The 110,073-nt window shown below is 42.8% G+C and overlaps 1 protein-coding gene across 1 annotated transcript; it reads right to left on the reverse strand.

Annotated features, from left to right (window-relative positions):
- Window positions 1-9,882: 9,882 nt before the first annotated feature.
- On the reverse strand, window positions 9,883-75,357 carry LOC126281696 (probable cytochrome P450 6a13). Its single transcript, XM_049980869.1, has 7 exons — window positions 75,292-75,357; window positions 54,183-54,534; window positions 42,165-42,515; window positions 31,648-31,873; window positions 28,112-28,333; window positions 13,654-13,905; window positions 9,883-10,711 (listed from the first exon to the last, which is right to left on the reverse strand). The coding sequence occupies exons 2-7, from the start codon at window positions 54,516-54,518 to the stop codon at window positions 10,512-10,514; spliced, it is 1,587 nt and encodes a 528-aa protein (XP_049836826.1). The 5' UTR covers window positions 54,519-54,534; window positions 75,292-75,357; the 3' UTR covers window positions 9,883-10,511.
- Window positions 75,358-110,073: the final 34,716 nt, after the last annotated feature.

The following is a 110,073-nucleotide window of genomic DNA, read 5'->3' on the forward strand; positions in this document are numbered from 1 at the left end:
CGAACCTCTCACTAGCACGGCAGGATGCCGACTGAGCGGCAGTATGCCATGACACCAAAATGGCCGCGCTAGCTCCGCCCCTAACGGACACAAACGAAAACGTAATGTACTTTGTGGACAGCCCTCGTATTATGCCGGTTTACGTTACCGCTGTTGGTGAATGACGCTTCGTCGCTTAATAGAACGCGTGCAAAAAATCTGGCATCGTCCCGTAATTTCTCTTGTGCCCAATGGCAGAACTGTACACGACGTACAGAGTCGTTGCCATGCAATTCCTGGTGCATAGAAATATGGTACGGGTGCAATTGATGCTGATGTAGCATTCTCAACACCAACGTTTTTGAGATTCCCGACTCTCGCGCAATTTGTCTGCTACTGATGAGCGGATTAGCCGCGACAGCAGCTAAAGCACCTACTTGGGCATCATCATTTGCTGCAGGTCGTGGTTGACGTTTCACATGTGGCTGAACGTGGCTGAACACTTCCTGTTTCCTTAAGTAACATAACTATCCGGAAAACGGTCCAGTCAGTTGGATGATGTCGTCGACGATACCGAGCAGCAGACATACCACACGCCCGTTGGGCATTTTGATCACAATAGCCGTACATCAACACGATATCGACCTTTTCCGCAATTGGTAAACGGTCCATTTTAACACTGGTAAAGTATCACGAAGCAAATACCGTCCGCACTGCCGGAATGTTAGGTGATATCACGCACTTATACGTTTGTGACTATTACAGCACCATCCATCACAAAGCGAAAAAGTGGTCCAACTGAAACATACATATTTCTTTACGTACTACACCAATATGTAATAAAAAATGGGGGATTTCAAAAAACGCTGTTGATATCCGTTTGATCTATGGCAGCGCCATCTAGCGGGCCAACCATAACGCCATCTGGTTTCCCCCTTCAAGCTTGACAAGTTTTGTTCTTTGTAGTTCTTTCCTTTGATGCTCATTTCGTGAGATATTTGGCCCAGTCACGATCAATGGACCACTTTATATATATATATATATATATATATATATATATATATATATATATATTCCTTAAATATGGTTCACAATGTCCTATTTTCAAACTCAAAGAATAACTGTATGGAGTTTTAAAGAGCATAGCTATAACAAGGCTTTTTTTTTTTAATATTTGGTGTGACTGCCGACTGTAAAACGTTCATTCCACAGTGCCAGGATACCAAGTTGAGATGTATCGAAAGAAAAATGATAAAGAAACAAAAATAAATTTAACTGTTTTACCTATCAAATATGAAAGGAACCTACACTGCCTATTTAAATGTATAATGGTGTAATTCACAGTATCGTACCAGAAAGAAACTAAAAGCTATTCCAGACGCCGTTTTTCAAGAAAAACAAGTTGCAAGTGGCTTCTGTTGGTAATCAGATGAATCTGGAATTGAAAAATTCCTCCCAAATGTTCCCAGGTGCGAATCACTTTCGACTCTCCAAGATTTTTTGCGATTTCATTGAGGTAAATAAAAGTTCTGCTTCACGTGCCCTGCTCATATGGGTGGGGATGAAAGAGTCACACAAACGAACTAAATAAATAGCTAAGCCTATACTATGATTAAATAAATGAAGAGCTCCAGTAGTTTTTCAGAAGTCAAGATGATGGAAATTACACGACACTCACAATCAGATATTTCTTTATTCCTCTTTTTTGTTCTCTGGTTGTTTCTGTCCTTGGTATGTGTTCTGTGTAAGCGATAAAAGTTTCCAACAGTCGTTAAGTACCGAAAGAAGTGAATTTTGAAAGCAGTGTTTCTTCTGATAGTTTTTGCATTGTTGCTAGTATTGACAACAAAGGAAGAGACATTAAAGGTCACGTAGCAGGAACAAAAAAAATAATAAAGTTCGCTTCTGGCACTGTAATTCTGTGAGAGAAGACAAAGGATCTGGAAGACGAACGACACTTGCATAGTCTGGATAAAAGAATGGTAACGTGCACATCATTAAAAGAAAAAGGGAAGGGAAAGTAGTTGAATTATGTAAGGCGATACTGAGGGCATCACATTAGGGAATGAGACTAAAAAATCTATTTGCAAGATTTGCTCGTTGACCAGCTAAATATAAAATGTAAGCTAGGAATAATACAAAAAAATTCTGAAAAAGGAGACCCATCGATTATGATGACTCTCATGAAGTTAAAAGTATATTAACATCGAATATAAATATCTGTTACAGAACACGTTTTCTGAATGTGTTTGCTTGGTGTTAGACCAGACCTTGAATATGCCTCATATTAAATGGTGTCAAGAGGATTATGGATGTCGTGGTTACGTACGGGCTAGCCTGATGTAGAGAATTGCATCGAACCAGTCGTCAATGTGAAGACTACAACAACAATATTTGTATGATATTCAAGACGTTGGCGTCATAACCGACAGACATGTAGTACTGCATATCGCGGTTGCACTCACACTTAAATAATATTTTGTGTCCTCTACACATGAAAATACACTTATCAGTCAAGAAAGCAACTTTCGTTTTGTCGGAATTGGTAGGAAAACGGCCGTCTACACATATTTTAATGCCACAGTATTTCAAAACGTAGCCTACTAAACACTATAGACTGATAGCCACACATTAGGTTCCAGTGTTTTAATCGATAGCATACCTGGAACGTACAGTTTTCCATATCTGTATTTCTTTTTTCAGATCTTAATAAGGAGGTAAATCATCACTACGTCATTATCATCTCGGCATTATCATCATCATCATCATCATCATCATAATCATCATCCAATGTTGGGTATTAGGATTCCTGCGACTACACGTACTGCCCAAATCATCGACGATGTGGTGTTCCTAAACCTCTCCGGAGCCCTTTATGAGGCGACTTTCTCTCTGGAATCCTAAAACAACTCGTTCTTTCAGATCGACACGTTTGTACAGCGTTTACAGTCTATCAAAAGAAGCACCCAATGTCGTACATGGATCAATGCCTAATTTTAATGATTAGGCCTAGCATACTATTTCTCTACTTCTAATCGTAAACAATTTTGTTATGACTGGCGGTCAACAGTTCGAAGACACCATTCCGAGGTATTCGTCCCAGTCACAATCGGTGATGGCGCTAACAAATCTCTCCTCTATCACATCATCTTTTTCCTTCCTTCTTAAAACAACTAAATATTATTTTTATTTCTGTCTCCAATTTTTAAAACCGTTTTTATTCTATATCAAATGTTACAGATAAAAACAAAACAAATAAGTACAAAAGAGATGACTAACGCAAACTGTAGTATGTACAATCTGTTTTAAAGTATCAGGTAACAGGTCTATAAAATTACAGTAAGTAAATAAATAAATGTACCATTTCTTATATATAAATACCAACCTTTTTTACATATTCATGTCTTGTTCTATCGCTTGAAGTAACCAAAGTTTTATATAGGTTGTTACAAAAAGGTGCGGCCAGAGAGAGAAACATTCATCACACACAAATAAAGAAAAGATGTTAGGTGGACATGTGTCCGGAAAATCTTAATTTCCATGTTACAGCTCATTTCAGTTTCGATCCACCTACGCTCAATATAGCACGTTATCATGATTTCATACGGGATAATCTATCTGTGCTGCTATTACATGTGCCTTTACAAGTACGACACAACATGTGGTTCATGCACGATGGAGCTCCTGCACATTTCAGTCGAAGTGTTCGTACGCTTCTTATCAACGGGCTCGGTGACCGATGGATTTGTAGAGGCGGATCTATTACCTGGGCTCCACGCTGTCCTGACCTCAACCCTCTTGACTTTCATTTATGGGGGCATTTGAAAGCTCTTGTCTACGCAACCCCGGTACCAAATGTAGAGACTCTTCGTGCTCGTATTGTGGACGGTTGTGATACAATACGCCATTCTCCAGGGCTGCATCAGCGCATCAGGGATTCCATGTGACGGAGGGTGGATGCATGTATCCTAGCTAACGGTGGACATTTTGAACATTTCCTGTAACAAAGTGTTTGAAGTCACGCTGGTACGGTTCTGTTGCTGTGTGTTTCCATTCCATGATTAATATGTTTTGAAGAGAAGTAATAAAATGAACCCTAACACGGAAACATGTCCAAATAACATATTTTCTTTCTTTGTGTGTGAGGAATGTTTCCTGAAAGTTTGGCCGTACCTTTTTGTAACACCCTGTATATTTGCGTCTTGTTCTGTCTCATAAAGTTAGGCCTTTTTAGCAACCTAAGATCTCATCTCTGCTATTTTTGTTCTGGAATTATCACTTTGGCCATGAATTCAAAACTCACCAGTCAATATAAGAGCAGGTAATGGTGAGACATTGTGAAATTGGAAATTTAGTTATTTCCACATTTTTATGTGGATGTTCCTGTTCAATATTCCATTTAATTTGTTAAACGACGTAACTCCATGTGTGTGAATGTTTGGTTGAAAAATTACGAAGAATGTTTTCTGAAATACATACTGTAATGTTTTATTACTGGCTAAAACGTTTTAGTCTTAAAGTATTTTTTCTCAGCTAGAGCTTATTTTTTATTCCGAAACTCTCATATTGTACTCTGGAACAATAGTTTTAAGTTCCAACACGTGTTTTTACAAATCATCTCCGCTTACAGTCTTTCGTGTTTAATCATATATAAGTAACAATATTCGCAGCAGTGTGTTTTTACAAATTTAACATCAAGTTGCTTTGTTTTTTTTATTTTTATGGATTACGATGATCCATATAAATAATAAATAATGCCCCATTCTTCAATATTTTTATGTGTTATGATTTGTAACCCCCCGCCCCCCATAGAACATGGACCTTGCCGTTGGTGGGGAGGCTTGCGTGCCTCAGCGATACAGATAGGCGTACCGTAGGTGCAACAACAACGGAGAAGTATCTGTTGAGAGGCCAGACAAACGTGAAGAGGGGCAGCAGCCTTTTCAGTAGTTGCAGGGGCAACAGTCTGGATGATTGACTGATCTGGCCTTGTAACAATAACCAAAACGGCCTTGCTGTGCTGGTACTGCGAACTGCTGAAAGCAAGGGGAAACTACAGCCGTAATTTTTCCCGAGGGCATGCATCTTTACTGTATGATTAAATGATGATGCCGTCCTCTTGGGTAAAATATTACGGAGGTAAAATAGTCCCCCATTCGGATCTCCGGGCGAGGACTACTCAAGAGGATGTCGTTATCAGGAGAAAGAAAACTGGTGTTATACGGATGGGAGCGTGGAATGTCAGATCCCTTAATCGGAAGCGAGCGAGGTGGCGCAGTGGTTAGCACACTGCACTCGCATTCGGTAGGACGACGGTTCAATCCCGTCTCCGGCCATCCTGATTTACGTTTTCCGTGATTTCCCTAAATCGTTTCAGGCAAATGCCGAAATGGTTCCTTTGAAAGGGCACGGCCGATTTCCTTCTCTGATGACCTCGTTGTCGACGGGACGTTAAGCACTAACCACCACCACCTTAATCGGGCAGGTAGGCTAGAAAATTTAAAAAGGGAAATGGATAGGTTAAAGTTAGATATAGTGGGAATTAGTGAAGTTCGCTGGCAGGAGGAACAAGACTTCTGGTCAGGTGACTGCAGGGTTATAAACACAAAATCAAATAGGTGTAATGCAGGAGTAGGTTTAATAATGCATAGAAAAATAGGAATTCGGGTAAGCTACTACAAACAGCATAGTGACCGCATTATTATGGCCAAGATAGATACGAAGACCACACCTACTACAGTAGTACAAGTTTATATGCCAACTAGCTCTGCAGATGACGAAGAAATTGATGAAATGTATGATGAAATAAAAGGAATTATTCAGGTACTGAAGGGTGATGAATATTTAATAGTCATGGGTGACTGGAATTCGGCAGTAGGTGAAGGTAGAGAAGGAAACGTAGTAGGTGAATATGGATTGGGGAAAAGAAATGAAAGTGCAAGCCGCCTGGTAGAATTTTGCACAGAGCACAACTTAACCGTAACTAACACTTGGTTTAAGAATGATGAAAGAAGGTTGTATACATGGAAGAACCCTGGAGATACTGAAGGGTTTCAGATAGATTATATAATGGTAAGACGGAGATTTAGGAACCAGGTTTTAAGTTGTAAGACATTTCCAGGGGCAGATGTGGACTCTGACCACAATCTATTGGTTATGACCTGTAGATTAAAACTGAAGAAACTGCAAAAAGATGGGAATTTAAGGAGATGGGACCTGGATAAGCTGAAAGAACCATAGGTTATACAGAGTTTCAGGAAGAGCATAAGGGAACAATTGACAGGAATGGGAGAAAGATATACAGTAGAAGAAGAATGGGTAGCTCTGAGGGATGAAGTAGTGAAGGCAGCAGAGGATCAAGTAGGCAAAAAGACAAGGGCTAGTAGAAATCCTTGGGTAACACAAGAAATACTGAATTCAATTGATTAAAGGAGAAAATATAAAAACGCATTAAATGAAGCAGGCAAAAAGGAATACAAACATCTCAAAAATGAGATCGAGAGGAAGTGCAAAATGGCTAAGCAGGGATGGCTAGAGGACAAATGTAACGATGTAGAGGCTTATCTCACTAGGGGTAAGATAGATACTGCCTACAGAAAATTTAAAGAGACCTTTGGAGATAAGAGAACCACTTATATGATCATCAAGAGCTCAGATGGGAACCCAGTTCTAAGAAAACAAGGGAAAGCAGAGAGGTGCAAGGACTATATAGAGGGTCTATACAAGGCCGAGGTACTTGAGGACAATATTATGGAAATAGAAGAGGATGTAGATGAAGATGAAATGGGAGATACGATACTGCGTGAAGAGTTTGACAGAGCCCTGACAGACCTGAGTTGAAACAAGGCCCCAGGAGTAGACAACATTCCATTGGAACTACTGACAGCCTTGGGAGAGCCAGTCCTGACAAAACTCTACCATCTGGTGAGCAAGATGTATGAGACAGGCGAAATTCCCTCAGACTTCAAGAAGAATATAATAATTCCAATCCCAAAGAAAGCAGGTGTTGGCAGATGTGAAAATTGCCGAACTATCAGTTTAATAATTCACTGCTGCAAAATACTAACACGAATTCTTTACAGAGGAATGGAAAAACTAGTAGAAACTGACCTTCGGGAAGATCAGTTTGGATTCCGTAGAAATATTGGAACACGTGAGGCGATACTGACCCTACGACTTATCTTAGATGCTAGATTAAAAAAGGGCAAACTTACGTTTCTAGCATGTGTAGACTTAGAGAAAGCTTTGGACAATGCTGCCTGGAATACACTCTTTCAACTTCTGAAGGTGGCAATGGTAAAATACAGGGAGCGAATGGCTATTTACAATTTGTACAGAAACCAGATGGCACTTATAAGAGTAGAGGAACATAAAAGTGAAGCAGTGGTTGGGAAGGGAGTGAGACAGGGTTATAGTCTCTCCCCGATGTTATTCAATCTGTACATTGAGCAAGTAGTGAAGGCAACAAAAGAAAAATTCAGAGTCGGTATTAAAATCCATGGCGAAGAAATAAAATCTTTGAGGTTCGCCGATGACATTGTAATTCTGTCAGAGACAGCAAAGGACTTGGAAGAGCAGGTGAACGGAGTGGACAGTGTCTTGAAAGGAGGATATAAGATAAACATCAACAAAAGCAAAACGAGGATAATGGAATGTAGTCCAATTAAGTCGGGTGATGCTCAGGGAATTAGATTAGGAAATGAGACACTTAAAGTAGTAAAGAAGTTTTGCTATTTGATAAGCAAAATAACTGATGATGGTGGAAGTAGAGAGGATATAAAATGTAGACGCGCAATGGCAAGGAAAGCGTTTCTGAAGAAGAGAAATTTGTTAACATAGAGTATAGATTTCAGTGTCAGAAAGTCATTTCTGAAAGTATTTGTATGGAGTGTAGCCATGTATGGAAGTGAATCATGGACGATAAATAGTTTGGACAAGAAGAGAATAGAAGCTTTCGAAATGTGGTGCTACAGAAGAATGCTGAATATTATGCGTGGATCACATAACTAATGAGGAAGTATTGAACGGGACTGGGGAGAAGAGAAGTTTATGGCACAACTTGACCAGAAGAAGGGATCGGTTGGTAGGACATATTCTGAGGCATCAAGGGATCACCAATTAAGCATTGGAGGGCAGCGTGGATGGTACAAATGGTAGAGGGAGACCAAGAGATGAATACACTGAGCAGATTCAGAAGGATGTCGGTTGCAGTAGGTGCTGGGAGATGACGAAGCTTGCACAGGATAGAGTAGCATGGAGAGCTGCATCAAACAAGTCTCAGTACTGAAGACCACAACAATAACAACAACAAACAACGTGATTTTTAAACGAAAGCGTCTGGTAGAAGCCGACCCTGGTCAAGATGAGTTTGGATTCCGTAGGAATGTTGGAACACGTGAGGCAGTACTGACCTTACGACTTATCTTAGAAGGAAGATTAAGGAAAGGGAAACCTGCGTTTCTAGCATTTGTAGATTTAGAGAAAGCTTTTGACAATGCTGACTGGAATACACTATTTCAAATTCTAAAGGTGCCAGGGGTAAAATACAGGGAGCGAAAGGCTATTTACAGTTTGTACAGAAACCAGATGGCAGTTATAAGAGTCGAGGGACATGAAAGGGAAGCAGTGGTTGGGAAGGGAGTGAGACAGGGTTGTAGCCTCTCCCCGATGTTATTCGATCTGTATATTGAGGAAGCAGTGAAGGAAACATAAGAAAAATTCGGAATACGTATTTAAGTCCATGGAGAAGAAATAAAATCATTGAGGTTCGCCGATGACATTGTAATTCTGTCAGAGACAGCAAAGGACTTGGAATAGCAGTTGAATGGAATGGACAGTGCCTTGAAAGGAGGATATAAGATGAACAGTAACAAAAGCAAAACGAGGATAATGGAATGTAGTCGAATTAAGTCGGGTGATGCTGAGAGAAATAGATTAAGAAATGAGACACTTGAAGTAGTAAAGGCGTTTTGCTATTTGGGGAGCAAAATAACGGACGATGGTCGAAGTAGAGAGGATATAAAATGCAGAATGGCAATGGCAATTAAAGCGTTTCTGGAGAACAGAAATTTGTTAACGTCGAGCATAGATTTAAGTGTCAGGAAGTCGTTTCTCAAAGTATTTGTATGGAGTGTAGCCATGTATGGAAGTGAAACGTGGACAAAAAGTTGAGACAAGAAGAGAATAGAAGCTTTCGAAATGTGGTGCTACAGAAGAATGTTGTAGATTGGGTGGTTAGATCACGTAACTAATGAGGAAGTATTGAATAGGATTGGGGAAAGGAGAAGTTTGTGGCACAACTTGACTAGAAGAAGGGATTGGTTGGTAAGACATGCTATGAGACATCGAGGGATCACCAATTTAGTATTGAAGATCAGCGTGGAAGGTAAAAATCGTAGAGGGAGACCAAGAGAAGAATACACTAAGCAGATTCAGAAGGATGTAGGTTGCAGTAGGTACTGGGAGGTGAAGGAGCTTGCACAGGATAGGTTAGCATGGAGAGCTGCATCTAACCAGTCTCTGGACTGAAGACCACAACAACAACAACAACGAAAGCGTCTCCGGTCACTGTGGCCAAGCGGTTCTATGCGCTTCAGTCCGGAACCGCGCTGCTGCTACGGTCGAAGGTTCGAATCCTGCCTTGGGCATGGATGTGTGTTATGTCCTTAGGATAGGTACGTTCAAGTAGTCCTAAGTCTAGGGGACTGATGACGTCAAATGTATATCCCATAGTGCTCAGAGCCATTTGAACCATTTGAAATAAGGAATTTCCAAATGCTAATTTTCGTTGTGTTTCGTGAATTAAGCAAAAAAGTATATCTTCCTGTAGAAGCTAATTGTAATTGGTATGCGTCTGAAACATTTTATAATTTACGTAGTTCGTAGACAGGAAGTAATCGCCTGTAACATACACTTCATTTTATTTTGTTTCTATATTCACAAGCACTTCCACAATGAATTATGACTGTGAAAAATGAGTTTCGTGTAATGTTAGTCATAAATGACGAAAGCATGTATAGGTTATTTTTCGTGGTCGACAGAGGCTATTCTTGGGGTAACTGTAACATCAAAATGAAGGGAAAATTAAATATTTACTCTGTTGGCCGTCTTCACACCTACGTATTTTGTTCATCGATGATTTCGAAACAATGCTATAATCTTCAACATTGAAATTGCCTGTCGAGGGAAGTAGATTCTAATGCCGACGAGACAAAATTTTGCTGCTTTAAGTTGCACGTAGCGGTGCAGTGAAGAATGTTCCTCATATGATTTACACAGTTTTCAAAGACTGCACAAAGGAGGTAATTGCAACACAGCCAGATGAAGCAATGAGGTTGAAGCTGCGAACTGCACCATCGAGAAAGCGGTGGGCAAACTGCGGTTATTATGTCTTCCGTTTCACATGTTAGTTACCAAAGACGTTGAGGTTCATGGCTCATAGGAGTTAATAAACAAAATTGTAGGCCTCATTGCTATGGGAAGTACAGATGAAGGTTGAGTCAGATCACACACTTCAAGTCCCCAGGTGTTCACTACTTCCTTGGAATGCACCACTCGCCGTCATTTCCAGTCCTCGCGGAGATACGCACATTGATGCCTCCGACGGATGACGTCACAGCTGATTTGGGATCCATCCGTAGCTTGACAGGAGTTTTGCTGGTGGCACTGAAGACGAACTTGGAGACCAGGGAAGCGATGCCCAGCTTGGCCTGCATTAGGCCGAAACGCATACCTGTAGAGAGAATACACGAGTTGTTGTATGCATCACGTGATTGCTGTGTAAGACAGGTTTTCCTACAACATATTTGAGTGTATATCGAAGGTCGCCTTTCTTGTTTGTATTAGTAGGGTATCCTCCCAAGGACAAGAAAACTCTATGAGGCCCTTCGATAAACTATACACTTCAATAACCACTGGAGAGTGTTTGGCAGGGGGCTTCTTCTGAGAGAATGGCTGCCTGAAAACCTCTGCGTGGGCTGTCATTTGCCGAATTCCTTTTGTGTGCTGGCGCTGTGGTATAGATATGTCCATTGGGAACGTCTCCCCATGTTTTGCTGGACATCCCTGAGATGTATTTTCTGTGCAAATTCAGTATAGCAATTACGCTCCCCACCCTGCGGTATTTCGTGAGGTTAGAGCAGTCTCACCTACCACGAAATCAGACGCCAGCGATATAATCATCTTCTGATAGCTTGTGATACCCAGTTGTGCAACGAACTGGCGAGTTTTGTCAGCAGAGATAGCAGTCCACGTTCCTGTTATCTCTCGGTCAGCTACATTGGAATTTTAGGCGTTATCGCAGTAAACAATGTGTGGAATAGCATCTCAACCTACAGACCTTTGAAGGGTTAATAAGAATAATGTAAATTTTATGATGCCTCCTGTTTTTGCTAATAGGAACCGGCGAATACTATTCCAGAAGTTTCAAATGGCTTGTGAAGTATCCCTCTGTCAGCTTAGAACTGGCGCTTCTATATTTTGGCCAGCAATGGTGTGAGCAATTTTACAGAGTAGAAAACTACGCTGGGCTGTTCGGATCACTCGATGGGCGTGTAGTGCACAAAAGGACTCTCTTAGGAGCAAAATAACCTCTGTGCACTGATTCGGTCGTAAACCTTAGATTAATAAATAAAGGATGATACCGACACTTGGGAAACGTTTCTATGCAACAGAGCTACCGAAACATAAAAACTCATCACACTGTGAAGAAAACAACAGACTTGCTAGCAGAACAGATTTTATTATTTTACTTATTCATGACGCACGTTTCGCGTAATACAAGAAATCTTCAGATTGAGCAGCGTCGATTATAACTGTAATATAAATCGTTGATCATAACTTCCATCTGGAAAGATTACAAATTTAGCTTTTTTTTTAACTTGCCATTAGGTAAAACACTTTGTGCCAGTAGCAACTTCTTCACGGTAAGTGGCGCTGCAACAAAGTTACGCAAGTGGCATAGTTGTATGATTCTTTTACTTTAATAGCTGTGTACCAAGGCTACTTATCGTGAAAAACGGACACTTGATGTAGGCACGATGTACCACAGCGCTCAGTATAGTGTATCAGACCGAAGAACAGACACGTCTCCCTGTTGGAATCTCATTGACTGCAGTGATGTTTAGAGCATTATGGACACGGTCCTCCCACCATGTCGGGTTTTTGAAGATCTGACGTTCCAATTGGACAGAATCTGGCATGTTATCACTCAGGAGGACATTCAACAACACTATCACTTAATCCCGTGCCGAATAGCTTATTGAATAATGGCCAGAGGTGGAATAGCGCATTACTGAAGGTCAAGTTGTGAAGGTCTTTCTCTTGAATAAATCATACGTTTTTTTTTATTGTAGTCTATTGTTTGTCTGTACACGTACATCACATCTACCGATTCCGTCCCATTCGGATAATTTCCTCATGGGTGAAACGTTTTCCTTCCTAAAAAATATTTGTATTTGTTCATTTTTCGTTAGACTGTATTTTATGCATCTGTACGGCTAGTGTCATAAAAGTTAGTGTACGGCGGAAGTATTGCGCAAATGAATGCGTCTGTAACTTGTTTCACACCACAGCCTATGACACCATGTAAGTCTTTACTTCTGTGTACTTTGTGTTCTGCCAAGGCCACTGTGATTGTAATGTTCGTAAGTTGCTATTAGAGTATCACATGTACTTATCGACGTTGATGACACACAGCTTGTTAATCGTAACTGTCACTGTAGATGTATGAAGACCCCTATGACCATCTCTAATATACCAGTATATAGTTGTCGGCCGTGCAGTCGGTTTTACGTCGTGTGAATCTGTTCACAGCGTTAACACCCACTGCAGTTGTAACGTGATTGAGTGGACGACGTAGCAAAGTTTTAATAGATTGTCGGAAGTTTGTGTTACTCTACACAAATGCGAAGCATTCACATGTTTATGATGTGTTGTTCGCTGTGAATCACATCACTGTGTTGTGGCATCCTTTTGTTGCCCATGTCTTATTCATGAGTTTGTCGTATGACGTTAATGATTTCATATTTCGCGTAACACGATTCTGTCAATCGTATGCGAGTATGTCGTATTTCATTAGGTGTGTGTCGTCGTTATCATTTAGATCAGCTGAGAGATTCGTGACAGTTTAAGCATGTAATTTTACATACGTATTATTTTAGTTGATATACATGAACCCGGTATGGTCAGTCGTTTGAAACTGCTTTGTAAATAAAGAATGTTGTCGGCAGCTCAGAACGGAGACATGAAACGTTTCAGAACAGAATACGTATAAAAATATACAGAGCTTGGTTTCAGTCTCAGCTACGAGATCGACATATGTAACAGCTTTAATAAAACAACTGTCACTAAACTTCTCATACAGATGTGCTTGTGTTTTCAGTTACTTAAACGTATAGGCGTCGTCGAAACTGAAAAATATCGGTCGGCAACGGTAGTTTAACAGCTTTCTATGTTTTGTCGTAATTTGTCCTGCCTTGCAGTTTCATTCTAGTACAGGCCTTTAAGCTTGCAACACGCATAATAAGACAATTAGACATCTCCCTTGCCTTCATTTTTCGGGGGCTTTTGATGCGATGTAGGTGTCAAGTTAGTAAACTGTTCTCTTGGCAGTCAGTTACAGGAGAACTAAAACATTTTTACATCTAAAACCACGTATGTCATGGATCCACTTACCTATGCAGATACGCGGTCCCTCTCCGAACGGCAGGTAAACGAAGTGGTGTCGTGCAGCCTTGCCCTCTTCCGTAAAGCGCTCAGGGTCGAACTTCTCCGGGTCCGGATAGTATCTGGGATCGTGATGAATCGCGTAGACCGGTATTATTACCTTCACGCCCTTTTCTATCCCGACACTGGTGCCCGGTAGGTTATAGGTCTCGGTGCAGGCTCTGCTCAAGTTAGCTACAGGGGGATACTTCCGAAGTGTCTCTGCAAACGAAAAAGAGGAAGCATAAAACACTTGTAAATCTTCTTACAAGCTACTCTATAAGTCACAGAAACAATGGAAAACGTTACACTGAAATGCGTTTACTGTCGGTTAAAGTATTTCTACTACGACAATGTACAATTCAAAGACACAGATCATCATTAGGTCATACATTTTCATGCAAGTACCTTCACTACTCAGTAAATACCCCAGAAAAGCATTTCTGCACAATTCGTCGATTTCTTTTGTACCTGGCATCACCACATATCAACCCATAGATACACACAGTTTTCAAAGCTCAAGGATCAAAGAACATAAAAAATTGTTGCTGTCAAAAACATCAGACGGATTTCATTAATAAGTTGTCTCTTAAGTTGTTACGCAAGGACATTAATTACGATGTAAATGTCCTAGAAAACCTTATGAGCAAACTTTAATTTCTTTTCTACCTGACATTATCATTAAGTAACGTATAGATATTCATCTCTGACAGTGACTCTAGTTTAAATCATAACGTGCAAAGATCGTAACAAATAATCGCTATCAAAAACAGCAAAGAGCTTTTATTATTAAGTTTTCCTCCATGAAAAGAAGAGTTTGTCGAAATATAGTAATTTTTTGCTTCGTCTGAGCTTTTCAGAGCGAGCGTCAGAGGTATAATTGCCAGTTTCCACTTTTAATTTGTTTAACCGATCAAGTAATGGTCTAGTCTGGAAGCCATATACATTTATTTATTCAAGTTTTGTTAAGACAGCGGGTCCTTAGGGCTCTAAGACGAGTCAAATAACATACTAAATGGAAGAAAAAGGTACTCCAACCCCTGTCTATGGTCTAGTAAAGAGATAAGACCAGTGCTTATCAACATACATTCATGGTTTTGCTAATTATCTATAGATTTTTATATGAACAAAAAATCAACTACCTCCAGAAGAACCACTCTTCTTCCTCCTGCAGTTACCTAAAATGTTCTGATACACCTTGCACTAATCCATCTCCTCCTTCTGCTTCTATTTGTCCATCTCCTCCTCTTTCATTTTTCTCTCTATCTCCGTCTCTCCTCACTCTGACCATGTAACCCCCTCCCTCTCTCTGTCCATCTCCTTCCCCCTCTATATGTGTCCCTCTCCTCTTTCTCAGTCTCTGTCTGTTCATCTCCTCCTCCCTCCCTCCTTCTCTCTCCAAATAAACAGTCTCACACACACCAATAAGGGGCTGGCGGCTCTTGCCGCTACAGTATTTCTTTCCAGATTATACCCAATACGTGTATCAAATATGGTTGAAATCGTTCTAGGAGCTCTTACCCTTCACTTTATCCGTGTACACAAAGGTCAGATACGAGTATATTTCACATATATTTAACAATTTCACTGTATTTTTACACGTATTTCACCTGCATTTCTAGCGAATTTCGCCACGCAGTTTCATCTTTACGTGGTTCAGTGTTCATGACTGTTTGCTGTACAATGATATAATTTTGGGTACTGTATACATCCATTGGTATATGTAGCTACTGTATGATAAATCTGTTGGGACTAGAATCAGTAGTAAATAAGTGATAAATTAAAACGTCATACACGATACGGCAATTTCTCGCGCATCTCAGTGTTTATGGCATCATAATTCAAAAACTATGTCTTGTATACTCTTATATTACTGTAGGTATATGCAGCGGTATATGTGCATACCGTCTGCGAAACTTGTTCCGAATAGAGTTAGTAGCAAAGGAGTAATAAATTTAAACGTTTTGAAGGTTGCGGCAGTTTTTCAACGATCACGGTGTTTCTGACGTGTACTATGAGTCGAACAATGATATAATTTTGCTGGTTCATTCACTGGTGTATGTGATCACTGTCTGAGAAAAATGCCGCCAATACACCTAGTAGTAAAGAAGCAATAAGTCATAACGTCATGCTTCATACGGCTGCTTTCATGCAAGAATAGCAAAAATGTAGTAAACGATAACCTTGTCCCATTCATCGTTTTGTGTGATTTGTCATCGAGGAAAATTTTCGCAAGTGTTTGAAATTATGTGTGAAGATTGCTCTAAGTCATTAAGTATTCTCATTTTCAAGTACTGGATGAGAAATGTGTAGCTATTCGAGCGTTGTGGGGTACATTGCTTTTCCACCCCTACCCCAACCTCTCTGATATGTAGATGGTTCTTACCTCACAGCCACAATTTCCAGCCACTAAGTGATATTTATACCAATTTTGGTTGAAATCGATCCCGTGGTTTAGGAAGAGTGAGGAACGTACATCCATACGGAGTACATATGTACCAGGTGATCAAAAAGTCAGCATAAATTTGAAAACTTAATAAACCACGGAATAATGTAGATAGAGAGATACAAATTGGCACACATGCTTGCAATGTCATGGAGTTTTATTAGAACCAAAACAATAAAGTTCACAAAATGTCCGACAGATGGCACTGGACAGCAAAACATCAGTGACTGCGTGTATAAAAGGAGCTGCAACGAGAGAGAGAATCAGGTGCGCCGGCAGTCGCAGCATGTTTACGTTACCTTAAAAGGTGCTTTTAGTGAAGCTGTGTTATTAGAATGGGGAATATGCTAGTTCAGCGTTACGATCCTATCGCCATAGGAAGGGGATTCGAACGGGTAAAGGTCCGTTGACAATTGCAGCTGTGGCGAGAATGATTTCGAAGCCACGGCTTGTTTAGACGATAGATCCCGTAGTGACCGACCGAGCACAAGGCGTAAAGCTGCTGAGACAATTCAGGAAGAAATGGAGACTGTAGCGGCTTCGTCTATGCACGGGGAAGTCAGCGCTCGTGCAGTCGCACATCGCACCGGCCTTCCATACACTACTGTTTGGTTGGCATTTACGCGTACCCTCCGATGCTATCCGTACAAAATCCATCGGCGTCATGAACTGTTGTTACCTGGCGATTTAGTGAACAGGAGGGCATTTGCGGTGTGGGCATTTCAAAAGATGGCGGAAGATGACGATTGGTTGAGTAACGTGTTGTGGAGCGAGGAAGCTCATTTCACGCTCCGAGGGTCTGTCAACGCCCACAACTGCAGAATTTGGGCTACAGAAAATCCTAGAACTGTCGTGGAAACTCCATTACACGACGAGAAAGCAACGGTATGGGTTGGATGTACCACATCTACCGTTATCGGGCCTTTTTTCTTCGAGGAAATGCGTGATTCTGGTTTTGTAACTGCTACCGTGACGGGTGAGAGGTACGCCGATGTATTACAGAATCGCGTCATCCCCAGCCTGGCTGATGAACAATTGTTAGAACGTACGATGTTTATGCAGGATGGCGCTCCACCTTGTTGTGGTTGGCAGGAGAGCCAACACCGTGTTACTAGAGGAGGCCGAAAGGCACGCGATTTAGCTCACCCAGGCTGGCGTGAGGTCTGGAACAGGACAACGAAATTAGAATTTAGAAACAATGGACGTAGCTGGTGGAATATTTAACTTTAATCCACTGATGATGAACGTCCTTCTTGACGGTACATAGTTCACAATATCAATAGTAACTGATAATGGCGCCTTGCTAGGTCGTAGCAAATGACGAAGCTGAAGGCTATGTTAAACTATCTTCTCGGCAAATGAGAACGTAAGTAGGCAGTGAACCATCGCTAGCAGCTGTACCACTGGGCGAGTGCTAGGAAGTCTCTCTGGACCTGCCGTGTGGCGGCGCTCGGTCTGCAATCACTGATAGTGGCGACACGCGGGTCCTACGTATACTACCGGACCGCGGCCGATTTAAAGGCTACCACCTAGCTAGTGTGGTGTCTGGCGGTGACATCACACACCCCATATTCCTAGACACGTGAAAGATCTCTTGCGCGCGTCGTTTGGTGATGATCGTGTGCTCAGCCGTCACTTTGGTCATGCTTGGCCATCCAGGTCCTCAGTCCGTGTGATTTTTGGCTGTGGGGTTACCTGAAGTCGCAAGTGTATCGTGATCGACCGACATCTCTAGGGATGCCGAAAGACAACATCCGACGCCAATGCCTCACCATAACTCCGGACATGCTTTACAGTGCTGTTCACAACATTATTCCTCGACTACAGCTACTGTTGAGGAATGATGGTGGACATATTGAGCATTTCCTGTAAAGAACATCATCCTTACTTTGTCTTACTTTGTTGTGCTAATTATTGCTATTCTCATCAGATGAAGCGCCATCTGTCGGACATTTTTTGAACGTTTGTATATTTTTGGTTCTAATAAAACCCCATGTCATTCGAAGCATGTGTGTCAATTTGTACCTCTCTATTTACATTATTTCGTGACTTATTCAGTTTTTAAATTTATGCTGACTTTTTGATCACCCGGTACATACATTTAAGGGTGTTCGTAAATTCCCGCTACAAACTTCTAGTACTTGTGTAGGGAAGTGAGTACATAGTAATTTCAATAGAAACTCATCTCCCATAACGTACCGTTTCCGGTCTATGACGGTTTCAATGCAGATGTGTAAAGCGTCCACGTCCACGTATGCAGCAGGGCAGACGGGATGCCGTGTACTACGTCAGACGGTTACCTGATGTCACTTACCGTCTGTCCTGCTGCTGCAGAGATGACGAAGCTCTGCTGGCACGAGTTATGGTCGCTGTACTAGAAGTTGAAGAGACGCCAGGGGGAGTGGAGAGTGCGTGACAGCACATGCTTCGTAGGTACAGTGTCTGTAACAACGTTGGCAGTCCCTACATCCAGCCCATGTTGCAATGCGTCAATACTGTTCTGTAAGTATAGTACGCTGGGTTCGTTATTTGTTTTGGAATATTGTAAACAGGTGCTGTTTAAGTGTTACTACAAACAACTTTGCTTATGTAATTAACCGATGTTTCGTTACGTTCCCTTTCGAATTGTTACGTAATTTATGCACTGAACCACAGCTAGATCGGTTCCTCAAACAGAAGCTGATGAGCTTAACATTTGAATTCAAAAAGTCATAGAAAGGTACGTTTCCCGGAATTGATTCCTATTCAACATATTATTTACTCACTCTCCTCTAGAAGCACCACCACCGAGTCTTACAAGTCATGGAAATTTGTATCGGGAATTTCCGAACACCTTGTGTATATATTGTGGATTTACAAGTCCCTGTGCAGGTAAGCTATTACGAACAGGACGGTGAATGCATTAACATAGCCAAGATAGACACAGATCCAATACGTACCCCATTAGTACAAGTTTATATACCAACTAGCTCTGCAGAAGACGAAGAGATTTCATAAATATGTGATGAGAAAGAGGAAATTATTCAGCTACTTGAAGGAGACGAAAATTTAATAGCGATGGATACTGGTATTCGATAGCAGGAGAAGAAAGAAAAGGAAAAATAGTAGGTGAATATGGCCCGGGCTAAAGGAATGAAATATGAAGTTTCCTGGTAGAATTTTCCACAGAGCCACAAATTAATCATCGCTGACACTTCGTTTAAGAACCTGGAAAGAAGGTGTTGTACGTGGAAGAGACTTAGGAACAGTGGAAGGTTTCAGATTGATTATATAATGGTAAGACAGATATTTCGGAACCATATTTTAACATGTGAAACATTTCACGCGTCATATGAGTACTCTGACCACAATGTATTGGCTATGAACTGTAGGTTAAACTAAAACAATTGCAGACAAGTAAGAAATTGAGGATTTTGGGCCTGGATAGCGTGAAAGAATCGGGGGTTATTGTAAGTTTCAGAGGAAGGTGGGTAGCTTTGGGAGACTAAATAAAGAAAGTAAAAGAGAATGAAATAGGTAAAAAGACAACCGTGGCTAACACAGGAGATACTACATTTAATTCATGAATGAAGGAACACAAAAATTCAGCAAATGAAGCAGATGTAAGGGAATACAAACGTCTGAAAAATTGAGACTGACAGGAAGAGCAAAACAGCTAATCAGGAATGGCTAAGGGACAAATTTAAGCATTTAGAAGCATATATCACTAGAGGAAAGAAAGGTACCACCTAAAGGAAAATTAAAGAGGCCTTTGGAGGAATGAGAAGCAGATGTATGAATATCACGAGTTTAGATGAAAAACCAATTCCTAGCAAAGAGGGCAAGCTGAAAGTTGGAAGGGGTATATAGAGTGTTTATAAAATGGAGATGAAGTCAATATTATAGAAATGAAAGAGGACGCAGATGAAAATGAGATGGGAAATGCGATAGTGCACGTAGAATGTGGTCATCACTGAGAGACCTAAGTCGAAACAAGGCCCCGGAGTAGACGATATCCTATCGGAATTACTAACAGCCTGGGGAAAGCCAGCCATGACAAAACTCTTCCACTTGGTGTGCAAGATAAATGAATCAGGGGAATCCCAACAGACTCCAAATAGAATATAATAATTCCAGTTCCAAAGGAAGAAGGTGCTGACAGCTGTCAACATTAATAAGTCATGGTTGCTAAATACTAACACAAATACTTTACGGAAGAACGGAAAAACTGGTGGACGCTGACCTCGGATAAAATTAGTTTTGATTCCCGAGAAATGTAGGAACACGCGAGGCAATACTAAGCCTACGATTTATCTTACAAGAAAATACAGCATGGAAATCAACATCGAAAAATCAAAAGTGTTGCGCATATCAAAACCTGAGAAACACTTGAAGATAACTGTTGACAATCGGGAACTGGAAAATGTGGATCAGTTCAAGTAACTGGGAAGTTTTATCACAAAGGATGCCCACTGCACCAACGAAATCCGAGCAAGAATGGCCGTGGCCAAAGCTGCTTCCAACAAGAAGATGACTCTGCTGACCAGCAAGTTCGGTTTGGCATTGAGGAAAAAACTGATAAAGTGCTGCATTTGGAGCTGAGACATGGACCATGAGAAAGAAGGGGAAAAAAAGAGAGCTCTGAAAGGTGGTGCTGGAGGAGAATCGAAAAGATCAATTGGACAGATCGCATAAAAAATGACGATGTACTGCGAAGAGTAGGAGAGAAGTATTCTGCGTACAATTCTTCAGAGAAAGGCCAACGGGATTGGACATGTACTTAGACACGAGGGTCTCATACATGATGTCATCGAAGGGAAAATCAAAGAAAACGCAGGACGAGGAAGAAGAAGAATTCAACACCTGGACGAAATGAAAGATGGAAGGAGATACAACAGACTGAAGGAAGAAGCTGAAGACAGGGAACAGTGGAATCAGAAATTCTCCGTACGAAGAAATGGACCTGCCACTAGGCAGAATACTACATAATAATAATAATCCCTGGTAACTGTGTGATCAGCGTGACGGAATGTCATACCTAACGGCCCGGGTTCGATTCCAGTGTGAGTCGGAGATTTTCTCCGCTCACGGACTGGGTGTTGTGATGACCTTATCATCATCATTTCACCCTCATCGACACGCAAGTCGCCGAAGTGGCTTCAACACGAAAGACTTGCACCAGGCGAACGGTCTACCCGACGGGAGGCCCTAACCACACGGAATTAATTAATTAATTAATTAACCTTTGAAGATAGGTTAAGGAAAGACAAATCTACGATTATAGCATCTGTAGACCTACAAAAATATTTTGACACTCCTGACTAACACTCTCATTGAAACTGTGAATGCAATTGGGGGTAAATTGGTGTCAAAAGAAATTTGTGGCAGAACCTAACTACAACGACGGATTCATTGACAATACAAATTCTGAGACATTAAGGCATCACCAATTTAGTACTGAAGGAAAGTGTTATAGAGGGAGACCAAGAGGTGAATACAGTGAGCAGATTCAGAAGGATGTAAGTTGTAGTGCTTATTCGGAGATGAAGAGACTTGCACAGGATAGAGTATGATAAAGACCAGCATCAAACCAGTCTTCGGACTGATGACCTCAACAACAATAACAAACTAATCTCTACTAGAAAACTTTAGGGCGCGATTTGAAATGTTAGTTAGCGAATCACAGATTACATTGAAATAATTTTTACCTATAACTCCACGATCGCTTGCAACTCTCAAATTTTTATGTTATTGGTACTACTGTGTAATTTCGGCCACGAAATACATTAGGAATAATTTATAATACAGAATAATCTTATCACCATACGAATTTCAATATTCTTGCTTCTAGGACTGTCTGGTACATAAAAAAAGCTTTGATTTGAGTACCCCGAGAGTGTTATAATTTATGTTGTTGAAACTGCCAGCTACCAACAGTTCTTGTTATTACACGTCGGTTGATCAGATTCTGTCTATTCTATCGCAAGAGCCTTGTCCCACAGGTACGCAGGGTCGGCCACCGTTAATCGGATTTGGCCTGTTAATGTTTAAGGGGTGGCCGGATGCCCTACCTGCCGCCATCCCAAACCCCCTGGGACGGAGTTCGTGTACCCCAACAGTCTGCGTCGAGTGTAATGCATGGAATAGTGCGAAAGTGTTCAGATGTCTGAGAGCCGCGTAACTGAGGCGGAACATGGGGAGCAGCGCGGTATTCACCTAGCAGGATGTGGAAAACCGCCTAAAAACAACATACAGGCTGGCCGGCACATCGGTCCTCGTCGTTAATCCGACCGGCGGATTCGATCCGGTGTCGGCGCGCCTACCTGAGTCCAGGAAGCAGCGCGTTAGCGCTCTCGGCTACCCTGGAGGGTATTAGTTGGCCAGATTCACACAGTAAAATATATTCAGAGTATTGTACAATCATAGCCTTTTTAAGAGAAGGGTGGAATTCATCAGCACTGTTTTTCAGCTTCTAGGCTGACGAATCAATGCAGGGTGTTAGTCATATTGAGAAGAGTACTGGAAGTATTCAAGAGGTAAATAACAGCAGCGAGTCTTACAGAGGAGATTTCACCCCCAAAGAAGACTTAGAAGATCTGATGAATGGAATGGTCAGATTACTTAACATAGAATATTTTGCGAATAATTAACGAAATGAAGAGTGTGATGACGGGTAGTGGTGGAAAAGACTTACTGACATGCTTAACACCGCATAGTTTGGAACGACACAACACTGAAAAGATGGTGCATACCGTATGGACGCCCTGGGAGCAGAACACCTGCAGTTCGCTGACCCATCGTTACCCCACAGCATCGCCTCCGCCTGCCGGTCACCGCACTGCCCGCTTACCGCAACCAGGGTCACTTCGGCACGCGCAGTACGTGACTTCAGCACCAGACGCACCACCGCAGAACCACTCTAGTGTGGACAAACACTGGCCGTTTGGCCAAGCAGCAAGTATTGACCTCGGCTGTGAGGTCGCTACCGCTCCGCCGTCCTACTGAAAGGATCGCCGGCCTGAGGATCCCGCAGCCGCCTGATGGAACGAGGGTCGAATTGAGCCCCCTCCCCCTTCCCTCTGCCCCCCCCGCCCCCCTCACCACAGCAGCCACCAGCCCATTGGACGCTCGCTGAACCCGTCGCGGCGGCCAGCACATCCGGCAACTGCGATTCTTAGCTGCGATTTGTCACAGTTAGGAAACGCTGTTAACTAAATCACAATATACATCCCTTCGCACCCGATCTATGCTACATCTACGATTTCTACGACTTACCTGCTTTTAGCGGTTTCTGCGATTTACGTGTTTTCTGCGAATTCTGTAACTTGCACGACTTCTGCAACTTTTGCTATTTCTGAAATTTATCACAGTAGATGTTACACTGTGATTAGAGGCAAGTAACAGGTGAAATATGGCAGTGTAAGAGAAAATATTTTCTTGCCTGTAAAGCCGATTACTTGCCAGGATATAAGGTTAACGTTTCAGCAACCCACTTGACCAAAACGTACGTAAGGTGGTAGTGGTAATATTTGTCACTATTCTTCCTCAGTCATTATATGGTACACGAAAGTTGCACTTGTCCACAGAGAAAATTCCGTCTCAACAAAACAGTCAGTAGTAAGTATGTCTTAAATTTGTTCTTTCTTTGGGTTTTAATTTTGTATTAATGGGAAAAGTTGGTTGTAATGGCTCTGAGCACTATTGGACTGCATATCTGAGGTCATCAGTCACCTAGAACTTAGAACTACTTAAACCTAACTAACCTAAGGACATCACACACACCCATGGCCGAGGCAGGATTCGAACCTGCGACCGTAGCGATTGCGCGGTTCCAGACTGAAGCGCCTAGAACCGCTCGGCCACTTCTGCCGGCAATGGAACAAGTATGAAAATATTAATACCACGATTTTGAGAATCGTAAGGTAAAATGCCACACAGTGCAGTAAGAATTCATGTTTAGAATACCCATTCTAATGACATTGTTATCTTCATATGTATCTGAAATACATTTTCAGTCACATGAAATCTGTAATAAAAGTGTGGGGTATCGCCATGAGTAGTACAAGGACTTATATAAATTTCGGTAACACTATAAATACACTATTCCACCGGCTGCGTTGCTAAGAAGTACTACGCAAAGATCTTTCGGACATGCGTGTATGCTTGTCCGAAGAAACATTGCGCCGTACTTCTCAACAACACAGTCCCTGCAATATCGTATTTATCCGCCAATACCAGGCAGCTACTTTAAATTAAAATACCTTGGAACTGTGTGGGAATTACTATATGTGTGTACGAGTGCAGATGGTGACGCATGTGCGACGACATATGGAAGCTTTGCTCTGGTTGTGAGTTGTGCACGGATAGCGAAACCGGCTAAGGTGACCTCTTGCGTAAAACTGGGTTCGAGTCGCGAATTTTCACTGTCGTCATTTCATAATACAGCTGGTGGTTGTCCGTATTCGCAACTGCGAATACGTTTCGTGTATAACACGATAAATCACACAAGTCTAATAATTATCCATGCAACTATATCTACATCTACATCTACATACATACTCCGCAATCCACCATACAGTGCGTGGCGGAGGGTACCTCGTACTGCAACTAGCATCTCCTCTCCCTGTTCCACTCCCAAGGAGAACGGTGGAAAAATGACTACCTATATGCCTCTGTACGAGCCCTAATCTCTCTTATCTTACAGGTATCTTTGTGGTCTTTCCGCGAAATATAAGTTGGCGGCAGTAAAATTGTACTGCAGTCAGCCTCAAATGCTGGTTCTCTAAATTTCCTCATTAGTGAGTCACGAAAAGCATGCCTCCTTTCCTCTAGAGACTCCCTCCAGAGGTCCTGAAGCATTTCCGTAACACTCGCGTGATGATCAAACCTACCAGTAACAAATCTAGCAGCCTGCCTGTGAACTGCTTCTGTGTCCTCCCTCAACCCGACCTGACAGGGATCCCAAACGCTCGAGCAGTACTGCAGAATAGGTCGAATGAGTGTTTTATAAGCGGTCTCCTTTACAGGTGAATCACATCTTCCCAAAATTCTACCAATGAACCGAAGACGACTATCCACCTTCCCCACAACTGCCATTATATGCTTGTCCCACTTCATATCGCTCTGCAATGTTCCTCCCAAATATTTAATTGACGTGACTGTGTCAGGCGCTACACTACTAATGGAATATTCAAAAATAACAGGATTCTTTTTCCTATTCATCTGCATTAATTTACAGTTATCTATAGAGTTAGCTGCCATTCTTTACACCAATCAGAAATCCCGTCCAAGTCATGTTGTATCCTCCTACAGTCACTCAACGACGACACCTTCCCGTACACAACAGCATCATCCGCAAACAGCAGCACATTGCTAACCACCCTATCCAAAAGATCATTTATGTAGATAGAAAACAACAGCGGACCTACCACACTTCCCTGGCGCACTCCAGATGATACCCTCACCTCCGATGAACACTCACCATCGAGGACAACGTACTGGGTTCTATTACTTAAGAAGTCTTCGAGCCACTCACATACTTGGGAACCAATCCCATATGCTCGTAACTTACTTAGAAGTCTGCAGAGGGGCACCGAGTCAAACGCTTTCCCGAAGTCAAGGAAAATGGCATCCGTCTGATACCGTTCATCCATGGTCCGCAAGATATCCTGTGAATCAAGAGATAACAGTTACAAACTACTTAAATTGGAACGAACGGCACAACGCTTAGAAAATGCAACATCTATACTAAAAAGACTGCCTACACTCCCCTTGTCCGACCTCTGCAGTACTGCTGCGCGGTACGGGTATCCTTCCCAGGTAGGGTTGACGGAAGACATCAAAAAATTTCAAACAGGGCTCCATATTTTATACTAGTTGAGAGAGCCAACGTTGTCCGGATATTTCTTTATTCCAATTTTCCATCTACTCCTTTCCTCTCTCTCTATCTTCTCCTCCAACTCTCCCTGTTCATGTCCAACCCTTTCCTTTCACTGTCCATGTGACGCTCTCTCCTCTCTCTGTACATTTCTCCGTCCCGTATCTCCGCCCATCTCTTCCTCCTATTCCTCCTCCTCCTCCTCCGCCTTCTCCAATCTGTGCTTGTCATCTCCTTCACCTTTGCTGCCTGTCCACATCCTCCCCCTCCCTTCTCTTTGCACGTTATCACAATCACCCCAATTGTAGTCTGGTCGTTCTTACCGCAGCAGTATTTCCTTCCAGATCGTAGGGAGAAACGTATCCACAGATAACTGGTACACCAGCAATCCTTAATTACCTTCTAGTTAAAAAAATAGAAAACAACGACTAGCTTGCTTCGGTACAGCAAGAGAAAACAAATGCGAGGTTCCACAAGAAGTTTTGCCGGAGACAGAGGGACTGTACATTGTTTCGTTTGTACGGAAAAAATGCAGTTTTACTACTTTCAACTATGCACGCCTTAGAAACCGTTGACGAAGCTAAAATTCAGCAAGAGACAGTTTTGCGTTAGAAGGTAACAAAAGAAGGAGTCGACGCAGTCGATTAGCAGGTAAGTGCGTATTCCGTTCAAAAAATGATTCAAATGGGACTAAACATCGGAGGTCATCAGTCCTCTAGAACTTAGTACTACTTAAACCTAACTAACCTAAGGACGTCACACACATCCATGCCCAAGGCGGGATTCGAACCTGTGATCGTAATGGTCACGCGGTTCCAGACTGAAGCGTCTAGAACCTCACGGCAACACAGGCCGGCGGCGTATTCCGTCACGCATGTCACAAGAAGATGGCCATTGGTCGTATTCTGTGTTCTACTGGATATGGCAGGAATCAATACCCAAACCATTTTTCATGCAAATGAGGTCAAACAAATTAAGGGTTGAACGATTTTCTTCAGAGACCCTGCGTTTTCCCTTCTTAAGCCTAACCTAGTGGAAAGACATAAGGTTCCTTCATTTCCCGCCGACGCAGCGCCTTTCTTCAAGAAATACAAAGAAAAGTGACTTGAAAGAACTGAGGAGCTCGTTACCGAGGAAAGAGGACAGCTTGTGACATTTTAATGAACAAGAAACAACTCTATTACCATTAGATGTAACTCATGACATAGTATCGTTTGAAAGGACATGTGAAAACAATGCATACATCTCAGCAGCGTCAAGTAGTTATCCAAAATGTGCAAAACCATTAACTGAACGCCTCCAAAGACGTTTGTGGTAACTGATACTGCGTATGTCATTTTATATTGTGATGAGACCGTGTTGAGTAGCAAATACTTAAGAAAAGTGTTGTGCTAGACTAATGTAAGTCAGAAGCGGTAACAGACTGAGATGTTGTTGTTGTTGTTTTGGTCTTCAGTTCTGACACTAGTTTGATGAAGCTCTCCATGCTACTCTATCCTGTGAAAGCCTCTTCATCTCCCAGTACCTCCTGCAACCTACATCTTGGATCTGTTTGGTGTACTCATCTCTCGGTCTCCCTCTACGATTTTTACCCTCCACGCTGCCCTCCAATACTAAATTAGTGATCCCTTGGTGCCTCAGAATATGTCCTACTAACCGATCCCTTCTTCTAGTCAAGTTGTGAAACAAACTTCTCTTCTCCCCAGTCCTATTCAATCCCTCCCCATTAGTTATGTCATCTGCCCATCTAATCTTCAGCATTCTTCCGTAGCACCACATTTCAAAAGCTTCTATTCTCTTCTTGTCCAAACTCGGACTGAGATAACGGAAAGTTATTCTGTTACTGTTTAACTGTACCCCCTCATTCCCGCTGAAAATTTTGTGTTCACGTGTGTGAATGAGAAACTCTCGGGTCTTCAGCAGCTGAGATAACGTGCTGCTTCTACGAGTGTCATACCCATCATCTTCTGACAAAGCCGAGCATCTCATCTCCGCCGACCGGACGGAAAATTGAGAACTTTTCATCGTGGTGTGCATACGTCTCGCGTTCAGAGGCGTAAATTTTCATTTTCCATGGGTCCCGGTGCTTCAAGTATTCGTTGTCAGACGAGGAGGAGAAACCTCACCTGCGACCACCCTGTCCAGATAGGTCATCTCCTGTACGGCATCGTAAGTCACCTCCCCGCTGTGTCTGCTGAGCACGCTGTCGACTTCCGACCTCAGGCGGTCCTGGATGTCTGGGTTGACTGCCAACTCGTGGATGCAGAAGCTCATTGTCGTGGAAGACGTCTCGAAACCGGCCACGAAGAAGACGAAACACTGTGCAGCGAACAGGTCGTCTGTGAAGGCTGCAAAAAGGTAGGCCAATGTTAGTCTAGTAAAGCTCTAGGCTGCGCGTAGTAATTTGCTCTGAAAAAAAAAATCTGAAGCAGTGAGAACCATAAGGGCCCAAATCACAGCAACAAAGTTTTGATAAAAATAGTTTGTGAAAAAGAAATTTACAGACAAACGGTCAATCTCTCAGGTCTGTATTATCTTTTAATACATTCTTAACATTCTATACTTCCTATGAAAAATTAATTTACCCATTTTATGTTCAGATATATTAATTACACTACTGGTAATTAAAATTGCTACACCACGAAGATGACGTGCTACCGACGCGAAATTTAACTGACGGGAAGAAGATGCTGTGATATGTAAATGATAAGCATTTCAGAGAATTCACACAAGGTTGACACTGGTGGCGCATTACAACGTGCTGACACGAGGAAAGTCTCCTACCGATTTATCATACACAAACGGCAGTTGATGGCGTTGCCTGGTGAAACGTTGTTGTGATGCCTCGTGTAAGGAGGAGAAATGCGTACCATCATGTTTCCGACTTTGATAAAGGTCGGACTGTAGCCTGTCGCGATTGCGGTTCATGGTATCGGCACATTGCTGCTCGCGTTGGTCGAGATCCAATGACTGTTAGCAGAATATGGAATCGGTGGGTTCTGGAGAGTACTACGGAACGCCGTGCTGGATCACAACGTCCTCGTATCAATAGCAGTCGAGATGATAGGCATCTTATCCGCATGGCTGTAACGGATCGTGCAGCCACGTCTCGATCCCTGAGTCCACAGATGGGGACCTTTGCAAGACAACAACCATCTGCACGAACAGCTCGACGACGTTTGCAGCAGCATGGACTATCAGCTCGGAAACCATGGCTGCGGTTACCCTTGACGCTGCGTCACAGACAGGAGCGCCTGCGATGGTGTACTCAACGACGAACCTGCGTGCACGAATGGCAAAACGTCATTTTTGTCGGATGAGTCCAGGTTCAGTTTAAAGCATCATGGTGGTCGCATCAGTGTTTGGCGACATCGCGGTGAACGCACATTGTAAGCGTGTATTCGTCATCGCCATACTGGTGTATCACCGGAGGTGATGGTATGGGGTGCCATTGGTTACACGTCTCGGTAACCTCTTGTTCGCATTGACGGCACTTTGAACAGTGGACGTTACATTTCAGATTTGTTACGACCCATTGCTCTACCCTTCATCCGATCACTGCGAAGCCCTACATTTCAGCAGGATAATGCACGACCGCATGTTGCAGATCCGGTACGGGCCTCTCTGGATACAGAAAATGTTCGACTGCAGCCCTGGCCAGCACATTCTGCAGATCTCTCACCAACTGAAAACGTCTGATCAATGGTGGGCGAGCAACTGGGTCGTCACAATGCTCCAGTCACTACTCTCGATGAACTGTGGTATCGTGTTGAATCTGCATGGGCAGCTGCATCTGTACACATCAACCAAGATCTGTTTGACTCAATACCCAGGCCTATCAAGGCCGTTATTATGGCCAGAGGTGGTTGTTATGGGTACTGATTTCTCAGGATCTATGCACTCCAATTGCGTGAAAATGTATTCACATGTCAGTTTTAGTTAATATATTTGTCCAATGAATACACGTTTATCATCTGCATTTCTTCTTGGTGTAGCAATTTTAATGGCCAGTAGTGCAGTATTCAATATTATATTTATTTTTAATTTTAATTAACATAATTTCCCTATAATAGCTACTTGCAATAGTGCCGTTGACAGTTGTTAAGATGTCTGGTAGTACGAAACTAGAAGCAGAATATAAGGGACGGATACTAAATGCACCATTCCCACAAAGTTAAGACGTATTATAGTTCCATGTCGAAGACGTGTGTGGAAACGCCCCAGACGGCCTGGGGGAGATGGCCTGGAGTACCTTTTCTTCTGACAGCAAGACCTCTTTGGTTGTCATCCGGCTCACCCTTCCAGTACAGCTGTACGTCGACGATATTCTGCGGCCCTTTTTATCGCCCTGCGTGGTAAACTATCCTGGGCTTACATTTCAGCAAGATAATGCCCGCCCGTACACGGCGATAATTTCTATTGCTGTTCTTCGTGCTTGCAGACCCTACCTTGGCCAGCAAGGTCACCGGATCTCTCATCAGTTCGGAGAGTTTGGAATATTATGCACAGAACCCTTCAACCAGGTGGGGATTTTGACGATCTAATGCGCTAATTGAACAGAAATTGGCTCGGTGTCCCTCAGGACATCCAAGAACTCTGGCAGTCAAAGTCAAAAATTTGCTTGCAAAAGGGCCAAATGTAGACCAACGCTTTATTTACGTGTTCAGTTTGTGAAGCTCTTTCTCTTGCGTATATGTCCAACAACGGCATCCTTATGCAGAAACATGACAATAATGACTTTATGTCAACACTTATGTTGTACTAGAAATTACAGCCATGTGATTTTTGTACTTAAATGTGTCTGGCGTGCAGTGACCACCATTTACGTTGCAACTGATCCACGCGGAACTTTTTTTCCTGTACAGTTGGTTCACACTATTATAAGAAGAAGTCACAAACTATTGTAACGTATGTATATGGCAGATAATACGAGCAATGAACACGCGATTCGATATTTATTGCCTCATGTAATGACAAAGGTTATGGGCAAATTGTTAACCCATCCAGATTTCAGTTCCAAATGAGCTCCACACAAATAGTTGAATAAAAGACTTCGTAAGGTTTAAATTTATATTCGGCGTTATCATATTGCTCTTTCGCAGGAAATTCTTCCTTGCTACTCTCAGACTGAATTGACGTATCTTCTGTCGGCCTCAGTTGTTTTTCTCGGCCGTCAAAACTCGTCTCATACTTTCAGGATCTCATTTAGTAATCTAATACCCTCAGAATTACCTGAATTAATTAGTTCACAATGTTTCACTTTTGTTCGTGAGCATGTTCAGGACACTACGCATTCCGTTAAATTGATCTACGACAACCTTTGCAGTCTCTGACAGAAATACAACGTAATCGGGAAACTTAAAAATTTTGGTTTCTTCCCGTTTATCCTTAAATCTATTTCCCGACTCATACTTTGTTTCCCCTGCTGTTTGATTTACCGCACGATTCAATAACAGGGTGTCTCATTGGATTCTCAAGTACCAACTTTTACAACTTCAGTCTCATTTCTGCATAAGCTGTAGATAACCATTGCCTCTTTGAATTTTCTGCCTAATATCCTGAGAATATCAAAGAGACTATTCCCGTTAACAGTGTTCATGGAAAGTATAATCAGTTTCCTGCACGCCGTGCGACGTGTTTTTGATGACTTGCGTATACTTACGGAAGTCGACGTCCGGCGAGTGAGCAACTTCTCTCCCAGTGTCTGCACTTTCGGGGTCGGGGTGCACCTGTCTCTCCTCCTGCAGCTCCAGCAACAGGTTGACAAAGTCGTTTCTCTTCACGCTGTTCTTCTTGCGGTAGTCCACTGTGTCACGCACGACACCCATGAAGAAGCGCTCACACTCCGGACTTACGGAATTTATGTGCAGGAGGTAACCAATACGCACCTGAAACACGGAATTTAGTTATCACGTCAGAGGCGTAAGGTACATTCACTGCTTTTCAATACCGACGGCTTGAGGCATAAAGAAAGATGCGTCGAGTGACAACGAGACGCTATTTTATTATTTTATTCTTGATGCCTTGAGAAACCACTGCTGTTTTCGTAATTATCAGTTACATAGAAATCCGTAACGAGCCACATTGTAAACAGATGAGTTCGTGACGTTGTTCGCAGTCTGGTTATGGTGCACCCTGGATAACGTAAAGGAAGGTGCGTTCTTTAATATGTAAAGTAATTATTTTCCTAAGATAAAAATACACTCATGCTTACAAATTAAGGATAGTTGCAGAATGTGGTGCCACATAACGTGGCACTACACAAAACTGGCGCTAATAGCATAGGCACATAGGGAACACATACGACACGGATCTGTAAGTCCACGGTACGGGTGATAAGTTGATAAAACCATCCTGAAACACATGTGCTACAAAACTGTTTCCTGCGCATGTACCCCTACATCAATATGGGATATGAACAACGTGCGCACGTACATAGGCCCACAACGGGTTGGCATACTCTGGATCAGATGGTCGAGCAGCTGCTAGGGTATAGCCTTCCATTCTTGCACCAATACCTGTCGGAGTTCCTGAAGTGTCGTAGGGGTTTGAAGACGTGCAGCGATTGTCGATGGGTTTTGGGTCTGGAGAACAGGCAGGCCACTCCACCTGATATCTTCCGTTTGAAGGTACTCCTCGACGATGGCAGCTCGGTGGGTCCGTGCGTCATCATCCATCAGGATGAAGATGGGGCCCACTGTACCCCTCAAAAGGCGGACATACTGGTGCAAAATGACGTCCCAATATACCTGATCTGTTACAGTTCCTCTGTCAAAGACATGCAGGGGTGTACGTGCACCAATCATAATCCCACCCCACACTATCAAACCACAACCTCCAGACAGGTCCCTTTCAAGGACATTAAGGGGTTGGTATCTGGTTACTGGTTCAAGCCAGATGAAAACCAGGCGAGAATCACTGTTCAGACTATACCTGGACTCGTCCGTGAACATAACCTGGGACTACTGTTCCAACGACCATGTAATATGTTCGTCACATCAGGCTTTACGGGCTCTCCTGTGACCAGGGATCAGTGTAATGCACCTTGCAGGTCTCCCGCCGAATAAACCAGGTCTGAGGTTACTTTAGGTGACAGAACGGCATTCACTTTCAGTTGCCGTAAGGGACATGTCAATTTGCTGCCGACAGTTCAAAATTTATTTTTCAACGCTCTTTATCAAGGACTCACTTTGAAACCCCCCCGCCGAATAAATAAAATAAATAATTTAACTTCCTTTCCGTCTAATGAAAGAAAGAAAGGGAATTTAAGATTTTGTGCCTTGCAGCTTTCCTGTCCGGACTTGCTTTTGACAACGTATCTGGTTTGATAGTCTTTAGCGTACACAGTTCTGTACGCCTTGTGCCTTTCTTGGTAACATTACTAATGTGACTGATCAAAAGAAGATTATTTCGACGTGAACAAATAAGCTTACGCTTAGTACTGGTTGTCTATGCAGTGAACCTCAAAACATACGTATATATTTTCCTTACCTTTTATTTTATTGGGTCGCCTCTGGACAGCGTCATCTGACTGCATGTCTGAATATACTCACTCTGGTCTGCTCTTGATAATTATTTGGGTTGGCATTCATTTACTGGGATTCCAAATATGTGAGCTAAAACTGTACTTATTATTCATTCCCTTTTTGATTGAAGTTACTAATGATAAATTCAATGTCATTATTAAACAAAAAATTTAGAAAACTGAACAAAAGTTAAAACTTGTGGTTATAGGGTTCAATGAAAAATAATGCAATATTGACTAGGATAAACAGATCTATTCTGAAAATGATTGAATATAAATTTTTAGCTCTTTATAATGATTCAGTTTATAAAACTTTAGTTTGGGGACCGTTTACGTTGAACAGATTAAAAAATGTAACAACGAACTTGCAATATGCAGTTAGCGCCTAAATACCTTTGATGTCTTCATGACGTCACGGTTATTAACAATTCATAAAAAAATTCCGTTATATAATTATAGTGTTCTTCAAGTAATATATAGCTGGTGGACAACGCTCCCTATATATCAATGCGCTGGCTCTCTCGCCAACAAAGAGCTTGGTGCCAATACTTCACTGTCACCATCGATATGCAAATAACTTAAATAAATTTTACAAAACATTTTTCTTAACATTTTTCTTACGCACTATAATTGTTATTTACATACTTATTAGCTTATAAATATTTTTCTTGGCCTGTTTCATTTTCTATTGACTTATTTCAACTTCAAATGATCGAATACCTACAGCATAGAATTTTCCATGGCCAGTCCTGAGGCTGAAATGTCAGGCAGTTTTAAGTGGAATCTGTCACTTTCAGACACCAAATTTTTTTTATCATGGATCAGGTCCATTCATTTCTACGTATGGTAGTTCATCATGTTATGCATAGCTATTTTGTATGGTGTTGACACAACATGGGATACCAATAGATAAAAATATCTGTGTATATCTGTAAATAATGTACCTTTACTATCGAATATTCCAAGGATTTGACCTGGTCCGAAACGGACCACTCATCAAAACATTTCACTTCGATGAGGATGGAGAACTTGACTGAAATCAGTGGTGCGTAGATTCTTGCGCTTGACTGTTTTTGCTTTTTCTCTTGTGAGTTTCTCTCCTTGTGGTGTTAATAGTAGTCACGAATGAGAAAAGTAAATGTGGTTAGTGGAAATTACATACAATACATAAGATATGTATCTCAAATGACAGTAGTTTCTATTATTTGTTGTTAGTATTTCATGATTTACGTCGTGTCTGTTTTTGACTGTTTTCAATTACAGTTACCCTAATTAAGTTTGCATTTAGCAAAAATATTTTGTTTCCGTCCTGAAATTTTCTAGGAGAAAACTAACAACAGTGAGGAAAACACCCTCAGACAGACACAATATATTTGGAGGAACAAAAATTATTCGAGGCGTAGCCCCGAGAATTTTGTACGCATTTATATATACTCATGTTCATAAATTAAGGATAATGCTGATAGATGGTGAAACAACGCTCTGGTGGGTGGTTTGCGGTTTTAAATCACCTCGGGGTATGACCATACGGTGCATTTGACCTGCCGTCGTCTCACGGTGACGCTGGCAGCAGTCCACAGACGCAGAGGTGTTTTGGTGCATGTCAGATTACGGTACAGATAGTAAGTGTGTAGACGTTTTCTGACGTGCTAATGGTGACTGTCTATTGAGAATGGCTCAAAGAACACATATTGATGACGTTATGAGGGGTAGAATACTAGTGCGTCTGGAGGCTGGTCAAACACAGCAGGTCGTAGCACGGGCCCTCCGTGTGCCACAAAGTGTGATCTCAAGATTATGCCAACGATTCCAGCAGACAGGGAACGTGTCCAGCCGCTACGGTACGGGACGTCCACAGCGTGCAACACCACAAGAAGACCGGTATCTCACCATCAGGGCCAGCAGACGGCCACGGAATAACGCAGGTAGCCTCGCTCGGGACCTTACAGCAGCCACTGGAACAGTTGTCTCCAGACACACAGTCTACATACGATATGTTTAAGATTACGAAATTTGCGCTGTAAGTTCATCAAATCGCAATTATAAGTTTCAAAATTAGTAGAAATTTGTTTAACTGGACATTTAAATCTATCTTTAAAACAACAACTGATTTTTCACTATCGATGTCTATATTATTCCAACCACTTCCTCTACGTAAAAACTGTGTCTGTCCAACTCTTTGTCTTTCAGTCCGAATGTTAGTGTTCTTCAATGCATAGCCTAAAATAAATATAGTTTCCTTATAATAAGAGGAGTCGTAGCCTTCCAGAAAGAAGAAAGGAAAATTATGAACTCACTTCAAATTTTGTGATACAAGCGGGAAATGAAATCAGAGACACTTTCTTTTGCTCTTACACAAAAGTAAGCAAAAAGAAATAACGTCATTAAACAATGTTGCGTACAGTCTCCGATGTCGCCCAAAGGCGTCGTCACTAAGACGTTTTGTTGTAGCATTGTAACTGCCCGGTACGGATGTGTCACTGCAAATGAATAATCTACAACATATCGTCGTGAACGTCCCTCCAAAGCGTTCGCACTGAACGTTAATTTTGTGTTTTATTTCTACCATTGCACTAACTCGGTGCGTGAGGTAGAAGTTGGTACCAGTGTGACAGACAGTAAAGAACTTTTCTCAACCGTGTATCTCTGTGTCCTTTTACCTCTCTTAGCGGTTACATACACACCTAATTTTCTTTTGTACACATCTTTGGCGAAGTACAGGGTGTTTCAAAAAATTATCTGGCTTACAAACTATCGAAATTACAGTAGTTACAATTTTCAACAACAGATGGCGCTGCAAGTGATGTGAAAGATATAGAAGACAATGCAGTCTGTGGGTGCGCCATTCTGTACGTCGTCTTTCTGCTGTAGCCGTGTGCTGTTCACAACGTGCAAGTGTGCTGTCGACTACATGGTTTATTCCTTAGAACAGAGGATTTTTCTGGTGTTGGAATTCTACCGCCTAGAACACAGTGTTGTTGCGACAAGACGAAGTTTTCAACGGAGGTTTAATGTAACCAAAGGACCGAAAAGAGATACAATAAAGGATCTGTTTGAAAAATTTCAACGGACTGGGAACGTGACGGATGAACATGCTGGAAAGGTAGGGCGACCGCGTACGGCAACCACAGAGGGTAATGCGCAGCTAGTGCAGCAGGTGATCCAACAGCGGGCTCGGGTTCCCGTTCGCCGTGTTGCAACTGCGGTCCCAATGACGCCAACGTCCACGTATCGTCTCGTGCGCCAGAGTTTACACCTCTATCCATACAAAATTCAAACGCGGCAACCCCTCGGCGCCGCTACCATTGCTGCACGAGAGACATTCGCTAACGATATAGTGCACAGGATTGATGACGGCGATATGCATGTGGGGAGCATTTGGTTTACTGACGAAGCTTATTTTTACCTGGACGGCTTCGTCAATAAACAGAACTGGCGCATATGGGGAAACGAAAAGCCCCATGTTGCAGTCCCATCGTCCCTGCATCCTCAAAAAGTACTGGTCTGGGCCGCCATTTCTTCCAAAGGAATCATTGGCCCATTTTTCAGATCCGAAACGATTACTGCATCACGCTATCTGGACATTCTTCGTGAATTTGTGGCGGTACAAACTGCCTTAGACGACACTGCGAACACCTCGTGGTTTATGCAAGATGGTGCCCGGCCACATCGCACGGCCGACGTCTTTAATTTCCTGAATGAATATTTCGATGATCGTGTGATTGCTTTGGGCTATCCGAAACATACAGGAGGCGGCATGGATTGGCCTCCCTATTCGCCGAACATGAACCCCTGTGACTTCTTTCTGTGGGGACACTTGAAAGACCAGGTGTACCGCCAGAATCCAGAAACAATTGAACAGCTGAAGCAGTACATCTCATCTGCATGTGAAGCCATTCCGTCAGACAGGTTGTCAAAGGTTTCGGGTATTTTCATTCAGAGACTACGCCATATTATTGTTACGCATGGTGGATATGTGGAAAATATCGTACTATAGTTTCCCAGACCGCAGCGCCATCTGTTGTTGACAATTGTAACTACTGTAATTTCGAAAGTTTGTCTGCCTGAAAATGTGCTGTTGTCCCAAAAATATTGCAACAAACGGTGTATTTCTATCGCTGCTCGTTTAGTTTGTATTGCCGTTTCAAATATACCGGTCATTTTTGAAACACCCTCTACCTTTCAAATTACATGAGCTTCATTGGACTCCTTGTACAATTAATATTGCAAATTAGTACTTCAATTTTCTATGCTCACGTATTAGGATGAGGCCCGAAACTGTATGCGATGCGATATTTCAGCGCATGTGTTATTCCGAATTACGATGCAATGTTCTTTCGGACTTACATTCATGTCTGAAGGAACAGGCCCTGCGGGGTCTACAGCCGTTGTGAAACACATGAAACGTAGTCGCATGTGGACCATCAGCTGTGTAATGGAATGATGAAATGAATATTTGTGTCAGGCCGGCACTCGAACGCGGATTTCCCGCTTGTCACGAGTGGGTGCCTCACCATCAGACCATCCGAGCACCATGCAGGGCTGGACCCATGGTTGACGACATTTGGGAGATTGGGTGTTGCCGTGAGTCATGACTGTCAACTATCAGTTTCTTGAATTGATTGAACTGAACATTCCTTGCTCTCTCTAGGGACTGAACATACTCTCGTTTAGGATTCAGTGTGTTCGATGGATTCCTTATCGTACAGCAAGGCGTCATCTCGCCGAGCTATCCAGAATTGTGGACGCTTTCTATAAAAGTCTGTTAAAGGCTATATTGCATTTCTGTGCTTGCTTGCTACAAACAGCATGTTTCACGCGCACGGGAAGAGTTGGGAGCAGTGTTGTGTCAGAACCAATGCCTGGGTTGTAGGCTGCCATCTGCGATAATGCCTTGGCAGAAACGGCAGACTGAATCAATAGCACACGCACACAGAGGTGTACACAAACTCCAATCAAAACCTTACATAACACCGGTACTGCATGATCCAGGCACTCTTGTTCGACGTCGGTACTGCAACCGCCTGTTGCTGACTGTCCAAGGAGGAGATTTTAATCCAGGTACGACTACGTGATGTCACAAAACTATATGTGTCAAGGTGAAGAGTGGTGTGCAGTGACTGTAACACTACTTGCAAGAGTAGACTGATCGTTGTATACCTAACCATAACTGATAAGTTCGTGAAACATGTACTCCAATCATTTTGTTGGAAAACGAGCAAACAACAAAACGACCTGCTGTTATTTCATGGAGGACAATGCACGAGGAGACACAACACGAAAGTATGATTCTATTCACATTTCGCGGGTATTACCTTTCAACGGAAATGCCTCATACTACTGCCGTAGACGCACTGATGGTGTGTGCCCGTACTTTGGAGTGCATGCTACAAGCTTACGTCTTCTTGTTTATTGCTCTTTCTGTCAGAAAGTAGCTGCAGTGTATTGTTATCAAATATAAGAAGTTTTGGTTAGGTGTAAAGATATCGGTCCAGTAACTGGTATTACACTAACTGCACACCTCATGTCACCATCAAGCATTCCTGTTTCACATTTTAGATACAAGGTGTTTCACAAATGACCGGTATATTTGAGACGGCAATACAAACTAAACGAGCAGCGATAGAAATACACCGTTTGTTGCAATATGCTTGGGACAACAGTACATTTTCAGGCGGACAAACTTTCGAAATTATAGTAGTTACAATTGTCAACAACAGATGGCGCTGCAGTTTGGGAACCTCTATAGTACGATATTTTCCACATATCCACCATGCTTAGCATTAATATGGCGTAGTCTCTGAATGAAAATACCCGAAACCTTTGACAACCTGTCTGGCGGAATGGCTTCACATGCAGATGAGATGTACTGCTTCAGCTGTTCAATTGTTCCTGGGTTCTGGCGGTACACCTGGTCTTTCAAGTGTCCCCACAGAAAGAAGTTACAGGGGTTCATGTCTGGCGAATAGGGAGGCCAATCCACGCCGCCTCCTGTATGTTTCGGATAGCCCAAAGCAATCACACGATCATCGAAATATTCATTCAGGAAATTAAAGACGTCGGCAGTGCGATGTGGCCGGGCACCATCTTGCATAAACCACGAGGTGTTCGCAGTGTCATCTAAGGCAGTTTGTGCCGCCACAAATTCACGAAGAATGTCCAGATAGCGTGATGCAGTAATCGTTTCGGATCTGAAAAATGGGCCAATGGTTCCTTTGGAAGAAATGGCGGCCCAGACCAGTACTTTTTGAGGATGCAGGGACGATGGGACTGCAATATGGGGCTTTTCGTTTCCCCATATGCGCCAGTTCTGTTTATTGACGAAGTCGTCCAGGTAAAAATAAGCTTCGTCAGTAAACCAAATGCTGCCCACATGCATATCGCCGTCATCAATCCTGTGCACTATATCGTTAGCGAATGTCTCTCGTGCAGCAATGGTAGCGGCGCTGAGGGGTTGCCGCGTTTGAATTTTGTATGGATAGAGGTGTAAACTCTGGCGCATGAGACGATACGTGGACGTTGGCGTAATTTGGACCGCAGCTGCAACACGGCGAATGGAAACCCGAGGCCGCTGTTGGATCACCTGCTGCACTAGCTGCGCATTGCCCTCTGTGGTTGCCGTACGCGGTCGCCCTACCTTTCCAGCATGTTCATCCGTCACGTTCCCAGTCCGTTGAAATTTTTCAAACAGATCCTTTATTGTATCTCTTTTCGGTCCTTTGGTTACATTAAACCTCCGTTGAAAACTTCGTCTTGTCGCAACAACACTGTGTTCTAGGCGGTGGAATTCCAACACCAGAAAAATCCTCTGTTCTAAGGAATAAACCATGTTGTCCACAGCACACTTGCACGTTGTGAACAGCACACGCTCACAGCAGAAAGACGACGTACAGAATGGCGCACCCACAGACTGCGTTGTCTTCTATATCTTTCACATCACTTGCAGCGCCATCTGTTGTTGAAAATTGTAACTAGTGTAATTTCGAAAGTTTGCCCCCCTGAAAATGTACTGTTGTCCCAAGCATATTGCAACAAACGGTGTATTTCTATCGCTGCTCGTTTAGTTTTTAATGCCGTTTCAAATATACCGGTCATTTTTGAAACTCCCTGTATATAGTTAATGAGGTTTTTCAGAACAGCAGCATCCATTGTCCCACGACAGCAAGCAGTCGTACTTGATCCGGAAAAAAGGCCAGTCGCAATACGGACGTCGACCAACAGTATCTAAATTGGTCAGTCTATACACTCCCGGTACTTCGTACGGTTTCAGTTGGAGTTTCTGTAGATCTCCCTGAACAGGTACTACTGACGTCCCGGATATTTCCGCTAAAAACGATACGCCTCCTGCTAATGTCCTAGAAACGTGCCAAAGCGTTATCGGGGATAGGAGCATACCTTCACCGTACTGGTTCTCGCGCAATGCCAGACACAAATGTAATCGCTTTTACTGGCTCTCATTGTCCTGTAGCGTTCCCTAAGCACATTTCTCTTTAAAAGATTCCATTAAGCGATGAAACACGTGTCAAGTCAAGAGGTCTCGCCGGTCAAGGGATAGCATGTTAGCAAGTGGACTGATACTATCCGCCTGATAGGTAAAGGTGATAAGCAGCGATTTCCGAAGGTTTGCGTATATAATTCAGCATCTAACGAACAGCTGTTACAACATCACAAGAAGTGCAACTAGGTGCAGTTAGAAGAATATCTAAATCTTTGGTCAAGGCGTTATCTGAAGTACGGACAAAAATTTCGTTGCGTCTCTCAGTAAAATAGTATAGGAGTATGCTTCGTTGCTTCTCTCAGTGAAAGTGACCAGGTCATTTGTTTGGGTATTTGCAGGCCCGGCTTCTGCTTGTAATCGTTAATGTGAGGGTCTAGTCCTCAGAATGATGTAACAACTGGGCTAGTGACAGCAATTTTAATCCTTAGAAAGAGTAAGGGGAATTCAAAAAGAAACGAGCCAGAGGCATAATCACAGAAATCAGTACCTTTATGTTAGAAGTATTGACCCTGGGTCCCACTCTGACACAAGGCGGTGAATGACTGCATTCTTAACCAGTTCAGAACATACAGCTGGACGTCGTCGTCCAGAGGTGAATCGTTTGCCCCTCAGAGCCTTTCCGAGGGAACCAAAAATGGCCCCCTTCTGATTCACTTCCTGCAGCACGGGACAACAGTGAATGACCAGCGTCAGTGGCATACCTTGTCCATCCTTCGCCAAGCGATCAAATCAAAACGACCAGCAGTCTCACCTGTGGGAACATTCAGCTCCACGACAGTACAAAGCCCCATACGGCCAACACAGTCGCGGCACACCTGGAGAAATTCAAATGAGAGGTTCTCGGCCATCCTCCATACAGTCCGGACCTCACAACCTGTGATTACGCCATTTTTGGTCCCCTTAAAAAGCGTCTGAGGTGCAAACGATTCACATCGGACAACGATGTGCAGCTGTACGTGCGGAACTGGTGAACATCACAGACCCGGGAATTTTCTGAGATAGCCATTCACCGCTTTGTCTCACAGTGGGACAAGTGTGTCAACAGCCAGTAGTAGTTTCCGTAATTATGACTCCAGCTAGTTTCTTTTTGAATGCCCCTTATACTTTAGAGCATAAAAAATATGTTGTTCTCAAATAATGGACTTCTGTACGTCACCAGTATGAAGTTGAAGAGCGTTCGTATGGGCGAGTTGAAGATGCTGCGCCCCATCTTTCGGAACTCGGACTCGGGGTCGCGAAGCGAGTTGCACTGGATGCCGAAGGCGCAGGTGCCGATGACGTCAGTGGTGAACCTGGCGTTCCACTCCTTGATCTCGACCTCCTGTCGGCCATCGGCGAGCGGCTGCAGCACGGCGACCATTTCGCGCGCGCACGCCTCCATCAGCGGGAACATGATCCTCATCTTGCCCGACGTGAACGTCGGCGTCAGTTTGGTGCGCAGGGCGCGCCACCGCGGCCCGCTCAGGTTGAACAGGTGGGCGCTCAGGGGGTCGTGCTTCTCATCCACCTGTTCACAACGAGCAAGCCGGCCCACCAATCAGCGCCCGCGTTCCTCCCGCACTACCCGACGAGTCCAACAACTTGCTAGACTAGGCAACAATGCTAAACTAAAGCCACACTCCTCATACATCGACATCTACATGGATACTCTGCAAATCACATTTAAGTGCCTGGCAGAGGGTTCATCGAACCACCTTCAAAACTCACTATTGTTTTAATCTCGTATAGCGCGCGGAAAGAATGAACCAAATCTTTCCGTAACAGTTCTGATTTCCCTTACTTTATCGCGTTGATCGTGTAGGTCAGTGCCAAGAAAATATTTTCTCATTTTCATTAAACGCTTCAAATGGTTCAAATGGCTTTGAGCACTATGGGACTCAACATTTCAGGTCATCAGTCCCCTAGAACTTAGAACTACTTAAACCTAACTAATCTAAGGACATCACGCACATCCATGCCCGAGGCAGGATTCGAACCTGTGACCGTAGCGGTCGCGCGGTTGCAGACTGAAGCGCGTAGAAGCGCTCGGCCACTCCGTCCGGCCATTAAACACTGCTTGCAGCATTTGTATCATTTGGTTCAAATGGCTCTGGGCACTATGCGACTTAACTTCTGAGCTCATCAGTCGCCTAGAACTTTGAACTAATTAAACCTAACTAATCTAAGGACATCACACACATCCATGCCAGAGGTAGGATTCGAACCTGCAACCGTAGCGGTCGCTCGGTTCCAGACTGTAGTGCCTAGAACAGCACGGCCACTCTGGCCGGCTTGTATAATACGTATAGGGTGATTTTTTCCACCGTGTATAAACTCTAGGGATTGTCAGATGAGAGAATACGGTACAAATGAATGTCTAGAAATGTATGGTTTCCAAGCTAGAGACCATTTATTCACTCAAACACTGTTATAGAAACTGCAGTCCAACACCCGCTGTATCATGCAGCCACGGTTGTAGTACGCATGGTTTCCTGCAAGAGGGTGGTACGGTAACAATGTATGATTGAATAAATGGTAACGTCGTTGAAAAAATAAAATTTTACTATTACGTTGAATGAATGTCTGAACGGTCGAATGGATACATAGCTTGAATTATCGGGTAACGTGTTGCAAGTGCAAGTACTGTACTTACTCTGTGTTATTGTTAGCAAACCTTAATACGAATACCAATAAAGAAAAACCGCCAATGAAAAATATCGGGTGATCAAAAACCCACTATAAATTTAAAAACTGAATATATTACGGAATAATGTAGATAGAGCGGTACAAATTAACACACATGCTTGGAATGACATGGGGAATTATTATAACCAAAAAATACAAAAGTTCAAAAAATGTCCTACAGATGGCGCTTCATCTGATCAGAATAGCAATAATTGGCGTAACAATGTAAGACAAAGCAAAGATGATGTTCTTTACAGGAAATGCTCGATATGTCCACCATCATTGCTCAACAATAGCTGTAGTCGAGGAATAATGTTGTGAACAGCACTGTAAAGCATGTCCGGAGTTATGGTGAGGTATTGGCGTCGGATGTTGTCTTTCACCATCCCTAGAGATGTCGGTCGACCACGATACACTTGCGACTTCAGGTAACCCCAAAGCCGATAATCCCACAGACTGAGGTCTGCGGACCTGGGAGGCCAAGCATGATGAAAGTGGCAGCTGAGCACACGATCATCACCAAACGACGCGCGCAAGATATCTTCTCGCGTCTAGTAATACTTTTTTTTGTTCTAATAAAACCCCACCTCATTCCAAGCATGGGTGTCAATTTTTACCTCTCTATCTACATTATTCCGTAGTTTATTAAGTTTTCGAATTTATACTGACTTTTTGATCACCCGGTACATTCTGCCACTTAGACACTAAATCCTCTGGCCTTGTTAAAAATGATAACTTTGGTCCCTGTGTACATAAATAAATTAATGATTTTGCCTCTAAAGCAGCAACGGTGGAATGCGGTATATGTCGGTCTCCCATGAAAAAAATATAAATATGCTTGCTACAGGCTCAACTGCGCGACCGTGATACTTTGGAATGTACGTGAAATTTTTTTGGTTGGTGAAACGGATTTTTCATAAATGTTTTGTTATGAAAAATCCAAGGTCTTTGAAAAACATATGACCCAGTCAGGAAGGCAGTACTCAATGTGGTGACTTTTTTAACGAAATTATGTTGCAATTTAAGTTTGTCTTCTCAAAAACAATTGACAATTAAAGTTACATTGCAGAAAAATACATCATATTTACTAACTGATTCGCGAACAATGAGATTTATACAGCAAATATTATGTAACTTCACTAAACTAGCATAAAGGCAGATCACCAAATTACACATAGCTCTCTGTTAACAAATATTAGAAACATGACAAAAGTGAAATATCTAATTCGCCATTTCATCAAATCAGCTTGCGGACATTCTGGGGCTACACAACAGTTGGCAATTAATTATCAGCCACCTCATATATACTAACGCGGTAGCAAAACGAAATTCATAATTATTTAATATATTTACCTTGCTTGCAGGAAGATATCTGCATAAATATTCAACAATTTTGGCATATGGTTCAAATGGCTCTGAGCACTATGGGACTTAACTGCTGTGGTCATCAGTCCCCTAGAACTTAAAACTACTTAAACCTAACTAAACTAAGAACATCACACACATCCATGCCCGAGGCAGGATTCGAACCAGCGACCGTAGCGGTCGAGTGGTTCCAGACTGTAGCGCCTAGAACCGCTCGGCCACTCGGGCCGGCAATTTTGACATAACTACGTTAATCTAACACTTGGTCGCTTCACAGTCCACACCAGAAAATCTGCCTACTCCATCCTGTTTCGCTCACATACACACATACAGCAACCTACCACTATGTGCCAAGTGCTTTCTTACTCCAACACTACTCTATCAGACCAGAAGCATTGCCTTTGGCTCTGCGGTTTTGCACAGTCAGCGATTCGCATTATAAAGCCTATCACTGCACCTTGGTGCAAAACACATTCTTATCTGTTTACTTATTTATTTTCATAAACTAGTGTCGGCGACAAATATCAGTATCATCAATGGGTTTTTTAAAATCTAAAACATGCTGAAAATAGCACAGTTATACAAACACAGTAACAAATTATTACATTTTTGCTGTTCCTTTTTTGACATATAGTTTTTCTATGGATATTTTCATACTACGTTATTTTTAGTATGTTATGGCAGGTTTTTAAGAATTATTCTCGCTGTTTGCAGCACATGTTCTATGCTTTTTTCTGTTGCCGGTTATTCTGAGCGTACATCATATCATCTACTACTGTATGCGTGGCTGTTAGGAAAGAAATACTAAAAGGTGAACTTCTATTTCAGCAATATACACTTGGGGTTCCGGTAGTGTAGTTGACTCCTGTTTTGGTGTGTACTGGGCTGTTTATTACTTATTACTTTACTCTCTTTCGTTGGTCGGCATATAGCTGATTTTGTACACAGAAAAAAACTTTTGCACTTGGTTTATGATCAAGAAAATTACGCCATCTTGCTGTGTCGCCTAGTGTCTATCGTATTATTGCAGTTGTCGCATGTCATACATTGGTCAGAGAATCAGGACTGTGGAAGACCGGTGTACTGATCATAAGCGTCATACACGCTGACAACAGCCGAGTAAATCCGATATTGCAGAACACTGCCTCGACAGCCGTCATCATATGGAATACAACAACACGGTGATTCTGGCTTGCACGTCCAACTATTGGGATAGGGTCATTTAGGAAGCTGTTGAAATCAAACTATCAAGCAAACTTATAAACAAAGATGGAATTTGACTGAATGCTACTTGGAATCCGGCTCTGTCTCTCATCAAAAAACAGAGGGGCAGAAATAGGGTTACCTCACCTGTTGATTAATAGTCACTAACGATATTTCTGACTTTGTTTATCTTTGGTCGTGTGTTGACTTTGCAGTTACTTGTTCTGTGTGTGTTATCTTCCTTGTTTCTTCTCTGTCAACCAAGGTATTAAATTCCCTTGCACATTGCTTCTTCCTTCCAGTTGCACCTTGAGAATCGCATTGTGTGCTCGTGTCGAAATATCGGCGGTGGTAGACGACGCCACCCAGCAGCAAACGCCTAAATTATTTGAACATTCAATTCGTCGGGAAAAATTAAGGTCTCATATTACTGCCAGCACTGCACACTGCTGAGGCTGTAGCTAGTAATTTTATTCTTCTTCATGAAAGAGCAGAATATAACGCTATCTACTGTTGCAGCTTTAGAGGAAAGACAATTTTATTTATTTGTTATGTGTACAGGGACCAAAGTTAGTAGTTTTGAACGTGGCCAGAGGATTCAGCACCTAACAGACTGAATGAATTTTGCAATGACTGTGTTTTTGTTTATTGGTATTAGGACTTTCGTTGCGCAAACACTTCGTATAAAGTTTTGCTGACAATAACACAGAGTAAGGACATCACTTGCAGCTACAACATGCTGCACGTTAACTCCAGTTTTCTATGCATTCCCGGTTGAGGCATTCATTTATCTATTTCACCATTTTAAGCGGAACGTTACAAATGGAAGTAGAAACATACACAGCTGTACCATGTCCTCCAGCTATTCGGTCTGTGTATCTACTTCTACATACAAGGGGCGGAGTAAAGGATGGAAACAACAAACACATAACATATAGGGATATATAGTACGGCTTAGGAAACCCTTTGTCACTAAAAATGGGTTTTTGTCAGAGGCCTGAAGACTGATTTCTTCTTGTATTCAAATGGTTCACCTGGATCTGAACACTATGGGACTTAACTTCTAAGGTTATCAGTCCCCTATAACTTAGAACTACTTAAACCTAACTAACCTAAGGACAACACACACATCAATGCCCGAGACGCTCGGTTCCAGACTGTAGCGCCTAGAACCGCTCGGCCACCCAGGCTCATGTTGCGTCTTTTCAGATTTCTTTCCTTTCCCTCACTCTCTGTCGGAAAAAGACAAACCACCTGCTGCGTAACACAAGATCAGATCGTTCTTCACGCTCCCGACCAAAATCCGTTAATTACTTAGACCTATTAAAAATGCATTAGGTAATATTTAAATCGGATAACAGTGTGAAAGAAGATTTATCGGATGAAGTAACATTCTTTCACTGCTCCACAGCTGAGACTTAGCGGACGATATTTTTCCGATTTTACTGTATGCGGCACAAATCTTCGATACGTTGCCTCTGAAAATACCTAAAATTTCGGCTCCAGGTACCCAACAAACGGGCACCAACAATTTACCCAAGTCCAAATGCACAGAGCTCCGGCATAATGTAGTCACAACTACACAGATCATTGTTCTGACCACAAGTGACAATTTCCACTGGCTGAGGACACTGCAATAGTATCGTTCATGGTCATATACAATATACCAACTTGCAAACTTGACTAACATCTGATGTGGCTTGAATTCAAACAAGAAGTATCGGCAGCAATTGAGAAATTTATACGAAATAAATTAACAAAAGACGGAGTTGTACTTCCTTGGTACACAAATCGAGTCAGAAAACTGTTGCAGAAACAACGAAACAAACATACCAAATTTAAACAGACGCCAAATTTCCGAGATTTTCGACCTTTTACAAATGGTTTAAATGGCTCTGAGCACTGTGGGACTAAGGCCTCAGTCCCTTAAAACTTAGAACTACTTAAACATAACCAACCCAAGGACATCAAACACATCTATGCCCGAGGCAAGATTCGAACCTGCGACCGTAGCAGTCCAGATTGTAGCGCCTAGAACCGCTCAGCCACCCCAGCCGGTGACCTTTTACAGATGCTCGAAATTTAGAGCGGACTTTAACGCAACGTGCTTATAATAGTTTCCACAACGAAACTTTGTCTCGAAACCTGACAGAGAATCCAAACAGATTCTGTCGTACTAGGAGTATATTAGCAAGGCACAGTCAATGCCTTCTCTGCACGAGCCGGACGGGATGGCCGAACGGTTCTAGGCGCTACAGTCTGGAACTACGCGACCGCTACGGTCGCAGGTTCGAATCCTGCCTCGGGCATGGATGTAGGTGATGTCCTTAGGTTAGTTAGGTTTAAGTAGTTCTAAGTTCTAGGGGACTGATGATCTCAGATGTTGAGTCCCATAGTGCTCAGAGCCATTTGAACCATTCTCTGCACGATGGAAATGGAGATACTATCGAAGACAGTGCTGCCGAAGCAGCGTTGCTATAAACAGCCTTGCCAAAATTCCTTCACCAAAGAAGACGAAGTAAATATTCCAGAACTGCAATCAAGAACAACTCCCAACATTAGAACTTAGAAGTAAAAATCGTCGAAGTAGTGAAGCAACTGAAATCACTAAATAAAAGCAAGTCTTCTGGTCCAGATTGTACACCAATTAAGTTCCTTTCATAGTCCGCCGATATAATAGCTCCTTACTGAACAATCATATGCCACCGTTCGCTCGAAGAAAGATCCGTACCCAAAGACAGGTCATACCAGTATCCAAGACAGGTAGTAGCAGTAATCCACTAAATTACAGACCCATATCATTAACGTCGATATGCTGCAGGATTTTGGAACATGTATTGTCTTCTAACATTACAAATTACTTGGTAGTGAATGGTCTATTTACACATGTCAACACGGAATTAGAAAACATCGTTCTTCTGAAACACAACTAGCTCTTTAAACGCATGGGGAGCTGAGTGTTGTTGACAAGGGATTTCAAATTGATTCCGTATCTCTTCATTTCCGGAAGGCTTTTGACACTTTACCACACAAGCTGCTTCTAGCGAAATTGCGTGCTTATGGAATACCGTCTCAGTTACGTGACTGGATCCGTGATTTCGTATCAGGGAAGTCACAGCTCTTAATAACTGATGGGAAGTCATCGAGTAAAACAGAAGTGATTTCCGACGTTCCCCAAGGTATAGAATCTTTGCTATTCCTTATCCATATAAACGATTTGGGAGACAACCTGAGCTGCCGTCTTCGATTGTTTTCAGATGACGCTACCGTTTATCTACTGACAAAGTCATCATAATATCAAAACAAATTGCAAAAATATTTAAAAAACATGTTTATATGGTGCCAAAATTGGCAATTGATCCTAAATAACTAAAAGGGTGAGATCATCCCCATGAGTGCTAAAACGCATTCGTTAAACATCAGTTACACGATAGGTCAGTCAAATCTAAAGGTCGTAAATTCAACTAAATACCTAGGAATTACAAATTAAATTGGAAGTAACACATAGAAAATGTTGTGGGGAATGCTAACCGAAGACTGCGTTTTATTGGCAGGACGCTTAGAAAATGTAACAGATCTGTTAAGTAGATGCCTGCAGTGCGGTTGTCCGTCCTCTTTTATTGACAGAGTACATCGAACAAGTTCAAAGGAGTGCATCACATTTTGTATTATCGCGAAATAGGGGAGAGCGTATCACTGAAATGATACAGGATTCGGATGGACAAAGGCGTTTTTCATTGCTGAGGAATCTTCTCAGGAAATTCCAATCACGAACTTTCTCCTCCGAACGCGAAAATATTATGTTCACGCCGACCTACATAGGGAGAAACGCTCACCATGATAAGGAAAATCAGAGCTCGTACGGAAAGACATCGGTGTTTGTTCTTTCCGCGCGCTGTACGTGACTGGAATAATAGAGAATTGCTAAGGTGATTTGCAGAGTAGCTATGTAGATCTAGATTCATATTGCTGCATGCATTTCTACGTTAGTTACAAATTTTTGTAAAACCTCTGTATGTATTCCGCAAGCTAATGCATAGTGCATGGAGGAGGGTACATGCTACCAGTCTTATCGATTTCCGTTCCAGTACCATTCAAGTACTGCGTGATAAGATAATGGTTGTATGTGTGCTCTGTATGTGCTGCTTTCTCCCTTCTCTTATCCTCAAGATCCCTTTGTGATAAATTTTGTTGTAGATTTCATCTAACATTTTGTGTACGTGACGAAGAGATTTGGTGTTACAAGCTAAGTGGGAACGTAACGTTTTTATTTATATGTCAGTTGCATGAAAGAACCTCAGCTGTCAGACAGCTATACATATTTATTAATTTTTGTTCATTTGTAGGAAATTGGCGGAGACAAAATGGAAACGTTTCTATGATGTACCGCTATAAGTTTCCGATGTTTTACCGGTTCAATTTAAGAAACTTATTCGACAGTCTGTTTTAAAAAAGCGTTCACCATTATTAGTGTTACATAACGTTTCACAATGATGTTCGGATTTATATATTACGATCGTTATCATAATTGATTAAAAGCATAATTTTTTATATCATGCTGTTACAACATATAGTCATTGTGAAATGTGGAGCACAGATGAACTGCGTGTAGCTGTAACAGAGTATCTAACTGCGGATAACGGTTTAAGAGTATGTGCACGGACATTTAATATCCCTAAGCCAATAACTAAGAGGCAAGCTGAAAATAAAAACAAATAAAGAAATGGGGATATCAAAGATTTTGGCCGCAGGAAACTGTTTTCTAAAATAACTGGCGGAATGGCAACAGAACTATTCACGTTGGTGTGTAGAATGTATGAGTCTGACAACATACTATCTGGCTTTTGGAAAAAAATCATCCACTCAATTCTGAAGACTGCAAGAACTGACAAGTGTGAGAATTATCGCACAGTAAGCTTAACAGCTCATGCATCCAAGTCGCTGAAAAAGAATAATATACGAAAGAATGGAAATATGACTGAGGATTTGTTAGATGACGATCAGTTTCGCTTTAAAAAGGTAAAGCCAGCAGAGAGGCAATTCTGACGTTACGGTTGATAATGGAAGCAAGACTAAATAAAAATCAAGACACGTTCACAGTATTTGTCGACCTGGAAAAGCGTTCCACAGTGTAAAACGGTGCAAGAAGTTCGAAATTCTGAGAAAAACAGGGGTAAGCTATGGGAAATACGAGTAATATAGATAAGGACAAGAGCTAAAAGGGAGTAATAAAAGTCGACGACTAGGAACGAAGAGCTCGGATTGCAAAGGGTGTAAGACACAGATGTAGTTTTCCCCCACTACTGTTCAATATGTACATCGAAGAAGTAATGTCGGAAATAAAAGAAAGCTTCATTAGTGGAATCAAAATTCAAGGTGAAAAGATATCAGTGATACGATTCGCTAATGACACTGCTATCCTGCGTGAAAGTGAAGAAGAATTACATGAGGAGCTGCCTGGAAGGAACAATCTAATGAGTACAGAATATGGATTGAGAGTAAATCGAAGAAAGACAAAAGAAGTGAGAAGTAGAAGAAATGATAACAGCGAGAAACTTAACATCAAGATTGATGTTAACGAAGTAGGTGAAGTTAAGCAATTCTGTTATCTAGGTAGCAAAAGAACCAATGACGGACGGAGCAACGAGGGCATCAAAAACAGACTAGCAGTGGCGAAAAGAGGATTTCTGGGGGAAAGGAGTCTACTAGTCAAACAAAGGCATTAATTTGAGGAACAAATTTCTGAAAATGTACGTCTGCAGCACAGCATTGTATAGCAAAGAAATATGGATTGTAGGAAAACCGGAACAGAAGACAATGTGGTGCTACAGCAGAATTTTGAAAAATAGGTGGTCTGATAAGGTAAGGAATGAGGAGGTTTTGAGCAGAATCAGAGAGATAATAAACGGGTATTCATTGGGCAAATATATTATACTAGAACTGACACGTGATTACATTTTCACGCAGTTTGGGTGTATAGATCCTAAGAAATCAGTACCCAGAACAACCACCTCTGGCAGTAGTAACGGCCATGATACGCCTGGGCATTGAGTAAAACAGAGCTTGGATGGCGTTTATAGGTACAGCTCCCCATGCTGCTTCAACACGATACCACAGTTCATCAAGAGTAGTGACTGGCATATTGTGACGAGCCAGTTGCACGGCCACCATCGACCAGATGTTTTCAATTGGTGAGAGATCTGGAGAATGTGCTGACCAGGTCATCAGTCGAACATTTTCTGTATCCAGAAAGGCCCGTACAGGAACTGCAACATGCTGTAGTACATTATCCTGCTGAAATGTAGGCATTCGCTGGGATCGAATGAAGGGTAGAGCCACGGGTCGTAACACAACTGAAATGCAACGTGCAATGTCCAAAGTGCCGTCAATGCGAACAAGAGGTGACCGAGACGTGTAACGAATGACATCTCACACCATCACGCCGGTGATACGCCTGTATGGTGATGACGAATACAGGTTTCCAATGTGCGTTCACCACGATGTCGCCAAACACGGATGCGATCGTCATGATGCTGTGAACAGAACCTGGATTCATCCCAAAAAATGACGTTTTGCCATTCGTGTACCCAGGATCAACGTTGAGTACACCATCAAAGGAGCTCCTGTCTGTGAAGCAGCGTCAAGTGTAACCGCAGCCATGGTTTCCGAGCTGATAGTTCTTGCTGCTGCAAACGCCGTCGTTGGTGCAGATGGTTGTTGTCCTGCAAATGTCCCCATCTCTTGACTCAGGGATCGAGACGTGGCTGCACGATTTGCTACAGCCATGCGGATAAGATGCCTGTCATCTCTACTGCTAGTGATTCAACGCCGTTGTGATCCAGCACGACGTTCCGTATTACCCTCCTGAACCCACCGATTCCATACTCTGCTAACTGTCATTGGATCTCGACCAACACGAGCAGCAATGTCGCGATACGATAAACCGCAATCGCGATAGGCTACAATCCGACCATTACCAAAATCAGAAACGTGGTGGTACACGTTTCTCCTTCTTACACGAGGCATCACAACGACGTTTCACCAGGCAACGCCGGTCAACTGCTGTTTGAGTATGATAAATCGGTTGGAAACTTTCCTCATGTCAACACGTTGTAGGTGTCACCACCGGCGCCAACCTTGTGTGAATGCTCTGAAAAGCTACTCATTTGCATATCACATCATCTTCTTCCTGTCGGTTAGATTTCGCGTCTGCAGCACGTCATCTTCGTGGAGTGGCAATTTTAATGGCCAGTAGTGTATATGATGGTACCACACATAGTTTAGTAGCTAGGACGTCATATGTACTGAGATGCGTGAATAGCTGCCACATCATGCATATGGTTTAAATTTATTAGTTCTTTGCTACTGACTCTATTCGCAAAATGTTTCGCTGCCGCCGAATGTACCTTCATAAATGGGGTGTATCGTTGGACGATACATGCCGCATCATGCATTGAGATTTTTTACATTTACTCTGTACTACTAAGACACTCCTACAGTCGAGACAATATAACGAAATCCATGTCTCCTGGTAGCGCTTTTGACAGCCTTAAACTGCGATGCGGAAACGGCCGTGGCCGAAAAAGATAGTCATCTATAAAACTATGAAGAGGCATTGCCGTAGAGAAGCTTATAAAAGAGCGAGGTAGACAACGCTAAACAGCTGCGGCTGACGTACAGAAACTGTTCGGGGTCACATTGCTAAATTCGGGTACGGTACTTATGCACATTTCTTTTCGCGACAGTTTCATTATTTCGAAGGTGTCTTAACGAATTAACGGAAATGCAATTTTTTCGATACTTCACAAACAAATACCGTGCATTTTTTGTTTTCGTTTCTAATACAAAATTGTTAAAAGGGAGTAACTGCACAATGTCCGGTTTTGTCAGCTAGTGGAATTGGAAAATCAATTGCCGTATGCATACATTATTCGCTGCTTACCTTGAATCCCCTGTGTTGAAAGTGGTTGAAGTCTTTGACGAGACAGCTCTTGATGAGTTCCGGGTCTCTGATGAGAAGCGCTGGTCTCAGAGATATGAAGATCCCGCCGTAAGGGTGAGGTTGCAGGCGCCAGTAAAGCTCTTGCAAGCCTTCACCGAAGAATTTCCGGCTCAAAAGGATCTCCTTAAAATTACCGAACACAGAATCCGGTTCTAGAAACGGGACGCCGCGGCGCTTCCAGTATCCGTAGATCCATCTGCACATGAGAACCAGCATGGCTGCCACGAATATCACTGCAGCTACGGCGTCGGCCAGGTAAGAACCGGTGAGGGGCATGGCGTGGAGCTGAACTCTGCGAAAAAACCATTAATAGTAAGCTTGTATATATATTATATTAGACGAAGGTGTCACTTATATATATATATATATATATATATATATATATATATATATATATATATATATATATATACCGCTGTGTCGTTCGTGATAGAAACAATAGAACACTGAAACAGTTATAGTTTTCTCACGAATAACACGACGCGATTCGAAAATTTCTTCTCGTTATCAAGCGCACATATTTACGTAGGTTCAAATGGCTCTGACCACTATGGGACTTAACGTCTGATGTCATGTCCCCTAGAACTTAGAACTACTTAAACCTAAGTAACCTAATGACATCACACACATCCATGCCCGAGGCAGGATTCGAACCTGCGACCTTAGCGGTCGCGCAGTTTCAGACTGTAGCGCCTAGAACCACTGGGCCATCCAGGCCGACATTTACAGACGTACTTTTCTCTGCTTTCGTATGTTTTATTCTACCTGACTTTCACTGAAGTGGTCTTCCCGTTGTTTTGTGAAATCGAAGAACAGGACAAAATAAATATTGAGATTTTTATACGATTATGTTAAAAAAAATTGTATTTTTCTCTCTTTCTACTTACAGATACTATGCGTGCTTTAATTCTGCATAAATCCGTACGAATGAAAACAATCAATCACACTAGTCGTTTATGTGAAATCGAAAGATGGTACAAATATATTACGATTATGTGGCATACAAAAGAATTTGAATACTGCCCAGACGTGTTAGACTTTTTGTTCATTTCTTTATTTAGACGAATATGGCACTCATAACTACTACCCGACCTTTATTGGTTATTTAATTAGTTTATTATGATATATATTCTATTTTATACTACACTGAAGAACCAAAGAAACTGGTACACCTGCCTAATATCAAGTAAGGCACCCGTGAGCTCGCAGAAGTGCCGCAACTCAACTAATGTCTGAAGTAGTGCTGGAGGGAATCGACGGCATGAATAATGTAGGCCGTCCATATATCCGTAAGAGTATGTGGGGGTGGGTATCTCTTCTTAACAGCACGATGCAAGGCATCCCACATATGCTCAATAATGTTCATGTCTGGAGAGTTTGGTGGCCATCGGAAGTGTGGAGTGTCACACTCTACTGATGCAACTGCTCAACTCCGTCGGAATGCACAATGGACGTGAACAGATGCGGGTGATCAGACAGGATAGTTACGTACGTATCACCTGTCTAGACGTATCGAGGTCCACTGTTACTCCAAGTGCACACGCCCCACACCATTACAGAGCCTCCACTAGCGTGAACAGTCCCCTGCTGACATGCAGTGTTCACGGATTCATGAGGTTGTCTCCATATCCGTACACGTCCATCCGCTCGATACAAACTGAAACGAGACTCGTCCGACCGGACAACATGTTTCCAATCATCAACAGACCAATGTCGGTGTTGAAGAGCCCAGGCTAAGAGTAAAGCTTAGTGTAGTGCAGTCATCAAGGGTGTTCGTGTGGGCCTTCGTCTCTGAAAGCCCAAATCGATGATGTTTCGTTGAACGGTTCGCACGCTGACACTTGTTAATGGCCCAGCATTGATATCTGCAGGAAATTGCGGAAGGGTTCCAATTATCTCACGTTGAAAGATTCTCTTCCGTCGTCGTTGGTCCCGTTCTTGAAGGCTGGTGGCAGAGATGTCGGAAATGTGATGTTTTACCGTATTCCTGATATTCACGGTACACTCGTGGAATGGTCGTACGGGAAAATTCCCACTTCATCCCCATCTCGGAGAAGCTGTGACCCATCACTCGTGCGCCGACTATTAACACCAGTTCACGCTCACTTAAATCTCGATAACCTGATGTTGTAGCAGCAGTAACCGACGTAACAACTGCGTCATACACTGATTGTCTTATGTAGGTATTGCCGACAGCAGCGTGTTATTCTGCCTGTTTATATACACTCCTGGAAATGGAAAAAAGAACACATTGACACCGGTGTGTCAGACCCACCATACTTGCTCCGGACACTGCGAGAGGGCTGTACAAGCAATGATCACACGCACGGCGCAGCGGACACACCAGGAACCGCGGTGTTGGCCGTCGAATGGCGCTAGCTGCGCAGCATTTGTGCACCGCCGCCGTCAGTGTCAGCCAGTTTGCCCTGGCATACGGAGCTCCATCGCAGTCTTTAACACTGGTAGCATGCCGCGACAGCGTGGACGTGAACCGTATGTGCAGTTGACGGACTTTGAGCGAGGGCGTATAGTGGGCATGCGGGAGGCCGGCTGGACGTACCGCCGAATTGCTCAACACGTGGGGCGTGAGGTCTCCACAGTACATCGATGTTGTCGCCAGTGGTCGGCGGAAGGTGCACGTGCCCGTCGACCTGGGACCGGACCGCAGCGACGCACGGATGCACGCCAAGACCGTAGGATCCTACGCAGTGCCGTAGGGGACCGCACCGCCACTTCCCAGCAAATTAGGGACACTCTTGCTCCTGGGGTATCGGCGAGGACCATTCGCAACCGTCTCCATGAAGCTGGGCTACGGTCCCGCACACCGTTAGGCCGTCTTCCACTCACGCCCTAACATCGTGCAGCCTGCCTCCATTGGTGTCGCGACAGGCGTGAATGGAGGGACGAATGGAGACGTGTCGTCTTCAGCGATGAGAGTCGCTTCTGCCTTGGTGCCAATGATGGTCGTATGCGTGTTTGGCGCCGTGCAGGTGAGCGCCACAATCAGGACTGCATACGACCGAGGCACACAGGGCCAACACCCGGCATCATGGTGTGGGGAGCGATCTCCTACACTGGCCGTACACCTCTGGTGATCGTCGAGGGGACACTGAATAGTGCACGGTACATCCAAACCGTCATCGAACCCATCGTTCTACCATTCCTAGACCGGCAAGGGAACTTGCTGTTCCAATAGGACAATGCACGTCCGCATGTATCCCGTGCCACCCAACGTGCTCTGGAAGGTGTAAGTCAACTACCCTGGCCAGCAAGATCTCCGGATCTGTCCTTCATTGAGCATGTTTGGGACTGGATGAAGCGTCGTCTCACGCGGTCTGCACGTCCAGCACGAACGCTGGTCCAACTGAGGCGCCAGGTGGAAATGGCGTGGCAAGCCGTTCCACAGGACTACATCCAGCATCTCTACGATCGTCTCCATGGGAGAATAGCAGCCTGCATTGCTGCGAAAGGTGGATATACACTGTACTGGTGCCGACATTGTGCATGCTCTGTTGCCTGTGTCTATGTGCCTGTGGTTCTGTCAGTGTGATCATGTGATGTATCTGACCCCAGGAATGTGTCAATAAAGTTTCCCCTTCCTGGGACAATGAATTCACGGTGTTCTTATTTCAATTTCCAGGAGTGTATATGTGTATTTGAGTATGCTTTCCAAAACTAGGTTCCTTGGCGCTTCAATGTATTTTGTTGCAAATACTGAGTGGAATGTAAGAAGAAATGAACATACTCCGGCATTTACTGTGGCAAATCAGCGGAAAACACAATATCCCAAAGGGTTTAAGATAACAGAACGCAGCATGTCATTCTCAGTGGAGAGAAGTCTTCCGAAGTAAGAGTGATTTCAGGTGTGCCGCAGGGGAGTGTCGTGGGACCGTTGCTGTTCACAATATACATAAATGACCTTGTGGATGGCATCGGAAGTTCACTTAGGCTTTTTGCGGCTGATGCTGTGGTATATCGAGAGGTTGTAACAATGGAAAATTGTACTGAAATGCAGGAGGATCTGCAACGAATTGACGCATGGTGCAGGGAATGGCAATTGAATCTCAATGTAGAAAAGTGTAATGTGCTGCGAATACATAAAAAGGGAGATCCTTTGTCATTTAGCTACAATATAGCAGGTCAGCAACTGGAAGCAGTTAATTCCATAAATTATCTTGGAGTAGGCATTAGGAGTGATTTAAAATGGAATGATCATATAAAATTAATCGTCGGTAAAGCAGATGCCAGACTGAGATTCATTGAAAGAATCCTAAGGAAATGCAGTCCGAAAACAGAGGAAGTAGGTTACAGTACACTTGTTCCCCCACTGCTTGAATACTGCTCACCGATGTCTGTACCAGATAGGACTGATAGAAGAGGTAGAGAAGATGCAACGAAGAGCCGCGCGCTTCGTTACAGGAGCATTTAGTAATCGCGAAAGCGTTACGGAGATGATAGATGAACTCCAGTGGAAGACTCTGCAAGAATAGCTCGGAACGGGCTTTTGTTGAAGTTTCAAGAACATACCTTCACCGAGGAGTCAAGCAGTATATTCCTCCCTCCTACGTATATCTCGCGAAGTGACCATAAGGATAAAATCAGAGAGATTAGAGCCCTCAGAGAGGCATACCGACAATCCTTCTTTCCATGAACAATACGAGACTGGAGTAGAAGGGAGAACCGATGGAGGTACTCAAGAGACCTTCCACCACACACCGTCAGTTGGCTTGCAGTGTATGGATGTAGATGTGGATGTAGATCCTACGCATGGACGCTACGTCCTTAGTGCGACTGCTGCTAGCCTCCTCCCAATGGTGAGGGACGACACAGAATGTTGCTGGGAGTCAGTTGCTTGTTCCCTCCTAATGTACATCACACGTCGTCGACCGGAATCGTGACGACGAGTACTCCTGCCCTCAAGTTTCCATGTAGGTCAACTGGTCGAACGGAGACCCACGATGGGGCTCGTTTCAAAATCTGTTGAGTGCTAATAACACTGTGTCACACGAGTATGAGGCATCTCCGTGTCCTTCATGGTGGTCAGCCAACATCTGATGTTCAATAATTCAAGAACAGTTTTAATCGCATGTATTATTATTGTTGTACCGCCAACCGGTTTCAACCCGACGTAGGGGTCACCTTCTGGGCGTTTACTCGATTGGTCGACTGCTGGTGGTGTCACTCGTGCTTACATAACGCCAGGAAACTAAATGTTATGTAGACAGGAGTGACACCACCAGCAGTCGACCAATGGAGTAAACGCCCAGAAGATGACCCCTACGTCGGGTTGAAACCGGTTGGCGGTACAATAATAATACATGCGATTAAAACTGTTCTTGAATTATTGATTAATCATACTAATCGCTGCTTCTCTCCACAACCATGTTGTCCAAACATCTGATGTTGTCCGATTCGTTTATACGTCTGTTAAAAAATTCCGAAAATTAGACCTCAAATTTTTTCTACTCTTACCTTTCACTTATTGTGCACGGTCTCCTTCGAAATACTCCACAATTGATACACCGCTCCCAACGCCGTTTCCACTTCCAAAAACAGTCTTGGTACATCTCTTGCTGGAATACGCGAAGTGCGTCTGCGGATTTCTTTTATCTGGCCTATCGTTGAAAATCTTCGTCCTTTGAAGGGGATTTTCATCTTTGTAATTAAAAACAAAGTTAGCACGGACAGGTCTGGAGTGTACGGAGGATGCGACAGCACAGTGGTTTCGTTTTTGTACAGCAGTCACGCACAAGCAAGGGCGATTGTGTGGATGCGTTATCGTAATGCAGGAGCTACGAACTGCCTAGCCACATTTAACGCTGTCTCACATTATCTTGCAGAAGTCGCAAAATGTCGTGATTGTACCATCGATTATCAGTTTCTCTCCGTGGCACGAATTCATGACGAAGTAATCCTTCCAAGTCAAAGAAAACTATCAGTTTGGCTTCAATATTTTACCAGACTTGACAAACTTTTTTTGGTCTTATAGAATCTTTTTCGACCATTCCTGAAGACTGAACCGTGGTCGCAACATCATAACCGTAGACACACGTCTCAAGACCAGTTTTGATTCTCTTAAGGGAGATCTCGTTCTCATTTGCGCGATCCAAAAGCTCTTGCGAGACGAAGGTCTTTCTAAACTTCAATCAGGAGTTGTGGGACGAACTTTGACGCCAACGCGACGCATTTCAAGATGCTGTGTTAGGATATCATGACACGATCCAACTGAAATGTTACAGCCTTCTCCAATCTCTCGGACAGTCAGGCTTCGATTGGCACACGCAATTTCCTTAACGTTTCCGACATGAGCGTCGCCGGTAGACGTCAAAGGGTGTTCTGAACGAGGGCCATCTATAACTTCCGCCGGCACTTTTTAATCGTGTGAGCCATTCGTAACACCGAGTGCGGCTTAAGCACTCATCGGCGTATGTTTGCTAGATCCATTGGTGTGTCTCTGTGACGGTTTTCTTGAGTTTTACGCAAAATTTAATGCAGACGCAATGTTAAAAAATATATCGTCTCAACCACTTGTTTATAGTGTAAAACACTAAGATTAACGCGTTTCGGAAGTCAAACTTCCATGATCAGAATAATAACAAGTAAAAGAACCTGTTAAAACTCGCTAAAATGGAATATGCACCAGGCACAATAAAATTAAAACATTTTAGATTTTTATGTTTTAACGACTATGTGGAGATGCACCTTGGAAGACACGGCTGCAACAAGGTAAGTAGCGACGATGTTTTGATTTTATTATCAGTTTTATTGTGCCTGGTGCATATTCCATTTTAACGAGTTTTAACAGATTCTTTTACTTTTTATTATTCTGATGATGGAAGCTTGACTTCCAAAACGCGTCAATCTTAGTGTTTTACGCTATAAACAAGTGGCTGAGCCGATATATTTTTTAACATTGACATTCACAACCACGACCTCTGATCCAATATGGATAAAATCAATGCATACTGAAGACGCGTTGGTCCTCTAACTCTGCCACCTCGAAAACCGCAAACTCGTACGACTCAACATTCTGCCCAATACAGCACTGAACAATAATAATTAACAGACATAAAACAATTAAACATCCGGTAATCGTGCATTAAACACAGGCGTGTGCAAGGGTGCACACCGCTTTTGGCTACTACACATCATCGTCATGAAACTGCGAATGGTGTCGAATTTTTCCAACTTACCTCGTATCCCTTATAATGCTTAGTTACACATTAAACACGATCAGTACAAATACATTCCGGTGCCCGTTCAGCCAATCAAAGAGAATTGCAACTCTAATAATGTACATACCCGCCGATGATACGTGCGTGCACGAATTTAAATTGACATCCGGCCATGTTTTTTGAGTGCTTCTACACGTCCGCTACTCAACAGTGCCTGCCGGTGGTTACTTCGTACCAATCTTAACGATTTTCTCTCCTACTCCATTCCTTTATTGGGTTCTCTAAATTCTGAGCAAGTTGATGTTGTTGAGAAACAGTTATACACAATTTTTTAAAGGGAACACATCGAAATTCGACTGTTTTTAGCTTTTATTTAAATGCATCCGAGGTTTCGGCTTTTTATGTTATTTTCAAGTATTTTCTGTTTCCTGACAACTCGTGGATGATGTAAATTCAATTGTCGGTCACAGGGGTCTAAAAATTAATAATAATCCCACATCGCCTGGTGTTTTCCAGCTGACGCTGCTAATTATAACAACATTCCCTTTTTTATGGTGCATTTGGTCACCACATTCGACTGTTCTGTCAGCTGGAAAACACCTCGCAAAAGGTGATGCGGAATTATTATAAGTTTTTTTCTTCCCAGTGACCTACAACCACATTTACACCGTCCACGAGTGATGTTTTAGGAAACTGCAAATAACTTGAAAACGGCATAAAAGGCCGAAAACTGGATTGTACTTAAATAATAACAGTAAGTCAAATAGCAGTGTCTTCCTGTAAAAAGAAAAAAATTAACTTTGTCGCCTCAAAGACACAGGATACGAAGAATTGGGCCATGAGAATGAGAGAAGGATGATTATACTATTTACAGACTCAAACGTGTATACGTTAGTTCTTCCAGTTTTCAAGCATATCGCTATTTGGCGACATGAACAATGTTTGTGGTTTTCCATTTTATATTTTTAGGATTTCAAACCATAGATCCTTTACCAGATTACATAAGACATTTGGTATGACTAACACATAATAAATATAGTGGCAACAGATTTACAGAGTAGTCAGCAATAAATCCCACTGCCCGCATCTCGTGGTCGTGCGGTAGCGTTCTCGCTTTCCGCGCCCGGGTTTCCGGGTTCGATTCGCGGCGGGGTCAGGGATTTTCTCTGCCTCGTGATGGCCGGGTGTTGAGTGTTGTCCTTAGGTTAGTTAGGTTTAAGTAGTTCTAAGTTCTAGGGGACTGATGACGATAGATGTTAAGTCACATAGTGCGCAGAGCCATTTGAACCATTTGACCCAATAAATTCCACTCATGACAAAACACAGAATGTATAAACAAAGATTCAATAATTGTGTTACAAAGTGAAAAGTCGCAGTTACGTTTTAAACAGTGGTAAGATATCAGCCGATCTTATAATTTGCTGTAGGACAACATGCTTCATGCCGAAGTTTTAAGTTCCACATTTAAGAGATCGTTCACGCAGGAGAATCTTACAAACGTACCATAGTACAGAGTCCTGTACGGAAGACACAGTAATAAGACCCCTGTCCTAGAGAAACATCAGGAAGAGTTGAAAACAAATAAGTCGGCCGGTCGGAACAGAATCACAATACGGTTTTAAACAGCGCACTCTGCGTCTGTGACTCCTTACTTAGTTTGCATTTATAGCGAATCACTTGACCAGCTCAATGTCCCAGGCAACTACAAAAAGCGTAGGTGACTTCTATGTACAAGAAGGGAAACAGAACAGACCCGTGAAATTACAGACCGATGTCCTTAACAGCTGAAGAATTTTAGAGAACTTTCTCAGAATGAAGTAATCCTTCCTGAGACTGAGAAGCTCACGAATAGTGGTTTTACAAAGTATCGTTTGTGCAAATCTTAGCTTGCCCTTTTCTCACGTGATATAGTGCGAACAACGGATGAAGAGGAACAGGCGGATTCCATATTTCCACATTTCCGGTAAGCATTTGACACGGCGCCCCATTGCAGCCTGTTAAGGAAGGTTCGAGCATACGGAATAAGTTCACAGATATGTGAGTGGCTCGAAGACTTCTTAAGTAACAGAACCCAGTATGTTGCCCTCGACGGCGAGTGGTCATCGGAGACAGAGGCAACATTAGGAGTGCCCCAGGGACCTGTAATAGGACCGCTGCTATTCTCTACGAGTATATAATCTGGCAAACAGGGTGTGTAGCGATCTGGGGTTGTTTGATGATGATGCTATGGTATACGGTAAGGTGTCGAAGATAAGTGATTCTAGGCTGATACAAGATGACCTAGACAAAATTTCTTGTGTGATGAATGGCGGCTGGCTCTTAATGTAGGAAAATTTGGGCTGACGTAAATGAGGATACAGCATTAGTAATGTGCTTGTTGACACAGTCGCGTCGTTTAAATATCTGGGCGTAACGCTGCAGAGCGATATGAAATGGAGTAAGCATGTGAGGACTGGAGGATTGTGGGAGGCACCTTCTGCCAAGCAAGTAAGTGTGACTCACTGAGATGTAGATATTGCGGAAATCTACAAGACAGAAATAATTGTGAATTTACTGCATGAGATGGATAGTACTCTCCGAAATGCATTATGAATATTAAAAACAAACTTAACAGTTGTGGGTTGCTTGGAAATATTTACAAAATTACCGTTATTGTTTCATGCGTAACACAGCATAGACAGTCGCATGAATGCTTGTTCCTTATCAAATCATTTACGATGAAACAGAAATATGTACATATTTGTTTAAAGGAAACATTTAAAAATATTTTGTCATATTGCTTTAGAACGTATGATCGTCGGCAGAATATCTGCTAGCACACAGTTAGTTAAAATGGATTGTTCTGGTAGTGTAATTGATTAAAATTGAACTTTGCAGTCGTATTCGAAACTTCGAAGTTCCACCAAATCGAATTAGTCTCAGGCGTTTATAAGTCATTTGAGGAGTGACGTAATTTCAAGACAAACCTCTGTTGAAACTGTTTTCAAAACACATTAAATGGTTTTGAATGATTATGTGGTCCATTCGTCTTCAGCGTGTGAAATTATCTGGGGAGTGACAACAACATAAATACGTCTTTCATATCGACTTTCATGAGCTACATGGAAAAATCATGATAATAGCCACTGCAGAGTCTCGATAGAGACCACATATAACTTGAAAATCGTTCATTATCGTGTCAAACTAGTTGTCAGAGTACTTACAGGGAAACATTATCGTTAAAATAGTATCAAAAAATCATCTTCAGTGGCATATGTAAACTAATGTGTTGGAACCCTTTTATGGTCTATCACATTTTGCAGTGTAAAAGAAGAATATAACCGCATTTAGAAACAATTTGTACGATGTTTTTCGGATTATATTTAGTTTATGAGCTACATAACAGTAAAAACATTTACATACTCCTCAACTGTTGAAATATTTAGAAGAATTATTTAATTTACACCTGAATCTTTGTGTCATTTGATAAATATGGCAATTAATAATAAGGTATCGTGTCTATTGTACAACTTCAGTTACTAGCTCGCCCTGCAATTCTTTGATTCTCAAGTTCCTTCCGTGATGTTTCAGTGCTGGGTGGGTTCGCGAGTACGACATTCACTTCTGCAGTGATTTCTCAGCTGTCGTTCTTCTATTTCTCGTCACAATTCTTTTTAACCACCGTCTGTCGTGACCACTCAACACACATTTAAGTCCATGTTGTCAATTAGTGGATGCTGTTCTTCCGTTTTCGCTGTATGTGGCATAAATCTTCGATACGGTGCATCTTAAAACATTAAACACATCGGCTCGTTTGGTTACGAAACACAGAAGCACCTACAATTTGCCCACTTTCGCATTCATTTAGCTAAAATGTAACGCACTCGCAACTACACAGAACACTTTTGATCACGACTGACGCTTGCACCGTACTGAAGACAACGTAGAGGTGCCGTTCGTGGCGAAATACATCAGCGCGACCTCGGTGCTCGTCTAGTAATTGCACTTATGTTCAGTCGTGCAGTTCACGCGGGGTTTCCGTAACTTTGTACAACACCTGTACGTCATACATGACTAACATAAGCATAAACGTGCGAAGATGATAGTGTTTACACTATAATTTCTACTCTTCCTTCGTTGGTGCACACTGAACTCACACAAATCTTAACCTGAAGACCACTGACATTTTACTGTTCACTACAGGAAGTCGGGGGATACTCGTACTTTATCCCCGGTACGTCTGCTCTGGTAGTATAGGAGGGTCAAAGGCAATATTGTGTTACGTGTTTAATAACGTCATGTTCACGTGAACGGTACACTGTGATGCGTTTTTGAACGACCCTTGAGAAGTGTGAATGGATACCGAAATAAAAAAAAATGTAAGATGCTACTTAAAGCAAAACTTACTGTTTTTATACCTTCCCAAATATGGAAGTTACAAAAAGGGCGATCTTACTGATTAATGTCGCTCTCGTGGCTAAATAATATTTGCTGTATACATTTTTATTATACTTCTCGCTCTCTGGAACAAAGATTGGAAAAAAATAAAACATATATAATTCCGCGTGAGATCATTCTGCCTTATTTCATTGCGTTATTCACTCGCCTCTTTCGAAGTGGAAGGCAACAAAATATTTTGGGACTCTCGGATAAAAGTTCTAAACTGAGTTTTAGTGAACAGAGCTCTCCTCAAAGACATACATATACAGGATATATCATAATTAAAGGCGTAAACGCATACAGTTAAGAGTACACGATATTGGAAACAAATAAGTCTCAGCAAACATAGGGTCGAAAATGCATACCTTAAGAACTACGAGCAATTATTCATCTTCGATACTGTGAAATAAATCTCTTCTACTACAAGCTCTTTGCTTTCCATTTTTTGGGAAGTAGCAGTATGGACCAAAACATGAAAAAAATCTGAAGTAAACATGTTCTCTAAAATGTATACCTTAAAAGATATTAGCATTTATTCATTAGAAGAATTATGTTTCAAAGCATCGAAGATGAAAAAGTGTTCATAGCTCTTAACGTGGCCGCACTATAATTTATCTTACGAAATATAAGCACATTTTCACGATACAAAATTTTTTCTTCACAGTTTTTATGTTTTTAATGCTCATTGCTGTAGAGCATTATTATTCTTCTGTTGTAATAGTGCTCCACAGCAATTAGCGTAAAGAAGATGAAAACTGTGAGGAATAGCGCTCGTAATATGAATATGAGCTTATGTTTTGTAAGTGAAATTATAATGTGAGCTCCGGATTGTGACCAACTAGTCCACTGAAGATGTCTTAAAGTAAAAGGTGAAACGCGTCTCGATCAAATAAAGTACACTGCAGCAAGAAATCACGAAATAATGTACATAGAGAGGTACAAATAGACAGACATGCTTGGAATGACACGGGGTTTTATTAGAACCAAAAAAATACAAAAATTCAAAAAATATCCGACAGATAGCGTTTAATCTGATCAGAATAGCAATAATTAGCATAACAAAGTAAGACAAAGTAAACATGATGTTCTTTACAGGAAATTCCCAATATATCCACCATCATTCCTCAGAAATAGCTGTAGTCGAGGAATAATGTTGTGAACAGCACTGTAAAGCACGTCCGGAGTTATGGTGAGGCATTGGCGTCGGATGTTGTTTTTCAGCATTCATTGAGATGTCAGTCGATGACGATACACTTGCGACTTCAGGTAACCCCAAAGCCAATAATCGCACGGACTGTGGTCTGGGGACCTGGGAGGCCAAGCGTGACGAAAGTGGCGGCTGAGCACACGATCATCACCAAACGACGCGCGCAAGAGATCTTTCACGCGTCTAGCAATATAGGGTGGTTCTAATAAAACGCCATGTCATTCCAAGCAGGTATGTCAATTTTTACCTCTCTATCTACATTATTCCGTGGTTTATTACGTTTTGAAATTTATACTGACTTTTTGATCACTCAGTACCTTTCTATTTTTTGTATTTGTGGTAAGTGAAGTTCAGAACTCGAATATAAAGTAACAGAAATAATTCGGTGCAATTCCCAAAAGTGCTCGAGAAATTCGACTTTGAAGTTTTCTGACGGTCTTTAATATGCGAAAGCAAGGTCAACGACACTCACCGGATCGCGTGGATGTGTAGTAGAACCCTCAGTTACCCCCTGTCTGGGCTGGGTTCGATTCGCAGTCCTGACAAAATTTTATCCGAATGTGCATGTTCTATGAATAATTCCATGAAGTGTAAGACATGAAAGATGAAAACAGTTTAATCTGTAACGTTTTGCTTTTTTAAGCAATGATTTATAAAATATCACTAATAAAGAATTTATATCTGCAGTGAAAACTCGAGTGCTGTGTGCAGTATGTAATATGAAGTAACAAGATCTGAATATTTCATAATAACAGCAATTAGATGCCTGTTAATTAGCATATATTGGATTAATTTTGTATTTAAATGACTTAGGTGTTCGTACTGAACGGAAAAAAATGAAAAAAAGTATGACCGAAAGTAGACTCGTACCAGCGATCCAGTGATTACTAGTCTAGAGTACTACTGATTTTTTTTTTCAGTCTTAATGTATTTTAAAATTCATGAAATTGCTATCAGAACTTACACTTCTGTTAAAAAATTTGCATTAGACCGTAGTCGGGCATGAAAACACACGGCAGGCGAGCATTCTTCCACACAGTCGCAAAGACCGTCGTGATTAATGCGTCTTTCGTTAGCATATTAACCCTTTCAGGGGCAAAATAGAAAAAAATAATAATTTTTAATTTTTCCTTGTTTTTATTGTTTTAATTTTCATACACTGAAACAGAAAAATAAAAAATTAACTGAAATATACATAGACTGAACACATACTGGGTGGTTTCAAATGGAGCCACTGCTCGCTAAATGTCATCACTTTTGATGATACAGCAAAAAGCAATTCCTATCTGCAGATAAGAATAAGGCTACCTGGTAGTGACTACATGTCCATCTGCATCTGTGGGGTTCTTTCTTTGTGCTGCAGTGCACACAGTGCCTTGAGGTTCTATGTTTTGGTAGATGTTTTGCTTCCGATACAAGTTTCTTATGGGGAACAACAGTTTTGAATTTTTTTGCAGACGGTTCTGACGGTGCACTGGGATGGCCAGGATTACCTTTGAAGACATTACTGCCTACCAGGCCTGTGGCAACATGTCTTCGATAACCCTTTAGCACTTGGTTCGCTGTTGTATTACATAATCGAAACAGAATAAATGCATTTCCATTAGAAATATCAACTATATACCAAAATAATCTTAGCCACCGCTTTTGTGATTTCCTGTATATTGCATAAAAACTGTTCATCATATCTACCTTATCGACACATCCCATATTTGCATTATTTGATTTCACTATTTTTGGCAAGGTACCTTCGTGATTTTTCCATCCTTTTCTTTATGGCTGACCTTCAACAGGCGAATCAGTTGTAGACAGCAACATGACTACACATTTGTCTTTCCATTTGATGCAGGAAATGCCATCAGAACGAACTGACCAGTCAAATTCTCCTCTTTGCAACACATTGTCTGTTTTTTAGAGTAGGAAGTCTAATTCTACCACAGGCAAAAAGCCCGTCATCTTTTAGCTTCTGTAAAAGTGAAACACTGGTAAAAAAAATTGTCAAAGTATATGTGGTATCCCTTTCCTTCCAAGCCTTTACACATATCTCTCACAATTCTCTCTCCTAAGGACTTTTCCACTATGTCTTCAACGTTTCCAGTATATATCTGAAAATAACAAATATATCCAAGCTTATCAGCTCTGACCCAGATTTTGTATCCCCTCTTGATTGGCTTTTGGGGCATATATTGTTTGAATGCGATTCGTCCTCTGAACTTCACCATGCATTCATCTATAGCTTGCTCCATAGTAGGTGCACAGAAGTCTTTGAAGTTTATCAGTATCTGATTAGTGGACGGACTTTATATAATTTGTGGTAATTTCTGCTCTCCCTTGAAGGCATAACAGCGTTGTCATTGATGTGGATATGTGTCAAAATCCAGCTGAACTTTTTACCGACATTAGTGAGGAAATGTACGCATCAAAAGTTCCTTATGGGATGATCAGTAACCACGATAATAACAAGGTTTCTTGATTCCCATTAGAATGTTTATAGCCAAAAATACTTTTAGTTCTGCTTTAGAAAGAGGTCTGAAATTTCCACCTTTCTATGTTGCGTACAGATTAGACTGGAAAACTATGTGTTCTAACATAGTGTCACAAAACAGACACAAAGAATGATCTACTGGTTGCATACCTTCACTGTCATTTTTAAGTTTTCCTCGTACACCAGCTTCCTCTGAAAAATTGGCGGTAAAGTTCATTGCCCTGACGTCCTTTCTCCATGAAAAATTCGCAATGGAACACAGTGGCAAGCAGTCATTACTGCTGAAACTGTCATCACTGCCATTGTCAAAGTGGTCCTAACACTCACTATCCGAAATAATATCAGATAAAACAGGTGTTTCCATTCGCAAATCCAGATCACTGTCTTCAGCTAACACATCTCTTTCACTGTCACGGCTAGTGTCAATCTGTGACTCGGGATCTGAAGCAATATCTATCTGCTTAAAGGCACTCCGGGAATTTCCTCATCCTTTAGTCTGTGAGAATACATCAAGGCAAACTGAAAAAAAAAGAATTCGTCAACCTACTAACGCTGTCATTACAGGAGCAGTGGTTTCAAATGGAACCACCACAACATTCACGGAAATAAAAGCATTATTTTGGTTATTATTGCAGTACATATAGTATTAATGTAAACAGATCAGTATTCTGCCTAATACATGCATAAATGTTACCTAATACAGAAGAATACAGTCACAATTTGAGAACAAAGACGTTCGCCCACATCATATAAAAATCGCTGTCCAACTCGCCACACTACTTGCTAATAGTTACAGATTTTGAAGCGGTTCCAGTGACAGCCGCTAGAGGGCAGCACCAACTAGGCTGCTGAATGGTGTCCCCAAATGTAGCGACTGCCCTTTTGCTACAAAATGAGAACATTGTAGGTGGTTTCAAACTTCCCCTGAAAGGGTTAACGACAGTCAGGAAACTTCAAAGTCGATTATCTCGATTTTTGAAAGTATCAACGAAATGGTTTGGGAGCTACTTCACTGAGAAGTAGCGGCTCAGGTTTCGGATACTGACGTACGGTCGGGAGAGCGATGTGCTGGCCACATGCCCATCCATATCCGCATCCGGTGACGCCTGTGGACCGAGGATGACACGGCGGCCGGTCGGTACCACTGGGTCCGACAGTGCCTGTGGACGGAGTTTACGTTACGTTACATCAAATAGGATGTTTGTTGAAGTCGTTGTACATTTCTGTATGACATTAAACGGTGACAGTTTCTTATAGGCGACAGATTCGTCAGCGAACAGTCTCAAAGTGCTCCTAAAACTATGTGACAACTTGCGTATAATGGGTATTACTTCAGAAACGTCATTATTCAGGAATATGACGGGAGCGATCACGGCAAAAAGGTCTAGTAGGGTAATTCCGGGATGGATGGACCACCGGTATAGACTGACCGTTCGAATATTTGGCTCGTCTGCCACACCAGCACTGCGGTCGGTGTCTGCACTTAGTCTTCTTGAGTAGGCAGACCCACGCCCAGTGTTGCTCGTGAGTTTTCCACTGTATGTTAGAAGAAAACTGTGTTTATTTCTATTGGTAAACTGAAAAAATATTTTATACCAGATTTCTTTGTTATATGGTTAAGTTAGTTCAAATGATTTCGACGTAAGGTTAATGCTGTAACCTAAGTGTATACGGAGAACAAATTGCACCTAAAACGGGGTGCTGATTGCGTTGTTTGTCTAAACAGGGAGCTGGTTGATCTATCTCCCACAATAGGGATAGATGTATAACACTAATTGTTTATGGTTCATTTAAATTTTTGTAATTTCTATTCCTTAAAATTTTCGTATGTTGGTACTATATTTTCTGTATATGTAAAGCAAAGTGTATTGGAGATTGAAGTCCTTTGTGTTGTATGTAAGAAATGTTTGTAAAATAATATGTAAATTGTTTATTAAGTTAAATACTGGTTTAATGGCATTACGTGTTTTAAAATATTTGTGTCTATAAACTGTTCATGGTGATGCAAATTTGACAATTGTAAGAAATATTCACGATTAGGAACAATGCAAGAAATATATGTTATTTAAAAGCCAGCGTGCTTTTGTTTGAAACAAAAGTGGCTGTGGGGAGTGGAAACGATGTCAAGGCCGAACTGGCGCTCTATCTAGAGCAAGCGAGGGACGTAAGTCACGAAGTCTGTAGGCATTAGAAATTGAGGCAACAGCCGTGTGGAGCAGGAGACGTTTGGCCTGCAAATTTGCACAAAAGTGCCTCGGATGAAGACTGCAAATGACTTACAGCATAGCTGCGAGTTGTTGGGCTACTGTATATAAAATTGAACGACGCCAAAAAGAGAAACTGAGCTCATACAGCAAGATACTTTGCAGGCCGCACTGTGGGTAGAGTAGCCGCCATAATTGTTAGCCACACCCAAGCCTACAGCCACTAGATAAGATTTTTGTCGGTACTTTGCTTTCGTACAACGTCAACTATTAATTTAAACTGTTTTCTATTAATCAAAATTCATTCTGGAACTTTAGAGAAACTGGTTCATCCTGTAATTTCACTCTTATCAAATGCCTATATAGGGCTCATTCCTGGTTTTCGATTAATCCAAGTATCTTGTGTTACAGACGTATAAAGTGCCAAGTTAATATAAAGAGGCACCATTTAAATTGTTTTCGGGTAAAAAGTTGTCTTACTTGTTTCACAGAAAGGCGTAATGAGAATTTCACGGAAATAAAGTCACGCTATTCTCATTTTAAAAGATTTATTAACTACTGCAAAGTGTCATAGTAAATGTTTGCTTACATAAAATTCAGCCAGAGTGAAGCCAAGATACTAGAATCTGTTTAATTACGATACAGAGTTACTTCAAAGAGCAATGGCCTTTGAAAGTAAATTTCAGGATGAAAGAGGTTTACTTGAAGTGAAATGCTCAGTATAAAAATTGTGAGGTTTAGGATCTAAATATTTTATTATTTAAGTTTGTTAATTAAGGAAAGTATTTTTCTAAATGTCCCCTCTGGCCAAACTTTTTTTAGCTTCCTTGAAGTTATCTACTGTTTTTTTTTCTCTTTTAAAAACTTAGTGTATAAGGGTGTAACCCAACATTGTTTACCTGGAGTAACATTTATTTGAAGAACCAACTGAAACAGTAGCAACAAAGTAAGCAAAATTCATGTTTCTGCTTTTCCAATACCTCACTGTTTCATTGCCTAGATAGACATGCGACCGTTAGTACGTATTTTAAACCTCTAAATGAACTTGGAACTGAGTTGTCCTAGCTTCAACACAATACTATTCGAACTGTGTTCCTTTTTAACCGCTGGGCAAGATCTTAGGAAAAGAATTGAGTAGTCAAATTTACTTATCCATTAGGCACAACACTCTGTCAAATCCTGTAAAAAGGGTAGCTCTATTGATTAGCGTTTCCTATTAACAGGACTACCCTCTCAATATTTGGAAACTAAACTAAATTTAGTAAAAGCGTTGTACGTGGCGACATAGAGACAGGGTTTTCTGTTATTTAGGTAAAATTACTCTAAATTACAATAGTAGTGGTAGGGATATAGATGCACCAGTGAAATTTGTGATAGCTGGTCAGCTTAAAAAACCTAGGATAGTCGGACATGTCTCCTATTAAGGCTTTACATTTTATGCAAATGAAACGACACTAAAAATTATTTTAAATGTAAGAGTGTATCATGATAAGTGGTGGTTCTTCCTGTTACACAAAAGTGCCTATATTTTATAAAACAGAGGGCGTGTCTTGGAGAGGAAAATGATCTGAAGCCTGTTTGATAAATGTTCTCAGAGCGGTTGAGAATAAGTAACTGGGACTTACTGCTGCAGCAAAAGGGATTGGGGTACAGAAAAGCACTTTAAAAAAGGCACTCTGTAACTAGCCACCGGTGACAGTGAGTCACTTATACCAATATACTCAAAAGGTATCCTTGAACAATCTCTGAAAATAGGTCGGTCGAGCTCTGCTTCACCCTGTATACTGAGAACAATGGATGTCCTTTGAGGATTAGTCAGGGGTTGTTGTAGTGGTCTTCAGTCCTGAGACTGGTTTGATGCAGCTCTCCAATCTACTCTATCCTGTGCAAGCTTCTTCATCTCCCAGTACTTGCTGCAACCTACATCCTTCTGAATCTGCTCAGTGTGTTCATCTCTTGGTCTCCCTCTACGATTTCTATCCTCCACGCTGCCCTCCAATACTAAACTAGTGATCCCTTGATGCCTCAGAACATGTCCTACCAACCGATCCCTTCTTCTAGTCAAGTTGTGCCACAATCTCCTCTTCTCCTTCTGTTCAATACCTCCTCATTAGTTATGTGATCTACCCATCTAATCTCCAGCATTCTTGTGTAACACCACATTTCGAAAGCTTTTATTCACTTCTTGTTTAAACTATTTATCGTCCACGTTTCACTTCCATACATGGCTACACTCAATAGAAATACTTTCAAAAACGACTTCCTGACACTTATATCTATACTCGATGTTAACTAATTTCTCTTCTTCAGAAACGCTTTCCTTGCCATTGCCAGTCTACATTTGATATCCTCTCTACTTTGACCATCATCAGTTATTTCTCTTCCCAAACAGCAAAACTCCTTTTCTATTTTATGTGTCTCATTTCCTAATCTAATTCCCTGAGTATCACCTGACTTAATTCGACTACATTCCATTATTCGCGTTTTGCTTTTGTTGATGTTTATCTTATATCCTCCTTTCAAGACACTGTCCATTCCGTTCAACTGCTCTTCAAAGTCCTTTGCTGTCTTTGACAGAATTACAATGTCGTCGGCGAACCTCAAAGTTTATATTACTTCTCCATGGATTTTAATACCTACTCCGTATTTTTCTTTGTTTCCTTTACTGCTTGCTCAATATACAGATTGAAAAACATCGGAGAGAGGCTACAACCCTGTCTCACTCCCTTCCCAACCACTGCTTCCCTTTCATGCCCCTCAACTCTTATAACTGCCATCTACATCTACATCTACATCCATACTCCGCAAGCCACCTGACGGTGTGTGGCGAAGGGTACCCTGAGTAACTCTTTTTTTTCTCCCTTCTATTCCAGTCTCGTATTTTTCGTGGAAAGAAGGATTGTCGGCATGCTTCTGTGTGGGGTCTAATCTCTCTGATTTTATCCTCATGGTGTCTTCGCGAGATATACGTAGGAGGGAGCAATATACTGCTTGACTCTTCGGTGAAGGTATGTTCTCGAAACTTTAACAAAAGGCCTTACCGAGCTACTGAGCGTCTCCCTGCAGAGTCTTCCACTGGAGTTTGTCTATCATTTCCGTAACGCTTTCGCGATTACTAAATGACCCTGTAACGAAGCGCGCTGCTCTCCCTTCGATCTTCTCTATCTCTTCCATCAACCCTATCTGGTACGGATCCCACACTGTTGAGCAGTATTCAAGCAGTGGGTTTCTGTACAAATTTTAAATAGCCTTTCGCTCCCTCAGGGGTAGACAGACGTTATTTTCTTTCTTGATGAACATCAGCCACCCAGTGTCAGTACGGGTTTAAAGAAACCATCATCATCCTCATCAATTTAGACGCACTTCATATGAAAGTATCTTGGGTATTAGTTTACCCTATGGTTCAGCGCCGATCGCCTTTCGTACACATACAAGACGGAAGGGAACTACCTGTTCAGCTGGATGAATGTTTGCGAGGTGCAGTATTTGAATTATTCAGATAATATCTGTCACGTCGCACGCCACAGACCTTGAGGCACAAAGGCTGGAGGGTACTCACCGTGTTTCCCAGTGCTGGAGCGTCCGAGCACTGTCCTGGGCTCCCTTTGTAGGCGGCTATTTGACTGGCGCTCTCCTGCTGTAGTGATGACTTGCGGATTTTCTGCGGAGGAGTGGCCCAGAACCGCAGGAGGTCGTGGTGGGGGTGAACACATGAAGGAGGAACCGGTTACCCTGCGTCCGAGACGCGGAAGACCGCAAGTGCGCCCGGTCTCGCTGCATCTAGGTCGACGCTCAGACTCACCGCACAGAAGTGCTGCGTAATGATGAAACTCACACAAGAACAGGGAAAGCTGAACGAGTCCAACCACCTGCCATTACTCACCTCGGTTCGAAGTCTACATTTATTCCACATCTCTATCCAGTGGTGAATCGAAGAAGATTGGTCAGTATTCCAGGCGATGACAGAAGTTCCTTTTATATTGAATAAGAAAAAAAACTACCGCACTTTACCATTACTTCCTGATCTGCATTTGTCAAGAAGGCATAAACAAGCTAATGGTAAAATGCAAACTTTCATGGCCCCAGCTGTACCCTTAAAGAATTCCCGGATATTATGCCGTGGTCGGATCCTTGTTTCATAACGTCCTACAATATTTTACACATGAAAAAAAAGTTTTACATCACATACTTTCCGAGAGTTCCGAAACCTGTATAGAAAACTGGAATAGAGATCAACATAAATATCATTTCCGCCCTTTCTATTGCCTATGAAAACCACGCATTGCGTGTTGTACCACCATATAACGAGACCTTCAGAGGCGGTGGTCCAGATTTCTCTACACACCGGCACCTCTAATACCCAGTAGCACGTCCTCTTGCATTGATGCGTGCCTTATTCGTGGTGGCTTACTATCCACAAGTTCATCAAGGCACGTTTGGTCCAGATTGTTCCACTCCTCAACGGTGATTCGGCGTAGATCACTCAGAGTGGTTGGAGGGTCACGTCGTCCTTAAACAACCCCTTCCAATCTATCCCGGGCATGATCGATAGTGTTCATGTCTGAAGAACGCGCTGGCCACTCTAGTAGAGCGATGTCGTTATCCTGAAGGAAGTCATTCAAAAGACGTACCCGTTGGGTACGCTAATTGTCGTCCATGAAGACGAATATCTCGCCAATATGCTGCCGATAAGGCTGCACTATCGGTCTGAGGCGTTCACGTATCGTACAGCCGTTATGGCACCTTCCATGACCACCAACGGTGTACGCCTGCCCCACATAATACCACTTAAAAACATGAGGGAAACTCCGGCTTGCTGCACTCGCTGGACAGCGTGTCTGAGTCGTCCAGTCTGGCCGAGTGGGCTCCAAACACGACTCCGACGATTGTCTGGTTGAAGGCATATGCGGCACTCATAGGTGCAGAGAACGTGATGCCAATCCTGAGCCGTCCATTCGTCATGTTGTTGGGCCCATCTGTACCGCGCTGCATGGTGTCGTGGTTGCAAAGATGGACCTCGCCATGGGCATCGGGAGTGAAGTTGCGCATCGTGAAGCCCATTGCGCACAGTTTGAGTCGTAACACGACGTCCTGTAGCTGCACGAAAAGCATTAAACATGGTGGCGTTGCTGTCAGGGTTCCTCCGAGCCATAATCCGTAGGTAGCGGTCATCCACTGCAGTGGTAACCCTTCGGCGGCTTGAGCGAGGCATGTCGTCGACCGTTTCTGTCGTATCTTCTCCATGTCCGAACAACATCACTTTGGCTCACTCCGAGACGCCTGGTCACTTAACTTATTGAGAATCCTTGCTGGCACAGTGTATCAATGCTGATGCGATCGAACCGCGGTATTGGCCGTCTAGGTATGGTTGATCTACAGACAACACCAGCCGTGTGCCTCCTTCCTGATGGAATTACTGGAAATGATCGTCCGTCGGTCCCCCTCCGTGAAATAGGCGCATGGTTGTTTACACCTTTGGGCGGGTTTAGTGACGTTTCTGGACAGTGAAAGGAACTGTGTCTGTCATACAATATCAACAGTCAACGCCTATCTTCAGGAGTTCTAGGCACCTGGATAATGCAAAACTTTTTTTTATATGTGGATAATAAATGTCATAAATGAGTTAAGTCTTTCCAGAAAAATGGCTTAAAATCATAGGTGTATAATTGTGTGAAAAATAATAGCGCATGTACTAACAACAGAGATACCTCACTGATTGGTGGATCCAGGGTAGAATGTAACAATATCATGAAAAGGATAGTTGCTACTCAGTGCACAGCTCTCCTGCTTAGTCACAGATAGGCACAACAAGAACACGGCCAGAAAGTGAGCTTTCGGCTATCAAGACCTTCGTTGAAAACACACAAAATGCAAACATACTCTCAGGCAAACGCAACTCATACACACATAACCACAGTCTCCGATACGTGTGTGAGTTGTGTTTGAGTGAGTGTATGTGTGTATAGTGTCAATTGCTGACAGCTTTTTTGTTGTAGCTATCTGCAACTCGGCGTCTCCTCTATATAGTGTGTAGCAATTACCCTTTTCATAAAATTTTCACTGATGAGTACTGCATACGAAAGATTAACTACAATTTTATTTTTTATCTGTACGTCGTTGTTGACGATGGTGTCTTTGAGGTACACAGCAGAAGTTATGTGAAAGAATGAGATTTTCACTCTGCAGCGGAGCGTGCGCTGATGTGATACTTCCTGGCAGATTAAAACTGTGTGCCGGACCGAGACTCGAATTCGGGACCTTTGCCTTTCGCGGTCAAGTGCTTGGTAGAGCACTTGGCAAGTGCTCTACCAAGCACTTGACCGCGAAAGGCAAAGGTCCCGAGTTCGAGTCTCGGTCCGGCGCACTCTTGTAATCTGCCAGGAAGTTTCAGTTATGTGAAAGATTTTAAATTACTACCGGGACCACTTTATCGATGTTTATTAATCGTACAACACACATGATCGACTTTGGAGTACAGATTCCTTCATGAGCTCTATGACCATCTCAAATAACCTCCAAAAGCAGTCATGTTAGCCTTGTTTGCTACACTATCTGATGGGAAGTACCTCACACCTCTGTGTAAAGTGTTTTCCAACTCTAAATGTCAGGAGAGGCGGATCCCTGTCTATGAATGGAGGCGGAGAGTACTTTGTTGGCCAGAGACAGCAAAACAGGTCTGTCAGGAGAGCTCAGTGACTTTGAACGTAGACTAGTCATTATCTGACATCTGAGTAACTAATACGTCAGAGACATTTCAACACTTCCATAGGTGTCGAAGTTGACTGTTGGTGATGTAATTGTGAAGTGAAGATGTGAAGCAACAACAAGGCCAGAACGGAGGGACAGAGGACAGCGAACACTGCGGACGGTGGTTGCAGAAACTCGGATGAAATCAGCGGTAGAAATCACTCGCCAGTTCGGTAGTGCTACCAGTCATCCAGGTAGCACAGTGACTACGCGTTGGCAGTTCAAATAAGGGCTAGCATCTTCTCACAAGCCTCACATTTCTGTTGTCACTGGCTAACGATGCTTGGGGTGGTAGAAAGAGCCAGGCCACTGGATAGGTACTGATTGTACAGGAGCGATTTGGAGTGATACAGCACGCAATGCTCTGTAGCAATCCGATGGAAGAGTTTGGATTCGGCAACTGCTTGGAGAATTTGCCTCCAATGTGAAGCAATCAGAATTTGGTGTTCGTTTTGGTTAGGGTTTGGTGCCACTATGGGGCTTAAAAATTACTAAATTGGGAAGGGTATGAACTGTTTTACAGAGTTATATACTGCATACATTAGAGGAAAAGTTCGGGGATTGTGATTGAATAAGCATGAAAATGCAGCTCATCATAAAACAACATCAGTAAGGCAATGGTTTGTGGGCATAACAGTCCTGAAATGGACTCGCGAGTCCAGAGGCTCTTCACGAATGCAATGGAGTACCTGTTTGATTGGTCAGAACGTCGATTTCGCTGTAGGTCCCAGAGTCAAAATCACTCCCTTCTCTGTTTTCTGATCTTGATGAAGAATGGGTTACCATTCCTCCATAGGCATTCGGACAGCTCACTGAAAGTGTCCTCAGCAGAGCCCAAGCCAAGGACGTCATCTTCCCTCGAGGGATTCCACCTTAAGTTCACGAATCATCTCCGTAATTCTTGCGTGTTTATCGAACCTACCGGTACCAAATCTAGCAGCATGTGTCTGAAATGCTCCGATGTCGCCCTTTCATCCGACCCCGTATAGATCCCTAACACTCGAGCAGTATTCAAGAACGGGTGGCAGTAATGTTTTATATGCGATCTCCTATACAGACATATCACACATTCTTATAATTATCCGAATACACCACCTGAGCCCTGGCGGCTGGCGCTAGGGTGTTCTACTTGCATCGCTATATTAATGTACGGCTGTCTTGTTATCTTTGACTACTCCCGGGTGAACGTGTGACGGTAGAGTCTCCGGTCGGCGTTCAACGAGCCAACTTGTGTTGAAAACAGGCCGGCGTCCCTAACCGTGGTGCATGGGCCTCGACGTTCTCGCCGCCCTTGTCTTTTGTCGCTCCGGATGTACGGTGCCGATCATTGGGCGACTTGAGGTTCAAAATTTTGGTGGGTTCGGCGTCTCACGTTGAACAGCTTCCTAGCTCGTAATTTGCTAGCTCCAAGTTACTTATGACTTTTATTCTGTGTTTAACTAAGAAGATTGTTCAAACTTATTGTGGCATGGGTAGCTGGCGGAGATGGTTCTGAACTTGGTTCTACAGTGGCTATTTCAAGGAGACTGATATTCCTCATTTCATTTGTCATCATCCGTTGAGTATGTGTTTGAAGTGGTTTTCATGCAAGTTTGAACTTGTTTTAGGACATATTGACCGCTTGGGGACTGGCTGCCGTTGTGTACGCGCCCGGCAGCCGTAGAGTTATTCGCTTAATCATTTGTCACGGCAGGATTTGGTATATTTATTTAATGTTGAAAGTGCTTCATGGCAACTGGAAGTGACATCTAAGTTTCCTGCTAATTTACTGGGAGACGGGTAATGTTAGAATATTGCTCAATAAGAATTTGGGAGCATGCTTATTATATACTCCAGTGTGGCTGTTATTTGACCTTGTTTTCATAGCAATCTATTTGTGTTGCAGGCCAATTGTTAAGTCTGCTCGTTTCCTGGTGTCGGTGTGGTTATAGATTCTTGTCAGGACCGCTCATTGTGAGGAAGGTCGGACTATGTACAAATACATACTGCCTGCTAGTGAGCCTGTGCACAAGCCGTGTGGAGTGAACGCTCGTATCGCCTGCCGGCCGTAGCGTAATTGCTTCCAAATACTGCTGTGGGCCTTAACGCTGCTCTCTAAAGTTAAGTGGGGCCGCTAGTCATTCTTATTTAACTCTTATGTTAAACATTTCTGTATCTTTAATGAATGTGCCACTTGTTATTTTTCCTGTGTACCAGTTTTGCGACCTTGGTTGGCCCACTTTGCATTTTTAGTCTAAGGATGTTTCACTGTGGAACTTTATGTGGGCTGTTTAGTTTTATTAAGCTTAAGACTTTTTTTTAATGAAGTTGTGGTATTATGTGACCGTGTAACTTTGCGTTGGGAATGTATAGTGTTACTAGTGTTTGAAATATGGTTAGACAAGAACGGTAATGTATGACTGATTATTCACCGTGCCTACTATCTATGATTTTGGTTGCGGAAGCTAAATATGATTCTTATTCGTGTTTGTGTAATTCAGTTAAAGTGATGATATTTGTATTGCTTCAGTAAGAGGGCAAATGTCGGACCTGAAGTTTCTAATAAAGTCTGTTTTGAGTCAAAATTGTAAAACAATCACAAGTTTCTCCATCACCAGTGATCCAGGTCTTCCTATTTGCATTAAATAACTGTGGTGAGATAGTTATTTTTGATTTTCTGAAGAATTGAGTAGTACCACGATTGACCACCCTTTCTGCCATCATCCTTACAAGACCTTTCCATTTTGCTCATCAACGTTATCCCTATACATTTAATCGATGTGACTGCGTCCGAACATTACAGTGTTGTTTTCCTACTAGTCTAAAATTTTCCTAGGTTTGAAACAAGCTGCCGTTCATCACACGAATCAGCTATTTCAACCAAGTCATCTTGTAGCCTTCTACAGCCACTGAACGATCGCACTTCCCGTACACTACGGCATCATCAGCAAACAGCCGCTGCCCTAAGCTGTAGCTATCAAGGAAGTAGTTGAGAGCCCGCATCTCGTGGTCGTGCGGCAGCGTTCTCGCTTCCCACGCCCGAGCTCCCTGGTTCTATTCCCGGCGGGGACAGGGATTTTCTCTGCCTCGTTATGGCTGGGTATTGTGTAATGTCCTTCGGTTAGTTAGGTTTAAGTAGTTCTAAGTTCTAAGGGACTGATGACCGTAAATGTTAAGTCCCATAGTGCTCAGAGCCATTTTTTGAACTTGTTGAGTGCGAGGTAGCAAGTTCAGTCTTTATTAACGAACATTTGGAAGTGTTGTGTTAACACTTATGACAGAAAATGTTAGTTTCTAATAACCCAAAATGTTCATCAGGAGGACGGTGGAAGATAGGTGTGTGGGAGATGCAGAGATGAGTCTTCCATGGATGTATGTATTACAGTTCACAAAGTGGACACATTGGTAGTCGAGAAGTGCTGAAAGCAAACCATTAACTCACACCAGGGACACCGAATGAAGAATGGCGCGCCATTGTGGTCACAAACGTTCACACCATGAAGACCGAAGACGAATTTCTTGGGAGTTACAAACCATGCAGGACTTTTCGGTATCGACTCTTAAGGAATGCATATAGAATGATATTAGTCTAATTGGTTAATGAGAGCTAATGGAATGTAATGGCACCCAACGGAAAACGAAGCAGTCTATCATGAAGCTTATGGAGGAACTGGCTACCTTTTAAGACGCAGCTGCAGATAGTGCGATTATAGGTTTCGTAGGCGAGGAAAAAAGAAACATCCAGAGGCTGTAATTGTCCAGTGGTTCCAGGTGGTATGATCTGTGACATCAAACATTTTGCAAGAGGGATATTTTGCTCTATTGGAGTTTTATTATTATACGCAGACCAGGAATCGAACACTAGAAAGTTATTGTGGTCAGCTGTTGCTCAAAAGCAGTGTTCTCTCTTGCTTCATGTGACGTACATATTCCATACTGCCTTTGCGCTAACACGCACACGAGGCAGAATCGTAGGGGACAGAGCACCGCCAATTAACGGGAGCATAATAAATAATTTTCCAGCAAGTTTACCATCAAGATTAACTGTTGCCATATTTGTATACGAATGAGATAAGGCATTACTGTTAACTGATCTTGATATAACATTCCTGGTACCTCTAATTCCCAGGGTTCCTTTAATATGCATTTGCTCTTCAAATACCGACTGGTCGGAGTGGAAAACAAATTCTTCACTGGACAATAAGATAAGTTTCTTTATCTCATCTACAAATTATCGCACCGATTCTGCATTTTGCTGTGTATTGTCAATTTAATGCTTTGTTTGAAATGTCATCCTACGTTTTCCCATTCTGTAGCTCTTTTTGATGTTATACAGCTACATTACTTCCCTTGAACTCACTTAACATATGTCGCTCGCAGTTTGGTGTGCATAACGTAGTAGGTCTCTTCATCTCTTTATGCACATTTTGTAAAATGTATAGACCATCCCTGAAAAGCACAAACACAAATGTTTGTAACAAGTCCATCTTGTCCTACCTTCAATATCCATTGTTTTTCTTATGCACTACACTGTAATATTGCTGCAGACGTATTCGAATTCTGTTCCTTATTGTCTTTTACTATACTGAGGATGATCTTCCCGTACGTAATTATACACTCCTGGAAATGGAAAAAAGAACATTGATACCGGTGTGTCAGACCCACCATACTTGCTCCGGACACTGCGAGAGGGCTGTACAAGCAATGATCACATGCACGGCACAGCGGACACACCAGGAACCGCGGTGTTGGCCGTCGAATGGCGCTAGCTGCGCAGCATTTGTGCACCGCCGCCGTCAGTGTCAGCCAGTTTGCCGTGGCATACGGAGCTCCATCGCAGTCTTTAACACTGGTAGCATGCTGCGACAGCGTGGACGTGAACCGTATGTGCAGTTGACGGACTTTGAGCGACGGCGTATAGTGGGCATGCGGGAGGCCGGGTGGACGTACCGCCGAATTGCTCAACACGTGGGGCGTGAAGTCTCCACAGTACATCGATGTTGTCGCCAGTGGTCGGCGGAAGGTGCACGTGCCCGTCGACCTGGGACCGGACCGCAGCGACGCACGGATGCACGCCAAGACCGTAGGATCCTACACAGTGCCGTAGGGGACCGCACCGCCACTTCCCAGCAAATTAGGGACACTGTTGCTCCTGGGGTATCGGCAAGGACCATTCGAAACCATCTCCATGAAGCTTGGCTACGGTCGCGCACACCGTTAGGCCGTCTTCCTCTCACGCCCCAACATCGTGCAGCCCGCCTCCAGTGGTGTCGCGACAGGCGTGAATGGAGGGACGAATGGAGACGTGTCGTCTTCAGCGATGAGAGTCGCTTCTGCCTTGGTGCCAATGATGGTCGTATGCGTGTTTGGCGCCGTGCAGGTGAGCGCCACAATCAGGACTGCATACGACCGAGGCACACAGGGCCAACACCCGGCATCATGGTGTGGGGAACGATCTCCTACACTGGCCGTACACCTCTGGTGATCGTCGAGGGGACACTGAATAGTGCACGGTACATCCAAACCGTCATCGAACCCATCGTTCTACCACTCCTAGACCGGCAAGGGAACTTGCTGTTCCAACAGGACAATGCACGTCCGCATGTATCCCGTGCCACCCAACGTGCTCTAGAAGGTGTAAGTCAACTACCCTCGCCAGCAAGATCTCCGGATCTGTCCCCCATTGAGCATGTTTGGGACTGGATGAAGCGTCGTCTCACGCGGTCTGCATGTCCAGCACGAACGCTGGTCCAACTGAGGCGCCAGGTGGAAATGGCATGGCAAGCCGTTCCACAGGAGTACATCCAGCATCTCTACGATCGTCTCCATGGGAGAATAGCAGCCTGCGTTGCTGCGAAAGGTGGATATACACTGTACTAGTGCCGACATTGTGCATGCTCTGTTGCCTGTGTCTATGTGCCTGTGGTTCTGTCAGTGTGATCATGTGATGTATCTGACCCCAGGAATGTGTCAATAAAGTTTCCCCTTCCTGGGACAATGAATTCATGGTGTTCTTATTTCAATTTCCAGGAGTGTATTTAGTACGCGCTACTTCGCCCCTTGGACACGGAGACTGGATGTGTGGCTACCTGTCCAATAAGGATGATGAACAACATGACTTAACAGGTGTTGTATACGACGCCACACATTCGACTGACTCTTCTTACTGAAACGCCAGTATTTCCTCTGTCAGTTCTTTCTCATTCTGACGAAATGTGAACTTCGGAAACTTTTGTTGTGGACGTATTGCAAGGTTTACTCTTTTTATCGTTAGCATTGCTCTGCTTTGTATTAACACCACTAGCACCGTAGCACTGTTGTGAGATACTCGTCGACTACGGAGTTGAACCACGGTCCATGGACTCATGCTGCGCTCACCACTGTATACCTCCAGTGCCACCTGTGTTGCCAATAGCGGACATTATTGTGCCTCTGTGGTAGACAGCGTGTGGGGTGCCGAGTGCCATGAACACGACTGGCCTTTTGTTATCTCGCACTCATGAGCTTCCTTGAAAGTCATTCCTCTGGTCCCGCAAGTTGTAAGGGACAATTTAGGCGTTGTGTGAAAGTTAGGAATGGGCTACTGGCAGAAGTTGAGTTATGAGGGCAGGTCATGGGCCCTGTTTGGGTAACTCGCATGGAACAGCCATTGCCCACGAAGCCAAAGGTGCTGAAGTTGTAGTCATCTTTTAAAATATCCACTAAACACATTTCACTACTTTTATACGACACCCTGTAATAAATGCAGCTTCGGTTCCTAAGTACAATTACACTTGGCATGGCTGCCCATCTGTCGACAATGGTATTGAAAGAAATATTTTTTCAAGTTAATGTTAAAAAGCAAACACACCAGACGTCATTAATTTTAACCTGTAGATAAACCAGATTTTCCTCAAAAACTTGTATCGTATTACACTACTGCCCATTAAAATTGCTACACCAAGAATTAATGCAGATGATAAACGGGTATTCATTGGACAAATATATTATACTAGAACTGACATGTACGCAATTTGGGTGCATACATACTGAGAAATCAGTACCAAGAACAACCACCTCTGGCCGTAATAACGGCCTTGATACCACTGGGCATTGAGTCAAACAGAGCTTGGATGGAGTGTACAGGTACAGCTGCCCATGCAGGTTGAACACGATACCACGGTTCATCAAGAGTAGTGACTGGCGTATTGTGACGAGCCAGTTGCTCGGCCACCATTGACCAGACGTTTGAAATTGGTGAGAGATATGGAGAATGTGCTGGCCAGGGCAGAGGTCGAACATTTTCTGTATCCAGAAAGTCCCGTACAGGACCTGAAACATGCAGTCGTGTATTATCCTGCTGAAATGTAGGAATTCGCCGGGATCAAATGAAGGGTAGAGCCACGGGTCGTAACACATCTGAAATGTAACGTCCACTGTTCAAAGAGCCGTCAATGCGAACAAGAGGTGACCGAGACGTGTAACCAATGGCTCCCCATACCTTCACGCCTGGTGATACGCCAGTACGGCGATGACGAATACACGCTTCCAATGTGCTTTCACCAAGATGTCACCAAACACGGATGCGAACATCATGATGCTGTAAACAGAACGTGGATTCATCCGAAAAATTGGTGTTTTGCCATTCGTGCATCTAGGTTCGTCGTTGAGTAACCATATCAGGCGCTCCTGTCTGTGATGCAGCGTCAAGGGGAACCGCAGCCATGGTCTCCGAGCTGATAGTCCATGCTGCTCCAAACGTCGTCGAACCATTCGTGCAGATGGTTGTTGTCTTGCAAACGTCCCCATCTGTTGACTCAGGGATCGAGACGTGGCTGCACGATTAGTTACAGCCATGCGGATCAGATGCCTCTCATCTTGACTGCTAGTGATAGGAGGCCGTTGGGATCCAGCACGGCGTTCCGTATTACCCTCCAGAAACCACCGATTCCATATTCTACTAACAGTCATTGGATTTCGACCAACGCGAGCAGCAATGTCGCGATACGATAAACCGCAATCGCGATAGGTTACAATCCGACCTTTATCAGAGTCGGACACGTGATGGTACGCTTTTCTCCTCCTTACACGAGGCATCACAACAACGTTTCAGCAGGCAACGCCGGTCAGCTGCTGTTTGTGTATGAGAAATCGGTTGGAAACTTTCCTCATATCACCACGTTGTAGGTGTCGCTACCGACGCCAACCTTGTGTTTATGCTCTGAAAAGCTAATCTTTTGCATATCACAGCATCTTCTTGCTATCGGTTTAATTTTCGCGTCTGTAACACTTCATCTTTGTGGTTAGCAATTTTTATGGCTAGCAGTGTAGATGAACTGAAATACACCCTGACTTGCCATATTTGCACTGTGTACAACTGAAAAGTAGTGTGTTATTCATTTGTATTTTTGTTGCCTAACAAACAAAGAATAGTTACTAGCACAAAGAATGTAAATCTGTCCTCAACCAGAAGGTGTGTTTGATCAGCAGAGTACTTAACTAGGCACAACACTGTTGCATATTGTATGCATTTCCCTTCCACGCTCTTATTAATCCTTAATAATGTGTTAACCGGATGGTTATGTTGACAGCAATATACTAGTCTCTAGACACGAGTGTGTCATCAATGACGCAGATTTCCTATGCTTGTAGCAAAATTCAAAGATCACTTCAAGCAAAACAGTTTAGCTTGTAATATGGAAAAAAGTTCCTTAACAAGTGTAGAGTAATAACTGAAATGCGTACTCCCAAACGACAATGTAACTGCATCACACCAATTTAATGCTTAATTTTAGAAATTACACTCCTTACTTGACGAAAGATTGCCTAGGTGCATCTTGTAAATCGGCATCTAAACGTTATCTTAGACATACGGTGCCTGGCGAGGGATACTTCTTGTATCACTAACTAATCCCCCCGTCCCTGTTTTATTCGTGAATGACACGTGGAAGAGTATCGGTCAGCTTCTGTATAAGCTATGATTTCTTGAATTTTCTCGTTTTGTTCATTTCGCGTGACGTATGTGGGAGAAAGTAATGTATTGTCCGACTCTTTCCGAAAAGTACCCACTAGAAATTTCAATAGTTAATCTGTCCGTGATACACTACGCCTCTCCTATAGAATCTGCCACCGGGGTTTGCTGAGCATTTTTGTAACACTCTCGTGACGACTAAACGACCTCCTGAAGAAAAGCAACGCTCTTCCTTGAACCTTCCCTGTCTCTTCCATCAGTCCTACCTGATAAGCGTCCCACACCGATGACCAGTACTCAAGTATCGCTCGAACAAGTGTTCTCTAAGCCACATCTTTCGAGGATAAAGTGATTTTCCTGAAGATTATTCTTCCTATGAATCTCATCGTTGCATCCGCTCTTCCTAATTTTTGCTCTTTGTGGTCATTTCACTTTATGTATTTTCAAGTGTTTACTCCTTGTAACTGTACGGTAGCAGTAGCGATTTATCACCAGTGGTGTAACTGTACAATGGTAGATTTCTTCCCATATGTATGTGCAACAAGTTACATTTAATTTTGATCATGGTCACTGCTTGCCAAGACATCTCACTCATACACAGTCCGACCAGACAACAGAAAATTTATAAATCAACAATTTTCATAATAGAGCCAGAATTGGTAAATGAAACCATAAATAAATAAACTCAGAATAATCAGTCACTTATCTTTCATTCATACATTACAACGACTTTAGATGACTTCGATTAATCTGCTGGTGACACTTGATAGTTGCTCCTAGCATAGTTGATCCTAGCATAGTTGCTCCTAGTAATGCAGCAATGTCGATTTTGGCAGAAATCTTTTAAACTTTTAACACTGATTGTCAGGACATTTGGTGGGTTGCTACAATGAGTCACTCTTGAAACTGAAACTGGTTATCTGCAATTCTGTGCACCTGCGTATTATGCTCGAGGATCCTGCATTTGAGCAGTACACATTAACTATTGTACCAAAAACGTAACAAGTAATTGGCTGTTTTTGACCTATACAGGTGTTACAGATTTTGTTCCGTCTTTCGCTGTAAAGAGACACAGTGGAGATTACAGTGAGGTGACAAAAGTCCTGGGATACCCCTAACGTTGTCTCGGATCTTCTTTTTCCCGACGTAGTGCAGCAGCTCCACGGGGCATGGACTCAACAAGTCGTTTCAAGTCCCCTGCAGATATATTGGACCACGCTGCTTCTGTAGCCGTTCATGATGGCGAAAATGTCGCCGGTGCAGGACGTTATGCACGAACTGACATCTCGATTATGTCCCATGAATGTTCGATAGGACCCATGTCGGGTGTTCCGGATGGCCAAATCACTCATCCAGAATGTTCTTCAAACCAATCACCAACAGTTGTGGCTCGGTGACGTAGCACACTGCCATCCGTAAAAATTCCATCGTTGAATGGTTGCAAGTGGTCTCCAAGTAGCCAAACAGAGGCATAATTTCCAGTCAATTACTGCTTCAGATTGACCAGAGGACCCAGTCCATTAGATATAAGCTCAGCCCACACCGTTTTGGTACCACCACCAGCTTGTACAGCGCCTTGTTGAAAAACTTGGTCCATGGCTCCGTGTGGTCTGCGCCACACTCGAAGTCTACCATCAGCTCTTACCAACTGAAATCTGGACTGACCTGCTCAGGTCACGGGTTTATAGACCTCTGTGGTCCAACCGGTATGGTCACGAGTCCAGGAGACGCGCTGCAGGCGATGTCGAGCTATTACGAGTAGCAGAGGTACTCGCCTCGTTCGTCTGCTGCGATAGCTCATTAACGTCAAATTTCCCCGCACTATCCTAACGGATACATTCGTCGTACATCCCTCATTGATTTCTGCGACTGATTCACTCAGTCTTGCTTGTCTGTTAGTACTGACAACTCTGTGCGAACTCCTCTGTTCTCGGCCGTTAAATAAAGGCCGCCGGTCACTAAGTTGCCGGTGATGAGAGGTAATGTCTCAGCTATGGTATTCTTGGCACACTGGTTACATCTACATCTACATCTACATCCATAGTCCGCAAGCCACCTAACAGTGTGTGGCGGAGTGTACCCTGAGTATCTCTATCGGTTCTCCCTTCTATTCCAGTCTCGTATTGCTCGTGGAAAGAAGGATTGTCGGTATGCTTCTGTCTGGGCTCTAATCTCTCTGATTTTATCCTCATGGTCTGTTCGCGAGATATATGCAGGAGGCAGCAATATACTGCTTGACTCTTCGGTGAAGGTGTGTTCTCGAAACTTTAACAACAGCCTGTACCGAGCTAATGAGCGTCTCTCCTGGAGAGTCTTCCACTGGAGTTTATCTATCACCTCCGTAACGCTTTCGCGATTACTAAATGATCCTGTAACGAAGACTGATGCTCTCCGTTGGATCTTCACTACCTCTTCTATCAACCCTATCTGGTACGGATCCCACACTGCTGAGCAGTATTCAAGCAGTGGGCGAACAAGCGTACTGTAACCTACTTCCTTTGTTTTCGGATTGTATATCCTTAGGATTCTTCCAATGAATTTCAGTCTGGCATCTGCTTTACCGACGATTAATTTTATATGGTTATTCCATTTTAAATCACTCGTAATACGTACTCCCAGATAATTTATGGAATTAACTGCTTCCAGTTGCTGACCTGCTATTTTGTAGCTAAATGATAAGGGATCTAGCTTTCTATGTATTCGCAACACATTACACTTGTCTACATTGAGGTTTAATTGCCATTACCTGCACCATGCGTCAATTCGCTGCAGATCCTCCTGCAGTTCAGTACAATTTTCCATTGTTACAACCTCTCGATACACCACAGCATCATCTGCAAAAAGCCTCAGTGAACTTCCGATGTCACCAGGTCATTTATGTATATTGTAAATAGCAACGGTCCTATGACACTCCACAGCGGCACACCTGAAATCACTCTTACTTCGGAAGACTTCTGTCCATTGAGAATGACATGCTGCGTTCAGTTATCTAGGAACTCCTCAATCCTATCACACAATAGGTCTGATAGTCCATATGCTCTTACTTTGTTCATTAAACGACTGTGGGGAGCTGTATCGGACATTGTAGCTCTCGGAATATTGAATTCACTAACGATTGCCGGCCTGGGTGGACGAGCGGTTCTAGGCACTACAGTCTGGAACCGCGCGGCCGCTACGGTCGCAGGTTCGAATCCACCCTCGGGCATGGATGTGTGTGATGTCCTCAGGTTAGTTAGGTTTAAGTAGTTCTAAGTTCTAGGGGACTGATGACCTTAGGCGTTAAGTCCCATAGTGCTCAGAGCCATTTGAACCATTTTCACTAACGATTTCCGAAATAGAATATTCAATGCATCTAGGTCCAACTAACAAACCGCGTCCGTAGTCCGTTAATTCCTGTCGTGCGGCCATAATCACGTTGCAGACCTTCTACGTGAATCACCTGAGTGGAATTGACAGGTCGAGGAATGCACTTCCCTGTCATACTATGTGTCCGCGACACTACCGTCACCTATACGTGTGTATATCACTATCCCATGACTTTGGTCACCACAGTGTATTTTTACATATTTACACAAAATATGCTCGTATTTCTAGGTAAACGATATGTATTTTAATTATGTGAACTATTATTAGTACTTATATGTATTATTTTTAGTATAAGTTCGACACATATTTTCTGATTTCGTCATTTCTGTTCGTAATATTTATGTACAAATTGCCCAAAGAACCTTCATGACTTTGAATGATTCTTGTTCTTTCTCTTTTCAATAACCTATATCTACATACTATTCTGAAGACAGTAAGGTGTCCACTGTCGGAACGACCGCCTTTGTTTCGCCATTTTTCAGTTTTCATTTCACAGGAAAGCTACAGTTTTAGTTCCAACGGCATAATATTTCGCTCTGACCTTCAGTCTAATCCCAAGCACCTATGTAATATACGTTAAAAGGAATCTGCATTCTCACTGTAGTTCAGCAAAGCGCGTCGTAAGTTGAGTTCGCCTTTCTAACGGACAATAAGCGAGTGCACCTCTTGTACTTCTTTTACAGAAGTCTGGAATATGACAAATGGTTCCCCATACGTTACTTGCTTGCATGGACGCGACTGAGCATGTTTGGGAGCATTTTGAACACCACAGGGGTCCTCCTCAAGGCACCAACACTCTATGGATACACGGAAGCTGTGCCTGTGATCTGTATCGAGTGAATCGTCTAGATGTGCAGATCGCTGCCATCTGAGTCAGCAGTGATGTGACAAACTGTGGCCAGCTGCGGTGGTCTAGCGGTTCTAGGCGCTCAGTCCGGAATCGCGCGACTGCTACGGTCGCAGGTTCGAATCCTGCCTCGGGCATGGATGTATGTGATGTCCTTAGGTTAGTTAGGTTTAAGTAGTTTTAAGTTCTAGGGGACTTATGACCGCAGCAGTTGAGCCCCATAGTGCTCAGAGCCATTTGAACCATTTAAACAAACTGTGTGCAACAGAAGCGATTGTGAAATTAATAGTCCTGACAAACGAATCGTGGGTGTGGGCCCTGCTAAAACTCTTCATAGTTAGAGGATTTAAAGAGTTCATCTAACTTCTTAAATGCAAGAGGAAAACTACTAATATTAGTCATGACCTTCTCCAAATCAAAAGTAATTCGGTTTGTCAGATCTGTACAACACATCGAGTTAACATGAGAGAGCACTGAGTGGCAAAGACCGCGGGAAAGGCAAAGGGAGAAACATTCGCGTTCCCCCGCAAATGAATTAAACACAAGATTCCGCCACGGACAATATGATTGGGTCGATCACTGAGGCGTATACACACACATAAAACTACCTATTACATTCATGAGCGAGCCATCATACCAGAAGCACGTCGTAACAAGATCCCAACTTGGGGAACAATACGCCTAACACTGGCCCGAAATCGCATTGGTAGCGTGAGCGAACAATGTCGCTGCTGTACAAGAAGCTAGGCTGCCCTAAGTAGCTGTAGAGGCCGAAATTGAAGTCACAGCTGCAGCCCAAGTGCTGCAAGAGCTCCCAAGGAAGCTGCGAAACAAACCTTATTCTTCTCCCTCCGAAAAGTTTATTTACCCACTAGCTAGCCTACGAATTTTGCAAGATTAAATAAAATGTTAACAATTTGGCAAGATTATCACTCCCGTAAATATTGCAGGTAAGACCAATGTGAGCAAATCCACGCTTCGGTTTCCTCGAAAGAAGTTACCTCATTCACCTTGCTTAGTTTTCAAGACACCGATCACTCAAAGTGTCTCCTACACAGTAGGACATAAGAAGGTTCAACAACATCCAAGTCCTGGTGTCACTTCTTCAGAAAATGGGCAGTGCATTCTGCATCTTTCACACTATGAGGCACCTGTCGATGTCATATCATGAGTCAGCTACTTGTAGTCTGCGTGTTTATGACTATAGCATGGCGAGTGGCCTGTGGATTGCTCTATTGGGTAGTTTGGATGAATAGAACAAATCGTGAAGAAACTCAGAGGTTCACTGCTGTTCCATTATTTCCTTTGTTTCAGTGGGCTACATTGTGCAGACCATCCGAGGAACATTTGCTCTGTTTCTATGAATAAAATCTACTTGCATTGCAAATCGGGACAAAGCTCAGTGGACAAGTGACAAAACGCTGTTCAAATGGGTCAAATGGCTCTGGGACTTAACATCTGTGGTCATCAGTCCCCTAGAACTTAGAACTACTTAAACCTAACTAACCTAAGGACATCACACACATCCATGCCCGAGGCAGGAGTCGAACCTACGACCGTAGCAGACGCGCGGTTCCGGACTGAGCGTCTAGAACTGCGAGATCACCGCGGCCAGCAACTAAACGCTGTCCCTGGTCTAGTTGGTAGGGAGCCACCCTCTGCCAAGGCAAAACTCTCAGAACTCATGGAAGTTGGTTTCCAGGGTGGCTGCTCATTCTGGCCAATACGACACACTGGCGCCCCTAAATCTCACTGAAACTATGTCATTTCTCCAGTCTAGTAAAACACCGAACCCAGCATCAAATTAAGTATGTAATTATTGGGGTCTTAGGTCCTCTGCTATTATCTGTGTACCAGTTTGAATACAAAATCTTGCATCACTTTACTAAGCAATTTCACATACCTTCCTCATTCAGTTCGATGTTGATTTGGTAATTAGAGGAAGGTAACAGTGGAGATTGTTTGGGCAATGATTCTCTATAAAGTGTATGACAATGACTGGGCATACTGCGTGATCTCTTTTCATATTCATTTCCTTTCATTTCATATGTTGGTGGTATGGCTTGCTTTCTAGATGGTTTTTGGCCTGCTCGGGGAAGCACAGCACATTGGATTTGAGACAGGTTGGACAGAGAATCTTACAAAAATAAACAGTTCTCTGCCATGGGTGTAGCCTAGAGCCTCAGAACTCTGTCTTTCCGGAAGTAGAAGGTCCAAGGTCGAGCCTGGGGTTTGCACACTGTTGTCCATTTACCACATGGCCCTGCCCAGCGGCAAAACTGTGGCCAGAACACCACGCTCGCAGAGGAAGAGCGCCACTCGCGCTTGTTTCACTGAGAGCTTTCTGTAGATCTCGGAGTCTCGATTATGTAATAACGCTCCTAGGCCCAGTGGCACTGAACAAACTGCTACCAGTTGTCAGAAAGTGATCATCGTTTATGGTTTTCTAGGAAAGTACCCGTGGTCTAGGGGATCTACGTTCTAGGTCAAGGAGTAGCGTCTTTGATTCATAATAAAAAAAAAGGGTAGCGACTTTGATTCATAATAAAAACGTCTTCGATCCCGGGTTCGATCCCCGCCACTGCCTAAATTTTGATAAATAATCAGCACTGGCGGCCGAAGACTTCCGGCATAAGAAGTCAGCCTCATTCTGCCAACGGCCTTTTCAAAGAAGGCGGAGGAGCGGATAGAGGTTCAGGGCACTCTCTTCTCCTAGGGGTGGGAAATTGCCCCTAAAAGCGGAAGAATCAGCAATGATCAACGACATGAGGATGCAGAAGGCAATGGAAACCACTGCATTAAAGACACGTAACGTGTATTCACAGGACATGTGGCCTGTAGTTGAAGAAGTGTCATGATGATCTCTCCATTGGCAAAAGATTCCGGAATAGTCCCCCATTCGGATCTCTGGGAGAGGACTGCCAAGGGGAGTTTACCATGAGAAAAAGATTGAATAATCAACGAAAGGATAATGTTCTACGAGTTGGGGCGTGGAATGTCAGAAGCTTGAACGTGGTAGGGAAACTAGAAAATCTGAAAAGGGAACTGCAGAGGCTCAATCTAGATATAGTAGGGGTCAGTGAAGTGAAGGGGAAGGAAGACAAGGATTTCTTGTCAGATGACTATCGGGTAATATCTACAGCAGCAGAAAATGGTATAACAGGTGTAGGATTCGTTATGAATAGGACGGTAGGGCAGAGGGTGTGTTACTGTGAATAGTTCAGTGACCGGGTTGTTCTGATCAGAATCGACAGCAGACCAACACCGACAACGATAGTTCAGGTATACATGCCGACGTCGCAAGCTGAAGAAGAACAGATAGAGAAAGTGTATGAGGATATTGAAAGGGTAATGCAGTATGTAAAGGGGGCCGAAAATCTAATAGTCATGGGCGACTGGAATGCAGTAGGGGAAGGAGTAGAAGAAAAGGTTACAGGAGAATATGGGCTTGGGACAAGGAATGAAAGAGGAGAAAGACTAATTGAGTTCTGCAACAAGTTTCAGCTAGTAATAGCGAATAACCTGTTCAAGAATCACAAGAGGAGGAGGTATACTTGGAAAAGGCCGGGAGATACGGGAAGATTTCAATCAGATTACATCATGGTCAAACAGAGATTCCGAAATCAGATACTGGATTGTAAGGCGTACCCAGGAGCAGATATAGACTCAGATCATAGTATAGTATTGATGAAGAGTAGGCTGAAGTTCAAGACATTAGTCAGGAAGAATCAGTACGCTAAGAAGTGGGATACGGAAGTACTAAGGAATGACGAGATACGTTTGAAGTTCTCTAACGCTATAGATACAGCAATAAGCAATAGCGCAGTAGGCAGCACAGTTGAAGAGGAATGGATATCTCTAAAAACGGCCATCACAGAAGTTGGGAAGGAAAATATAGGTACAAAGAAGGTAGCTGCGAAGAAACCATGGGTAACAGAAGAAATACTTCAGTTGATTGATGAAACGAGGAAGTACAAACATGTTGCAGGAAAATCAGGAATACAGAAATACAAGTCGCTGAGGAATGAAATAAATAGGAAGTGCAGGGAAGCTAAGAAGGAATGGCTGCAGGAAAAATGTGAAGACATCGAAAAAGACTGACTCAGCATACAGGAAAGTCAAAACACCCTTTGGTGACATTAAAAGCAACGGTGGTAACATTAAGAGTGCAACGGGAATTCCACTGTTAAATGCAGAAGAGAGAACACATAGGTGGAAAGAATACATTGAAAGCCTCTATGAGGGTGAAGATTTGTCTGATGTGATAGAAGAAGAAACAGGAGTCGATTTAGAAGAGATTGGGGATCCAGTATTAGAATCGGAATTTCTAAAATCATTAGGGGAAGTGGCAGCAAAACGACTATTCACGTTGGTGTGTAGAATATATGAGTCTGGCGACATACCATTTGACTTTCGGAAAAGCATCGTCCACACAATTCCGAAGACGGCAAGAGCTGACAGGTGCGGGAATTATCGCACAATCAGCTTAACAACTCATGCATCGAAGCTGCTTACAAGAATAATATACAGAAGAATAGAAAAGAAAATTGATAATGCGCTAGGTGACGATCAGTTTGGCTTTAGGAAACGTAAAGGCACTAGAGAGGCAATTCTGACGTTACGGCTAATAATGGAAGCAAGGCTAAAGAAAAATCAAGACACGTTCATAGGATTTGTCGACCTGGAAAAAGCGTTCGACAGTATAAAATGGTGCAAGCTGTTCGAGATTCTGAAAAATGTAGGGGTAAGCTATAGGGAGAGACGGGTCATATACAATATGTACAACAACCAAGAGGGAATAATAAGAGTGGACGATCAAGAACGAAGTGCTCGTATTAAGAAGGGTGTAAGACAAGGCTGTAGCCTTTCGCCCCTACTCTTCAATCTGTACATCGAGGAAGCAATGATGGAAATAAAAGTAAGGTCCAGGAGTGAAATTAAAATACAGGGTGAAAGGATATCGATGATACGATTCGCTGATGACATTGCTATCTTGAGTGAAAGTGAAGAAGAATTGAATGATCTGCTGAACGGAATGGTCTAATGAGTACACAGTATGGTTTGAGAGTAAATCGGAGAAAGACGAAGGTAATGAGAAGTAGTAGAAATGAGAACAGCGAGAAACTAAACATCAGGATTGATGGTCACGAAGTCAATGAAGTTAAGGAATTCTGCTACCTAGGCAGTAAAATAACCAATGACGGATGGAGCAAGGAAGACATCAAAAGCAGACTTGCTATGGCAAAAAAGGCATTTCTGGCCAAGAGAAGTCTACTAATATCAAATACCGGCCTTAATTTGAGGAAGAAATTTCTGAGGATGTACGTCTGGAGTACAGCATTGTATGGTAGTGAAACATGGATTGTGGGAAAACCGGAACAGAAGAGAATCGAAGCATTTGAGATGTGGTGCTATAGACGAATGTTGAAAATTAGGTGGACTGATAAGGTTAGGAATGAGGAGGTTCTACGCAGAATCGGAGAGGAAAGGAATATGTGGAAAACACTGATAAGGAGAAGGGACAGGATTATAGGACATGTGCTAAGCCATGAGGGAATGACCTCCATGGTACTAGAGGGAGCTGTAGAGGAAGACTGAGATTGGAATACGTCAAGCAAATAATTGAGGACGTAGGTTGCAACTGCTACTCTGAGATGAAGAGGTTAGCACAGGAAAGGAATTCGTGGCGGGCAGCATCAAACCGGTCAGTTGACTGATGACCAAAATAATATATAGGGAAGTTACTCGAGATTTACTGGTGTCGTGGGAAATAAGATATTATTGAAGAGGAAATGTTTCGTCGAGATTCGAGAATCCAGCGTACTTACGCTGGGAAGAAGGAGTTTATGTACTGGTGAACCCATTTCCACCTCAGAAACTCTATGGTTGTGCGATGACAAGCTGTTAATAGCATTTGTTGAGCCTTTCACGAAAGTAAATAATGATGAATTTCGGAGATGACTGGAAGTCACGTGGCGGATGGAGTGCAAGGAGAGACAACAAAGAAGGCGATGGCGCTTCCATACTCAACGATATGGACCACGTATATGACGAAATAACTAAGGAAATTATGTTACTCATGACCATATCGTCCGGCAGCTACCAAGTTTTCAAAGGCAGCTGATACGGAAACTGTGAATACGGGAGAGCTCAGATCTACATGACAGGCTCAGCCTGGGGCAGACAAGAATCGGTAATCAGTAGTGGTAAGGAGGGTGTATTTGCTATGTGTCTGAGATCAAACCGTGTAAATAATGAAGTCGGAAAGCTGTAGATTTAAGTAGAATTTTTATCCCATATTTTTATATTTAGATTTAAGTAGGATATGTAGATTTCTCTTAGCCATGAGTACTTTAAATATAGTCATTTGTTTAAGAATATACTGTGTACCGGTAGTGTGTGTCATTTGTTACACATGTTTCATCCTTATATACCCAGAAATTTTTTCTTCTATCGTTTTATATACACTCCTGGAAATGGAAAAAAGAACACATTGACACCGGTGTGTCAGACCCACCATACTTGCTCCGGACACTGCGAGAGGGCTGTACAACTAATGATCACACGCACGGCACAGCGGACACACCAGGAACCGCGGTGTTGGCCGTCGAATGGCGCTAGCCGCGCAGCATTTGTGCAACGCCGCCGTCAGTGTCAGCCAGTTTGCCGTGGCATACGGAGCTCCATCGCAGTCTTTAACACTGGTAGCATGCCGCGACAGCGTGGACGTGAACCGTATGTGCAGTTGACGGACTTTGAGCGAGGGCGTATAGTGGGCATGCGGGAGGCCGGGTGGACGTACCGCCGAATTGCTCAACACTTGGGGCGTGAGGTCTCCACAGTACATCGATGTTGTCGCCAGTGGTCGGCGGAAGGTGCACGTGCCCGTCGACCTGGGACCGGACCGCAGCGACGCACGGATGCACGCCAAGACCGTAGGATCCTACGCAGTGCCGTAGGGGACCGCACCGCCACTTGCCAGCAAATTAGGGACACTGTTGCTCCTGGGGTATCGGCGAGGACCATTCGCAACCGTCTCCATGAAGCTGAGCTACGGTCCCGCACACCGTTAGGCCGTCTTCCGCTCACGCCCCAACATCGTGCAGCCCGCCTCCAGTGGTGTCGCGACAGGCGTGAATGGAGGGACGAATGGAGACGTGTCGTCTTCAGCGATGAGAGTCGCTTCTGCCTTGGTGCCAATGATGGTCGTATGCGTGTTCGGCGCCGTGCAGGTGAGCGCCTCAATCAGGACTGCATACGACCGAGGCACACAGGGCCAACACCCGGCATCATGGTGTGGGGATCGATCCCCTACACTGGCCGTACACCTCTGGTGATCGTCGAGGGGACACTGAATAGTGCACGGTACATCCAAATCGTCATCGAACCCATCGTTCTACCATTCCTAGACCGGCAAGGGAACTTGCTGTTCCAATAGGACAATACACGTCCGCATGTATCCCGTTCCACCCAACGTGCTCTAGAAGGTGTAAGTCAACTACCCTGGCCAGCAAGATCTCCGGATCTGTCCCCCATTGAGCATGTTTGGGACTGGATGAAGCGTCGTCTCACGCGGTCTGCACGTCCAGCACGAACGCTGGTCCAACTGAGGCGCCTGATGGAAATGGCATGGCAAGCCGTTCCACAGGTCTACATCCAGCATCTCTACGATCGTCTCCATGGGAGAATAGCAGCCTGCATTGCTGCGAAATGTGGATATACACTGTACTAGTGCCGACATTGTGCATGCTCTGTTGCCTGTGTCTATGTGCCTGTTTTTCTGTCAGTGTGATCATGTGATGTATCTGACCCCAGGAATGTGTCAGTAAAGTTTCCCCTTCCTGGGACAATGAATTCACGGTGTTCTTATTTCAATTTCCAGGAGTGTAATTACAGAAAAAGTTTGCTTGGTTACAGTGTTGATAAGGTGTGATTGCACAGCTGTGATGATGTGTGGGAACCTCGAGAGTCCGGTACATGCTGATATGAAGACTAATAGGTTCGTTACATATCAAGTGTTTACCCACGTCAGATGGTTCATGTGACGGATAAGATACAGATACTGATCCTTAATTGGTACTTTGTATTTCTTAGTTGTTATTGTTGTCTAGTTATCGACTGATTATGTAGGGTAAGTGCTCTTTTATTCCATCGAAGCCGACCAGTGCTGTAGATGATTAGTTTGTTTGCACTGATGTCTTCAACAGTGACGCATGTGTTCTTGAATTTGTTACATGAGATGTACATTATTTCGTCATCCGGCGTCAGAGTAGCGTGTTCAGTGTGAATACTTTTTTGTGTTTTTTATAGGAGAATGAGTGGTACGCGTTTGGAGGCGGCCAACAAAGTTGTTTGTCAAGTGAAGTATTAAACGAACGTTCAATCATTATGGGAATAAGTGCTGCCCTGTAGAACACTCAGACGTTCACTTATCAGCAACAATCCAACATCCAGCGACAGAATGCAATGAGATATGTGATATACTGTCCACTAAATTCTTTTATCGGTTTACCAGCGTACGTGAGAGACTAAGCCTTTTGGAGAAGGGAATGTCAAAGCGATTGATAAACAATACTGAGATAGCCAAAGGTGTTGTGGTAATGAAGGAATAGTAAGGTGGGTCACAGTAATTAGAATACGGGCAGGTAATTCATGTGAAACTAAATCTAACATAATGAGCATTGTAACTCACCTTTGCGTGCAGCAAATTTTAATGTGAGGAAAACTTAAATATACAGATAATCGGGGTATGATATAGTCTTGTGTCGTGAGATTTTGTACAGAGCACCATATAAGGACGACAGAGGTGATGAATAAAGAAATAAATAAGGATGGTGCCGTCCAAAAGCAGGGACCATGGTTTGTATTCAAGGCCTTGGAAGTGTAATTAATCATGGTCCCTGATAGCTAATTGGACGAACCATAGAATTCACTAAATTTACCATGCATGGAAATTAATGGAGTGTATTGTACTTAAGGCAAGGGATGATGGTAATTGGAGCAAGCTAATACACTGAATACTTGTTAACCTGCAATTATTTCGCCCTTCCGCCACTGAATACTTGTTAACCTGCAATTATTTCGCCCTTCCGCCAAGATAACATCATATGACAGAAGGCAGATCATTTTGTTATCCGTGGCACAAGTAACTAGTCACAATAAAAAAGAGGGAGAGGATAAATAGGAGCAATAATGATTAAACTGATGGTTCATCAAGTATCGTTCGATGTAATAAGATGTTTTTGGATTTTTTTTTTCTACTGACTGGTGTGACAAGTTCCTCCACGAATTCCACTCTCGTACCAATCTTTTCATTTCAAAATGACAATTACAACCTACGACCACAAATGTTTGCTGAGTGTATTCCAAACTCTGTCTACACTTTTTACTCTCTACTGCCATGGAAGTTATTCTTTCATGTCTTAACAGATGTCTTATCACCCTCTCCCTTTCTTATGTCAGTGTATTTCATATAATTATTCATTTCTTTGCCGATTCTGCGGAGAATCTCCTGATTCTTTACCTTATCAGTCCATCAGATTTTCAACTTTCTTCTATAGCACCACATCTAAAACATTTCCAGCCTCTTCTTTTCCGAATTGCCCACAGTCCATTTTTCACTGCCAAACAGTGCTGTGCTCCAAATGTACATTCTCAAAAATTCGTTCCTCAAATTAAGGTCTATTTTTGATTAAAGTAGACCTGTCTTGGTCAGGAGTGCCATTTTTGCCAGTGCTAGTCTGCTTTTAATATTCTCCTTGCTCCGTCCGTCACGGATTACTTTGCTGCCTACGTAGCAGAATTTCTTAACTCCATCTACATCGTTACCAGCAATCCTGATGATAAGTTTCTCGGTTTTCTCATTTCTGCTACTTCACGTTTCTTTCCTCTTCCTTCGATTTACCCTCAATCCATATTCTGTAAACAGTAGACTGTTTATTCCATTTATCAGATCATTTATTTCTTCGCTTTCATCGAGGATTTCAATGTCATCAGCGAATCTTATCACTGATATCCTTTCAACTATAAATTTTCTTTTATTTCCATTATTGCTTCTAAGATGTATAGACTGAAAAGTAGGGGTGAAAGACTACATCACAGTCTTACACCCATTTTAATTCGAGCACTTCGTTCTTAGTCTTCCAGTTTTATTGTTCTTTCTTGTTTCTAGAACAAAGGGTATACGGAGACACCGCTTAGCCGAAGCCTGGGGGATGTTTCCAGAATGAGATTTTCACCCTGCAGCGGAGTGTGCGCTGATATGAAACTTCCTGGCAGATTAAAACTGTGTGTCGGACCGAGACTCAAACTCGTGACCTTTGCCTTTCGCTGGAAAGTGCTCCTTTCATTCAGGAGTGCTTGTTCTGCAAGGTTCACAGGAGAGCTTCCATAAAGTTTGGAAGGTAGGAGACGAGGTACTGGCAGAAGTAAGGCTGTGAGGAGGGGCCGTGAGTCGTGCTTGGGTAGCTCTGTTGGTAGAGCACTTGCCCGCGAAAGGCTAAGGTCCTGAATTCGAGTATCGGTCCGGTACACAGTTTTAATCTGCTAGTGCACACTCCGCTGCAGAGAGAAAATCTCATTCTATTAACGTGGTTTTATTTCTCTTCAGTCTTGCCTTCATTATCAACTGCAACGTCAGAACCGCCTCTCTGGTGCCTTTCCCTTTCCTAAAGCCATCTATCAAATTCTCAAATTCCTCTTCAATTCCTCTGTATATTATTCTTGTCAACATGTTGGATGCAAGAACTGTTAAATTGATTTTGCGATAATTCTCGCGGTTGTGGGAACTTGCAATTTTCGGAATTGTGTCGATGATGGTTTTTCGAAAGACTGATGGTGTGTCGTGAGTCTCATACGTTGTACACAATTCCCCCAATGATTTTGGTAATTCTGCTGGAATGTTAGCAAGCGCTTCTGCCTTATTTGATATTAAGTCGTCCAAAGCTCTTTTGAGTTCTGATTCTAATACTGGATACTCTATCTCTTCACTGCAGATTCCTGTCTCCTGTTATATCACCAGTCAAGCCGCCCTGTCCACAGAGGCCTTCAACATATCCTTTCCACCTACCCACTCTCTCCTCTGCATTTAACAGTGCAACTTTGATTGTTCTCTCACGGTTACTGTCCCTTTAAATTCAGAGAAGCTTATTTCGGAATTTCTATGTGTGCTCCTGACAAGCATTCCTTTTCTCGATTTCTTCACATTTTTCATTAAACCATTTCGCCTGAGCTTCCTTGTATTTCTTATTTGTTTCGTTGCTAAGCGTTTTATTTTTTTGCATTCTTAAAGTTCCCTGCACATTTTTATTTATTTATTTATTTGTTTATTTATTTATTTATTTATTTAACCTGGCAAGATTAGGGCCATCAGGCCCTCTCTTAAATCTAACCAGGCATTCTACTTATTTTACAGTCATATGTTTTAGTAGGCATGTTGAACTACATCTAATACAAAAAGTGAGATAAACAATTAGAAAGGTACACCTCGAAAAATACATTATTGAAGACAAAGATTTTAGATAGGAGTTCTGGCAGCAGGGAGTATGAGGGAGACTCATGGTGAATGGAGGAGAAGAATAGAGAGACATGATGAAACATAATTAAGGAAAATATAAAGGAAAAGGAGACTGCGTGGCTAATAGAGATAGATGAAGAGGAAGGCATCTCAGGAGCAAGATAGGAGACGCTAGCTTTGCTATTTGACAGATGAGAGGATTGGCTTGCACATTAATTTTGTGGAGAATTTTATGCGGATGATAGTAGGAAATGCTTCAACTTCTTCTTAAAAGCAACAGGAGATTGAATTTTCCTCAAGGTAAGGGGCAGTTTGTTCCAGAGGCGGACAGCGCAACTGAGAAGGAGTTTGCAAAAGTTTTTGTTTTGTGAGTGGGCACAGTTAGGATACCAGATAAGAGTGATCTCGTGTTTCGATTATGATGGCATGACAGGTTTTTAATCTCTAAAGCTAGGTACTGGGGTGCTTGCGCGATGAGGAGTCGGTGAAGTAGACATAGAGTGTGGTAGTCACGCAGTTTGTCCGGCCGCAGCCACCCTAGCTCGGAGTATGAAGCACTGACATGATCATATCGGCGAATGTTGCAGGTGTAACGTACACAGGCATTCATGGTTAGCTCTAGCCGTCTTTTGTTTTCACTACTCATGCCTTGTTGAATCACATCACAATAGTGGAGGTTCGGTAGAACGAGTGCTTGCACGAGCTGGCGTTTCAAGTCCTGTGGGAATATGTTCCGAAACTTTTTGAGAGCATAGAGACAAGCAGACGTCTTTCGGCACACTGCGACTGTATTCTCCGCCCAGTTGAGATGCTCGTCCAAAGTTACACCCAAGTTCTTCACTGTTTTCTGATATGGTATTGGAGTACCTTCGAGCAGAATAGGAGGTAGCCATTCGCGGAAATCTGAACTTACTAATTTCTGATAGGCTATTAAGATTACATGCGTCTTTTTTGCATTTAATTTAAGCCCCAGGTTTTTCGCCCATGTCACTACTGAAGACAGATCATCATTCATCAGAGCGATTGCAGTGTTTACGTCTTCAGGTCTGACGCTTAGGTAGAGCTGGAGGTCGTCGGCATAGAAATGATGTTTACAGGAGGACAAAACCGACGAAATATCGTTGACATATAAAGAAAACAAAAGTGGTCCTAAGACTGATCCTTGTGGCACACCCGAAGAAACATGTTTCCAGGAAGATTTTTCATTTGCGCAGACAACACATTGCTGTCTGTCTTTTAAGTAGCTTTCAAACCATCTCATTGCACTATCAGAGAAATTAAGCTGTTGCATTTTTCTGAGTAATATGTCAAAGTTAACAGTGTCAAAAGCTTTGCTGAAGTCCAGTAGCGTCAATATTGTTGCCTTTCGATTGTCGATGGCATATTTCAGGTCATCAGTTACTTTAATTAGAGCGGTGTTTGTGCTGTGATGTTTACGGAAACCGGATTGAAATTTGTCATATAGACTGAATTCATGCAAGTGTTCAGTGATTTGGTCATAAACAATATATTCAAGTGCTTTGGAAACAGCAGGCAGTATCCTAATTGGTCGGTAATGACTAGGCAGTTGCGGGTTTTCGATCTTAGGGATGGGTCGAATTATGCTTCTTTTCCATGCAGTGGGGTGTATTCCGTTCACGAGGGAAAAATTAAATATGTCAGTTAAGACAGGTACTAAGATATCGGCAACATTCTTAATCATGGTTATACCGATACTGTCGTTGCCTATTGTATTAGAAGAGATTCTCATTATTGCTTTTCTTGCCGTATTTGTTGTTACATGTTTTAGATGGCAGGTATCGTTGTTGGTTATCCTGTTTGGGTATTCTTGTGGACGGTAATTATCAGCCGTGCTGGTATTCAGAGGTGCAGAGAAGAATTCATTTAATTCGTTAGCTGACACATGAAAAGTAGTTTCCGATTTTGCCTTTCCGACCCCCAAGCTACGGAGATTCTTCCATAGAGTCGTGGGTGTCAGATCGCTGCATACAAGGGAGCGAGCGTGCCTGATCTTGGTATTGCGAATGCATTGTTTCACTCTGTTCCATAGCTTTCTATATTCTTCGAAACGCTCGGGTTTCGGATCTGCCTTGAAACGCCTGTGGGCAGCATCCCTATTAGTCATCATTTGACGTAATTCAGCTGTCAGCCATGGAGCAGGAGATTTTCTTACACGGACTGTGCGCACAGGTGCATGTTTGTCATAGAGGGCAGTGAGTTTATCACCAAGTTTATTAATTTTGCCGTCGATTGTAGGTTTTCTGATTATTTGATGCCATGAGATTTCTGAGCAATCGGCTTTTAGAGCGTCAAGGTCAATACGTTTCATGTTCCTACAAGTTATGTAACGCGATTTGATCGTTGGGGGCTGCACAGAGTAGGCCAGGAATATTACATCATGTGCTGAGAGGCCAGGGGCCGATGATTGACCAACATCTCTTACTCTGTCAGTCTGTTTCGTTGCGATCACGTCTATAAGAGTATGACTGTGCGCTGTATGCAACTATTGTTGCTATTGCAACTAAACAATCTTCTTAGGTTTATTGCGGAGGGAGTGTCTCTTAGCAGGTCTATGTTCAAGTCACCCATTACGATGACATGTTCGTATTGACACTGAAGTGAATGTAATTCCGACTGGAAGGAACTCATTGAGCTTATTTTTGGCGGCTTGTACACGACGCCAGTCAAGAATTTCCGACTTTGTATGTTTATTTCAATGAACATGAATTCAGCCTCTTTTTCTTCAGCAGGATTTGACGTACATAAGACTTTCGCTTTGAGATCTGTTCGTATATACGCGCCGACCCCGCCACCTCGCATTTTTGATCTGTCTGCCCTAAGAAATGTGTACTCTGGGAGATGAATAGATGCAGAGGATATGTGTGGTTTCAACCAGGTTTCGGATAAGAGGATTACATGGTAGTTTAGTTGGTTGCAGAGGAGGCTAAGTTCTTCGTAATGCACAGGTAAAGACTGAATGTTGCAGTGAGCTGCTAAAAGCTCGGACGCGTTCCGCTGAGCAGTCTGGGGTAGGGTGGCAGACTGGTTTGTCCCTTTGTTAGGCACTACCTGCCGCGAGGGGCACTGGCCGGTGCTTCCGCCAAGTGACATATTACAGGGGTGTCCGAGATTTTACGCGCCCTGTTTGTGACTCCGCGAGAGCCGAAAGAAAGGCGACTGCAAGAGATTTCCTGAGGTTGCGGGAGTATAGAAAATGGATTAGTGGTATTCGGTGCAGGGAGAATATAACCAAAATGGTGACAGCTGTGTGTCACTGAGTATCCTATGTCGTAAGAGGAAAAATGTAATTAGAGTATTTGAAACAGCTTAGGGTGGAAATAAGGGAAAGGGGAGTGATTTAAGAGGCCGATGCTGCCAGCAGAGAGAAGTAAGCTTAATATTTAATAGAGTATCGTAGGAAGCTAGAATTAAATTGAAATTTACTAGAGTGATACTGGTAGTGATTATCGTAGGAAGCTACAATTAGATTTAAGTTTGCTAAAGTGATACTGATAGTGATTTTTGTTATGAACAATTTAAACCGAAGAGATGGTTGACTAATGAACAAAAGGAGAGACTAATAATTGCAATAGAACTATTACAGAATGGAAGAGAATAAACTGAGAAAATGAAAAAGTATTAGCAGTAACTAAAACTAAGCAATGGCTACAGCTAAAGACACAAAAAATAGTAAAAAGTTAATACAGTTACAATAACAATTAGTTGAAGGTACAAATAATTAAAAAGTTAATACAGTTACTAAAACAATTAGTTGAAGGTGAAAATAATTAAAAAGTTAATACAATTACAAGACAATATCTGAGTATAGGACTGTTAAAATTTGCAAATGGTGTTAAGTTTGACTTTTGGCTCGAGTAGGTTCACTTAATACTATTTAGTTCTGTCATGTTATTTTGGGCCTATATGTGTGGTCATTATATTTTTGTGTATTGTTGGTGTCACTCTATTTTGTGCTAACTGTATGGAGATATTTGTGAGACTGTATTTTAGTTTGTGGAAATATTTATGCAAAGTCTAGTCTTAAGGACTATGCAGAACGTCACGGAGACGAAGAGTGTAGTCTCGACAGCAATCTGTGATGTGCAGCTAGCCCATCGTAAGCAGGGTGCTGAGTCGCAGGGGCAGAACCTGAAGGAAGACGGTGTAAGTCTCGGCGCAAGGGCACGGGGGCTAGCGGCAGACATTCCGGCCGATGGCTGCTGCAGTTAAGGTCAGCCAGACTGCACCCTCCTGGAAACTTTCGCCACAGCACTTATGTCAATAGCAGCCAGATGGTGTTGGGCTACAATGACGAGGTGCCAGGAAATTTGAGGAAGACGAATACATGTCACTTGCACAAGGCAGCCAAGGAACAGCGGTCTGTTACGACAGAGTGGCCCACTTACGCAACATATCCTCGAGCTCATGGGAGGCATCAGGTCTGGTAAAGCTAACATTATGGCCACAGCAGATGAACCTTGGACCTCAGAGAATTCTTGATAATATACCAACAATCCCGTAGCGTACTCTGACCTGTTTCTCCTGTCTTAGAACAGTATCCACTATCCAGTCTCTACCAAAATGTAGAACTGTGCTATGCATTCACTGACAGCCGCCACGAGAACTTCTTGGTGCTAAAAAATGATTCAAATGGCTCTGAGCACTATGGGACTTAACATCTGAGGTCATCAATCCCCTAAAACTTAAACCTAACTAACCTAAAGACATCACACACATCCATGCCGGAGGCAGGATTCGAACCTGCGACCGTCGCGGTTGGGCGGTTACAGACTGAAGCGCCTAGAACCGATCAGCCACTCTGGCCAGCTCTTCTTGGTGCAGAACAGAATACTCTTATCATTGGACCTTAGTGTAAATTATTTACTATCCAAGCTACTCTACAACGTATTTTTGTTCAGTTCCACCGAGTGGTTTAGTGACACTCCACCAAGGTACAGTCGAGTTGACCACTGCAATCAGTGCAGCTCACAGCGGCACGAACTTTGGAGATACGTCCGACTGCTTGTTCCTCAACACAGACTTGTGGCCAAGGGACCTCCACGATGGCAGATGGCAGAATGCTCACCACATCAGCATCGAACGAAGTGATGTCATTCCCAGCGATAGTGTCACATCCCCCTCTCTACACTGGACCAAGGAAGATCAGAGTGAGGTCTACCTGCTGTCCACTGTATTGACTGAATCTGCTAGATGTGACACACTAACTCTGCAATCCAAGACAGATAGTTGCATCGAATTAATCTGCACGCTCACCCTCTGTATATTATGTCTCAGTGAAACATAAATACAATCATGTGACAGAGGTGAATGTCTGTGCCTGTGGGACATTCCAAACGGGAGTAAAACTGAAATATCATGTACTTCAGTTTTGTGCATTATGTATACCTTTATACTGATATCAGTGTATGGTTGAGTGTTTATTGTCATATGCTTGTGTTTTTCTCTGTTAATTGATATTGCACTTATTGTCAGTTCATTATAGATTTGACAGGCTACATACGTTTATGATTAAGAACTCCACAGTTATATACAAGGTTTATTTCCATGTCTCTCATTTTCATATTCATGCAAAACTCACACCACATTTTCAGAGACTCGGTAATTTAGTAATTTCGAGTAGTTAGTCATTTTATATTTACCGCTTTATTCACCATATAGTTGCTTAAGTGATTTGGAAACAGGGCTATATGCAAATTTAGTTGTTACATTTTAATGTTTTATGTTTTTCATTGTGTCACCCTGTTTTGTATAGATCATACCTTACAATAACGATATTTACATTACATAATCAGTATTCTTATGTAACACTTAAGATCTGAGAGCACTTTTAAATAATATAAATATTGATAGGTATAAGGTATGAGTGGACCTTCGGTCGCAATCATGTAGTAAGACTAGTGGAGAAATGTTCAAGTGTGTGTGAATTCCTAAGGGACCAAACTGCTGAAGTCATTGGTCCCTAGACTTACACACTACATAAACTTACTTATGCTCAGAACAACACACACACACACACATGCCCGAGGGAGGACGTGAACCTTCGGCGGGAGGGGCTGCGCAATCCGTGACATGGCGCCTCAGACAGCACGGCCACTCCACCCGGCATGAGTGGACAAGAAGCCATATTAAATGTCAGGCAGAGTAAGAGATTCCAAGTGTGTAACATAATGCTCACTCTGATCTGAAAGATAAATTTCTTCTTCATATTGTTCAGCTGTTTCTGTAGTTGCCATTTTCTTTGTATAAACCATAATTCCTAAGGACCTGCCTTTTGAATCGAGTCGAGCAATGAAGTAAGTCAGGCTGTTTCCTCGGATGAAGGTGAAATTGTATCTATGTCTCATTTAACCATCATTTAACATTGTAATTATCTGAGTTGATTGGCATGATACTGGTGGTCGATAATAAGGCTTGGCATTAGGGACAAGGCAGATATTTATGCAATTTCAGATGGTGCACGGACAGCTCAATTTTACTTGTCTCTGCCCCTCTGCCTAACTGAAGCGGGTCACCTGCTGCATAAGATTTTCATAGATAGGGTGAGGTTATGAAATTCAACGAGTGATTTCGTATGCCTTTTCCATTCGATTCGAAACTGGTAATACGAGGGAGATAATTGCGCGGATTCCTTTGGAAATTTAAAGTAAATGAAATGACGGTCACAGCACATAAAAGGCCCTTTCTGTGTTCATTTCCTTTCATTTAACATGGTGATGATTTTCGTCCGTGTGGAAAAGCACAGTACGTTGGATTTCAGAGTGGTTGGGCAGAGAATGCTACGAAAAGAAACTATCCTTCCCCATCAACACAGACTGGGGCCAAAGATGTCTGTCATCACAAAAGTGGCGACGCCAGGAGAGATTCAGGAGGTTGCTGGCTATTGTGTCTTTATAACCTGAGCCGTGCCCAGGAGCCG

Source organism: Schistocerca gregaria, chromosome 7, assembly GCF_023897955.1.
Source record: "Schistocerca gregaria isolate iqSchGreg1 chromosome 7, iqSchGreg1.2, whole genome shotgun sequence".
NCBI classification, from domain to species: Eukaryota; Metazoa; Arthropoda; class Insecta; order Orthoptera; family Acrididae; genus Schistocerca; species Schistocerca gregaria.

Excerpts from the sequence above, each read along its gene's own strand:
- LOC126281696 (XM_049980869.1), bottom strand. The coding sequence starts at position 54,518 with ATGCCCCTCACCGGTTCTTACCTGGCCGACGCCGTAGCTGCAGTGATA. Across the intron at positions 42,516-54,182 it reads TTCAACACAGGGGATTCAAG|GTGGATGAGAAGCACGACCC; the intron begins GTAAGCAGCGAA and ends CGTTGTGAACAG. Across the intron at positions 13,906-28,111 it reads TCTGGACAGGGTGGTCGCAG|AGACACTTCGGAAGTATCCC; the intron begins GTGAGGTTTCTC and ends TTTCGTTTGCAG.